Raw genomic sequence first — 144179 nt, 5'->3', positions numbered from 1 at the left:
ACCGCAGCGGGCGCCTGACGCTGGACGAGTCTCTGATCTACGACAACGAGGGCGACCAGGTGAAGAACGGCACCAACATGAAGTCGCTCCGCCTGGAGGCCGGGCCCGCCGGCTCCTTCAACGCCCATGTGGGCGGCTCGGTGGGCGGGGGCGTGGCCGCCGTCACCCTGCTGGTGCTGGTGCTGCTCGCCGCCTGCCTCCTGTTCCGCCGCTGCCGCCGGTCGGCCAAGAAGAAGAGCGCCAAGGCGGCGAAGGCCTACGAGGAGTACCCGCTCAACACCAAGGTGGAGGTGTGCCTGGACAAGTGCGTGGAGAAGAACTTCAGCACCAAACACTGCACCGTGAGGAACGTCAACGTCCTCAACCGCAACCAGGACGCCAACGGCAAGGCCAAGGTCAAACAGGTCAACCTGGAGGTCAAACTCCACAACAACCTCCACGACGGCACGGAGGTCTGACACACTGACCAGGAAATCACAAATCACAAAAAAAAAAGTTATTTTCTAAAAAAGAAAGTTTGTACTTAAGGAACGAGATGTTTTGTTAATGTATTTTTATACCACTTTAAAAAAAGGGAAGAGTTTGACGCAGCGTTTTTTTCGGGCTACCTCAGGAATCCACAACCCACTCAGCTCCATCGGTCATCTCATCGCTGTCCTACTTGACATTTACATCCTTTGATTTTTTATTGTTTTTTTAAGCACCGAGACGGAGACTGGTAGCTCAGACACTGGTGATTGTTTGGTCAACAGAACCAAACACACTTCTCTGCTGTATCGAGTCGTTTCACTGCTACTGAACGTCACTACTGTGGAGCTGTAGACAGTGTGGAGGTCACTCATCACGCACTGTTTCTGCTGATATACTAAGAATGAATGCTTTTAAAAACGGAACAAAGTGGCTTCTGCATCGGCTGCGGCTGCTTCTGACTGCTGTGAGAGTATTATGCACAGACAGAGTGCTGCTGAGAGTGTAAATAATAACAAAAAATGAATGATAACTAAGTGCAATTATGCCATAACTTTTGTTAATCCTTCCGCTCGTGAGCAGGAACTTTGTTTGCATTCAAAAAAAACAAACAAACATGTATTTCAAGCCTTATAGAGACATTTGTACTGTCACGTTGAACCAACAGATTCTTTATTTTTATTTGTTTTGTCCGTACTGTTCTCTGATAGCTGCCAATATTAAGTGCCATGCAGTATTTTTCACTCACAAACGAAACATCCAAAGTGTTTTTATTTTTTTAATTTTCTTCTCCTTTCAAAGAGTGACAAATCTGACATTTCCATGTGATTGTAAAAAAAATCAGACGCCGCCGTTCGGATGACAAAAGGTTTGGATCCCGTCCACATGACTGAATGCTTTAGCCTTACTGCTGTTCTAATGAGAATAATCACTTTTTAAAAATGATGTATTTTATAATGATGTGTGTGTGTCAACCTGCCTTCGTTCCGCCCAAAGACACAAAACCCCCTCCTTATTATTTTAAAATGTTTTTCTCTCATTTATGTATTACTATGTTAGCCTCTTATGTATTACGTTACGCTCAGCTACTGATGTATGACACTGGTTGGAGAGCACTGCAAAAAAAGAACAAAAAAAGGAAACTGTATTCTCATGGGAGATGTTGTCTTTCTCTTCATTTGTTCCGCCTCCTGTTTTTGATTTTTTTCAACTGTGTGCCTATCAAAACAACACGGGAACAGGAAAACAATGGGGGAATAACAATATATTTTTTTGGTGCTATCATTGTGTGGAAAATAACTACGATGCTATCAACATGATGCCTGTATTTGGTGCCTTTTTTAGTAATAAAAAATTAAAAAAATTCAAACCCATGATTTCCTGTATTTAATGTTTATTCAAGATCTTTTTCATTTGGAGAAAAAGGTAAAAATAAAATCTGACAACTGTGAAGAGGAAAATAGACAAATTCAATTATTTTGTCTTACTTACTGCAGTATTTTGTACAAATATTTTTACATTTTGGGTCCTTTATGTTTTGAAAAATCCTAAATGTGAGTATTTGAGGCATTTGCTGAAGCTAGTCATGAACATGTGATCATTATTTTTACCAACAGAGATTTCTTAAAATAGTTTTTACTAAAACTGGCAAAACAAAACAATTTTATTCATGACAAGGTGAAGAATTTGCCTGGAATAATGTGGAAAAAAATGGCAGATATTTATCATAAAGTTTACAAAACACTTCATTAACAGAACAAGGTAAAAGAAAAATATGAAAAAATGAACCATACCTTTAAAAACAATGAATTTAAATAAAACTGACGGTTGATTTAAACATCCAGATCATATTTCATATAGAGACTGTGGTATAAACTCATTAATTTAAACATCAGTCCTTTCTACATGCATCAAGTTTATTTTTCATCTAAAAAAAAATAATAATGAATAATCTCATTATTTTCTGCAGCTAAATGTAGAAGGTCCCTGAAGGCCACGCATGCGTGTTGGCAGTGGGCGTGGCCAGGTGACTCCTCAGGTAGATATTCGGGTTCCACAGACAGCACAGGTGTGGCGGATCTCTTTTCCGGTTCAAACCAAACATCCAGGTGAGTTTCTCTTTGATTCCTTTGACTCTCCTTCATTTATCTTCTTTTTTCTGTGTTTATTTGTGTGTTTGACTGTAAAAAGAGTATTTAAGGTTAATAGCAAAGATTATTTTTCTAATTAACTCAGATTTAGTCACTCAAGTCACAAAAGAAAATGGATTTTTAACACCTGCTTCAAACTCGACAGCAAGTGTGTGAGATGTGTTTTATGTCCTCTTTTATCACTTATCAATAATCTGCAGTGAGTTAAGTGTGTTTTAATCTATGTGATATATATTGTTTTATGTTATTTCCATTGAATATCAACAATTAACATCGATTGAGAAGCAGTTTTTAATTCAAATGTCCTGTGTTACATTTAGTCAGTGATGTTAAACTGTAGCTGGCTTCAATAAATATATTTATAATGAATTTAACATTCATGAGAACAGCTGATCATAAAGATGTTTAATCTTGTGGTACATTTTTTACAGATGCTACACAGACAGTTTAATAGAGATGAATGTTGAAAAGCAATACAGCTACAGGAAGTCAGATATTACATTTCATTTAAAAGACGAGTGCTAAAATGCTTCCTACTAGTGGACAGAAGAGGATTAGAGCCATTTTTAAAAGTTAATTTCATTCATTCATTTATTCGAATAACTTGACTTCATGATTCATACTTAAGTGTTTCATATTATTGTTTATATTTTTGTTTATTTGAGTCAATTTGTTGATCTGGTGTCAATATAACAACATTAAAGTTCTAGCTTTTGGGTTTTTTCTCTTAGATTAATTAGTAGTCAATTAATAAACCATAGTCCATTCAACAGAATTAAATGTATTATTTTAATTTGACACTTATTGAGTTTCACAGGAACCCTAGGAATCCTTCAGAATGTTAAATATACTGTAACACAACAACGAGAACTATAAACTCTCTTACTGACTTAACTAAACATGCTCTGACTCTTTAAATTAGAATCACCTTTATTGATCAACTATGTGAACACGTTCAATTAATTGGACTAATTAGTTTTCTTGCATTGCTCTCATGTACTGAAATAGACAGAACAGTTAGGGACAATGACAACAAAGCTGGACAAATAAAATGAAAGAATAGACTATTATTTACAAAAGTATGTGAACAGAATAGTTGTGTGTGTGTGTATATATATATATCATAAATGAAAAGGCACCAAAGACCAACAATAACATTTAATTAAACATGTACAGAGCAGGTGTTCTGTAGCTTTACACTATACAAACAGTACAAATCTATAAATACTGAATGTATGAACATGGACTGGATGATAATGTGTTGTACTGTAGATATATGTGCATGTATGTATATTTATATTGAAGGAATAAAACATAGTAAACCAGGGAAAGTTACACAATATGCCATAATAAACACAATAAATCATCTTTGAATTTATGCTAGTGAGAGTTTGGTGAGAAAAGAACACAAAGAATATAGTTTACCACCATAAATCACAAATTATAAAACAAATGTGTTGTATTTTCTTGCAGAAGAACTTCCTGTTATCATGGCGTCTTTATGGGTAAGCCCAGTTTTATCTTTTCATATATATTGTTTGTTTTATGATAAGGTTTTGATTGATTGTACTATTTAAACTGTTCTGTGCAGGATGACTTGGACAGTCTTGTGAATACCCCTTCCTCGTTCACAGCAACAGTAGGTCCAGCTTAAACTTTCCACGTTGACATTTTTTATTACACAAATGACAAATGAAGAGAATGAAACAAATACAAAAACCGTCTCTTCTTCAGACTGGGGAGAGAGGAACCATCAAGCCTGCAGCAAACTTCAATGCAGGAGAGGATGCTGAGGCTCTGAAGGATGCCATTGAAGGCCTTGGTACAGAAAACACAACATATATTAAATATTTAAATATATATTCTTTGGATACACAAATGAACATAACTTCAGTACATGACATGTACATATAATTATTCCCAAATCACAGTCAGTTGTGTCTGAATCTTATATTTATGGGGGGAAAAACACAGCTGAACTCCGGCTAAAAGAAATGAGCTTAACATTAGCTTAGCAGTTGGCTAACGCCCGTATTACTTGTTGATTTATGTGGAATTTATGCAATTTGGTGTGCTACCTTTTTATATGACACATTTGAATGTTTATTTAATTTAATTTAAAGGTAAATATTAATAGAGGACAAACTAGTATACACTATTGAAACAGAGCTACACTGAATATCCATGAACTGTAATCAAAATAAAGTCCATTTTCTTGACAGAAAATGTGAAAATGAACACGTTTCTTTTCATATTTTATGTCTAATAGGTTCTATGGCAGCAATGTAGGTTCATAATAAGCCTAAATACACATAAATTAAGCCATTAAACTTTGTTTCTTTTTGCTTTTTCTTAATATTCCTACTTCTTTAATGTCTACATTTTGTTGAACCAAAACAAATTCTCTCCGGTTTCCTAGCGTGGCTTTAAACTTGGATACTTTTCTTTTTATTTACTCCCTTTTTTTCATATTCATTGATCCTCCTAATGTGTTTTATTTCATTGTTTTAGGAACCAAAGAGAAGACTCTGATCGACATTTTGACCCATCGTAGCAGCGCTCAGAGGCAGCTCATCTGTGAAGCCTATCAGGGATCCACCAGCAGAGTGAGAGAACGTCACTACTCTTGATTTATGACCGATGCTGTTGATCAGAGTCAATCACAATCTATATTTAAGAGTTTTTCATCACAGCTAAGGTAGAAAAAGAGTTCATTACTGCTTCGTTAGCACCTCTTTTTTGCGACTAAAAGGCATAATCATAACCAAATCTTCAAACCTAACCCTAACGAGTTTTCCTCTTAATTCAATTTATTTAACCATTTGCTCTAGGCAAGAAATTGTAGCAAATGTTAAAATTAAGAAGTAATATCAATAAGTCTTAGTTTCTTTTTATTTACCTTCACTTGTACTAGTCTAATAGGTAAACAATACGGCTGACTTTATACTCAACAGAACAATAATTCATCATGCCAGCTTCTACATATCACTTTTTTACTTATTATTATTATTATTATTATTAATTCATATGAATATTATCTATTTTATATTGACATAAAAGATACATGTTAACTTCCTGTGTACCTGAGATACATTTCTTTATTGTCACAGAGCTTTTATCTGTTACATTCTTTAACACTTTTTAAAATATCTTCTTGTGAGGCTTCAACATGACTAATAGTTCTCACGTTCTCTTTGTGTGCTCTGGTAGTCGTTCTGTGTCTGGCTGTATTTGCATGGGTGTGCTTGTGGGCATGTTTGTGGGTGTGCCTCTGTTTGAGGAGTGACGGGTGGTGTTTTACGTCACAGGCGTTGGTGGACGACCTGAAAGGAGACACCAGCGGGGACTTTGAGGATCTGCTGGTGGCGCTCGCCACCCCGCCTGCTGCCTACGACTGCCATGAAGTGATGAGGGCCATGCAAGTCAGTTTTACACACTTTAATATGATAAGATCAAAGATTACAACAGAAGAATAAGAAAACAAAAAGGGCAAAAATATAAACTTATACAAACAATAGATTGAAAACATAAAGTTTATAAGAAGTAATACTAACACCAGTGCATTATAGAAACTAAAAATAATATTGTGCATGATATTGAAATTTTCTTTTATTTTGTGACTTTGAAAATTAATTTTGGTTTGAAGGATGAAATATAATTTAATGAACACAATCAGTTTGCAGAGTTGAACTGAAACTAATATTTGTATTTATGTATTTATTTGTTTTGTATTTATTTATTTGTGTTTATTTATTTATCAGCAAATAGGTTTTCACAAACAAGGAATTTGCCTCGGTAATTTGTTTAATAAATATAGTAAGAGAAAAGAAAATTAATTTTAATGAAAAGAGCTGTACAGTGTATCTTACTTTTGTCCTGTTGAGCTCCAACTTGAAATGGAAATTTCTTTACAGTACAACAAAATCAAAACAGTAATTCTAAGACTTAAAAAAAACCTAAACCTAAAAACAAGTGAGATGTTGCTTTTGCTCTTCAATGTGTTCTTGTATTATTATTATTATTATTATTATTATTATTATTATTATTATTATTAACCCTTATTTTAAGTTATTTTTAAGCAACTAAAATGTACTGTGAAGTTGCACAGATCAAGTGATGATTACGTTATTTCCAGTCTGTTTATGAGGGTCGTTTATTCTCTGGTGAAAGTTATTAATAAGAAAGGACAGGTTTTCATTATCATGCGTTAACTTGTGGTTAATTAATCCTCGTTAACGATGTAAATGCCGTTCAGACGTTCAGTTAAAGTGTCTGTGTGACGTTTCCAGGGAGCCGGGACAGCAGACAGCGTCTTGATTGAAATCTTTGCCTCCAGATCCAACCAACAGATCAAAGCTCTCACCGACGTCTATCTGGAGGGTAAATAAAGCAAACGGCACCACAGAGAGCGTTTCTGGAAGTGTTTGAGTTTCTTGTTTTCAGAATCACAGTTTGTCTTTGATGGGTTTTTTATCCACAGAAACCGAGAAGAAGTTGAGCCTTGACATGAGGGATGAAGTTTCCGGAGACTTTTCCACAGCGCTGCTCCTCCTGGCCGAGGTTTGTATCACAATGCACAAGTTAAATCTGTGAACAGTGTGTCCAGATACATAATTAAATCTTCTATAACTTAAATAAGAGCTGTGCAACTAGAAGAATGCATACATGAAGAAATTGTGGTAACATATGATCCCAATCTCTATAAAGCTTTCTAAACGTATGAATATATGTGTTATAATCTGCTTTTAGTGCTGTATCATTATAGTTATAAGCACTCATAAATATCAATACTGTTTTAATAGCAATAATCCTAACACATTATCAAGCATTTTATACTAAATATGAGTATCATAATACTTCATATATGCTGGACACTGGTCGCTGAGGTTTTTCATTTGTTGTAAAACATAATAATCTTAAAGGTAAAATATATTTATAATCTGTTTATAGCACTATATAATTAAAGTTATAAGCACTCATAAGTATTTATGATTTATAATAATCATAACGTATTATAAATAATTTTATTATGTATAATAATACTTAATAACTACTGGTCACTTACTCACCGTTTTTTTATAATCATTGTTTTAATGCATTATAATGTGATTATAAGTTACTTTAAGTGCTCGTTGTTTTACAAAGATTTAATGATTTTTTTTCCCACCTAATTAATAGTCAAACAATGACCACTGGGAATAATTTATAATCACATTATAATGAATAAGTGAATAATAGTAATTATAGTGAATTATGAAAAGTTATATAATCTATTACAACAACAACAAAAAACGTCAGTGAGTGACTCATATTATGATACTTCAGGTCGTTATAAAAAGCTTAATAATGTGTTATGATTATTGTTATAAAACATTATGGATATGTATGAATGGTTATAACTTTGATATTGAAGTGAAAGAAGGTTTTACCAAGTTCTTTATTATATCAAATTTTGGTCACATTTACTGATTACATATCTTATTTTTATCTTCCCTTTTGAATCTTTTTTTAATGAGATAATTATAAAGGTAAAAAAAAAAAAGGCTTAATAATAATCATTAAAGAAAGAAACCAATCTGAAGAACTCTGAACTCTGCTGGTACAAAAGCAAAATTCCTTTTCTCACATCCGTCATCTTAACAGTCGTCATAATTACTGAACTTAAAGGGAGAATAAACGAGTTCTGTTGGTTTGAACAAGGCTTGTCTGCACATCAGGTTTGTTCATGTAGAGTCAACGGTTTGTTCTTAGTTTACACTTAAAGTGTTTAAAGAGGGATGAAAATGAGGAAAACAGACGGCTGATGTTGATTTTTAAAATCATTAAATTAAAGTTGTTGTTTTTGTTTTCAGGGCACAAGGGACGAGAACACCACCGTCGATACGGAGAAAGCAAACGCAGACGCTAAGGTATGATGAGTGTTTTTAGTTATATATATATATGTATAAACTGTCTCTCTTTATGTTGAATACATTTTCATTTTGTTCCACCCAGACCCTCTACGAAGCTGGGGAGGAGAAGTGGGGAACCGATGAATCTAAATTTGTTGACATCCTCTGCCAGAGAAGTATACCTCAACTGAGACAAAGTACGTCACGCTTCATTTATAATCTGTTTAATCTAAACTACAATCAAGTTCTTACAAATTAAGGCCAAATTGGAATAATAGGAAATTGTAAAGGTGAGACTTCTCTTTATTTTTTGTGCAGCTCTGGTTGAATACAAGAACATCAGTGGAAAGACTCTGCAGCAGAGCATCGAGGGAGAGATGTCGGGGGAGCTGGAGGAGCTGCTGGTGGCTATAGGTTTGTGATTGAACTTTTGATTTTGACATATTATTCTACACTGTGATGATGATAATAATACACTTATGGCCATAAGAGCATATCCCCATGTCAAGAGTCAATTTTCTATGTTGGACCATAAACTTCATTTTAGTTTTTTTAGCTGTCACCATCTTTGTTTTTGGCCAGTAGCCATCTTTCAATGCCCTAAAGCATCCCCTGCTTTATGGTCTGTTTGACTCTAAATGGAGCATCATTTACTAAATGAACATCATGCTGTATTGAAGAAGACTTGAAACTAGAGATTGAGACCATAAACTCATGTTTACAATGTTTACTGAGGGAATAAATCAAGAGAGAAGTAGAGTCATTTTCTCATAGACTTCTATACAACCAGAGGAGTCGCCCCCTGATGGACAGGAGAGAGAATGCAGGTTTAAGGCCACTTAACTCCACTTTTCAGAGCAGGATGTTTTAGCCTGTGTTGATTTTGGCTTTTTCAAATCTATTAAATATTAAGCAAAAAAACTGCACATCTTCAATTATCTTTTCTTTCAACTTTATTTTTGTATAAATGTTGTTTCTAACCACATTGTTGTGTTCAACCTTTGTCTCTCCTCCAGTGAAATGTGTGAAGAGCGTCCCGGCCTACTTTGCAGAACGCCTGTATGAGAGCATGAAGGTGAACATGCTGTTGTTATTGCAAACATTTTAGTTGTAGATCATTGGACCGACACAAACACGATCCAGGTCAAAGAAACGTAGTGAAGTTTACTGGAGAAAGTACAGCCCATAATATGAAGCTGTTGAGTAGAGAGGATTCTTAGATAAAATGTCTTTCTTATGTTGTTGAGCAGAATTATAGATGTCCCAAATCCACACTACTTCATTATATTACATCAAAAAAGTATGTACCCAAATCATACTTCATTATATCGTATAGTTTACTTAAAGAAGGAAGAATTAAAGTGTTCTTCAACAAGCATCACAAGGAAAAATAGTCCTGTTCAGTGCTCTGAATGTAGGACAATATCATATCTGGAGACACTTCAGAGATTTGGTCCAAAGTTACTTTAATAAAGTTAACTGTTCTAACATTGACTCAAAATCAAACTGCAATTAAGTTTTTCCAAAGATTTAATGCTTTTGCTTTTGTTTTCCAAGACTTGTACAGGGACTGTAAACGCAATATCTTTTGAACGCTCAGAGCGCATTTCTTCAAATTTGGCACAAACATCCACTTAAACTCAAGGATGAACTGATGAGAATCTGGTATTCAAAGGTCAAAGGTCACTGTGATAACACAACACAATACAGTTTTTGGGCGATGACTTAAGAACACATACACTAATTATGACAATTTCACACAAATGTCTAGTAGGATAAAATGAAAGTGATGACATTTTGGACAGACATGGATGTAACCTGCTATCTGGTTGGTGAAGACAAACAGTGAGGCGGTAATTCTAGTTCTGTACCAATTTTACCACCACCGACAATTTATTTAAATATTATCAGCTTTCCATTCCCTTTGAAAAAACACAAATCACACTTTAAACCTTCCTTGAACCTTGAATACTTAATTATTAATTTGGGAAAAACAAATCACACTTTAAACCTTCCTTGAATCCGTACGTAATTATTGATTTGGGACAAAACTAAATCAGACAATCGGAACATTTTGAAAAAGTGCTTTAAACATAAATAAATACTGAAGTGAACATAACGGTGTCTTCCTTTAGAAGTAACTAAGTCTGAAGAAGAGATTTGTGCCACTTTAGTTTTATGTTCTAGAAAAAAAAGGCAACAGTATTAATGTGAGATAAGTGCAGGATAAATACTCTGCATGAATTAACTTTTACATAAAGTCTAAAAACCTTGTGTGTGTTGTCAGGGTGGTGGAACAGACGAGTCCACTCTGAACCGGATCATGGTGAGCCGGTCTGAGATCGACATGCTGGACATCAGAGCCGAGTTCAAGAAGCTCTACGAGTACTCGCTGCACTCCGCCATCAAGGTGAGCAATTATGAATGTTTATTAAACTCATATATTTAGTGTCTAATACCCAGTTGTTCCAGCTTAATGGATCCTTGCATAGATTTTGTCTTCACACAGTTTTGCTGCAACATAAATCCACTACAGACAGAGACTGATTGGTTCGGTTCTGGCCTCGATGGATTTACTGTCTGAGGTTTCATGAGTCAGCAGAGTTTAAAGAATGATTTTATTTGGCAAGCAACTTTCATATCTTTTGAAGCCAAATATATATTGAAATTTAAATAACTCTTCTGAGACACACAGATTGTTTGAAGACAAAATCACTAACTTTTGCTGCTGAATAACTGGTGCTGTGTGAAATGGAAAGATGCCTGAACATCTCTTCATTTTACACAAAACTAATCTGTTACTAACAGTAAAGCTGAGGCTGGTAATCTTGAGAAATTTGCGTTTGAGTACGTTAGATTTTAAAAGTCATCCAACCCAAAAATCCTAGACCAGTGAAAGCAGCAGCAGTACTTACATCCCCAGGAGAATGTCTTACAGTTACACCGTCACACAACTCTTCTTATTTGTTTGTTTATCATATTTTATTGTATTTTTTCATATATTCTATTTTTAAATGATGTGTTTATTGTTATGCACGAATCAGCTAGCTAAATTCTTTGTGTGTGTAACGTACTTGGCAATAAGACTTTTTTTATGATTCTAAAAGTCGCAAAATCTAGTAAGAAAGTCGCCAAGTCAGCAACAATTATACAGGCCTTCTTGATTCCTCCAAAATGTTAAAAAAATTAAATTTTTTTTTTTTTTTTTAAGAAGATTACCTACTCTGCCTTTTTAAAATAACAGTTGATGGGACTTTATTAACTCTTTATAATACACCCACAAACAAACTATTCATTGATTGATACTCCTTACTGACTAAAGGTTGTCTGGGTGTTTTTCTATCCGCTCTCTTATTTTGCTCCTTGTGGATCTGGTCTCCAGTCCTGAGATTTAAAACAGACACCACACATCTGCTGTGTCACATTGTGTAGTATTAGCATCAAAATATACTTAAAGTAACAGTGCTCATTATGCCATCAGTATCATGTATATTGTATTATCCAATTATAAATATTGATTAATTGGTGTGTTCATAATTTTAATGCTGCAGCTCATTTTACGTAATTTATAATCTTATTCATTAGATTTAATCTATAATAATACATCACTATTTATTAGGTGATTTATATATTGTATTATCTGAAAAGTAACTAAAGCTGTTGGATAAAACAGTACAATATGTCCCTCTGAGATGTAGTAGAGTAGAAGTATTACGTATCATACAATGATAATAGTTAAGTATAAGAACCCGTAGACTGTACTTGGAGCAAAATAAAGAAGATTCCACCGCTGCTGGTCGGTTCGGTGTGAAGACACGTTTTCTCCTGGCCTTGTGTTGATGTGTCCTCCAGTCAGATATGTCGGGCGTCCTCGGGGACTGTGTGGAGGCCATCTGTGGAGGAGACGATAACTAACACCTGAGCTCCACCTGAAGAAGAAATCTGCCTCCTCTATAACTTCTCTCATTCTTAACTTTCATCTTCAAACTACTAACAGATAACTTGACTTATGTAAAAAATATGAAAGGACAGTGAGAGACCATTAAAGGTTGATTCCTGAATATATAAAAACTTCAAACTGGAGTTTTAATTCAAAAATTCTGTTTTGTTTCAGTCTGATTGCGGAGGGGAATATAAAAAGACTCTGAAAAAACTTTGTGGAGGAGACGATGAGTAACGTCGACATGTTGTCTCTATTAGAGGAAACAACTCCCTGAACTCACACATGGACTTTATTTATTGGGGAAAGAACCAAAAAAAAAGAACTATAATGAACATTTATTGCATTCATGCTTTATTGGTGTTACTTTTCTTCTGCCTGATAATCCTCCAAATATAGAAGATGATTAAAAAAACAACAGTACTGGGCGGTAAAAGTAGCTGAAAGTAAAGTTTATTTCTATAATATAAGATACTAATGTCCAACTATTCATGTTTGTTCATTGTGTTTTAAATGATATCAGAAGGCTTAAATTATTATTCAGTATAATTCGCCGATGGATTAAAACGTAATTAATTAAAAAGTTGATACAGTATCATAATTTGAATTATATAATTCCTATTATTTATAAAGTAGTCTGTGCTTATGTTCTTTCCTATGTTTTCTTTCTTATTGCCATCAACCTGCCGGATGACAATCAGCCTGTAAGGACAAATTTACATGATGGATTTAAGTGCTCATGTTTATTAATGTGCATTAACTGTTCTTCAGTAAAATAAACATTAAACCTATAAACATTACACAGCAAATCAGCTGAAATCTTAAGAAACTACTCTACGGGAAATCTTACATTTACACAAAGAAAGATAATTATTGTGGCATTATTAAATGAATAAGTTATTTATATTTAGAAGGATTTAAACTATTTATTTCCCTATAATTAGCTTTAAATAACTTATTTCTTTAAAGGGAAATTACAGAAAAATATGTGTACATTACTGCCCCATAAAATAAAGCTACATATACAACTATAAAAGACTAATTAAAAGTGATTATGACATTAAAAGTCTGTTGAAATAAGGTTTAGGAGGCAGCGTGTAGTGTGTATTTCGAAGAAAAATTAAATATCTTCATATTTCATCTTTATAATCATCTTATTCAGTTCTTCACTCTTCTGTCTTCTTCTTGTATCTTTGTAACTTGCAGAAATAATAAAAAAAACTCATGAAATGTTTGACATCGTATTTTTTTTTTGGGAATCGTCTTCACACACAATACAACATATTAACAGTCTTGTAGTCCATCTTAGTCACCAGCAGGGGGCTCCACTGACTCAGCAGCAGGGTTTTAAAGCTGTTTAAACATCTGCAGGTCTACAGAACCAGGTCTATGGGGGCTTTAAGAGACTTCAGAGGACATGTTCTGAACTGAACTGATTAATGGAAGTGTTTCACTCCACTTGATCATTAAAGATGATGCACAGAAACGTTCTAACATCTTCTGTGACTGTAATCTGCTTCGTATGGAAACTCCTCCTCATTAAATATATTTAGTCTAATTCAGATACGGAAGTCTTTTTAGGAGAAATCTATGTTTAGGTATAAAACATATAAAGTATAAAAGCTAACAATTCAATAACTACTGAATTCATGTAATCTCATATTCATTCCTTGCATCTCTGTATTTTGAAAACAGTAGTAAGAAGAAATACTTTACTGAAAGCTATATAAATTCTTTAAGCTTTTATATACTTCAAAATATATGTAAGTTGATTAAAAAAATATATACTGTACAAATTTTTAATTGTCAAATAAATCCTCACACTTTAATGTTACTTGATTTTTCGCTCAATATTATGTGTTTGGATCTTTTTGTTTTTACAGTTTTTCCACTAAATTCGTGTGTTTTTTTTATCCTAAATTTCACTATTGCATCATCAGAAAACAATATGGTTAAATCCTGTAAACTACTTTAAATGAACAGACCAGTGGCATGTTATTACCTCGGCCAAGGAGGTTCTGTTTTTGGTTCTGTTTGTGTGTTTGTCAGCAGGGAAACAGAAAGTGTTCTGGCCCTATTTCCATGGAACTTGTTTGAAGGCTGAAGCCCGAGCCAACGAAGGACCCATTACATTATGAAGCGGATACACAAATTGTATTTCTCTTACGCTTATGCCTGGCAAAGATAATAATAAAAACAATTAAAGGAAAAGCATCAAATCCTCACTTTTGTGAAGCTTGAAGCATGAAATATTTCTGCAAAATAGTTTTATAAGCACTCATATGGTTAGAAAAAGTCTTTATTTGTAAAGTAACAAAAGCCGTCAAATAAGTTAAAAAAGTGCATTATTATTTGATATTTGAATGTATACAATACACAAAATTAATTACAAACATTAAAGCAAAAACTTGTAAGTAATTCAAATACATCTTTCTCAATTTCAAACATATTGTCCAAAGTTATTTATTGTTTTAAATATTATTTAATTCCTCACAGATCTGATGGTATGTTAGAGACCAATTCTTCCTGAAGATGGAGCCAAAATACAGAAGACTTTTAAATATTTACCTCCACAGTTTTACATATTTTATTACATTAAATATATCTGAGTACATTAATTATAAATACTTTGAATATAGGTCTGATGTCCAAAAACGAATCTAATATTTTGTTGCAAGTACTTCTGTCTTCTACTTAAGTCATATTTTGAAAGCAGGATTTTCACATGTATTTCTACACTGTGGTATTGCTACTAAAAGATTAGAGTAATTCTCCAACCTCTGCCAAACACTGACGTCACAGCTGCACAGGGTGACGTAGAAAAGGTCAGATTGCACCACGACGTCGTCCTCTGCAGCTCCCTTACTCAGTGTAAACAAAACTAAAGTGTCGAGAGACAACAAGGCTGCCGGTTCACCAAAGCTCATTCAAGGTGCTTCACATAATGCATTAAAGAAAAAGAGAAAGAAAGCTGCGTAAAAACTATTTAAAAAAATGCAAAATTAAATGATGTGAACCCTTTTAAATGAAGGAGGAGCTGAGAAAAGAGCATGTCAGTAATCTGGAAATGAAAGCATGCATTTGTTTCTCTACAGACTGGGCATAAAGTCCCTTTAGAGATGGAATATAATGTTTCATAAACCCCTGTATATTTCATTTATGCTGTAAAACACATGAGCTGCAGCCTCTGACCCTCTCCTCCAAAGGAAATCCGTTCATCGTCTCTGCAAGTCTTTCAGTCCTGCAGGGAGCCGACTGTTAAACTCGAGGCCAGACGCACTCACAGACTATTGAGGTGGATGAGAGCCCGAAGGCAAAGACGTTTTCCTCATTAAAGCCGAAATAATTACCCAGAGTCCTTCACTCTGCTCCCCCCACCTCTAACAACCCCCCACCCTTCTCTCTTTATCTGAGCTGAAGAAAAAAACAGGAAGAGAGGCTGCAGGCCTACATTTACACATCTTCATATTCTGACAGCTTCACATCCCCTGTGTGTGTGTGTGTGTGTGTGTGTGTGTGTGTGTGTGTGTGTGTGTGTGTGTGTGTGTGTGTGTGTGTGTGTGTGTGTGTGTGTGTGTTCATCGAGTATGACGGTAAAACAGAAGGTTATCAGCACAAAAGATATTTAAAACACTGTTATTCTAGACATGTTGCGTGACCTATTTAAAGGCACACTGTGAAACTAAAGTTTTGGCGTGAAGTGAAAAAAATATTATTGCCAGTTGCATCGATGAGTAATATTTAACAATTTAAAGCTTCATCCAAACACTCTTGTCACAGTGTAGGCAAGCCCATTGCTATTGTTTTAAGCCCATTAGCCATCTAGCTTGCTAACTAGCAGACAGTCAAATGACCACGGAAAACAGTTCAATGTCTGTTCTATTTATATTCTATACCCAGGGTGTCTCCATTACAATTTCAACTGCTGAAAAATACAACTAAAAAATACCTAAAAGCAGCTATGTGGTGGGATGAAATACCAAAAGGGTAAAAAAAACACCAAAACTAAGTTTTTATAAGCTGCCAAACTGAAAAACTAAGACACTGTGCAGCAAACATTTTGTGCAAATGTCCCTTTCAGGCTCACTATATCTCTGTATATTCTGCAAAAGCATTTTGACAGTATGCTGGTTCCTTAGCTAACTAGAGTAGTTTGCCAAATGCTTGGTAACTTGTCCAAATATAAATTATAATTATATACCCTGGTAGACATAGGGAGCTAAAATGACAGTTGGACATGCTGAAATCTACCATATCAGCTAGCTACAGGTATTTTGTTCGTGTTTCGGCCATTGTTTCCCCCTCTGGTGGGCCTGGTTGGAGCTGTACGACATGTTGCACTCATAGACTGTACATAAGAAGTTGCGCTCTGTTGCTATAGAATGAACAGTGAGGGGTAGATATGAACACGATGACATGTATACAGTATGAAAACGTGCAGCTGTTACAAAAATACAATATGCATGTATAAGCAGCGACAAGTATGGACTACGCCGTGGGAATTGCGTTGTTAGGCAACGGCTTGTTTCCATGTTTACTTCCCATCAACCGCAACAGGAAATAAACTGGGTCATATTTGGGATGTTTACGTTTACAACTGTGAAATGGTCTTTAAACAGTGGTAGAGTATAAATATGACTGAGATATATACCGTATGGACAGTGTGCAAAATATAAAGAATACATAGTTTATTTTTACCCTTTAGAGAGGTAATAGTGTTTTTGAACAGCAGATATATTTTATGTTAATCCTAAACTGAGTTTTTACCCCTGTGCCCTTTTCTCATGCCCTAATCACATTCCCCCCAGACATTCCTGCAAAGACAGATAGCTCTGTTATCATACTGGTAAAATCATGTGTTTTGCATTTCTATGGTTCCTTGTATCCGCCTGCATGAAGCCTTTAATTAGTGACTTGTATCTTCTGTGACAATGTGTGCTCTCACAGCGAAGAAAATGAAACTCTCAGGGAGAAAAATAAAAACGCTGAAATGTAGGCCAAGTTCATCCGTGCTCGCTCCAAAAACTGGTGTGTGATGCCAAGTGTAAAAAGTGTGTAACGGACAGAATTCAAGAGCAGAGCTTTTACTCCTCCTGACACGAGTCCAGGAAATGTAAGCTTGTCTGTGAAATTTACCCGATTATATTCTTCCCAAGTGAAGAGTCTTCATTCATAAACTGGACTGCCATTCAGAAGTACAGTACAGTCCAGCTCTGCAGTCTGCATCTCCAATGATGCCCTGCTTCTCTGTGTGTGAGGATGAGTGGAGACCACGAGCGAGGCTGGTGGTGGGTATATTGAGGACACTGGGATTTCATCAACCCCCTTAAACAGTTATTTTCCGCCTTAAAAAGCTGCAAAATCTCTTGTGTCCACCAAAAAAACCTTAAAATTCTAGCTTTCAATCTAGAAAATGCGTATCCACATTGTGTGATAATGTCTCCTATATAGCTCCAAAAATTCATTTTTTCCTATATTGGCATTTGGATATTTCTGTGGTTTTTTTGGGAGAATTAATGTGGATTCAACCCCTTTTTCACATTCAAAGTTTCTCTCTTTTCCAGCTTTAAGGTTGGAAACATTATGTTAGTCCACTGTCTGTACAGTATAACAAACTGTATATGCAGCTTTATGCATTTCTTGGTTTTATGGCTGCACAATTTAAACAAATGGGCTTCAAATTTTGTGCATTATTTTAACACAGTTCCCCCAAATGAACTCTGACATATATAGGGCCATTGGAAAGTTTGGCGTTTACAGAATTTGTATAAGTTGTGATGAGGGTTTTAATGCTTCTCTGCACAGCAAACGTTTGTAAAGATATAAGAAGACCGTGACCTCTGATCCCTTAAAACAAAGCCTCTTACAGACTTGTGACCCTTTATCATACATAGGTTATGATCTTTGTATGGACATGAGTTGTCAGCAGTTAACAAACGAGTGATTTATCCTCCAACATTGTTTAATTAGAGGAATCTAGAGACCCAAAGATATGAATGAAGAATCCAGAATAATAACAACTGTTTTCATTATCCCTGTAATTATCTTGAGACCCCTCTTGGATATAGAGAACTAAATCTGGTATTATAATAAATAAAGAAAAGAAAATAAAGAAAATAAAGAAAATTAAATTAAATTAAATTAAATTAAATTAAATTAAATTAAATTAAATTAAATTAAATAAATACAATTAAGTCGTAGCAAATTGTCCTTGAGTGGTTTTTGTTATGTTTGCCATGCAGGCATGTCCAAGAAATATTTGCTCTCAAAATCTATAGACTTCAGTCAAATTCTTCTCCTCATCATATTTTATCTGGTGTTTCAGGTCAGTTCACTTCCTCTTATTACTCATAGTGAGAAACCGATTGAGCAAAATATATTTGTGGGGCCTTCGAAATAAAGTAGAGTTTTATATTATTATTATTATTATTATTATTATTCCTGCTTTGAAAGGTTCGTTCTGAACTGTTGTTATAACCTGGGTTGGTATTTTAAACACCCATAAGGAAACTCCCTTGGCTGTGCCCTAAACATCAAAGAGGTCGGAGGTCAGCCTTTAAACTGGTTCCGTTTTCTGGCTCAAAAACACTCCAGCCTAGACGATTACATCCCCAGGACAGTTTAAACCCCTGCACATCCTGACGCTTTAATAATACAATATACCTGCTTTAACATACTCTTATTTGTTTACTTGTTTACTTTTTGTTATTTAATGTAACACACCAATATATCACCTAGCCAAATTCCTTATATGTATAACATACTTGGCAATAAACAGCTTTCGATTCTGATGTTTGTTGATGCGTCTTTTTGGTGAATAATGAGTGATTCTGTGTGCATTTGTGTATTCAAACACCAACAGGTGGCAGCATACACCTCAAACACACACACACACACACACACACACACACACACACACACACACACACACACACACACACACACACACAGCCAAACAACAATAAGTGTGTCAGGGAGAAAAGATACCCCCCCTGCAGAAACAGGATGTGTCCAGACATGGGGGTCTGTACAGTCATGTGATCCCGCTCTGCTCCTCCTCATCTCTTATGTAATCCCCATCTCAGCCATGTGCTTCACTATAACCACTAACCTGAGTGTGGTAATGGTGAACAGCTCCCCACAGAAGCAGACATTCATTCACCTCTAGTAACCGACGTTTAGGCAACAGAGGTAACTTTGGGTGATGTTACACTTGAGATATAAACCACGAAAGGAATGAGAGCGTGCAGCATGATGAGGTGGATTCTCCAGCCGGCTCACATGTCTTTGTTCATAAAGCCTGTAAGTTCACAGAGCCAGCTGTCACACCACTTCCTCATTGGCTGAGTCTGTTGAAATATTACAACGTTTTTTCCACTGCAGATCATCATTAAAATAGAAGGGAGTGTCGTGAGATCAATTTACACCCACTGAGGAAGTGATAGTGTCAACAGAAATTAAAAACCAGCTATGTTTAACAGGCAGAAGAAAGACACAGTTTTGATTAGGATGTTCAATAATGAACTGTGAATGCTTCAGCAAAGCCTGAGGTTTGTTTATTTCTGCATGGACTGCATTCTTTCCAGCCTGATTTTGTGCTCTCCTTCCATAACCAGACTGTACAGTCTGTCTGTCACTCACACCACCCCGTTATAGATGAGCATTGTCTGGAAGTTTTGTATGGAAGCCCATTACTGCCAAGAAAAGAAAAAAATACATCAAAGTTATAGTGTTAGAAATTAATACTCTCTCTCTCTCTCTCTCTCTCTCTCTCTCTCTCTCTCTCTCTATATATATATATATATATATATATATATATATATATATATATATATATATATATCTTCAAAAACAAAAAAGATAATGTGTTGGTTATTAAATAGTTTTGTTCCCTATACATTGCTCATAGTGGGTTACAATTTACATATGTATATGTATGACAAATGTATGATGATTATGGTATAATATAATGTAACAACTTTTTTTATATACATGCGGTATGTGGCTATAACAGTATATATATTAAATACAAATTACTTGGATTTATATTTGACGGTGATGATATGTAATTGTTAAAACAAGTGTGTATTTACACAATAAATAATATGATATATATATTTTTTTGGGTACAGTGGATGTACAACCTAACAATGTTAGTTTAAGATTAGTTCTTTTTTTAGATTCAACTTTATTGTCATTGCACCGAGTACAAGTACTAGGACAACGAAATGCAGTTTTAGCATCTAGCCAGAAGTGCAAAAAGAAGCATTAAAGGTGCAGTGCAATGTGCTAGATAAATAACAGCATAAATAACAGATAAATAAAATAAACAAATAAATGAGTAGTATAACAATATAGACAGTATAAACAGTATGAACAGTGGATATGAAATGCAAGATACAGTACCAGTCAAAAGTTTGGACACACCTTCTCATTCAATGGTTTTTCTTTATTTTTATTTTTATTTTTTTTCTACATTGTAGATTAATATTGAAGACATCCAAACTATGAAGGAACACATATGGAATTATGTGGTAAACAAACAAATGCTCAACAAACCAGAATATGTTTTATATTTTACATTCTTCAAAGTAGTTGAATGAGGTGTGTCTACACCTTTGACTGGTACTGTGTATATATATAATGTATGTCATTTATATATATATACAGTATCAGTCAAAAGTTTGGACACATCTTCTCATTCAACTACTTTGAAGAATGTAAAATATAAAACAGATTCTGCTTTGTTGAGCATTTAGTTTTAGTTTATTTACCACATAATTCCATATATTCCTTCATATTTGAAGACTAATAAAGGATTATCTTATTGTAATCTTATCTTATGTTCCTTCATAGTTTGTATGTCTTCAATATTAATCTACAGAGAGAAATTTTTCTCTCTTTTTTTACTTAAAAATAAAAAATTCATTGAATGAGAAGTGTGTCCAAACTTTTGACTGGTACTGTGTATATATATATAAATGTATGTCTTATTTTATATATATATATAAATGTATGTCTTATTTTATAAAGTACCAGTCAAAAGTTTGGACACATCTTCTCATTCAACTACTTTGAAGAATCTAAAATATAAAACATATTCTGGTTTGTTTACCACATAATTCCATATGTGTTCCTTCATAGTTTGGATGTCTTCAATATTAATCTACAATGTAGAAAAAATAAAAATAAAAAAAAGAAAAACCATTGAATGAGAAGGTGTGTCCAAACTTTTGACTGGTACTGTATATATATTAAATACATACAAAGTATTTTATTTATATCAGTCAAAAGTTTGGATTTGCACAATAAATTCTACATTCAACTACTTTGAAGAATCTAAAATATAAAACATATTCTGGTTTGTTTTGAGCATTTGTTTGTTTACCACATAATTCCATATGTGTTCCTTCAAAGTTTGGATGTCTTGTTTTCATACAATATTAATCTACAATGTAAATCAAATAAAAACTAAAAAAAATAAAGAAAAACCATTGAATGAGAAGGTGTGTCCAAACATTTGACTGGTACTGTATATATATTGAATACATACAAAGTGCTTTTATTTATATCTGAGAGGGATAACAAGTGTGTATTTGCACAATAAATTATACGATTTATAATTTTAACGTGTTATATTTATCACACAAAAGTTCTCCATGTGTTTTGAGCAATAACATTGTTTTGACATATATCGCATTTTTCCATTTCTCAAATGATTTACATGACACATGACAATAAAAACATGACAATAAAAACCTGTGCAATACATTACACTGTGCAATAATAGTTAAAATAGTTTTTTTCTGTCTGTAAATATTATATTTCAGTTATTGTTGTTTTTCTACTGTTTTTATTGCTTGTTTTTTTTTTTTTCATTTTTTATTTTTTTTTTGTCTTCTTTCTTGTCTTTCTTCTACTATGTCTCTTGTGTGCACTTTACTCTACGCTGCTGTAATTGCAAATTTCCCATGTGTTTTGGACTAATAAAGGAATTATCTTATCTTATCTTATCTTATCTTATCTTATCTTGCACAACCAACTGTCTGTATATATAATATTTCAATTATTGTGGATTTTACTGTTTTTTTATTGCTTATTTATAATAGTTGTTTTTATTTTTTATCTAATAAAGGATTATCTTATCTTATCTTATCTTATCTTATCTTATCTTATCTTATCTTAAGTGTGTATTTGCACAATAAATTATACGATTTATAATTTTAACGTGTTATATTTATCACACAAAAGTTCTCCATGTGTTTTGAGCAATAACATTGTTTTGACATATATCGCATTTTTCCATTTCTCAAATGATTTACATGACACATGACAATAAAAACATGACAATAAAAACCTGTGCAATACATTACACTGTGCAATAATAGTTAAAATAGTTTTTTTCTGTCTGTAAATATTATATTTCAGTTATTGTTGTTGTTTTTCTACTGTTTTTTATTGCTTATTTATAATACTTGTTTTTTTTTTTTTTCATTTTTTTTTTATCTTGTCTTCTTTTACTATTATCTTATCTTATCTTATCTTATCTTAAGTGTGTATTTGCACAATAAATTATACGATTCATAATTTTAACGTGTTATATTTATCCCACAAAAGTTCTCCATGTGTTTTGAGCAATAACATTGTTTTGACATATATCGCATTTTTCCCATTTCTCAAACGCTTTATTATCCATAATTTCATTCATTAATTTTGTCCCCTCTTCTTGGCACTCGCGGGCTTCCATACCTCCTCCGCTTCCACCAATCACAGCAGCGTAAGGGGGCGGGGCCTCGTCAGGTTAGGTTGTCCCTCTGATTGGTTAGATAACAAACAAGCCCCGCCCCCTTTTTTTCTTATTCCAGCGCTGCCGCTCCGGGGAGAAGTTTCAGCGGCAGAAGACATGACACATGCGTGAGTGTGGAGGATGAAAACGTCCAAACTGGAAGGTTTCCTGATGAGACACAGACGGCTGCTGTGTTAGCCCGCCTGCACACACTCACACACGGGGAGAGAGAGAGGGAAGAGCTCGTTAGCCGCTAAAAGCTAACCGCAGCTAGCGAGCTAACGCGGCAGCGCGGCGCGGTGGGCGAAGCTAGCGGCGCCGAAAGCGACGTTTGGGAGTTAGCCGCCGCTGCTAACGAGCTAGCACAGTGAGGAGGAACCTGTGAGGCTTTTTATTTGTTTGTTTGTTTGTTTGTTTGTTTGTGCAGGTGGTGGATACACACACACACACACACACACACACATGGAGGGATTATTTACTGCATGGTTGTGTGTGTGTGCATGCTAGCTGTTAGCCACATGAGCTAACATCACATTGTTGTTGTTGTTGTTTTTGTTTTTGCATGTTTTTTTCAACCCATAACGCATGCATATGAACTGTCCCTGCAGGAGAAGCATCTGTGGAGCATGCATGAGGAACAAACACTGCAGATGAGAAGATAAAGAGGACACACAAGTGACATTGAGCTGTGTTTGTGTGTGTGTGTGAAACAACAGGGTGTTGACATTTGAGAGGACCAAAAAAGCTGCAGGATGAAGAAGTTCTCCAGGATGCCGAAGTCTGAGAGTGGAGGGCTCGGAGGAGGGGCGTCCGGGTCCGGGTCTGGAGTCAGCAGCTACTTGGGGAGAGTGTTTGCAATCGGCCGGTATCAAGTCACCGTGGATGAGCTCATTGCAGAGGGTATGTGGCATATGTTACTGTGTGTGTGTGTTGTGTTTTCTCCCATTAAACCACACTGGTATTCACTGGGACACACCCGTCCTCCTCCTCCAGACACAAACCCCTCCACTCCCCTCAAACATCTGCTTATTTCCCCAAGTCACTTACATGCAGGAGTGATTTGAAATAGGTCTCCTCTTCCAGGCTTTTTTGGTGTTTTAAAGTAGGGGCACCAGGGATTTGGACCCACACACAACTTTTTTCCGCCATACAGCTGTGGTTTACATCCTGCTTCAGCTGCTTCACTGCCAGGGGGTGGATTGCCCCAAGGGTAACAAGGGTCCAAGCCTCCTCTTGTGTCAACATACAGTACCAAACTTTTGACTGGTACTGTATATATATTTATACTTTGTACTGTATATATATTTATATATATACAGTACCAGTCAAAAGTTTGGACACACCTTCTCATTCAATGGTTTTTCTTTCTTTTTCATTTTTTTCTTCCAAACTACAACTACATCCAAACTATGAAGGAACACATATGGAATTATGTGGTAAACGAACCAGAATATGTTTTATATTTTAGATTCTTCAAAGTAGTTGAATGAGAAGGTGTGTCCACACTTTTGACTGGTACTGTAGTTCGGTCTCCTCTTCCAGGCTTTTTGGTATTTTAAAGTGGGGCACCAGGGATTTGGACCATAGCTGGAATTTAAACTTGCAACTTTTTTCCGCCATACAGCTGTGGTTTACATCCTGCTTCAGCTGCTCCACTGGTATGGTGGGGGGTGTTTGTAACAAGGGTCCAAGCCTCTTGTGTCAACATACAGTACCGGTCAATTGGTGTGTGTGTGTGTGTGTGTGTAGGCCTATGTTTGGACAAGTTTGGACACACCTTCTCATTCAACTACTTTGAAGAATCTAAAATATAAAACATATTCTGGTTTGTTGAGCATTTGTTTGTTTACCACATAATTCCATATGTGTTCCTTCATAGTTTGGATGTCTTCAATATTAATCTACAATGTAGAAAAAAATAAAAGAGAAAGAAAAACCATTGAATGAGAAGGTGTGTCCAAACGTTTGACTGGTACTGTACACTATGTAAAGATTCAGCCATTAAAAAAAACATGTTCAACATGTTCATTCAAGTTCTTCTGCAGCTTGCTTTTGTTCCATGATGACTTTCTTTGAGGACATACGCAAACACTCGTTGCAGCTGTTAAAATGTACAAACGCTAGTACCTCCATAGGTTGGCTGAGAGACACGGTAGTTTTCTGTTAACACAAACCTAATTGACTTAGATGGCATACCGATTTAAAACAAGTAACAACAAAATAAATACATAATGGATGTCTTATGCAATGGCTGCATCTTCCCCCCAGAGCAGCTCCCGAGGATGTCTACAGGGTTTCTTGGAAATGTAAGACGTTTCCTTCATTGTCTGACCAAACCTTGTGTTCAAATATGTCGAAATGAGATTCCCGTCCATGTTCAGTCACACAGGCACAGAATGAGGAAGTGCTCATGAAAAAAAAACAGGTCTCACAAAACGGCTGGTTCTTTCACAAATGGTGTAATGCTTATCTAAGTGTGTTAATTAGAAACATCCTTTTGATTTAGAGAATAACGCAGCTCAGCCAATTAGACGACTAATTGGTCATGGGGGTCTTCCCCTTAACAGGAAGTGGTTAGTCATATTTTCAGGCTCATTATTACAGAGTACAGGAATGCTTATTAGTCATTACTGGAAAAGGTTAGAGAAATCTCACTCATCAAATATGCTTAAGCCTGTAATGAGCACTAGATCTTAAATGATTCATCTGCAGTACTGGGTTCTTCTGAAGAAGGCTGATAGTACTTTTATTTACATGAATTACCAAACGAGTTACTCAAGTTCTGTCTACTGTTTAAGTATGTATTTAGTCAAGGTCAGACCAAATGGTTTAAACTTGTGGGCAAAAACGTCCAGCACTACTCCTGACTGACTTTAATTGTAAAATCAAATCAAACAAAGTTAATTGGCATCATTAAATGCATTTTTTTGCGTGTGCACTATTATTGTTACTGATGCCATAATCATTCTTTGTAAGACGCTATGAATAAAGAGCACAAACTAAATGTTTCAGACATTTTTTTTGTCGCTGTCTCCTCCAGTAACAGAATGCTGTAAACATGCTGTTGATTCAAACTGTGAACCTGATCTCACTTGCCCCAAAAAACAAAACAAAACACACACACACACACACACACACACTACTCCCTGCAAGCAGTCATGAGTCTTGTGTCATCATATAATCATGTGAAGTGGTTGTGGCTGGTTTTGCTACCAGGAGCACAAGGTCACATTGTGACCTTTGCTCATCATTCTGTTCCAAAGTAAGAGCCGTGTGTCTGTGCCTGTCGGGGCTGCACACTTAATCACAACTGTCTATTTCATTTAATGCTGCATTTAAAAATAGACTGAATGTTAAATCTAAAAGTAGAATATTGTTACCCAGTTATTAAGGTGGAGTAAAAGTGCTAGGTGTCTAGTAAATAGCCATTTGGAGACTTATTCAGAGTGAAACGTAAAGCGAAATCAGGATCAAAACATGTGATGTGATGTGGGTCAGAAATCTTCTTACCCAAAGTCAGTTTTTTACTTGCCCCTATACAGAGTGTTTTGTTTATGAGCGGTTATCAAATAACAACAGTAACCATGCAAGTGAGATGCTGTTGCCTCTTATCGCAACAGCATCTCTGTTTTCCTGGAAATTTGGCGTGACCTTTGAAAAGAAACGCCACCGTTTTATCTGTACCGGCTGTCTTGCGGCAAATTGTGCAATACCTCCGAAAAGATAATTTATATACTTGCAAGTGCCAGATCAGTACTGCACATGTGCGACTCTCGACAGAGATGAGAAGGAAGCAAGACTAGCTACTTTCATCATCAGCTCGGGGGGGAAAAAGTTTAATTCTTTTTTACAACTTGCCATATCAGCTAGATTTACTTGCCCGAGGTGGCATTTGAATTGCCCCAGGCAATCTGGCAATCCTTATTGTTGAGCCCTGTATTTTTCCGAAGTGTAAGAATGGAGAAATTACAAAAAAAAGGTGCATTAAGTTGAATTTAATTAGTATTTTCTTCAGTGATTCAGTACAGAATTCAGTACAAACATTGATTTATTTTACAGGCTGGAGGCATTTGTACTCTAGTCTACTGTATGTGTTGTTTAAAAAAAACAAAAACTTGCTTAAGTAGAAATAAAATGACAAAATACTCCAAAAACTACCAGTAGACAAAAGCTACTCTCTTACAGTAACCATAGCAAATCAATAAATCGCTTCCACAGCTTCACTTGCACTCATGATGTCAATACACACTTAAATGAGCATGCTTGAGGATGCTGTCATAAATGTAGCACTCTATAAGGAGTGGAGTACTTTTCTGTTTCCGTCAGCGTCTGTCCCATGTGCTGCCCATTCAGCAACACAGGACTGCTGCTAACTCTTTTCTGAGGTTTTTGGGGGTTGTGGCTGGAACCACTTGGCAGGTGACCAGCCATCATTTGCAGGGTCCTGTTCTATTTAAAGACCTACTTTGCTGGAAAAGTGGTAAATGTGTCAAGGTTAATATTTGGGATTTACCTGCCATCGTGGCCCAGAGACCACCAGGCATGCTTCAAAACGGCTATATTTAAACTTCTGTGGTGTTTTCTCTTTGTCAAGATGAGAGTGGCGTGTAGTTTCAGATGCACAGTCAGTAACTTCCATTAATAACCCTGCTGATGCACGTTCCAGTTGTTTTGAGCCGTAGTTAGAAGTGACAGCTTAATCTGAATTTACTGCAGAAGTCTGCCATACTGTGAGGGTTTATGTGTAAAGTGAAACCAGGCTGTTCTGATGGCAGCAGTTCCTCCTTGTAAAGAAGCTTTACGTGACAAAACCAGCTGAGGCAAAACCACCGTACTGATGCTCATCTTGATACATTTCTTCCTGTGTTCTTACCCGTATTGGATACCAGATAAAGCAGATTGTGTCATCAAGTTTCCTGTCTATATGTTCATAAAAAGGCTCATCTCCTACACTCTTATTCAACTGTTATCCAGCAGCTTTGCCAGTTTAACGAAAAGCACCAGATTCCCTTAAAGCCAAATGGAAAACTGTAGTTCTCTGGGGAAGAAAAAGCTGCTGTTAACATGTTAGTGTTAATGATTAGGTATCTCCACCAAATGTATTCCAAATGAGACATTTGTCAAGCTCAAAAGTCCTCTTGATGCCGTGTGGTTAGCTATTTCTTTTCTTTTCCGTGACATATCTGCAGAGGTTGACAGTTCCTTCATTGAGGAGGAACATAGTCATTTCCCCCGTTCCCCTTTAGCCTCTGTGGTTTCTCCTGAGCGCTATCTGCTGCTGTCTCCAAGAGGAACACAGAAATGACATGAAGCAACAGGATGCATCTGTGAGCATGTCACCCTTTTTCTCCACTTACCACCTTTTTCGTTTTGGGGTTCTTCCTCAAGGTCTAGAAGTTAAGGAAATTAGTGGAAACGAATGTGATAAATGGTCGGGTTGGAAATTCCTCAAATTTCCCGGCAGTTTGGCGACATCGTAGTAGACACACCCTCACTGTTGTTTTTTTTTATATATAGTGATATTTACAGCATACCAGATACCTATTTATTATTTTCCTCAGTCATAAGTCTGGAAAATAATTCTGTCTTAGAGCCCTGCTCACCAACACACAGTTGCCAGTTTAATAGGTATACCTTTCTAAAACTAATGCAGTCTGATCCAACAGTCCTGCAATAAATCTCCATGAAGGTCTTAATACGTTGTTGTTGTTGTTGTTGTTGAAACTGTTTTGTTGTGATCATTCTGAAGGACGTAGTTTGCAGTGCTGCTCAGATTCTTTGCTTTTAATCAGAGAGGTATTTCTGCAAACCAAAGTTTGGTCAGGGATGGTTCAAACAAACACAGGACTTTCACCCAGGAGACTGATGTTCATGTCCCGTGTAAAATCAAGTCAATGTTGACTTATTTTACCTTTTTTAGTTTTGTTACATAACGTACGTACTTTACTAGCACCAGTTAGGGTTAGCCTGAACAGTTTGTTTTGTCGTGTAAGTAAACATAAAAAAGCAAAGTAAAACTACATGGAAGTTTATTTTAAGAGACTTAATGCATGCAAAGCCTCTTGGTGTGAACAAAAACTGAACAATATAACCATCATAAAGGGAGGATTTATTGCAGGACTGTCATATTAAACTACTTTATTGCATCTGTTAAAAGGCTTCTGTCTCTCAGATGAAACTGATTTATTTTTATTAGTTTTTTAAAAGTGAAAACATTTCTATTTGTTTTATTTAGATCGCTTGAAGCCACTGTTCTAGAAGACAGAAAATCTGTTCCCAAACGGACCGCTCTGCACCTGCAGTCTGAATATTGAATCAATATCTAATTTGCTGAACAGCCGCTAAGCATTAAACCAGATAACTGCCTGTGGAACATGTCTTGTTGTCAGCTTAACTTGCATAATAGCCCTTATGTCACAGTTATTTATTCACCAGACCACGACTTGCATGACTGCTGTGCCTGCACCTCTCTGTAGGTACGAGGCAAACGGCTCATGTTTGCGTGTTGGTTAATTCTTGTTTAAAACGTCCGTGTCTTACAGTCTAATCGACGGGAAGACTTTTGGTCCAGCGCTTTCACTTCCTATGCAGTTTTACACGCATGTTAACAGCAAGGTTATTATTCATCGCTGCCTCGTCTTATTAGGGTCACCTCCGTCTTCTGAGGGTGAGAGATCCGCAGACTCTGTGCTTCATCGTGACTAACTAGTGTCTAGTCATGCATCGCTGTAACCCTCTTCTTATAGATGCTTTAACTCTCAGCTGACCGGTCCTCTTGGGTCACACGCCTGTCACAAAACTGTAAACATGCTGACTTCACATTGCTGTCAGCTGAATTCTGTAGCATTCACACTGTGTTTTTTAAAATAATGGCGTTCTGTAAGTTGCAGGCTGAAGAGATGAGGGCAGTGTGTTGGACCTTCAGCCTTAGTCGCGATGGCTCCCTGACCACGACAAGCCAAAGATCACGTAAACAGTAGAAAAGCAAACACCGTTTCCATGCAAACGGCTGCTGTGTTCACTCTGGACATGTGGACATTTATCACTTTGTCCTTTTCACACTTGTGATCTGTAAAATTCCATATACATTCACCAAACTGTTTCCCCCCCCCCTCTCACTACTAGAAATTCACAGAAGCTATTCATCAATGCAAGTGCAAGTTTACACTTGAAACACGTATGTTTGATAAGCTCTTTGTTGTGAAATTTCTACAGCAGTGTTTGCTTTGTTACAGAGCATAATACATGAAAGCCAAAGCCAAACGTTGAGTAAATACACTGTAGATATCTTCAGCCATTTTTGGTCCGTCACAGTTTTGATAAAAGAAACAGCAGTCGGCTTCGGGCTGAGTGATATAGTATCATAGTATGAATAACAATGTTTTTTCAGATATGGCGCAACATATTTCCTCATTTGGTATTTTTATAATGTCGTCTAAGGTCACTATCTTACTCTCCCCTGGTTCAGACGGAAAACAATATTGTGTTAAAGAAACATAAGAGACAAGATTTTACAACTCTGAAAACGTTCCTCCGTAGCCACGGTTGTGTCTTAACCCTCGGAACCCTTAAACCTTCTGCCGGGATGGAAAATCATCTTTTCTTTATACAATTGCCAAAACCACACCGTTTGTCACAGTTAGAAGCTGTCAAAAACATCAATATAGTCAGATTATCATCTTTCCAGCGGTCCTTGAACACATCATGTGTGTCAGACGCTTCCGTCAGAAAAAAGCAACCAAACTAACCTTAAAATTGTGATATTTCAAGACTTGACAGACTTGATTTTTGATGACACTGCAAAGTAAGTAAATATAACTATGAATAACTATTTGATTATCACCCATCATCATGTTGGGAAGGTCTTTTGCAAACATCAAAATGCTTTTGATTTGACCACATACACCAATAACATTGCAATTTGATTGAAACAAGTGCAGGTGCAATATCTTTCCTAGTCACTGGCCATCAATCATTGCAGTGCAGGTCAGAGCGTTCCTTTTCATAATGTTTATTTTGTTTTGAATGACCTATTTGATCCTCCCTCTCTGCCAGGGGAGGGAGGGAGGGGGAAGGGGGGGGGGGGGTGAGAATGCATCCCATCCCATCTACATTATTAGCATACTGTACTGGTGATGAATAGGCGCATTGTGCCCTTGTGTTGTCTTATTCCAACACCCTAGAAAGAATGCTGGTACGACGCGGCGCTCGTTCCCGTGACGGCCATGGCTCTCTTTGTGCTTGCTCATTGAGGCCTTGTGTTAGTCGGCCTCTCTGCGTTGCTGGCCCCCTCCCCTCTTTTGTAAAAAAAAAAAACTGCAAATGAATTATTTTATCCCGATCCGAGGAGGAGCGTCGAGCCAAACGTGGGAGTGAACTCGGGTCACATAGAGACCGCCAAAACAGAAGGACATTGATGTGGAAGTGACGGCTCGTTGTCTTTGATCAGTGTGTTTTCAAATTGTGGATTCATCAGCACTCCATATTTGACATACATGTATAATCAGGATTCAATATTTAAACAGTGAATGCAGCATGATTCAGATCAAATACAGCAGTGCACAGTGACCGGGATATCGCTTCGTGTTTTCCTTGAAATAAATATTTGGTTGTAGTGACCTTTTGGATGAGGACAACTTTTATGAATGAGCTCGCAGATCTTTTAGTTGTACTTTGTTCAGAGGTTTGTCTGAGAATAATGATTGGTGTACTGCAGATTTGTATGCGTTGTTTCTAAATCCACTCTGGCATTGTGCCTCCCTCACTACGATAAACAGAGGAGTGTCTTCTTCTAACTCATCCTAATGTCCAAAGTTTTTGTTTTCTTTTGGACAGGAAGTTCTTTTCTGTCCTGCCAGTTTCTTCAGCACTTAATTGTCAATCAGTCAGCGGTTTTGATGTCAACGTGGCAATGATTACTCTGATAACCAAAAGATAAATGTCGTCTGAGATAAAGAATGAATTATAAAGCTATAAAGTTTATATATTGTACAGACTAATTATTAATAAGCTGTCATGACTTGTGTATGAAAGTTCCTGGTTTGCCCGTAGTCAAAGCCAGCTCTCTGTAGAGACTAAGTACAGGTTGGAAACTGATCATCAGGCTTATGTGACTCCAGCATGACTACACTTGATTCGACGGCAAGTCAGAGGTGATGAATGATTGCCTCACTTTTAACAACTGTAGTCACCGTAAACAAGTTGTTGCCGACATGTCACTCCAGTCTGCAGGAGAAATATGGAATCTGAAAAACATTTGGGTATGTTATACTTCTGATCTTTTTGTTGTTTTTAATAAAAAAAACAACAGCATCTACCACAATCAAATGAAATAATGTAATGTCTTATTGTTGTCTTGCATTGCGTATTTAGTTTCTCACGAGAACCGATACTTGGGTACCGTCTTGGCTCGAGACTTACTTTGTCCTGTTGTCCGGAGATGGATAATAAATGTCCCTGATAATGCTACGTTGTGAACAACAAATGCGTGTTGAAATCGACAGGAGAGCTGATACAACGGTTGCATTGAGATACAACATGATGCGTCAAACTATATTCAGTAAAAATAAATATTGGGCAAAGGTACATTTCTACATTGTCATCATTTCAAATATAAACTTGTAAAATTTTGTTTTTGGACAGAACCTTTAGGCGGATCATCAGATATTGATAATAAATGACCAAAAAACACCATGCAATCGTTAGTAAAAGACTGCATGCTGAAGTACATTGGATTTGTGGTATGGACTTCTCAATTTCTGGAATGTTTAAATTGCTAGTCTTGAAGCAGATTGTGAGCTTGTTGGATCGTGTACGCACAAATACAAAATCATCAAATGTTATTTACTATTGCAAGATTTATTGTTGCTATGGGATGCAAAAGTTTGTTGAGTTGGTTGTAAAACACATTTCTTTCTCGGTGTATTGTCAAGTCAGAGCAACAAAAAGAGGGAGTTTATGTTACGTTTGCTTCTAGATTTCAGTTTATACATGATACACCGTCATAAAGTATCCTCAGGACATGAACATAGTCATTATCAGGCCTTAATTCGGCTTCATCCTTGTCAGTCAACAATCCACACCTGGTGTGCATCCGACAGAGCAGGTGCGTCAAAGTTTAAATCTACACGTAAAAGACATCAAACTGCTGCAGTGTTACCTGCAGCCTAAAATTATACTTGCTGTTTGAAGTGTGAAGAATTTATAGTGCTTAAAAAAAAAGCTCTACCTGTAGACTTTCCCACCACCACAGCACCATTAGAGAGGCTTTTTTTGTTGAAGGTTTCACATATTGTCATGTTTACTTCAGATACAAAGTGGTAAAGCTGAACAATTTATTGTTTTTATATCGAAATTGTTATTTCAAAAATTGCAGCTTTCAAATTGTAGAACTAATTACACATTCTTTTCCCAGAATCCTAACAAGCTGTAAAAAAAAAAAAAAAAAAAAAAAAAAGGTTAACTCGAACTGCTCTATGTTGACTTTAGAAACTCGGCCAGAGGGCGAACCGCAGACTGGCCCCAGCAGACTGGCCCCAGCAGACTGGCCCCAGCAGACTAATCAGTTTTTTGTTGACGTTTGCGTCGCTTCTTTTGTTTAATTTAGGATTCATGTAAGCTATGGGCCCTCAGCATTCTCCTCTACTTACCTTACGCAGCCACTAAAACCCTGATGTTTAGTCTGACCTGTCAACATCGGGCAAAATTTGAATCATTTTATAGTCTGACCTACACAGACACCAGCACATTAGTGTGATTGCGGTCATTCTATTGACAAACTGTTTTTCATAGCAGTCTGGCAGCATCCTAAATCAAGCCCCGACCTTTCTCAGAGGATTGGTAGATGTTGTTGCTCAAGGTTTGTGTCTTTTCCAGTGTTTTCCCCACTAAAATACCAAAGTTGCACTTGTACCTTGTTCTCATTGACCTTTTTTGACCACTAGACTGTTTAGTTTACCTTGTATCCCGTCTAAAGTAATGCAAATAAACCTTAATACATTAATGAACATTAATGAGCATTCATGTCAGAAAATGCATTGCATCTTGCAAAGAGCCCTCCCTCCTTCTTTCTTGTTTTTGCTTCCATGTCATGATGGTGTTAAACTTGGACACACGACTGACCCCGTTGTCATGTTTTCACCCTCTTGTATCCTTTTCATCCAGCAGCATCTCTGTCTCTCTCCTGATTTCATCCTAAAGCCTCCCAAGCACAGCCACTTGTGTCTGTCAGTTCAGTTGTAAACACTGTTGAGGTAAGATGTGTGAGAGCCGACTGCCAGAACCTTCCAGCTCACTTCAGCTCAGGATGAAAAAAAACAAAACCTGCACACTTAAACGCTGCACCTCCTCGTGTTACCTTTTATGGACTTGCTCTTCAGAAATACTTGTTCATATGTCTGTTGAAGTGCTTTTTGCATCCTTCACCTGAGGTTGAAATTAGATTGATTTCAGCTCAGGCCCTCCGTGCTTAACTCATAGGCCAAAGTGGAAGGATGAAAGCTGAATTAAGAGGGAGCTGGAGTTCAGGTTTACAGTTTTGTGTCTGCAGTGGTGTTTTCAGAATGGAGGTGTGTGTGTGTGTGTGTGTGTTATGGGCCGATGGGAGAGTTGGATTTCTGGTGGTTAAAGCACAGCTGACAGGGCATTCATTACTCAAAGTCCTTCTTTTGGCTTTTCTTTATTTAAAACCCAAAACTGCAAGTGGTGCTTTGATGTTTCATTTTCTTTTGGCTCTTTCCAATGTGTTTCTTCATGAGACAGGATTTGTTTGTTGTCATGAACCCATGTTTCTTTTTTGGGACTCTTGAGATCATTGGTCACCAGTGAGGTTTTGACTGATACGTTGGACTGAGACTGACTTTAAAATGCCTCGACAGCAGTGAGACATAATCTATTCAGTCAGTTTGTCTGTCCAACCTTTTGATCTAGATAGTTTAAACAATTACTAGCAACATTGTGGATGAAGAGAGGATGATTCTGAACGATTGTGGTAACCGACATTCACCATTAACCATTCATTTAGCACCAGAATACTTTATAGAAAATGATATTACCAAAGTAATTAATAGCTGCAGCCCTAATCATCCCCCCGCCCCCAGATGTTTGACCATTTGCCAGATTGCAGTATCCAGCTGTTTTTCCCCTCTGAATGCATCTTTCATTCATTTAGTCCAGTACGCCTGCAGCATCCCACTATCTCCTCTGTGTTTTGGCAGACGGCCACTCTCACCTCTAAAAGTTTAAAAATATCTGACCTACAAGAACCTCGGTTATCTCCTTGCTGGCCATGCATATTCGACAGGAAGGGAACTTAAGAGACAGTGTTTGTAGGTAAATGATGGTAAAAGGATGAGAAACACATTAATTGAGCTGAATGCAATGCTTTCTTTATTTATGTTCAATACCAAAACCTTGACATGTATAGGAATTGACTTGCTATACAGTTTGAATCAGAATTTGTCCATTTTCAAAGATTTCTTCATACATCCTCAAACCAAAGCAGGATTTTGTCTTTGAAAGGTCCAGAGAAGATGACAGGGCGGTGTGCAGCAAGGAAAAAGGCTCACAGAGTGCAGAATCTCTCAACTGCACGCTAAAAGCAAGTGCATGCCTATTTTTAGGGCTGACAACCTGTGCCACTGATGCTTTTGTGAATGCTGCTTCAGTTTGACTTCGGATGACTCGAGAGAAACGGACTAGGCAGTGTTTTTAACGGATAGTTGTTAGCCTAAAGTGGGTTATAAGGGCTTGATGTTTGCAAGCAGTCCAGTCTAGATGGAGACTCACAATTTCCAAAACCCTTTTGAGATGGTTAAGGAATGGAATTGACCTTGAATGGTTGTGTAGGCATTGATCTCAAAAGATTAAGTGTTAGGCACTGACCTCGAATGGTTAAGATCAGACATTGACCTCAAATGCATAAGATTTGGCATTGACCTCCAATAGTTTAGATTTGGCATTGGTCTCAGATGGGGTGATATTTGGCATTGACCCCGAATGGTTGAGTTATTGACCTTGAATGGTTGAGGTAAGGCATTGACCTTAAACGTTGGATGTTAGTGGTTGACCTTGAATGGTCGATGTTTGGATAAGTAGTTGGGCAGCAAGTCTCATGAGAGTCTTTGCAATTGTTCGGTCATATCTAGTTACAATCTTTAGATATGACCTTTGCAAACTGAAAAGTATGTCAGTGCCTGCAGAACGTGTGAAATCACAAGTTGGATGGTCTATGATGGATTTTTAGAATGTAAAATGACATGTTTTCATGCACATTATGAAACGTATGCTGGTGATTGCCTTTGTTTTCACGTCCACCGGCTTGTTGTTGCTCCAATTTCACAGTATGTTTGGTCACAAAATTAACCAGCAAAAGAACAAAATTCCTTCCCACATTAGTGAGTTTAATACCAAATCTCAGAGGATTTGCTGAAGCGCCGGGGATCATGAAGTCATTTTTGGTAATTAGTGAGAGCAGCTGGCACAGCATGGCAAACTGGCCAGACCTTGAAATCCATTTCCTACATTTATTGTGGAAAATTCGCACCTGTTAGTATGAAGAATACTAGTGGAATTTATGATGACTTTAGTATTCTTTAGTTGTAACACTTGTTTTGATGCCAACACTCTTACTGAATGTTGCAAAGGATAAGATAAAAGAAGAAGTGACAGGACATCTAAACTTTTATATTCATCAATTAATGTTGTCTTTTAGCACATGTTAAATATTTGCAATGTTCCTGAATGTTACCCTGCTTTACTGTCACTGAAGCTTCAAAATATCCAGTAACATACTCACTAAGTATTCCACCTTATTCATTTAAGTTTAGTGGACATGTTTTTGGTTTGTTTTTAAGAGAGAACCCAAAAGAGGATCCCTGGCCAAGTAAAGTTTTTATGAAATAACACACATTCAGAGGAAGTTGGGGACATAGTCCAAAGGGAGATTTGTAGGCTAAAGGAGGCTCAAAAAAAACGTGAATTGTTTCGCAAAGTGCAAATCTGACTTTTCACCTGATTTCTTATAATTTCTAGAATAACAATTTCATCATTATTTCATGGGAAAATCCAACACTAGTATTCAGATAACCTGTTTCTTCAGGCAAGCTAAAATGAGATGAAAATGATTTCTATCAAACTTTTTTTTTATTGTCGTGCAACCCAACTTTAAGTTGATTAAAGCTAGTAACATCTTCTCATCAAGCTCTACAACTGTGAGGACTTGTAGAGGAGGTGTTGTGGGTTCATGTTAGGGGATGGGGGCCTCCAGGAGGAAATGCCTAAGCCTGCTCTAAAATAAATGGTATTCTCTGCTCTTAAAAGGCAGCTCTACAGCTGAAGGAGGCACTTTGAATAGAACAACATTCTCAGTTTGTTTCTTTTTAACAAGCTAAGACGTCACGCTAACCTTAAGTACAAAGCTGAAGGGTCTGAAATGAGTGAACCAACAGGCAGAAGGAGAGATGTGAGCAGAAAGTCTGTCGGTCAGAGAGCGGACTGTTATCACAGATGACATCATGCTTCCGAGGAAGAACATCTGTTTCTGGTGCTTAGGCAGAAACTTTAAACCTATATCATCTCTGTTCGCTGCGTGTTACTCAATCCTCTAATCCTCACTTGTTGAGACACTTCTCTGCCACTTTTGAAGTTTTGTTTTTTTCTTTTCTTGTCTATATCACATGCTGAGTATCTGTTTCGCAAAGGGCTGTTCAGATCCTCTTTCAAGCCTCTTCCACAGGCTGTCATGTGGGCCGCCTGTCACTGTCCCAGTTAGTCAGGCTTTTCCAGTGATGTCAGGGTCCCTAGTGCTTGATGCACGGTCGGGGGAAAGTGATCCAGTAATTACAGCCCTGGTTCAGTACCAGGCTGTAGTGTCAGTACCCCCCCATCCTTTCTTCTTGGCCTGATGGATTCTGGGGTTTTCCCTCCCAACTGTCACCAACAACTGACCATGTCCTCACGGTGAAATGCGTCCGTCTCCTCTCCACAGTGCAGCCAGCTAATGGACAAGCAGGAGGGGGGGGTACAATAACGGTGAGATGTGACTAATGGGCCCTGAGAGCCAGAGTTAGACATGCCCATCAGCAATGCTTTAACACTCTGAAAGGATTCAGTTGCACTTCTGAGAACCTCGCTGTGCTGTATTATCAGTCTATGTAACTTAAACTTGGAGCAAATCATCTTCTGATACTTTTCTACCCATGTGTCACTCTTAAAATCTGTGTGTTTAAAGTTTTCTGAAGAGATGTGAGAACATGAGAAAGCGGATGATTCATGAAATATGTAAGAAATATGCAGGTTTGAACTTATTCTTAAATGAGCTTTAGCCTCTTGGCTCTTGGTGTTGAGATTCAATAGTTCTGTAGTAGCATAACCTTATTTGATATTGCTAATAATTCAGGGCTCAAGTTTTAAAAGTGGTTGCTAGGCTGGTAAAAAGGCATCAGTTTTTTGATTGCCAAAACTGACAATATGGTTGCCTATGCTGTCAAACTTTAGCCTAATAACAAAAAAGAGACTTAAAAGAATAAAAGTGCAGCTCAAAGATTCTGGGATACTTTACCTTTTTTTTTTCTGTTCAGGTTCATCTGGTTCTTTTGTCCGTTAAACCCATTTACACATTTGTTTGTGCTGTCGATGGTCGAGTTGAACTTTTCACCCCACAGTATATCAACTTTTTGTATTTGTTTCACCATTGTCTCGGGAACACAAGCCTGTGCGCACACGAGTAAACACGGCAACACATGTGCAGCGACGTGGCGTGCAGCGTTGCCTGGCTCCTGATCTGACAATAACTGTGCAATATTCAAATGAATGGGTTGCCAGTTTCTTACTTTTGAGCCCTTCAACAAAGAGAGATTAATTATTGATCATTATTTGTTGAAACAGTTCACCATCTTGCTGTAAGGAGGTGTCACATCTTTCTGAAAGTTGTCAGACAAACAGGTAGAAACACATGTAGCAAGATTACTGGGTAAATTACCCCAAAGATCAATGAGATTAAATATTTTTATTTTGTAGACTGCGTTTATACATTTTGACAAAATTCATTGATGTAGGGCTTGTTGTTATTTCCGTTTCATTTTAGCAACAGTTTGGTGGTAATAATGAGAATCTTAGTCTTTTTCTATGAGTCTGTTGAAGGTATCCGTGTGACGTAGCATGTTATTCTTTGCATCTGTGTTGTCCCTGTCGGTGAGTCATAGAGAGCTTGGTTTTGTCATTGGTTGAAGCCAGTCTCCTGTACATTGTAGGACCTTTTGTGTTGTTCAAGGATCCCTTGTTTGTCCAGGAAGTTGGTATGCCGGGCACAAAGCCCCTCTAAAGCAAATCATTCCATCCCGAGCCACTCAGGAGAATAATACTCTCAAGAGTGTACCGCTTCCGTGACTGGCATAGTCATCATGGGAGGCAACAAAAGCCCCAGGGTGGTGATATAGTGAGAGTCTGATCCTGGAGCACATGGCCTCAGTTAGTCCCAGAGCAGGCCCTCAGGCACACATGAAGTGTTTGGTAGGATGACCTGGGTTGGAGAAACCACCTCCCCTCCAGAGACACAACGCCGACGGCCATGATCGAAGAAATAGTCTGTTTCTCATGACAGACACCCAGAAGCTGGAGTTAGGGATCCTGGGAAAGATATTTTTTGTAAATTCAGTGCAAAGATGTGTAGATGTATATTCAGTAAAGTCTATTGCACACTACTTGGTCCATCCATCTTACCGCTTATCTGGGTCAGGGTTGCGGGGAGCCAGACCTGAGAGGGGAGCGCACTGGCGAGTATCTTGTGGCGGGACATTGACACATCGCCCAAGATGGGGCCCCATCCTGTTGGCCAACCACTCGCAGAAATAGGCTTTGGGGTTGGGGGCATTGCGAAAGGCAGAGAGAACCTAGGCATTGCAGACTTTTGCAGGGTTCGAAAACAAATCTTGACATTGTATTTCCTAGTGTGTGTGTGTTGGGGCTCCTTGGAGATGGGTTCTAGACAATTTATGTTAAAGTGTAGCTCTTAGTTCTGTTTTTGTGCGACGGTTAGCTCTTTGGTATCTTGTCCACACATGCTTCCACAGCCTGCTCTCTTCAGACTTTTGGCCCTTTGCCTGAACAAATGGATTTTGCCTTGTAAAATCTGTCTTCCGGCCCTTTCAACCCCCACATCTTCTTGCCTTGAGTTTAATCTTTACTACGTCTGGATACTACACCCTTTTTTTATTTTGTCAAAGCAGTACATTAAGCTTTAGATTTTCACAAGATGACTCACGGGTTGCTTTTTTCCCTACACGGCAGGGAAATAAAGCAGACTCTTGCATCTCAAGTGATCGAGATTCAGCTTGAAGAAAGTCTTCATAAATGAGTGCATCCTGCTGTTTTTCTTTTTTTCTTTTTTAAAGGAGCTCTTTCACAAGACTATGTCATATGATTCAGTTTTTCTGGGTTTTGTGCCCTCCCACTCCCCTCAGTCTCTGGATGGCTCTGCACTCAACTGCCTCGTTGCAGGAAATCAATTTAAGACGGACCCAGCAGTTTTGAGCGACCATCAAGCTGACCTTAGCACACAGAGCCGGCCGAAGCAAATCGATTAATTAGATCCAGCAGGCGTTAACGGCTTTGGCTCTTGTACTTTGTCTTGGCCGAATTTCTATTTCAGTTTTATCTTTTTTTTTTTTTTGTAGATGTCAGCAAAATGTGACTACTGGATAGTTCCCTTACATACATGTAATTCAGTGTTTTTTCCCACTGCAAGTTTCAAGTTATTGTATTCAAATCCCAGACAAGTTTCTGTTCTGGTATTTTGTATCCTTTGCAAAGGGTTTTTGATATTATTCCCTGTTTGTTCCCCATTTCAGCGGCATCAGCATAATCTTTTATAAGCTGCTTGTCTCATCAGCAGTTTGTATTTCTTATTTTCTAGTTTTTATCATTTGTCTATATGCACCTAACCCTTCAGAATGTGACTGTCAGCAGTAGAAATGCTACTCTTTGGATCAGTGGCATCGGGATCTAAGATGTTTTCTGAAATGAGGCAAAATAGATGAATCAGAATGGACTAAACCAGAAACAGCCAAAATACATCGTCATGGTCGTTTTTCACTGACTCTATCGAATGCTCCGCTTTGCTTTATTATCAGCTGCAGGTTGTCTTTTGTCCCATTAGCTGCCTGTTTGTCCCTCTGTGCTGCAGAATGGCATCAGTCCCCTCTGCTAATCTGACAGAGGCTTCTACAGTTACTCTCACTGTTGTCAATACATACAAGCAAACACTACTCTTCAGTGTGTTTACATTAGCTTTGCCTGCCTTCTGCTTTGGCCAACTTTCGTGTCCTCCATGTTCTGTTTACTGTCCTCACGGAGACGCACAGGTTTAACCAGCATGAATTATTGCTACTTGTTTTATTTTATTTATATGTCGCGCTGTCCTCGCAACAACACTACCCCTGAGATCGGTTTTAAACGTTACGCTGATGGACTCTTCAATGAGGGCCTTTGTGTATTCACTGGTCACTTCAGCTCCACTTCTGCTCATTCCTGATCACAATCCATGCTGTTTTTTTCAGCTGACCTAAGGTAACTTGTTAGGCAACAAGAGCGCCATTGTGGATCCTTTCCTTTCTCCTATCCAGTCTGGGGAGACTTTGATGCCCACCACTCGGTGACTCAGTGGTCCCCTCCTAATGAGACCGGGGACTGTCCCATCACGGTGTTAAGGGCCCATTCACCCAGAGAGGCACACAGGACAGTGACTACAGCTACTGGCACTCCAGCTAAACATCTCGTCCCTAAAACACCAGAAACCCAACTTCCCACCAAAAACCAGTGCAATTTCAGCTTATCTCATTCTTGGAAAACCTCGCTATATTCTACAAAGCAAAAAAAGCTTAATTTGTTTAAGGATTACTCCAGTTGGAGTTGGGCCACTACAAGCTTAACAAGCTTAGCATCATGAAATGAGTCCAGTTAGCAGCTGTTATAATGTCGGCTCGTGGAGACCTTTTTATAAATCCTGGATTACACATCAGCTACATTGACTTTTAAGAGAAGATATGAGTTTGTTTTGTGTTTTTATTACTACTACTATGTACTTTGTACTTCTGTATGTGCTGCGGTTTGGTAGAGCTATCACAAAACCAGAAATTCAGAAGTCCAGTGATTTTTTTCCATCATTCCAGATCCCCAATTTGAGAGCATGGTAATTAACAAAAACAAACATTTTAGAGCAAGTGTAAGGAAGCTAAACCAGTCATAATTCCCTCTCTAGTATCTATTTCAAATTGCTGTGAAAACATCTATTTCAAACAACTGTAATTGTTAAAACAGAAGTTGTTGCCCACCACACAGCATTATCAGAGAATTCTTATTGTCCTCGGGACGGCTGGACACAATAAGTTTCAAGCCCAGATCCGTGCTGTAGACGAACGAGTATCGTCACGAATAAATTCAGAATTTTGTCCGATTTCCTACCAAAGCGTCAGTTCTCTAGGGTTGGGATCTCTAGGGTTGGGAGTTGTTAAAATCCAATCGCCCTAGTAGCACAACAGAAATTGGAAATCCGTGTGAGAAATGATGATGATTGGGGGAATAACGTTTGTAATGAAATATTCGATAAACCGTGTGTATTTAAACGTGTATTTGTGACATGGTTAACTTTAAAATGTCTTGCAATAGTGTTTAAAATGTCGGAAGTCTATTTTTCATATGTGGAAAATCAAATCTGGAGTGAGCATTGCCTAATTTATCCTTAATGGTCAATGAGAGGTTTTTCCACATAATATCCCTTAAAACCATCACCCCATAAAGTACGTTAAGTATGCTGATGTAATGCTAATGCTTGTCAAATTCTGTTTTTCCAGGAGGCTTCTCGGTGGTGTTTCTGGCTCGTACGCACAGCGGCGTCCGCTGCGCTCTCAAAAGGATGTACGTCAACAACGTCCCGGACCTGAATGTCTACAAGAGGGAGATCACTATCATGGTGAGAGCAGCTTCACAGTGTTAAGTTGTAGCTGTTAGAGATGTTATCTCCTAATCATTTTGTTGATCTCCACATTATTAGATTCTCAAGTTCTGTAACAATGTCAAACTCATTCTTGGTTTTCCTTCCAATTTTTCCCTGGCTCGAAAAATGTATTTTTCTCACTTTCTGTGCTCTTAATGTGCTCATTATCGGAAAGTTTCATGAGGGCATTCACAGTTTTCAGTTATTAAATTTAAAGACATAATTCTTGTTTGAAATGGGACACAAGCCCTCATAAAGACGCCTGCTCTCATAAAGCAAGGTGCATATAAATGGCTTCATTCCACCTTTCTAACCCGTCCTGTTTGCCAGCATTTCCAGTCTGGCAAGAACAGAAGCCGTTTTTTTTGCTGCAGGCTGGGTGATTAATAAGCACCTTTTCCGTGGACTAATACTTATGATTTATCACACCGAGCTGGCACTCGCATGATTTCGGCAAATAATAAGGTGTTTTATGTCAAAGTTAGCTATAATCATTTATTCTGTACGTCTTGGACAACAGCAGATGTCTCTATTTGAACGTTTGACCCCAGTGTGTCAGTGAACAGCTCACTCCAAACTGTTTAGCCAGCTTTGTGTGACTGTTCACTACTCCAACCCACACAGCTGACCTCAAACACTGACACAGTTCTGGCCTGTTGGGACGTGGCCTTAGGTGTGTCGGTCTTTCACAGCATACTTCTCTCTTCTCGTGCTGTCGTTAAAACGTTCGATGTACACTTTGATGCTTTAATCTGGTGAATGAATCAAGTTTGGAGGGATTAGTGGAGTTAAGTGCTCAGCATGAAGTTAGAACATTAAGAAATATAAAAAGCATTCTCACCACAAACAGTAGCTTGACTGTGAAGAGGAGAATGGACTGACAACAGCTGGATGTTTAACTTTTGGGCTGAAGTAATCACCAGCAGTTTGTTTTTTGCAAATATGGATGTGGCTTACATAGATTTAACTGCCCATACATAGCAAAACCAGGAGGTAAACAGAAGTCATAGCTTGTTTATGAGGCAGAATTTAAGTTTGTACTCTTCAAAGTTAGACATTTTGATGGTGTTTTTTTTTCTTCACCTAAACAAATCCGATTCAAATGTCTGCAACTTAAAGCAATGTTTTGGTTAATCTGTAATTTGATCCAATAGGATTGACTTTTCTGGCTGTTTTATTGCCTACTACTATACTATACAAACTATCTTTGATGGGTGGAACTGGGCTCCGTAAGTGTCTGATGGCTTTGCAGCTGCCACCAGTCATGCGGGGACATTCACATAACTGTTTTGCTGAAAATATCCAGTGTGCAGTCTGTGTGTAACTCTGGATAATAATCTAAACAACTGTTAAAGACCCCATGGAATGGCACTTGTACTTAGAGACAGGGAGGGGCGGGAGAAACCAAAGACTGTATATAAGAAGTGGACATAGTCATCATGACATCATCCATTGGTCTGTGGATTGCCGTTAGGAATAAGGCCTTGCAACCGATGAACGGAAGTAGATATATTTGGAATGCTGACTAGTGACTTAAAGACGCTGTATTCGGCTGTGGTAGCTACATTGACCTGTCAATCACCTGCTTTATGGTCTGTTTGACTCTAAATGGAGCATCATTTACTAAATGAACATCATGCTGTATTGAAGAAGACTTGAAACTAGAGATTGAGACCATAAACTCATGTTTACAATGTTTACTGAGGGAATAAATCAAGAGAGAAGTAGAGTCATTTTCTCATAGACTTCTATGCAACCAGAGGAGTCGCCCCCTGCTGGACAGTAGAGAGAATGCAAGTTTTAAGACACTCCTGCATCGGCATTACTTGGCAAAACTGGAGGTTGAAGCCTGGGAGAAACACCGGCACTCATCTCAATCCAAACACTGAAATATCGGTGGTTTTTTTTTTTTCTTGAGATGCACAGTTTCTTCTTCTTCCTTCTTCTTCTTCCTCCTTCTTCTTCCTCCTATGCTGACGAGTTCCATGTTGTCATCCCTTTTGTAGAAGGAGCTGTCGGGTCATAAGAACATCGTCGGCTACCTGGACTCCACCATAAACGCCGTGTCAGACAGCGTCTGGGAGGTCCTGATCCTCATGGAATACTGTAAAGGTACAGCCCCCACACATGTTCTGAAACCTTCACATATGATCGCTTTATACTCATTCAATTCAGCTTCATTGAAGTTTTTTTATTTGGGTTAGTTAGTATTCTTTTGGGGCAATTAAACTTTAAATTAAAGCAAAACATTTATGAATGGCTATAACTCCATGTTGTTCCTTCAAATGTGAGTTTTAGGGGTTTTTGGTCCTTATTGCACACTGTAGCAACGATGGCGGATGATGTGCGGTTCTTCATATCACATCGCCACTTAAAAAATAAAGCCAACTTTACTGCACATTGGTAAATGAATAGATTCTAGCATTCACAACCTATTTACATTTAGTTTATCAGGCTGTGTAGTTAAATAAGAAAAAAATATATATATCTAATAGTTTAATGGGTTGTTGCCGCCTTGTTGTTACCTTGTGTGGCCCCTCTATTGATTGTGGCAGTACGCTGACTCTCGAGCAGTTTTGCCCTCATTGGAAAAGTTTACATGCAAACATCACTCTGATAACTGTATAATCAGATAGGTGCAGCCTTTAAGTGGAGACATATTTAGTTAACATAGGAATGGATTGAAACATTTATTCTAATCATGGCCGTCTGGTGGCAGGTAAAACATATTTTGCTTTAATTTTCTGTTATTGTCTTCAAAACAAGCCCGATTTTCCAATAAAAGCAGAAGGTACTGTCATTTACTCAAATGACACATTGCATTTCCAATGTCTTAGTGTTATGGTGACCTTAGACAATTTAAACTTAAAATGGCAAAAGAAAAATGCCATTTGCCATTTTGTAAATATTGAGTGTGAATCAGGTCGTCTTGTTCTGCTTGGGTTTGTGAAGTTAGAAAAATGTAGTTTTGTGAGACTGAAAACACCAAAACATGCCGGCTGGTTCTTGGTTTTATGAGCCTAAACCAGTGACTCGAGTCCTGAAGCTTGCTTTGTCCGCCTCTCTCCTGCAGCGGGTCAGGTGGTGAAGCAGATGAACCAGCGGTTGAATGTTGGTTTCAGCGAGGCCGAGGTCCTCCACGTCTTCTGTGACTCCTGCGAGGCCGTGGCCCGCCTGCATCAGTGCAAGACGCCCGTCATCCACAGAGACCTCAAGGTGACTTTACCTCCGTCCCTCTTCTCCTCTGAACACCTTTATCTTCTATGGTATCAATACTATATCAATACATCGCCCAGCCCTAGCTCGCATACACAGTATAGTATATTTTATGATTCTTCTCGGATAAACATCAAATTTAATTTCCCATTAAAGAAAACTTTCAAAAATGTTAGTTCTTAGAAAGTTGGAATCGGCAGGTCAGACTTTGAAAAACTCTTCAATCATCCAAGACAATTCAAATCGTTGGATCTCATCTAGCAACTTATCGACTAATTGTTAAGGTCTAACTCTAACCCCAGAAAAAATCCCAAATAATCATGACTTCTTTAAATTCCCTGGAGGAAGACACTAAACCCCGACCTGCTGGCTTCCTCTGAGCTCCTCTGTCCAACCAACAAAACATGTGATACCATTTGTGAAAGGTTGTACTTCTTGATTCTGGTTTGTACTTGTTGAGGTTCCGTAGTTCAAAACTTTATTACTCCTTTCAACCTTGACAAATGCAGCGCATACCAAACCCACTCTTTACATTCTTACCTTTTGCAATAAAAGCCCTCGGCATATAATATTCACATGCCAGTATTTTGCATTTTCGTGTAATTTATTAATCAAACCCTCTGTGTGTAAAGGCCTTAACTCTCAGCTAACTCCTCAGAATAGATTTTTTTCAAATCACGGCTGGCTACGAGCCAGATTTACCCTCATTTCTCTGATGCTCGGAGGCCATCGGTGGCGGGTTCCCACCCTCGTTGAATCCTCCTCAGTGCCCACATCAGTGGGCCGCTGTACTCCGTCCAGTTGGACAAGCCTCTAAACAGTGCGGTCCCTTCAGCTCCACAGGCCCGTCCTCTGTTCGCTGTCTGTGTCTATCTGTTCAGCCTACACAGCTTACATAACATCGCGGGGACACAAAAGACCAAGGAGGCCCAGTCACGCATCGCCGGGGGAAGTGAGAGTGCAGAAAAAGAAAAGCCCCTTAACCCTGAGCTGTCAACAGTGTTGAGACACTGTGGTGCTTTCATTAGCTCAGCGTTTCCTTGAACAGTTTGAAGTCTTTCTTTGGCCTCTTCTGTGTAGAAGCTCCTGCAAATTCAATTCTGTCTTTCTATTTTCAGATTATTATAGATTACATTTTATAATCTTGTAGCACTTTGTTTGCCGTCTGTCGCCTCCTTTTTTGCTACTCGTTTCCCATCTTTTCCTCCAAATACCTTCATTTCTTTCTAGCATATAGTCAGTCATTCCTCATACCTTTCTTTGCTGTTTGTATGTTGTTACTCAGAATTTGAAGTTGAAAAATATCGATGTTGTGATTGACCAGTTTTAACCGTAACCGCGCTTACATAAGTCAACGATTTCATAACTGTAAGAGTCAAAGAAGTTTCGATATCTATGATATCCTGATTCCTGCGTTGATGAACTGTGAACACAAATCTCATACGTCACAGAACTTGTGTGTGCACCGGTTTGTTTAGTGTGTGTGTGAGTCATGCCACTCGCACCTGAAGCGCTGAGAGGAAGAAATGTAAAAATGTCAGAGGGAACAGACATTCAAGCCTTATATCTGGCAAAAAATGTCTTAAATTGGCGATGTTGGAGTATTTTTTTCTCTAAAAAAAAGGCCAGGGACTCAAGTAAACCGTGGATTCATTACACAGTTTAGACATCATGAAAAAAAGTATTACTGCTGTTCATTGGATAGATAAAAAAGAAAGAAAAGCGATCTCGATATTGGCATTAATGCTTTGTAGTTTTTTGTCTTATTCTAGCGTTACAAATTTGTACAACAAATCTTATTTTTAAATAGGCAGGAAGAAAGCTAGTAACGTTGGTAACGTTTGCAGCTAACAGCTGTTGTTAACAAATTGCACTGTGGTGCGTTCAAGCTCCGTTCAGTGAAATAAATTTGGACAAAAGTAAATTATAACGTCATCATGATGTTATCAAATGTTATCTTGTTTAATGTAGTTTTGGTGAATAACTTCAATACATCCAGTTCTTTAAAGAAGATGTTTTCATAGCAACATAATAAATATAAGAGTGGAAATTATGGCCTTTTTAATTTCATCACACTCACTCTGAGCAGATTATAATGCATAATTTAAATTACTAATAACAAGATTTTTATTTCCTAATCATTTGAATTGCATGATTTATGCAAATAACCACTATAGATGACTTAAACAAAGTAAAAGGATATAGTTGAAGATGATAATAAATATTTTAGTTCATTAGCTATACGTCTATTAGAAATATTCTGGTTAATAATAAAATATTGAAATCACATTTTACAGCTCTGGCCTCACACTCCAAAAACAAACACATCTGCTAAAACACAAATGAGATGCACATGTTTTTTCAGACCGACTTGTTCCTTCTCTCTAACTGACCGCCAAAATAAAAGACAAAATGAAGGTTCCTCATAGTAACTTTTACTATTACAACTTTTGCAATACAGAGCAGGTTTACGATGTAAAATATTAACCTCAAACACAGCAATATAAAAGAAAGAATTGCAGTTGTAACACTTTCACAATGGCAGGAGCTTTTACTTTCCTTCCTTACGTCTTACACAAACATGTTTGCGTCTCTTGCTGAGTTATTTTATTTTCGTTTTCTTTGGCTGCTTCATGTTTGACTGCAAATGCAGATCTAAACGTTCTGGGGTTTCAGCTCTGTTATTGGATGATGAAGTGACTTTCCTCATGTTTTTTCTTTCTTCATTAAAAAGTATAAAACTTCTGTCTCTTCCTGTTCCAGGTTGAAAACATCCTGCTGAACGACCAGGGGAATTATGTTCTGTGTGACTTCGGAAGCTCCACTCACAAGATTCTGCTGCCACATAAAGATGGAGTGACCGCCGTGGAGGACGAGATTAAGAAGTAAGTTTTCTTCATCAGTGGAAGACATGTCACTCAATACAGTAGTTCATAAAAACCCTAATATACCTGCCACTTCAATGCTCTGGCTGCTGCAACAATATAAAGTAATGTGAAACTATTGCCTATAAAGACCTGCCTATAATGGGCCTGCTGCACCACAGGAACTTTGGGGGAAAAACCCAAAATTGTTTTTAAAAACTCAGGAAATTAACCTGCATTTCCACCACAGGAACATGTTTTAGTTTCTTTTTTAGTTCATGCCCCCCCAAAAAAAGTCCCTGCTACCCAGAGAGTACTTAATTATGGCCTAAGACATACCAAGGACTTCTGATTATTAATAATAATAATAATAATAAAAAAAAACACTCAAACTAAGGCCTCAAGATTTTACAGCATGGATTTTTGGATGTCATTTTTTTTGCCGTTTTTTTATGGAAAAAATGAAAAAAGGGAACCAACAAGAGAGACTACAGGGATAATACGAGCAACTTCAAGTTGTTGTGAGGAACTTTTATCTGGTTCTGAACCAGTCTCAGTTTAGTCCTGATCCTCTATAGACCTCCATCAGTAAACGAGACCATCAGAGAGAAGATCGTCTGTTTCTATAAAGTTATTCTTAAAGCTCGTCATCGGAGACACCGGGTCGGATTCTGGAGAAACCAGATGAAATCATGAAGGTTCACCAGAAACTCCTTCAGCTCAAAGACCAGCAGAGACCAGTCCACTGTGGACAGACCCAGACCCGACACCACGCTGCTGGAGACCCGGGCCGTATTACTGGACCCGCTGGAGGGAAGGGAGGCAACGGGAGAACCAGAACCAGGACTGAGCGGTGGCAGACTGTCAGAGCCTTATGCAGTAAAATTAGAGTTTTTCTAAAGGGACTCTGGTGCTCAGAAACACTACCACATTGTAATTGACCGCCAAAATCGACACAAAATTAAAGTTCCTTGTAGTTTTTCTAAATTAAATTGAATAATTACACTTTTTTTTGGTAATTGTTTTTAATGCAGTTACATTCAAAAGTGTCTCCTTTACAAAATCAATGCAAAAATCACACGAGGAAATAACAGCATCCTGTTTTGAACGTGGTAGAATAATAATTCTGGAGATCCAAGACCTACAAATCAACCTGCACACTCTACACACACCACTGTTCGTCTGTCAGAAGACTCCAAACTAAACAAAATCTGTAGTTGTTGCTGTCAAATACAGTGTTGCTGCAACTCAACGTCTGTTTATTTCTGTCCACAAATCAACCGGAGTGGATCAGAAGAGCTCCGTTACCCAAACACAGAGCTGCACTAGCGTTCACCCGATGACGGTGTATTGGTGAAGCAGTAAATATGACGAGCCTGTGCGGTGAAGTTGAAGTGTCTGTTCTGTGTTTGTGTTTCAAATCACAGCAGATCTGTCTGTTATCTTTCCCACATTTATAGCTCTGCTGTGTGTGTGTGTGTGTGTGGTGTGTGTTGTGTGGTTATCGGCAGTTTATGACCGTGTGTAAACGCTCCGTCTTCATGACGCCGGTCGTACAGAAACCATCAGTCCTCTGAACTCTGGACAGGCTTTACATGTTCACAACTCAGCTGGGTTTATTCCGAAACCAACCAGCTGCTTTGGTTATTATCAGAATGACTATGAATAGAAAAACAAACAAAATATTGGGCTCTGAAAGAACAAAGCAATCTTTCCATCTAGATTTTTTAAATTTTTTAAATTTTCGTCTTCTTCTTCTTCTTCTTCTTCTTCTTCTTCTTCTTCTTCTTCTTCTTCTTCTTCTTCTTCTTCGCCTTCTTCTTCTTCGCCTACTTCTTCTTCACGTTCTTCTTCTTCTTCGCCTTCTTCTTCTTCTTCTTCTTCTTCTTCACGTTCTTCTTCTTCGCCTTCTTCTTCGCTGCCTTCTTCTTCGCTGCCTTCTTCTTCGCCGCCTTCTTCTTCTTTGCCTTCTTCACCTTCTTCTTCGCCTTCTTCTTCTTCTTCTTTCTTCTTCTTCTTCTTCGCTTTCTTCTTCTTCTTCGCCTACTTCTTCTTCACGTTCTTCTTCTTCTTCGCCTACTTCTTCTTTGCCTTCTTCGCCTTCTTCCTTCTTCTTCTTCTTCTTTGCCTTCTTCTTCTTCTTCTTCACCTTCTTCTTCGCCTTCTTCGCTTTTCTTATTCTTATGAATAATGTAGTGGCCAAAATAAATATCATACTTTGAGTTCATCCCATGTTTTGTGTATAAAATAAAAGACTTACTAAAAGTAACTACAGCTGGCAAAGAAAGCATACAGCAGAGTAAACAATACTAGACTTCTCTTTTTTTTAATGTGGCGGAGTAGAAGTATAAAGCAGCATCAAATGAGGAACGAGAACCTCACTACTCTGGTTAGAGCAGACTGGGGACTGTTGCAACAGAGATACAGATAATTATGACACACAATAAAGTTCACGATATTTATTTGAATGGAAGAAGTCAGATGTTGCAACTGACTCCAACATGTTAAAAAACCCACAATATCTCACTTATTTGTCTTTTAATAAATGTACTAATTCCTTCCTAATGTATGTTGCTTAGTCACTTGAACTTTGACCTGCCTCTGACTACTTCCTGTTTGTGTGTCTCACAGGTACACGACCCTTTCATATCGAGCGCCGGAGATGATTAACTTGTACGCAGGGAAAGCCATCACCACTAAGGCTGATATATGGGTAAGGGACTACTTTGTTTGTGTATGTATGTGTGTGTGTGTGTGTGTGTGTGTACAGTATCTGTGTGTGTGTGTGTGTGTGTGTGTGTGTGTGTGTGTGTGTGTGCAGGGTGTGTTTGTCCTGGTGTGTCCCGTGTGTCATGCCCCTGCAGGGCTGGTTTGTCCTGGCAGTGTCCCGGGTGTCACTCTGCCCCAACAGGTTCCTCCGCCTGCCCTCCCTCTCTCTGTCTCTCTCTGTCTCTCTCTGTCTCTCTCTCTCTCTCTGTCTCTCTCTCTCTCTCTCTCTCTCTGTCTCTCTCTCTGTCTCTCTCTATCTCTGTCTCTCTCTCTCTCTCTCTCTCTCTCTCTCTCTCTGTCTCTCTCCTCTATCTCTCTCTCTCTCTCTCCCTTATCTCTTTCTCTCTCTCCTTCCCTCCCTCTCTCTCTCTCTCTCCCTCTCCCTCCCTGCTCGCCCCGGGCTGTTTGCCTCCACCAGCTCTCCAACAACGTTTTTCCCTCATGAAACATTGAGCAACATAATTCCCAACACTCCGCCTGTCCTCTTCTATTCCCCCCCCCTGTTTGAGATAATTTGGCACAGTTGAGGACCTTGTGTGAAGAAGATATCTGCTGTTATTTTTAAAAGGTAGCGAGGCAGGAACAAGGTCTTGGACAGCAGCCATTTTTGGGAGCGGTGTAAATTGATGCACACTGGGAGATAAATCCAGCCAGCATGTGAAGATGTAGCTGTTAACGGGACGCTCTGTGGGCGTCTGTCGTTTGAATCAAGACCTAAAAAGAGTGCTAAAAAACATTTTTTAGAAACCTCTGCACCCCAAAAACCTGCAGGCGGGATTGAAAAGCATGTTTACTTTAAACAATCACCAGATCTCCACCGTTTATCATAGACAGAAGCTGTAAAAACAAACAACTAAATTTAGTCAGATTTTCATCTTTCTGACGGCCCTTGAGCACATCATGTGAGACAAACTCATGTCTACATATCTCATTTAAAATCTGCCCCCGAAATCAAACCTTTTGCTTTAACATGATCCTGTTAAAAACATGAATTTCTTGCAATAATTTGCAAAAAATGATATGCATTCAGCGAATTAGTCCATGTAAAGGTCTATAACAGGAACAGTTGATGAAGTTTTAAGTCAACTGACAAATAATTACTTTTTAATAAAGTGTCCCGGTGACACTGTGCAGAAGGATGGCTACTTCTTCCTGTCTTACTTTGCCCTTTTCTCAGATTTGCAGGGGTCAAGTCGATTCATTTACACACAATCTGGGTTGATACATTTTAATGCCAGCCACTGAAACCTTTTTATATTCATTCTGATGCATCATTCTGCAGTGATGGTTATAAACAACATGAATAAACAGAAGCTTTAATCCGGCCTCTGTGGGACGTACAAGAAAAACACCAATTTCCTGTGGACTACCCTTTTGCATTCTTACTTCCTGTTCTAAGTTTAGCCATGTGTTTGCAGAAACTCTGCCGTTTTCTACCTCATGTCTGGATTAATCCATGCATTTTTTTGGGGGGGTTCATTGGAGGATACGCTGTCTGACTCAGAGTAGGAGTTTAGTATCAGCCTGGATTAGCTCGTGAACAGTATCCGTCTTCAGATGGAGCGCTTACAGGAAGAAAAAAATAAAACATCCCCTAAACGCTGTGGCTAATTCCAAAGTCTCTTTCATGTCTAAACTGCATCATCAACAAAAAGATGCCAGAGCCAAATATAGCCGACTGAATATATGATTTGGGAGCAGAGCTCTTTAGCATGTGGATTTGTTTGGACAGACGTATTACCAGGGGAGCAATAACAAAGACTCTGGGCCTGTCTTTTTATTTTTTAAAGCAGCTTTTTTAGCCTCTGACATAAGGAACATTAATTATTTTGCGGTCCTGTGTAGCTCAAAGGGTGGAGAGGGACAACAACAGGGTCAGGGCTTCTCTTATCCACACGGATGGACTGCACTGGACATGTTTAAAGGGATAGTTTGGATGTTTAGAAGTGTGTATGAGGTTCTTCTCCATAGTCAGTGTTTTACTGCAGTAGATGGAGTTTAGAGAAACAGACAAAGCAATGTTCTGCTGTGGGTGTATTTTAGACACCTTAAAGAATCAAAATCAGTTTAATTGTACGCTATAAAATAAGAATATTTTGGAGCTTTATCATGCTGTCAGACAGCCCTTTCTGATAGGGAACTGAAGCTGTTGTCTATGCTCTCTTCAAAGACACAAGACTCCATTGACAGTAGTTTCTCTATTTCAGTGTACATTCTCAACTGTTAGATATTTACTCAGGCAGAGTAACTATACCTTGATTTCCAAACAATATGTGTCTGTATTACTGAGCATTAAAAACTGACAAGCTTTGGTCAGATGCGCAGTCTTCTTTTTCTTATTATTTATCAGATATTTCCCCTTTTTTAGTCATAATTGTGCTGATTTTAAGTTGTATTTTTGTTTAAGCAAATTTCCTTTACAAAGCTCTGTTGTGTTAAGACAAAAGTTAGCTGTAGTGCATTTGAGGTAGGGGTGTTAAAAAACAAGATATTTATATTGTGTTGATAATATATGTATAAGTGATAATATTGTGTGCCTCTTATAATATTAGAGTAGGTCTGTGAAGAAAATCTGTAACAATAACTGTGTGTGTGTGTGTGTGTGTGTGTGTGTGTGTGTGTGTGCAAATGAATGATTTGAGTGTAATTCATTTGCCAAAAAAGACAAACAAATTAAAAGTTGAGGTTGACGGATTTATTTATTGTTTTAATTATTATTATTAGTAGTAGTATTATCATTGTTAGGATTATTTATACATACATATTTTTCAAATTTTCTATAGGTATTACAATAATATTGTTTTTGTGAATTCTTTGTAATAATCGTGTAGTGGAAATCTGATATTGTGACAGCCCTATTTGAGGTTTGGCTCTTTTTGTTCATAATAAAAAAAGAAAAATGTAATGCTGAGAGAAATTGTATAATCAAAGAAAGTATAGCTGGAATACAGTACTCTAAGGTATCATGTTGGTTCCGTCATTAAATATTGTCGAGTCACACCTCGATCTGTGAGTGTTCAGGTTTTTCTTAACGCCTCTCTGTTTCCTCCACAGGCTCTTGGATGCTTGTTGTACAAGCTGTGTTTCTTCGCGCTTCCATTTGGGGAGAGTCAAGTTGCCATATGTGACGGAACCTTTATCGTTCCAGATAACTCCAAATTCTCCTACAAGCTGCACTGTTTAATCCGTGAGTTTGAGACTAAACACGGATTCATGATGTCTGAATGTTTATTCTAATGACTTTAGATTTATAAATTTATAACTCATCACCTTGTATCACTATTTAGTGAAACACTTTTATTTCTCCATTTTTAAACAGTATTTTAGAGTTGCATACCCTTCTCTAGTGTGTACAAGTACTTTTTTATGCCATATCTTTAGTTTACTCTGTTACGTAGAACTGTAGAAAAGGTCTAAAAGCTTTCTCCACATGATGGAGTTTGACTGTAGGCTTTACTATGTCAAAAGTATTTTCACGAAAACATTTTAGATTTGGATTTATTTCAAACATGTCAAAAACAATAAGAAAACAAAACAACAATAATAATGAAATGAAAAGTAAACATGTACAGAAAAAAACAACAAATAGATGAATATATTATGTCTAAAAAGGTTCTTATATAGTTCTACCCCTTTCTATAACTTAAATAAATTACCTTAATGTTTATCACTTAAACACATATATAAACACCTTTTATATAAAAATAATACATATAAAATAAGTATACACAGGAGGCAGCAAAGGGAGTTCATGTTTTTGTTTTAAATTTCATATATTTCTGTCATAAATTAGCTTATTTTCTCGCACATCTTGTTCTGTGTTAAGATAAAACTTTATTAATCCAGAAGGAGATTCTTGAAACGACATTGACAGTGTTCCCTTTTCTGCCGCGTTCTCCCGCAGACAAACAAGGATAGTTGTTGTGCATTTACACAACCTCAGCCTGTTTGAACCAGTTATTCACAGCCAGCCTCTTTTCAACTTACTCCACTTCCCTAAATGCATCCTGCAATGCAGCTTCCCTTTTTTAAAATGTAATTATTTGACCAACAGCTCCACCAAGTGGCCAAAGAGAGACGATGCACATCAGCCAGTGAAGTAAAATGAACCCTCTCTTGTCTTTTTTTCCAGGATATATGCTCGAACCAGAGCTGGAGAAGAGACCCGACATTTACCAGGTGTCCTACTTTGCCTTCAAATTAGCTGGAAAAGACTGTCCAGTGCCAAATCTCTTTGTAAGTCACCGCAATGGATCAAACGCCGTGGTTTTAGCATTTGAGGTAATTTGCATATTTATATAATTTTCCTTTTTCCTCCAGAACTCTCCCATCCCTACGTCGCTTCCGGAGCCTCTAACTGCTAGTGAGGTCGCTGCTCGGAAAAGCATGACGAAAGCCAGGTAATGATAGTTTTTTTATGATATATCAGGATGGCACAAACTACAACCCCTGCTGTACAAACACCACATGTGGAGGGACAGGATTTTTTTGTATAACAACAACATCTGACTCCTTCTCTGCAGGATAACAGACGACGTCGGCCCGACAGAAACCTCCATAGCTCCCAGACAGAGACCAAAAGCGGCAAACAGTAACGTCCTGCCGCTCGCCAACACTGTCACCCCCGTCAAGATGACCGCGCCTTCAGCACCCGTCAGCAACGGCCAGAAAGGTTCGTTAAACATGAAAGAGATTGGTATTTTATATATATATATAGATATAGATGTTTCCATTATCTCGAGGGTATGTTCTTATCTTTATATCCCAAAAATTGAGAGGAAAATAGACCATAAAATTGAGAACTTAAACATAAGTTTCCACCAAGAAGTTTAGTAACTAATAAGTAATATGAATCCATCTGTCTGTACCTGTCCTCTCAGCTTCCACCCCCGCCTCTGCGCCGCCATCCATGCAGCCCCAGCCTGGCAGTCAGCAGCACCGAGTCCTGCAGCAGCTGCAGCCCGGTGACCTGCGTCTCCAGCAGCTACAGCAACAACAGCAACACCAACAGCACCAACAGCACCAACAACACCAACAAGCAGTGCAGCAACAACATGCAAACGCGCAGCAACTTCAATACCTCCAGGTACTTTCAGCACACTGACATCTGGAACCGTCACTAAGAGAAAGACCTTATCCTGTACTCAAAGACCCTGAGGCGTGTTCCTGCAGCATTACGACTGTCCCACTGTCAGATTGTCGAGTGTTTGAAGGCTCTCTATCAGACATTTTGAACCCTTTATGAACACTTTTCAGAGTTGCAAAAGAAGCTAATACACCACACCCATCATTCTACTTCAAATACTCATTGCAAAGGATAGTTTGCTGCACCTACTTCTGGTATCAATTGATTTATCCATTTCAATTTGTATATCCCAAAATCACAAATTACAAATTTGCCTCAGAGGGCTTTACAATCTGTGCACATATGACATCCTCTGACCCAGAACCCTCACATCGGCACAGGAAAAACTCCCATAAAAGAACAACAGAGGAGGGATCCTTCTCCCAGGATGGACACAATGCAATAGATGTAACGTGTACAGAATGAACAACATAACAGATTTACAAAACATTCAATGCATGTGACATAAATGATTCATTTAATAAGAGTAGAAAGCAGAATAATTATGAAAAAAACAATATTAATAGTAGCCGTGGATATGGTAGAATAATAATGATAATAATATTAAAAGCAGTAATGGTATCATAATAATAGTGATGTGACTAATAATATATTGCTTTAATAAAGGTAAAATAAATATACGTTTAAATAGTGATTTTTGTCAGTGAACTATCTGTTACAGTCACGTCTAAAAAGCTTTGATTGTGCGTGCAAAACTTACAAAAATTCAGAGGTGCACAAAACGCGCCGTGACCACTTCAAGCACGACTCACGGGCCGTGATTTAGAGAGGACATTGAGATTGGGCATGAATGTATTTAATCCTTTTACTACCTTCCTCAGTACCAACAGGCTGTGCAGCAGTCCCTCCAGCTTCAGCAGCAGCAGCAGCAGCAGGCTCTCCTCCAGCAGCAGCAGCAGCAGCAGCAGCTGATGATGCAGCCGATGTACCAGCAGCAGGTCGCTCAGGCCCAGGCCCAAGCTCACGCTCACGCCCAGGCTCAGTACGCAGCCATGGTGAGTTCTGTCAGACGTCTGAACCAAACGGCTTCAATTTTACTTTTGTTTGTGTTTTTGAAGCACAGTCGAAGGATGCTTTCTAACTCCGAATCACGACGGCATTTCAGAGCAGAAGATTTCAGTCCAAAACTGCAATAAATAGTTTGAGCAAATGACAGCGAAACACATGGAGACACAGCGTGAAGTAACACGGCGCTGAGTATTTCATCTTAATGTCAGAACGACCCCTAAAAATGAGCTCTCTCTCTCTCTCTGTTCCAAACACTGGCAGTGGAGTCGCTTTCCCCGTCCGTGCCAAGCAGCATTGGAAGCAGACGCTCAAATAAAACTTCCTACTGACTCAGTCCAAATATTCAGAAAACTAGTATTTACTCAGATACTGAATCAAACACACAAACACAGGTCCTCCCAAATGCGCTCTGCTAGGGCGGAGCAATTTTTAGCCCGTTTCCCACCGAAACGCGCACCATCTGTTTTTATTTCAGAAGGCAATCTGGTCGGAGCGAAAGCCCACGAGGGGGATCGAACAGAGGGTGAAACCGAGCAGTTTCATCCTGACATATGAAGCGCTTCACATGCAGGGGAAGAGAGCACCTCTTCAAAAACAAAAAAATACTGTTCTTATTCCCAAGGCACCTGCGAAATGTTGAAAAGCAGCGTTTTTCTCCCTGACCTCAGACCTGCTCTTGTTGTGATGAGGGAGCTTTGCTAAGTGGCTGCACATTTGAAACATGGTGTAATGACAACAGATCAACTTTTAATTTGTGCAGTCATTTTAAAAAAGCACAACAGTGCAGAAGTTTTTTACTCATATGTTTTGTTAAGAAAACATGGAAAAGGGAGGTAGAGGATGGAGCAACAATGCAAAATGAAGATTAAAAGTAATAATAGAAACATTCTTTCTTTTTGAGTTTATTGTTTTAAGGAGTTCACGTAAATATCATTCTTCTATTCGAAGATCTGCACTGTGTTGCTCTTTTGTATATCTGAGCTTTAGTCCCTTAACAGTGCTGCTAGATACTTCTCATGTTCCTCAAGTTAAAATGGGTTATTATGGCTTTAGATATCTGAGAATAAGAAAGATTTCTTTAATTCTTCTCTCTGATGGAGAAAAATAAGTTTTTGAAGATGTCTAATCTCTATAAACAGATTCTGCATTCATTCATTTCGATTCTGAAGCCTTCTGGTGATCGTTTTGTAGTCAAAACACAATCTTGGAAAAAAAGCTTTTTATTGGTTAAATTAAAATGAGCTTGTAAACTGGCTACCTGAGAAACAATCTGGTCATAGTCTCGCATTTCAAGTTGCCAATCGGACCGTAAACAATGAGCAGCGAACGGGGAAAAAATGATGCTCCTTGTCCACGACACTTGTATTGATCAGACTGATAGCTGATGGGTTCAGATATTTGAAAGAAGAACAATCCATCAGGAGAAAAAATGTCATTTGGTGAGGAAAATAGTGGAGAAAGGGGAACATTTAGCAGCTTAAAGAGTCCGATCATTTCTAAGGAGCTGGTGGAGACCAAACCAGATTTAAAAGGAGGGTGAATAGGGAGACGATGAATGAATGAAAGTCTTGCTCTGCTGTATACATAGGAAACTAGCTGATAATGTTAATACTTTTTATTAATCAGGTTTTTGTGAAAAGAAAACCTGTCTGAGGCGATCTTTAGTGTTTTGTTCAGTTTGCTGTCCGACTTTCTGTTTGACTCTCATCCCTTCATCCCTCCCCTCCACCGTGTCCCCAGCTTTACCAAAATCCAGAACTGGTTTTCTAACAAAAACATTTCATCATCTCGTTGCCGTCATTGTGCGCCATAAAAATCAAAAAGGTCCGTCCCTCATTCCCTTCCCCCCTCTTCTCCCTCTCTTCCTCCCCTAACAGCTGCACCAGTACCAACAGGCTTTTGTCCAGCAGCAACAACAACAACAGCATCATCAACAACAACAACAACAACAACAACATCATCAGCAGCAGCATCATCACCCTCCCGCTCAGCAGCCTCTCCCCTACATGTCCTCCCCTCTTGAGTTCCAGATCCCACTGGGTTCCTACAACGCCACCACTCCCACTGCCAGAGTCGCAACTGGGCAGCTGGGCGGACCATCGCCTGTGGATCCCTCGTACAATAACCCTGGGTAACGTCCCCTGAACGCATCATACTGTTGGACTTGTATGTCTCACTTTATCCGGAAGAAAATTCTGTTTCTTTCTAGGTATTAAAAAAAGAAATGCAGCATAAATATTTTGAGTTTGCACATTCTCATTGAAAGTTCAGGTATATATTTTAATGATATAGTATATAATTAACTTTAATGCCTACACAGCCTCTATTGCCTTATTCAGTATATAATTAGTTAATTAAAAAACATTCCAAATGTGTATTCTTTACTTTTCTGATCGGTGACCGCTCTCATACTCTAACTTTCTTTTTACTTAAGGAAATGTTCCTTGTTTATAAAGGATGACATAAGCAAGCTTGATTTTAGTTCCCCAACTAATAGAGGCTGTTTTCCACCATTGTAATAGTAATTCAAATATCTTAACACACACTTTTACTCTGAGAGGAACAGAGAGAAACACATTTTCTCTCTTTCTTCATCCTGCAAAAAAAATTATATAAAATGAATACATTAAAAGAGGCAAGTGGGAGCAGAATAAAAGGACATCAATTACTTACATAATGTCACTTCTGCCTGTTGTTTTTACTTTTAAAAAGGTCATATAGTAAAGCCATAAGTCCTAAAAGTTATAAAAAAGTCATAGTATATCTTGTTGAACAAAGTCATACATTTTAGAAAGTCATTAAAAAGTCATGTAAAAATCAGTACAGTATGACAAAAAGTCTCAGTATAGCATGTTGAAAAAAGTTTTTAAAAAGTCATAGTATAGTATGTTGAAAGAAAAGTAATTAAAAATGCATTGTATATTATGCCAGTATGATTTGGCGCAGAAAAAGGACAGCGTTTATTTACATAATGTCAATTCTGCCTGTTGTATTAACTTCTGAAAAAGTCCGACACACATATGTTAACAAGTCTCAAACAAACAGGAGGTAAGAGTTAAAAGTTCCTCCTTGAACTTCTAGATTTATGTTATTTGGGGGGGTATTTTTGCTTTTATTTGAAGGATGTCAGTATAGAAATTGTGGCAGATATGCAACAGTTTAACAGTCTTACTCCTCTGTCATTCCTGTCGCAGTAATATGTTTATCAGAGGTGATTCCTACCATCAACAGGTCGTCTCTGCTCTTCTGTCTCCACAGTAGAAACCCTCTCCTCTCGTCTGACGGCATCACGCCGCCGTCTCAGAGCTGCAACAGCGCCGTCAGTCACCCCCCCGACATGTCGCGCTGGAACCCTTTCGGAGAGGACAACTTCTCCAAGCTGACCGAGGAGGAGCTCATCGACCGCGAGTTTGACCTGCTGAGAGCAAGCAAGTGACCCCGACAGTTATTTATATCTAAAGAAATGTTACGGATTCAGTGTTTTGTATTGTGTGCTATTTTTAACACATTTTCCTAGGAAAATGCAGACATTTTATATCTCATGATTGTCTACTACTGTGTTTATTTTTGCTTTAGCCTTCTGCACTCCAAGCAGTCTCTTAGTGTGTTTTTTCCTGTCACCTCTTATTCTTTCTGGCCTTGTTTTCTTTATTGCAATACATAAGTCCTGCTTCTCTATGGAAACGGAACAATCATGCCTAGAAGTAGAAAAACCCACAATAACTCTTTTTGACCGTATAACACAGTAACTAAGCCTTAAATCATAACAAAAGAGAAAAAAAAACGATTTTTATTTCTTTGATGATTTATTTTACAAAGATTGGAATCCATATTTCCAACATTTTTCCAAGTGTCCACAAGTTTTACCAATGTTAGTAAAAAAGATTTTGGTTCCACATGCTATATATTAAACTATTTACATTTTTACAACCTGTAAAAATGGTTGCTTCTCCTCTCCTCTCTGCTCTGTGCTCAGCAGACTGCAGTTCAGTCGAAGTTTCACTATTTGTTTTTTGTTACATGACTGCCGAATCAATCACGACTTCTTAGTTGCTATGAGCAGCACAGAATTTTATGTTGTTTACAGGATTTGTTTAAAGCAAACGTTTTTCTTTGGGGTCAGGTTTTAAAATAAAACATGTAGAATAAAATGTTTTTGATGAAATAGCACAAGTTTAGGCTTTGATTTAGTTGCTTTTTCTGAGGGAAGCGTTTGTCACACATGATGCATTCAACAACCACCAGAAAGATAAAAATCTTACAATTACGTCGTTGTTTTTTTTTTTTATGACTTCTGGCTGATAAAACAGTGCAGTTTTGGCAATTGTTTTTTAGAAAATATGCTTTTCAATCCCGCTGGCAGGTTTTAGGGTTCAGAGGGTTAAAATAAGGTAACATTTTGATTTGTGCAGTCCTGGACAGAACTTTTCTGTTTCTGAATTCTCTCTAGTTTTGGTATATCTTGTCATAACTATGTGTGTTTGTACAAAAAGTATTTCTGGTTTAATAAAACAGAGGTGTTTTTAAGAAAATTCACCTTTCTGAACCACAACATGGATCACATTTTATTAGCGTTAAAGTAAAATTCTATATTAAATGTGATTTAGCTAGATGCTACAGCTGTATATGATCTAACTATCCCCCCCCCCCCACAGATAAACCAGTGGAGAGAACAGCCAGCGTGGAAACAGACCGACTGCAGCCTGCCGCCCACGCCGCCAAACCCCCACTACCAGAGGACCTGTTCGGCTCGGTCCCGTTCGTGGCCAGCGCAGGCAAGTCTTAGAGGAGTCTCTGCAGAGAGGACCCGACACTGTGGAGCCACCTGCCCCCCACCCCAACCCACCCCCACCCTCTCATGTCCAGCTCTTCTGTTCCCACAGTGGAGCTTTAGAAACCAATGACCAGTTTTTGTTCCCCAATGATAAGTCAGATTCTGTCAGTATCAAACATTAGGAACAGGTGAGTTAGAGGCTCCTCTGTGACTAAATGAGAGGTAAAAGCTCCTTTCTTTATTCCCTACAATCAACTCTTTCCTTTTTAATCCCGGGGTTTGGAGGTGATCATTCCTAACTGCTCTGCTTGGAACAACAAAACCTTTTATGCAAATCAGCTGGAAGAAGTGTTTTCAGTCTCAACAGCTCACTAACTCGGCCAGAGGTTGGGGGTTACATTCCCTGTCTAGATCAAAAATGGCTGGAGCAAGGTACTAACACATAAGATACACATAATACTACCACATTTGCATACGATTACACACATTTTTTATTTTTTTTTCAGTTCATAGAAAACTTCCAACTCTCTGCGTCCAACAAGGAACATGGCTTCGTAAAAATATCTGTAGTTCCATCGGCACTAAAAGCAATATGACTATAAAGACACATGGCTGGTACTAATTAGGGCTGAGTGATGTCATAATTACACAGTTATGTTAATTATAGAATACGATTGTCTCTACTAAAGCCCTGAGAGGCAATGAGAAGAAAACAAGCTGACAATTCACGTTTTAATCAGAATTTTCTCTGCTGTTTACAACTTTCTATGTTTCTCTATTTTTACATCTTTCTCAAGTGTTTGTTGTTGTAATACTAATTCTGACCACAAGAGGCTGAAGTGCACCACTACTCGATATTCAAAATAGGACTAGACAAGTTTCCCAGGGGGCAGATTGGTGCCAAAATGATATAAATTTCTTGCCAAAAGAAAGACAGAAATGTTACATAACTTGCCCAGATTCAACATATATGTATTGTTTGAGATGGAGGAATTACAACTCACCTGGAAGAAAACATAAACTTTTAGTCACTATTTAAAAAATGAATAATGGTGCACTTCAGCCTCTTGTGGCCAAAATGAGTATTACAACAACAAACACAAAAATGATCTTGAAAAAAACTTTTTTCTTCACCATTTCTTATGATCACCAAATATTTTTTACCACAAAAAGAAAATCAATACACAGGCAATCTAATTAACACAGCTTTGAACAAATTGCATGAATCATTAGTAAACTATTGTTGATTTCTCAATGCTAATATTTGACAATAGATCATATAAGAGCACCATAAAGAGGAGATATAGATACAGTCCAGTTCCACTTATTTTAATTAAGTTCCTTATTAGGTGCTTAACACTTTTATTTTGCTCAAAGTTTGTGTCTTAAAGTGTCGAACAGTTTCCTCTTTGGTTACATTTCACTTACATTCCAGAAGACAAAGGGTCAATTAGTGGATGTAGCTTTTTGAAGCTTGTTTTTTGTGCCAACTCTGCACCTTTTTATGTAGACATGACCCACTTTATACTTGTGTTAAACCTTTTGCAGATGATGATGAGTTGTACAAACAAGCCTGTAATCTTTTGGGAAATGACAGTCAGGTGTTACCTCCAAACTGTCAAATACATCCCTCTCTTTTACTGCGTGTTCAGTACATTTTAAGTCCCATCATCATGTTTTTTAAAACAGTTCAACCCAAACATCACTCAGCCCTGGTACTTATAAACTCTAATTGGGGGGTTAAAAAAAGACACTTGAACTCTTCAAAGTTGCGGTTCTTTGCCGTTTGTTTACATCAAAATACCATCGACCCTCTTCGGCCATTAAAACTGCAACGATTCCTCACAAAAATGCTAAATATGTTTTTTGTTTTTTTATTGTATGGATGGAGCCTCAAATGTTCTGGTGCTGCCGATGTTAATTCACCGACTCTTAATACAACCTGATTAATTAGTTCTCATTTGGCAGCAATAAGCTTCTGTGCCTCCGTGCTCTTCCTCTTCCTTTAATGTGAATTGGTTTTAATAGGTGGTTTAGAAAAAATGTGTTTGACACAGAATATATTTAATGATAAACGGTATCAACGCTAAAACACGTAGATATTCTCTAGAGTAGTTTTTTTCTTTTACAGTAAATTCATCTCTTGTGTCGTCGAACACGCTTAATGCAACAGTTTAGAGTAGAATAAGACAAGATAATGATGCAATATAACCCCCTAAGCACTTGAATGTAGGTGTGGAAATATGTTATCGTCTTCACTTGTTACTTATTGAATATAGAATTCTATTTGAGTTCAAATTGGAAAACCAAAAAAAAGAAACCAAACATTTTGAAGGGATTTTTTGTTTTGTTTTTACTGAGTTTTAAAATCCAGAAAGGTCAAATAAACCCACGTCGTTGGGTTTTAGTGTGATTCAAAAAAAAAAAAAGGCTGGAATGAAAAAATTCTTGAACATTTTTGATCAGCCTGTTAGCTTCCTGTGTTTGTGCCGTCAGTGTGTCAGCTGTTGTTTCTTTTTAGGTCGCAGGTGATTCTTTGAATATCTTTGTGCAAACACACCGCTGGCAACGAGCATAAATCAGTCGGGGTTTTATTATCTGCTTTTTTTATCACCAGTGTTTAATCAGCTGTTTTACTTCCATTAATAACTGCGCTTTTGTCTACAAAATACTAACGATTCCTTCACAATGTGAGATTTCGGACTTCTCCAGATGAAAGTTAACAATTACAAGGGAAACGTGGTGAAACCTTTGGACCTAAAATGACGTTTTATGACCATCATACAGCTGATTTAGAGACCTGGTGACCAAAGATGATAATTGTGATAATTGTCTGACGACACAATTCTCCCCCGAAAAAAAAAAAAAAAGACTGCTACCAACCAATCAGAATACAACACGGAATAAACTAGCTGATGTGACATCATAAGATTTGCCATAAATGTTTTCTAAGAACGCTCAAAATAAAACCAGGACTTCGGCCAAACTTTGTTTTGTTTTGCTGCAATTTAAAATGTCAAAGAACGACAACTTTCCTCTCTACGTTTATGCCCGTTCACCAGACGAGTCTAAAAGGTTTTATTTTGTAATGTCAGATTGAGACGGAGATTTAATCAGAACAATCTTATAGTGTGACGAACAATGAACCTACAAGATATCTGTCAACGCTCCTGTCACAGAAGTTCAGTTGCCGGTGGTGTGACTGCACATTTAAATTGTTCCGTGCTTTTTAATTTTTTTTAGTGGAAGTCGTTTGGTTTCCATTTCTAGATACAAAGTGCCTTCGAGAGGCATTTTATTTACCTGACCGACAACGCTGACAGAGCTTTTTCCTTTTTTTATTATCTCGTATCACATTTATCTGAAGAATTAAATGTTTAGTGGAGCAAAGCAGCTGTTCTGCTTTCCTCAGTTACCAAAGTTTGGATTTAAGGAAAGACTTTAAAACCGTCTGGTAGGTAGATGAAGTTATTCTGCCACTATTTTCTCACGTTTTTGTGTCTAAGTGGCTAATGGAGGACGACAATCTTTGATGTTGTGTTGTAGATTCTATAAACCAAGCTGAACAGACTGCAACGTAAATCTCTCGGGGCGACTCTTCTCTGCCAATATACGTCCACTAAAAGTTCTTGTTTTTGTCGCTGACAGGCTCAGATTATTATAAATATCTGACAACATTATAGAAAGAACCCTACAGGGAAATAAAACCTTTTTCTTTATCTTTACGTTATTCCAGTCTGTCTGTTTGCCTCACATCCACTTTGTCGATATCATCTAAATATTCACGACATTGTAAATCTTTTAGAAAACACTAATCTACACTTTCTATCACAACGGACGACAACCTTCACTCACGTTTCCACCGTTTGTCTCCTAGCAACATGTGACATGACTCAATAACAAACAGAAAAGTAAAGAAAAAGGTTTTATTTCTCTGCAGGTTTTCCATAATGTTGTCAGACACTTATAATAACAATCTCAGCACCAGAAAAACCATCACCTGAGCGATAGCATTGCAGCGTTTTCCATCAATACTGGACCAATATAAAAAAACTGTTAAACACCATTAGACACTTAGACACAAAAACATGAAGTTTATCTTTAAATATTCACCAACTGACACATCTTTGCGTTTTCTTTCCTCCGTTATGTTGAACACAACTGTCTGATGGCACATTCAGGAGTGTAAATGTAAGTTGTTGTGCTTGATGAGAGCGTGTTGATGATAGCCGTCAAAATGGTCAACGTTTATTTTCATTTTAATTTGCTTTTGTTTTGTAAATCCATACAATCCTAAAGGGCTGTATGTTTGTGCTGCTGTTATTCCGCTGTTAGAGAGCAGCAAGTGACTCATCTCGGAATCATAACACACATTCTTTTGTACAAATATGTTAAAATATAATTCATGTGTTTAGCTGAAGGTAAGTTCTGGAGAACAGGTCACGCTTCATATCACTGCCTGCTTTCATCTGAGAATTTTATTGGGAGAAAAAAAAACAACTTTGTTTCAGTTCAGTTTTTTTAATTTTATTTGAATTTAGTTTTTTCATTGTTCATTCCGTAAGACAGCCATACTCAGAAACATCTTGTTCATGTGTACTGGTGGATGAATCTATAGTGTGGATAAGGGACGACCAGAGCCATTAACTGCACTTTAATGTTTTTTTTTAATCCCAGTATTTTATGGGATGAACAAGCAGACGTTGAATATGTTGTTTTATATATTGTTTACATCTGCAAGTTTTCTGTGCTTTTATCCTCTCTGTCTTCGGGTTTTCCCCTTTTTCTTAGCTTTCTTTGTCAGCTTTCTATCCTGCTAGAAAAACCCCCACGACAGATCACTATTTTTTTTAATTCATCCTCATTAGAAGCCTTCAGTTATTTAGCTCTCCTGCAACCTATAGATCAATAAGTTGTCTAATACATATCCATGTTTTTGCAACAGACTATGTAAAAAAAAAAAGAAAAGAAAAAGGTCCTGTATCATACTGTGAGTGTGAATGTATTTCTTTATAGAATGTTACTGATAAATAAAAAAAAACATTTAAAATCAATATTCACTTTGGTCCCCTTTTTTTATTTTTTAAAAAGGTCTGGTAAGGTTTAGAGTTTCTCCACCAATACACCATGTGCAAGATGTTCCTGTTGTAAACATGGCTGTCTGTGTTTGAGCGCTCTGTCGTCCAATCAGAACTAAACAAATGTAACGTACGTACGAGCGTCTGATTCGTTTTAAGTGATACCTGTTTTTTTTGTGCTTTAATTTAACTTTTACTTTCTGCAAATACGTTTTAAAAAGGTCCAGTTACAGGTTTCAAGTCCTTATGTGCACGACTTAAATATCTTCAACTGTACACTGTCTGTAGGGTTATTTCAATTTTGCTTGCACATATTTTTATTTTAATAACACATGATCAGTTTAATATGTCTTATTCATAATGGGTTTTTAAGATGAGGTAAAACAAAATCTCACATTTTGACTGCAAAAAAAAGAAGAAAGAATTGGGCCTTCGAATACATTTCCAAAGAGGATTTTACTTCAATAATTTACATTCTCATTTTGAAACTGTATCTTTATTTGCATAATAATATGGTTAAGAAACTGTTATTTGATTTTAATATACAGAAAAGCAAGTTGTGCTTTGAAATAGATCCTCATGTTCTGATCTGCAGAGTTGAGTTGAATAGTAAAAGTATAAATCCTCTACGTTCAGGCCTGAAACACACTGATAATGAATTTAGTTGATATTTTAATCCATCTAATCTTGTTATTCAGGACAAAAGGATTCGGTTTGTAAAAGTCTAGAACAACAAACCTTCTCAACCACTTTACATAAACAGCAACTTTATTAGAATTATTTCACACTGGGGTCATTTATATTACATTTATTCGAGTGTTTGACCTTCCATTAATTCCTCTTACAAACACAAATCCCCCTCTTAAGTGAGGACAAATTAACCTCAATTAAAATAATTACTACGTGATTTTCATCAGTGTGTTGTCAGTTCCAGTAGTAGAAACTGAAGTGGACAAGAGTGTTTATTTAATTTGTTTAATGTAGCTGAATTCAAACCATAATGTCATGTAAATAAGGACACAACTAATGATGATTTTATTTTATGATTAATCAAATCAAATCTATAAAATGCATATCAAAATATGACATATGAAGACCTGAAGGTTCATCTTCAAATATATATATATCTTTTCATCTTCATCTATTTTATTATACAATTTTCATGATGATTTGACACAAAAAATCCAAGAGAAATGTATAATTTGATGAGTTATTAATGACTTAAACAAGTTAATACATTTTCTGCCACACAGTTAACTCATTTCAGCTCATTTTTTTTATTTGAAAGTAAAAAGGTTCTCCTCTCTGCAGCTTCATCAAATCCATCGTGACTCGGCGGAGTTGTTCTCTGAGGGAGGAGACTCCTCTAACAGACTTTATCTCCCATCCGACAAGAGAACAATCACATGCATGTTTCCACCACTTATCTTTATCTTTAATATAATCCTCCAGCTTTTACCCCCAAACATCGACAAAACAAATCTGTGTGTCGTTTCTGCTGCCAGAGGTGACCCTTGTTCTAATCTGGGAGCAGTCGGGATCGGAGCGAACAGATGCAGAGAGTTTTTCCTGCATTAATATGTTTTATCACTACATTCGTTTTTATCTTTTATTGCTGCTTTGTTTCATTTAGAAACACAACAAAGCTTTTTTGGCCAATCTGTCATCACGTGCTGCCAGTTTGGACGCTTGAAGACGAGGAGAGGTTTCCGTTCTCGTGTTCACAGCGGGGGGTCTCCTCTCTGCCGTCTAATATAGAGCTTCCACTAATAGGGAACAATGAGTTGGCTCGTTGTTTACGGCACAATTTATTTTCAATATAATTGGAGACCATCCACTCGCTAATTAGGATAATCTCTAAATTGTCATTATGCAAATCTCTTGGAAATAAATTTACACGAGGCACTCGTTTCTTCCAGGAAAAGCCAGCTATGAATTTAAAGAAATGCAGAAAGATTAGTTCTAGCAGGACAAAGCCTTATTTGTTTTAACTCGTGACTGGCAGCTTGAATCTTTTCACAAAGAGGTTTAAATCTGAAAGCAATTTTGTGAATCTTGAAAAGGCGTCTCATTTCTTCCCCCTCTAAGCCGAAGGGTCGGAGTAGAGAAGTCAGAGCAGCTTTTACACCATATTGAGTTTTTTTCTCCTTCGCTGCTCCTTCTGCTCCAATATTGGACAAACTGTTGGGATTTGTATTTGTGGAATACTTCTAACTGTAAACCAAGTAATCCTGATTCCTGTAATGCAACATTTGACAGATGTCTAAGAGGCCAAGAGGAAATGAAAACTTGTACTATTGGTTTGTGGACTACGGTTATAAAGAGTTCAGCATTTTGGTTGTTGCCATCTTGGCTTTTGCATCCAGTGAACATAAGTTACCATATTTGGACTGAGGAGGAGTGATCACAATGTAGCCCCGCCCTAAAGCATCCCCTGCTTTATGGTCTGTTTGACTCTAAATGGAGCATCATTTACTAAATGAACATCATGCTGTATTGAAGAAGACTTGAAACTAGAGATTGAGACCATAAACTCATGTTTACAATGTTTACTGAGGGAATAAATCAAGAGAGAAGTAGAGTCATTTTCTCATAGACTTCTATACAACCAGAGGAGTCGCCCCCTGATGGACAGGAGAGAGAATGCAGCTTTAAGACACTTTTTAGCCCCTGAGGTTGCCATCTGGTCTTGCATCAGGATTCTTCTTCTATCACAAACTTATAAATATCCATAAGGGTTCAAACTTGAATTGCACATTCAGGAGACTGGTATCATCTTTAACTCTTGCCTTTGCGTCTTGTTTCTGCAGGTACCGATGAGATGAAGACTGAGCCGACCAATGAGGAAGTCGCCGTTCCTGCCCTCGTCTCAACCGCTGCAGAGAGTCTAGAGCCGGTGGTGGCAGCGGCGGCCAAGGAGCACAAACCGGGCAGAAAGAGCAACTGCAGACCCGGCGAAGAGTCCGACAGCGACTTCGAGTCCGACCCTCCGTCGCCCAAAAGCAGCGAGGAAGAAGAGGTGGAGGAGGAAGAAGGGCTGAACAGTGAGCACGGCGAAGACACCGAGCCGGAGATTATCGGACAGAGGCCTCTGCTGATGGACTCTGAGGAAGAGGGAGAGGAAGATGAAGACAAGCACAGCTCGGACTCGGACTACGCCCCCAGCAGGGTCAAGAACCGTTTGAGGAAAGTTCCGGCCGGTAAAGCAGCAGCTCTGGCCGCCGCTAGAAGGAGTCCTGAGGAGGATTCAGCCATGACTCTGATCAGCCCTCCGGAGTCGCCAAGCGGAGCGAGAGCTGCTCCAGCTGGGGATTCGGTGGATGTTTTTGGTGCTATTCCGTTCCTCGGAGGAACCTCGCCCGTCGGGCCTTCAGTAAGCTCGGACATCTTCGCCAAAGCGCCTTTCAGACAAGTCAGCCACGAGGAGCGAACCGCGGACGACTTTGACGTTTTTACCAAAGCGCCATTCAGCCGGAACCTCTCCAGGTCGGGCAGGAGCGGCAGCGACGTTCCCATGGGCCAATCGCCGCCCGTTTCCCCCGATGGCATCGACGTATTCGGCTTCTCCCCCTTCCAGCCGCCTCCCACCACCTCCAGAAGCGCAGAAGACATCTTCCAGCCGTCGTACGAGGAGTCGGCCAGCCCTCAGCAGCAGAGGCTGAAGCAGCGCAGCCTCCAGAAGCTGTCGTCGCGCCAGAGGAAAACCAAGCAGGAGGCGGCGGCCGGCGGAGGCAACGGCAAACGCCACCACAGCACTCCGACCAGCGGGCGCAAGACCGGCAAGCCGACTTACCGCACGCCGGAGCGGGTACGCAGACACAAGAAGGTCGGCCGGAGGGACTCGCAGAGCAGCAACGAGTTCCTCAGCACCTCGGACTCGAAAGAGAACATCAGTGTCGACATAACGATGGCCGAAGGGAAAGACAAAGGAGCTTCTCTGCCGGTGGACGAGAACCTGTTAGACCCGTTCGGAGCCAAACCCTTCCAGCCTCCGGACGGCAGTCGGCACGGCCAGTATCAAGGACTTACCGAAAGCAAAAGCGACTCGGGCACGGCCAATGGGAAGTCCTGGTCGGGCCCCCTTCACGGTGCTCTCGGAGACGACAGCATGGATGATTTCGGCGCGCCGCCCTTCGTAGAAATGGTCGTCCACGACGGACCGCAGCAGCAGGCGCCGCCCTCACAACCGCTGGACCTCGACCCGTTCGGAGCTGCACCTTTTCCCACCAAGCAGTGACTTCTTCCTTGCGGTCTTCCCTCTCTCTGCCAGTTGCGATTGAATAACCTCTCATCTTTTTTGTTTTCGGGGCTTGGGAACACCTTCAACCAATCGACAAGCTAACCCCAACGCTTCTTTTTTTAAATACATCTCTCCGTTTGAATAACAAAAAACCCTAAATCCTGTGGAGTGTGAGAGATGTTTCCACATATCTTTCAGCTGTACCTTTGTGCTGAGAAAGCCTTTTTATGCTGCATCTTAACGCTTCTAAAGACGTTTGAACCCGATCGGAAAAACGCTGCAAAAAAGCTCTTTATGGCTTGCCTTCTGATCTACAAATATGTTTTTTTATTTTTAGCACCACGAAGCCTTACCTGAGCTGGGCTCCGCCTTGCTGCACAGTACCTCGGAAACCACGACACGGTCGGCGACACGTTGGCCTTTTTGTGTCCGTGGAATCATCCGGGAGTTGACCTTAACCACTTTTTTTATCCTTACTAGATCTTTCTCTATGCATAATTTCACCGTAGTCTTTTACGCAGCCAGTCGTGGCTTTGATTTGTTTTGCTTTACACTTTGAATACTAGAAGGGAACACATTTTTTGTTGTACTTCCTTTAAAAACTTGTCAATTGGGTTCAAGTTTAAATTTAGGCTCTTAACAGTTTATTTTATTTCCTAGCAGTAAACCTCTAGGTAAGTATAGTTAATTCTTTATTTTATTAAGTTATAAACTCAACACATTCTGTTAGAAATAAGAAATTAAAACGCAAAGCCGTGTTAGATCACTGGTCTTTGACCCCTTCGAAAACTCACAAGCTCAGCAATGTTAGTGATAAATATAACATTTTTGGTCTTTTTCGGGTTATTTGTGAACAAAACAGAATATCACAAGTTATTTTTATGTCAATTGACATATTCATAAAGGAATATAAAATCCAAGGCCGGCTGAGTAACTTGAAGAGTAATCAGGTAATTTGTATTCATGAACGCACTTTTTTCGGGCGCTGAATTCTTTCATGAACGAGTTGTGTTCTCTACATCGACGGCCTTAAGCACAGATTTCACCTTCACAACAAATAGTTTGAATTAAAACCTGCAGGTTGCCGTGTTTTCACCAGTGGAACCATTTGATACCAATACTTTCCCTCTTTTATTTTTATTTTTTTTTCACAAGGGTAAATCTGATATTGTATTTATCATGCTATACTGCTGTTTGATGCAATAAAAAAATAAATAAAAAAAGAGTCATCTCAGTACATGGTTAAATTTTATTTAGAGTCGAGTTCACCGGTTGCTCAGGTATGAAAAGTCAAGATACAAAAGTCCGGCTGCTACAAAACATCTTTAGACACACAGCCGATGAGATCAGAGCAGGTTCATAGTGAATAATTTAAATACAGAACAACAAAAACAAATCTGGAACAGTAACACCAGAAAACATTTGTCTCGGTCTAAAACTTTAAATACGACAAACCAAACAAAACAAATTACTTTCATTCCAAAATGAGACATAACTCAACATTTACTGTTATTAAATGATGACAAAGAGAAACGCAGTAAGACCTTTTTTTGTGTACAAAGACTAACATTTGAGAGAATTTAACATTTCAGTAATATGACTTCTATCCAACGTGAATGAAGAAAAAAAAAGCAGTTGACTTGAACATTGCACATCACCCTAAATAAGCCGGGAAAAAATATATAGAGAATATTGTGTCTGATGATCAAAGAAACAGATTCAAAATAAATAAGTGAAATCAGTGCTTGAATCTTTTAAAAACAAAACTGTGTCCCAATTTAAAAGTGTAAAAATGTAAATGACTTTTCAATACAGATAAAATAAGGCAGCTGAAATGTATGATGTTGTTTTCTCTATGTTCCAGTAGCTTATAGGTGTCTTTTAGTGTACAGCATTTAAATGATGGACTTTTAACATAATTAAAGGTGTAGAAATCAATATAAATTTGAAGTTGAGACGCAGATTAAATGTCTAAAAGTTTCACCAGCCTCAACTTCCACTTGTTAGGGCAGGAAAATAATATAAGATAGACATTTAAATAAAACAAATCTGCACAGTTTTTTTTAATAAACTGGACTTTAAACACTTTAAACTTTCTAGTAGTGAACACTGAGGCTTTTGCAGCTCGTAATATAAATGTCAGTTTGAAAAGCATAACACATAACATTCTGGAGGAACTAATACTTCTGCAGCTCATTATACTTTGTAGTACTTGTGTTTAGAGTATCTGTTGATTGTCTCTCAGCGGTGAGAAACTGATGAAGAAAACATTTAATTGCTCCACAGCAGTCTTTGGTTTTTCCATCTTAACAATAATTAATTACTTTTTAGTTTGTTCTCGTTAGTTAATACCTCACAGTTTCAACACTAACAAATTGTAATAGTTTGAAAATAGAATACATTTATTAAGTGCTCATCACTGTAAAAAACAGATTTGTTTACTCGCATAGTTAAAACATTTAATTTCCCCTTTTTAGGTCATTTTACTTGATTACTTAAAAACAAGAGGATTATTTTAAATATCGGGCATTCTTGGAGCAAAACACAACATGAGTTAACAAGCGCTACATGATGTTTTAATTAATAGGCACTTAGAGAACATGATCTTTCATTAAAAGAATAGAAAAGAAATGCTACTTGTCTGAACTAAACTTGCGTGTTGTTTATTTGTGACGAAAGCTGCTTTTAAAGTTTTGTTAATTTGAACGCAGTGCAACATTTTGGAGATTTTAGTAGTTCAACTGCAGAGATTCAGTTGTTTGTTGTTGATCAGCTGGTTGAGAAAAAGATTCAGCCACTGTGGCTGTTAAAATAACTCAGGTCCTGTCTTATCTTTAAAAAAACAAAAAAAGAGAAACATACTCTCTGAACGTGTCGCAGGTCTGATTCCCGGTTGCAGCCCCTCTGTTGGGTTTCCTCCACAGGTGAGGTGGACTTGCAGGTAAGAACGTGTCCATGAGTGGGGGGACATGGAGATGGACTGACAGCCTGTCCATCATGTCTCCATCATTCACCAACCTGAAGGCAGAAAGAAAATGGTTGAAACAATGAAAGAATTAAATGATTCCAATTAAAAAAAACAGCCAACAGCTCCTTCAATGTGTTTGTAACAGCGGAGAATTTAATCTGTCAAATAGGATCTGAAGGCTGGCGTCAGATCTGTGGTCGGATTAGATGATTGTTTGATCAGATGGTTCCTGATTTATAAGACATTTTATTGATTAAATTATAAAAAATAAAAATAGCCTATCACCTTAATGTTAGTTGTGACAGTTCTCAGTCTTACTTGCACCAATTCAAATCTGCAGAGCAAAGGAAATACATTTTTCTACATTCTATACTATGACTTTTTCAACATACTATGACTTTTTTTGTCATATTTTTCGACATACTATACCATAACTTTTTTTCCGACATACTATACCATGACTTTTCTCGACATACTATTTTTTTCTTCCGCTTATCCGGGGCCGGGACTTTTTCCGACATACTATACTATGACTTTTTTGTCATATTTTTCGACATACTATACTATGATTTTTTTATGACAGTCTGCCACTGAACATACTCCTGTGTCTGGTGATTGTGCACCATGCTAAAAAGCCTGAATCCTATCTCATCAAAGATCTTCACATTTTGACTCCTTCCTCTTACAGCACAATCCTCTTCCTACACTACGGACTTTACAGATTCATTGCATCTATTGGTTTGTCTTTTTTTTGATTATTTTGTAGTGTATGAATCACTTTATTCATAAAACAACCCTGTGTCTCCTGTTTTTGTCCAGTCTGTCATTACTTATATAATGGTATGGTATAGTATGTCTAAAGAAGTCATGGAATAATGTGTCAAAAAACTGCTTAGAAAGTCATAGTATAGTATGAGGTCAAATGTAATGAAAAGTCATAGTAGAGTATGTCGAAATAAATTCATGAAAAAAAAAAAATCACAGTATAGAATGTCGGAAAATGTCATGAAAAAAATCTGAATAGTATGTCGTTAAAAATACATAAAAAGTCATGGTTTAGTTTGTAAAAAAAAAAAAGACGTATTGCAGTTCCCCAAAAAATTATTAAAAAGTCATAGTATAGTATGTTGAAGAAATACATCAATAACTCATAGTATAGTACGTCTAAAAAAGCATTAAAAAGTCATAGTACACTATGTCGAACAAAATTAGTAAAAAAGTCATGTAATAAAAACTAACATAGTATAGTATGTGTGTGTGTCCAGCTCCACACTGAAAACAGAACCAGACGTACATGTGTCTTCACAAATCTGACTTAAAGACAGATTTTTTTGTCATAAATCTACACAGAGCGTTGTGCATTTAGTGCTGCTTACAATTGAACAGGGGTCCCGGCCTGCAGAGCGGCGTCCTAGGCGTGGTGGGGGGCGTCGGGGCAGGGCTGGCTGTGTCTGTACGCCATGATGAAGCACGACGACTGGTGCCACCAGTAGAACATCAGCACCAGCAGCAGGTGCCACACCTGGTGACTGGAGCCCAGGTAGTTCAGCTGGCCTGCAGCAACATCACAGAGGAAAGGAAATAAAACGTTGATTCTTTTGGCTACAGATTACTGAGACACAGTACTGCCTAAAAAAGGTTATGTAACATTTGTCTATTACATTTTTTTTTACTTTAATAGACTTAAATCTAATAACATGTGCTTAAGTATGATGTATTTCAGGTGTTTTATGCAACATAATCCTTTTACAAGACCTGAAAACACCAGATTAGTCTCACACACACTGAAATGTTACTCTGAGGAACAGAAGAAATAAAAAAAAACACCTGGGAAGTAGCGTTCAGGAACTTTAGAAACGTAGAAAATAAGAGCTAATATAGCGATGAAGTACATCCCCAGAATCCGAGGAACAAAAGCCTGAAGGGAGTAAAAACATATATATGTATTTAAGCAATTTGTGGACAAAACTCAACAGCAGCTACATAAAAAAAACTAATTAATCCTGCTGAATTTAATTGTTAGCATAAATAACATTCTTAGATATTATTAAAGCAATAAAATAAATAAAAAATAAATAAACTAATAAAATGTAAATATATATAAATAAATATGTAAATATAAAAAAATAAATAAATAAATAATATATAAATGTAAATAAATAAGTACATTTATAAATATGTAAATAAATAAGTAATATATATATTGTTGTGGACAAAACTCAACAGCAGCTACATAAAAAAACACAAATTAATCCTGCTTAATTTAATTGTTAGTATAAATAACATTCTTAGATAATATTAGAGCAATAAAATAAATTAATAAATGGATAAAAAATAAATATGTAAATATAAATAAATAAATAAATAAATAAATAAATGAATATAAAAATAATATAAATAAATAAATGTAAATAAATTAATAAATAATATTGGCAAGAGTTGCTTTTCTTATAGAGACCAAAAAAAACTTGGGGAAAATAAAATTTACAAAAGTGCATTAATATTGTAGCTTTAACTCAGTCAATATAACATTTTGAATATCCACAACAAAACTAACCTTCCATATTTTTCCTCTAAAACAAACAAATTGACATCCAATTCAACCTCTTTAAAAAAGAGAATTGTACGGTTATTGAGAAGTCTCTGAGCGTGCTCACCTGGACGAGCTCCGAGGAGAAGCCTCCGGTGATGCAGATCCAGTGGAAGGTGGGGATGAGGCCGTATCCGGTCACCAGGCAGAAGATGAGCGAGCGCAGCTGCTTCCACTGCTTGCTGAGGTAATGAGGGTGGATCTGAGCGAAGAAGACGGCCAGGATCATGGCCAGGACCGTCACCAGGTACACCTGCCGCCAGTACTGCAGGGACAGGAAGCGTCACATCACAACGTACGCGGCTACAACATAAAGCGAGTAGGTTTCATTTACAGGGTCAGAAATCTGCAGGTTTAAAAGAGTTTTAAAAGCCACCTGAAGTCGTCCCATGATGAGAAAGGATGTGATGATATACACAAATGAACATAAGACACACACATTCACAAAGTGTCAAACTAAAACCAAGAAAATGATTTCAAAAACTCAAAACATGTTTTTGTTCACATCCATGTCTGTCCAAAATAACAGACATGCTATCAGACATTTCACATCTCATATATTTGGGTTTTTGACCGTTGGCCAGACAAAACACATAAATGAATAAATAAAACAATGTGAAGACTTAACCTTGGGCTCTTGAAACCTCCAAGTTCTACTATTTTCTAGGGATGGGCATCGTTAGGATTTTATTGATACTAGTACTCTCATCAATACTGCTTATCAGTTCGGTTCCTTATTGATACTTTTACCAGTTCTTTTTGATTATATTGTAAGAAAATAAAGAAAATGAATTAAGATAATTAATTGTCTTTATTGCATTTGAGACAACGAGAGTTCTCAGAGTCCACTGGAGGAAAATGTAGCCTCACTTCGGATCTTTGTGTTCTCTCTGCCATGATGTGTGTGTGTGTGTGTGTGTGTGTGTGTGTGTGTGTGTGTGTGTGTGTGTGTGTGTGTGTGTCAGAGTTGAAATCTGTTCCCGTTTAGAACCGAGTTTCGGAGGCCATCCCTACATTTTTCTTATCTGTAACTGACTGAAATTAAGACAGATTAATTAAAAACAAACACAAAAGCCATTAATTGCTTTCTGTTATCCAAGTCACTTCTATGGGTTAATATAAACTCTATTTATGTAAAAGGTGAAGTGAATATTAATGTACGTATGTGCTAAAAAAAAAAGCGTTTCTTTAATAATACTTATGATGACGGTCCTCGCTGCTACTTAAACTTCTAGAAGAGAACTGTTCAGTCTGGGCGGCCTCGTCTCCGTCCCTTCTGTCCGTTTGTGTGGATGTAGGCCTCCGTCCAGTCACACGTCCTCATGTGACGAGTCCTGCTGAATTTCACAGTGAATAAATTTGCACCAGGAACAAGGCCCTGCTCGGCTCCAGCCAAAAAAAAAAAAAAAAAAAAAAAAAAAAAAAAAAAAAAAATTCTTCTTAAGCACTTCTCCCTAACAGACACCGTGTTCTCTTCTCCAAATCTGCATTTCTCAAAAACACTCAAGAGTTTGAGACTGGCTAAATATATGAAGAAAAAATAAATGTTGTGGGTTTTTTTTTCTGTAGGGACTTGGCTTGCCGCAGGAGTGGAGCCACCCAGAAGCGGAGCCCGAGTCTTGGCGAGGACGAGGGGGGGGGGGGCCTTCGCTGAGACAGCTCCCAGACTTGCGAACGTCATATGGTGGGGAACAGGAGTGACGGACCGCTCCGTGAACGCAGCCATCTGGTTTGGGCTGGAGCAGATTTCAGCTGCGTTCTGGGGGCAAAATAACCCGGCGCTTCCAATATGCGTGGGGGAAAGAGAACAGTAAGGAGCACAGCCAAATACTAAAAAAAAAAAAAAATGAAAAGAAGAAGCAACCAGGAGAGGAAATAAGATAACATGGTGGTGGGCGGCTGTCATCAGAGGCTGTTTATTTTTTCAGAACGGCGAGCGCAGCAAAAGGTGTCGTGTTGCTTATTCACCAGGAACAATGAGTCAATCAGCAGAGCCAGACTGTGAGCTTCACTTCGGCTTGATTCAATTACGGCTTCTGGTGGCGAGCTACATCATACGAGAGTCTCCGGGGAGGACGGTGGTTAGACGTTTAACGGATGATACGAGCAGTGGAGCGCCACACATCAACATATTTACATTATCTACTATGTGCATGAAGCTGCAGGGACTGTTGTAGGAAAATAAATCTCACGGATTCTCAAATATGGATGAGAATCAAATCACATTACAAAATAAAAATGTGTCTCTGCTGCAGCATTAAGTATCACACAGCGTTCTTTTAATTCCAATGTTTCCCCTTTAAGCAAGCAGTAGGTTTTTTTCCATCCACAGAGGAAGACCACAAAATGTGTCTAAAAGAGTATTCAACTAAATAAGTGAGAGTGTGGTTTCAGACCTCTGAACCTTAATATCATCTCTCTGCATAGCTTGCAAGCTACTCAGAGCTAGGTTTGGCAATCTTTTTCCATTTCCAGCCAGAGAATGGCAGAATTTAAATCATCCAACCTAAAAAACCCAGCCTAGTGTTGCAAACTCTTTTCCATTGAAAGAAGCTAGCAGTTGTTAAATCTGGAGAGAAGGTCATCAACACTGACAAAAAATATTTTTTTTCCTATTTGCGGCACAAATTGTTAAGCAAATACTGATTCAATTTTGGAAGAAAAGAAATGAATGTAAAATGTAAAAATCTAAATCAGCTATCTGATTAGATTCAAGTGCAGTTTTTACTGAAATTCATTTCAATTATTTACCATGTTTTCTCATATTAATACACTTTGTAATGACTATTTAAGATAAGATAAGATAAGATTTATTAATAATCCTTTATTAGTCCCGCAGCGGGGATATTTGCAGGCTTACAGCAGCATAGAGTAAAGTGCACACAAGAGACATAGTAGAAGAAGACAAGATAAAAATAAGTATTATAAATAAGCAATAAAAAAACAGTAGAAAATCAACAATAACTGAAATATTATATTTACAGACAGATTTTATATTTTGGCAGATATTATGGCTATAATTGCACAGTGTATTGTATTTCACGTGTCATGTGGTCTGCTGTCAGGAGAATAAAGATTGTAGGTCATTTTATTATTATTTTAGTAATATTGTAAGTTAGTAATCAATACTATGACTCTATTATTGTAGTTCTGCTGCTGTAACAACTTAATATCCACATCTATCGTTTCTTATCTGCTCTAATGCTGATGAGGGACTAAAGAGCAGATTCATTTTCTGATACGCTATCAAATTTTTCTTTTTAAATTTTTCAGAGACAGATCAGAGGTAACAAATCAAGATAAATCAATAGAAGTGATCTGCGGGCTGAAGGTGAACTCACATTATTACAGTAGAAGGTGTAGAAGACTCCGGGGACGTAGCAGCCCAGGATGCCGATGGAAACCCCGGCGTAGTCCAGCGCCATCCAGCGGCGGCTGGTCTTCTCCGAGCGGTGGCAGCAGAACAGGTGATAACCCACCGAACACAGCATACACAGCTGGAGATGGGAAGGCAACGAGGAGAGGAGAGTCGGCAAAGGATGTGAGATGCAACACGAGATAACAAGAAGGAAAATATTATGATTTAAATGTTTTCATCTCAAATTCTGCCTTTTTCTTTCTTTTTAAATTAACTCATTTTCTATTGGACTTGAAGACTCTGGTTTTCATTCCTCCTCCAGCCAACTGCTGGACTGATTATTTTTTTCATTTGTTGAGAAGAACAGCCAATATTTTGGATGAGGTCTGACGTCCTTCTGTAACCACTCAGATTAAGGTAACACCGTGAAATCGTCACATAATCAGTTTCCAGGATATTTGGCTAATTTGGAATCGCCACATAACTCAACATGATGAGAAAACCTTGTTTTAACGTAACATTAAAACAAGCCCTGCCTATGTTAACTTGGCTAATGAGATCTGAAGTATATTTTGGATTTAATCTTCATTTATTTCTATTAATTGAGCGAAAAAATGCATAAATTTGGTCAAAATTTTAAGACTTTAACCTGAAATCTGTAATTAAAAAAATCTGTAAATTGAAAGGAATATAATCTGTTGTTTTAATAAATCAAAGATTACATTTAACTTAATTATTAAATAATTAAATTTATATTTCATTCTTCAGTGCACAGATCTGACCCGACCAGAAGACCAACATTTGAGAGAGGCATGATTATGATTTTATTTTGCTTTTTATAAGAGTCCACCATAAAGACGGAACACTATATGAACTAAAAAAACACAATTGATGCCAGATTTAATTTCTAAATATAATGTGACATCCTAATCAGACATTTCTTCCGACTGTCATGGCTGAAGTAAACTAGAGAAACCTGGTCCTGTACCTGGAAGCAGAAGAGTCCGATGGAGTAGATGACGTAGTCCTCTTTGGAGGCGCCGATGGCCGGCAGCACTGAGGCCATGTTGTACACGCCGATGAAGAAGAAGAGCAGGAAGCCAAACAGGTGGCTCCAGATGTTCACCGTCTCATTGGACAGAATGAAGATGCTGCACAGATCAACATAGTAAAACAAAAGAAAGTTAAATAAATGTCATTCTCCTCCCAAAAATCATCTTTAATACAGACTGAGATCAGTGATCTCAACCTCACAGCTCATAATATTTTAATTTGAAACATCTTCATGCTCCATGATGATGCAGAAAGTCCAGAAAAGGAAGTTCAGAGGGGTTGGCTACATCCTCACTTTGCACCTTCATCCCAGCTGCAAGAGCTGCCTCGGCGCTGTCCACGCTGGCATTCCATTCTAATGGAAAATCGTATCTGTAAGGTATTGTAGGGATCAACCTATTTTTAGGAAGAATTTCCACCAACCTCCCCATTGTCCCAAGTTTGAAGGTTTTTTTACACACAGTGCACCGAGCTTCATAGGCGCTACCAGGCACCGACCTTAACCAGTCATACTCGTCCTTCTCGAGCCATTCAGGGGGCGACTCCTCTGGTTGTATAGAAGTCTATGAGAAAATGACTCTACTTCTCTCTTGATTTATTCCCTCAGTAAACATTGTAAACATGAGTTTATGGTCTCAATCTCTAGTTTCAAGTCTTCTTCAATACAGCATGATGTTCATTTAGTAAATGATGCTCCATTTAGAGTCAAACAGACCATAAAGCAGGGGATGCTTTAAGACAACTTTAATAGGGCGGATGGCTTACTGTGATTGACAGGTCGACACCAGAGACGTATACAGTGTCTCTACGTCACTCCTCCGCATTCCAAATATGGTAACTTCTGGTCACCGGTTACCAAAATGGCAACGGCTAAATCGCCAAAACCTGAGGCTTCATAACGCCAATCCACAACCAAATTGGTGACATCAGGATGAATATGTCCACTTCTTATATACTTCATATAAAAGGCATAGAAACAGTAGATGTACCTACCAGCCACTGTGGCCATGAAGACAGAGAAAACGCTGTTTTGTCTACATTTAAATAAAGAAATCATCCACTTGTTGAAATGTAAGATTGCAAAAAAAGAACAAGAACCTCCTGACATTCGGAGTTAGCCCAACTCTGCACAACCTTTAGGATTTATAAAGTATCATTACATTACATTACAGTCATTTAGCAGACGCTTTTCTCCAAAGCGACTTACAGTCAGTAGTATGTTACATATCATTCACCCATTCACACACTGATGACAGGCTACCATCAAGGTGCCACCATCAGACTCTAACTAACATTCATCATCCAGTCCACACCGATGGCAAGCCTTCAGGAGCAACTTGGGGTTAAGTGTCTTGCCCAAGGACACATCGACTGGCGAAGCCGGGTATCGAACCACCAACCCTCTGATTGGAGAACTACCTTGCTCTCCACTACGCCTCACCTTTTGATGCAGAGTCTGGAGGGCAGGTAGGCTCTGTATCCATCCGTGATGTAGGGGTTCTCCCTCAGAAACACTGGGATCTGCTCGTAGGTGTACAGCCTGATGCCGCGCGGCACCAGCACGGGCCAGTACTGGTAACCTCCCAGTTCAATGTAGTGGGCCGTCTGGGCGCTCTTCTGGGGCTTCTGAGGCATGGCTGGACCCGGGGAGTCTGCTTTAGTCTGACCTGAAACTGAGAAACAAAAAAAAAAGACAAATTAGATCCAATTAAGGAATACATCTTACACAATACGTGACGTCAGGACAGCAGAGTCGCTGCCCATCTTTCGGCGCAGGCTGAAAACTCACCTCTTCAAGAAGTACTACCCTGAGTCTTCCTCGTAGCACTTATTGTATTCGTATTAGTCTGTTGCAATTATAGTTTTCGTAGTAATTTGTTTCTGCACTATACTTTTGCTCTGGCTTATGCTTTAAGATGCTTGTTTAAGAAAGGAGATGCACTTATGACTTCTGGTGACTAGTAGTTCTCTTGAATACCTATGTTGAATACACTTCCTGTAAGTCGCTTTGGATAAAAGCGTCTGCTAAATGACTGTAATGGAATGGAATGTGTGTGGGCGGCTGTGGCGTAGTGGAGAGCAAGGTAGTTCTCCAATCAGAGGGTCGGTGGTTCGATACCCGGCTTCGACAGTCGATGTGTCCTTGGGCAAGACACTTAACCCCAGGTTGCGCCCAAAGGCTTGCCATCGGTGTGGACTGGATAATGAATGTTAGTTAGAGTCTGATGGTGGCACCTTGATGGTAGCCTGTCATCAGTGCGTGAATGGGTGAATGATATGTAATATACTACTGACTGTAAGTCGCTTTGGATAAAAGCGTCTGCTAAATGACTGTAATGTAATGTAATGTAATGATACTTTATAAATCCTAAAGGTTGTGCAGAGTTGGACTAACTCAAGAGGTTTAGAGGTTTGTCACATATACAGTACCAGTCAAAAGTTTGGACACACCTTCTCATTCAATGGTTTTTCTTTATTTTCATTTTTTATTATATTCTACATTGTAGATTAATATTAAAGACATCCAAACTATGAAGGAACACATATGGAATTATGTGGTAAACAAACAAATGCTCAACAAACCAGAATATGTTTTATATTTTACATTCTTCTTGTAATGTAATGTATTGAACAAGTGACACACTTATTAAAAGTGCATATTTAGTAATATAAACACTGGTTTCTCTGCATATTATCTGTTATAATCTTAATATTAACAATCTGACACTCATCTGCTGCTTCTAAAGGGTGAAGACAGCCACCTGGCAGTCATGTGATCCCAGGTTAATGATCCTCATAACACCAGACTCCCTTCAGAAACATGCCACTTCTGGGCCTCACCTGCAGGCAACACTGTACAGGACATGCTGCACCACCTGCCACACCAGCTGTGATTTAACTAACAAAACATGATTTTTTTGTAAATTACTAAAAGCCGATTTTTCCATGAGAAGCCAATTCAACTAGAAACCCAAAAAAAATCAGCATATTTTGGTGAAAAATAAAAAAATTTGCAGGATCAATCTTAAAATAGAGGTTTTTTTCTCCATGCTGTCTGGATGCTAGGTGGCTAACTAGGAGCTAACAAAACAAGGCTACTGGAGCTAAGCTAACGGCGCTAAGCTAACTTATATTAACACACTCACCTTTCAGTTTGGTGTAGGTGCAGCTGGTGCCATTCTGGGGTTTGTAGTACGGCCCACGCATGAGTATAAACGTGTTATAACACCGGTTTAAAACGCGGCGCAGCGTGTTTCTACTTCCGGGTGCAGCATCTTCCAAATCACCAGTGACGTCATCGAGAAAGGACCCCTCGTCCCACTTTGCTCCTCCACGGTGCCCGAAGACTGCCTGAACAAAAACATAAACAACAATATTATTTAATATTTTAAAAGATATATATATAAATATATTTATTTTTCTGTTATTTATTATTTAATATTTGAGCTACAAAAAATATAGAAATAAGCAAAAGGCTGAATCAAAAATACAAATAAAACAAATTTTGGGTATTAATGATGAATTGACTGCCTGAACAAAAATAAACAACAATATTATTTAATATTTGAGCTACAAAAAAAAATACAGAAATAAGCAAAAGGCTATAATAAACTATATTTTGGGTATTAATGATGAATTGACTGCCTGAACAAAAATAAACAACAGTTTATTTTTCTGTTATTTATTATTTAATATTTGAGCTACAAAAAAAAATACAGAAATAAGCAGGCTATAATAAACTATATTTTGGGTATTAATGATGAATTGCCAAGTTACCACACACTTTTATATTTTGTTTGTTGATTTATCATTAATACCCAAAATATAGTTTATTAGTATTTTTGATTCAGCCTTTTGCTTATTGTGTATTTTTTGTAGCTCAAATATGTTTATATGATAATCTAATTTTTTTTCATGCTAAACATGTCATTTGTTATTTTTATTTAACATGTGTGATGATATTAAAATGTTTGGCTATTTAAGACAGAAATAAAAGACAACTTCAAACTCATTTGAGAATGAATTGTGAGAGAATATTGTATTTTTGCACAAACAAAATACAGTACCAGTCAAAAGTTTGGACACACAATGGTTTTTCTTTATTTTTATTTTTATTTTTTTCTACATTGTAAATTAATATTGAAGACATCCAAACTATGAAGGAACACATATGGAATTATGTGGTAAACAAACAAATGCTCAACAAACCAGAATATGTTTTATATTTTAGATATTCAAAGATAGTTGAATGAGAAGGTGTGTCCAAACTTTTGACTGGTACTGTATTTATTATTTAATATATATAATAAATACACAAATAAGCAAAAGGCTATAATAACTATATTTTGGGTATTAATGATGAATTGCAATGCAACCATACACTTTTATATTTTGTTTGGTTGTGCAAAAAAAATACAATATTCTCTCACAATTCATTCTCAAATGAGTTTGAAGTTTTATTTTATTTTGTTTAAATAGCTACATATTTTAATATCATTTAAGACAGAAATAAAAATAACAAATTAAATGTTTAGAATGAAAAAATATTGTATATTATCATATAAAATACAGTACCAGTCAAAAGTTTGGAAACACACAATGTTTTTCTTTATTTTTATTTTTATTTTTTCTACATTGTAGATTAATATTGAAGACATCCAAACTATGAAGGAACACATATGGAATTATGTGGTAAACAAACAAATGCTCAACAAACCAGAATATGTTTTATATTTTACATTCTTCAAAGTAGTTGAATGAGAAGGTGTGTCCAAACTTTTGACTGGTACTGTATATTTATATATATATAATATATATACACAATAATTAAGGCTATAATAACTATATTTTATATTAATGATGAATTGAATGCATACACATACAAAAGGCTTTTATATTTTGTTTAATGATGTTGCAAAAATACAATATTCTCTCACAATTCATTCTCAAATGAGTTTGAAGTTTTATTTTATTTCTGTCTTAAATAGCTACATATTTTAATATCATCACACATGTTAAATAAAAATAACAAATTACATGTTTAGCATGAAAAAAACTTATATTATCATATAAACATACAGTACCAGTCAAAAGTTTGGAAACACCTTCTCATTCAATGTTTTTTCTTTATTTTTATTTTTATTTTTTCTACATTGTAGATTAATATTGAAGACATCCAAACTATGAAGGAACACATATGGAATTATGTGGTAAACAAACAAATGCTCAACAAACCAGAATATGTTTTATATTTTACATTCTTCAAAGTAGTTGAATGAGAAGGTGTGTCCAAACTTTTGACTGGCACTGTACTAAAAACAACAATGTAAACTTTATGGATTAAAAACATTTTCTATTTATGTCCCCTACTTCAGGTAGTCTCCTCTATAAATTAGCCAGTTAATAATAATTTAATATTATTTAGCTGTACAAGATTTGCCTGCATCCACTTGTCAGACAAGCAGCCGTGGCACTGTGCATGATAATAATGATAATAATCCTCCTTCCCTTGAAATTATAATATCTCACAACTATTTTTGTCCGTAGTTTGAATAAATTTGACTGGCTGAAGAAAGGCGTAAGAAGCCCCCCTTATTAGTGGAGTTGAAATAACACTATAAGTATCATTTCAACTCGCTTTTTTTCTCCTTCATTGTGTTTTACCATGTTCCTTTAACGAGTTGTTTTTAAATCTTTAATAATGAAATAGTAGCATTATTACTATTTGTGACCTGTGACTTTTTTTCCAGATTACGTCTTTTAATAACAGTTAGAGTAGGATCGTATTGTATAATTACCCTGGTTTATAATCTAATGTAATTTAACACATCCCTCTCATTTACTAAATGAACATCATGCTATATTGAAGAAGACTTGAAACTATAGATTGAGACCATAAACTCATGTTTACAATGTTTACTGAGGGAATAAATCAAGAGAGAAGTAGAGTCATTTTCTCATAGACTTCTATACAACCAGAGGAGTCGCCCCCTGATGGACAGGAGAGAGAATGCAGCTTTAACACATGAAGCATCGGCTTCAAAAATACATTGATGTGCAAATTAATCGCACACAAAAAAACACTCTTGGTGTCTAAAAAGTCCAATCCATCAAAGTCAATAGACAGAAAAGAAATCCCAGTTAATCACATGACTTCAAAATGGTTTTGCTCCTGCTCGAAACAGCTGTTTTCTACTCCGAATTTTTGACCTTATATTTTGTAAATCACAGAATCCTGCTTTAACTTCTCATATGGTGATTTTCAAGAAAAGCCTAAGTATAAATTTAGTGAAAGATTCAACCTTCAAGTCGCTCTTTAAATGTAGGCGTCTGAGTTCAGCTCGGTCTCCTGGCTGTCATCCCGCTGCACCGAGAGACTGTGTTACATCCTCCTGTCGCTAACTGTCATCCAGAATCCTCATCAGCTCTCTCTCTCTCTCTCTCTCCCTCCCTCCCTCTCTCTCTCTCTCTGTGCAGACCTCTCAGGTGTGAGAGACGCTGGAGGATTCCCTCAGGAGGGAAGTCACACTCAGTCCTCCCTCTGCTGTTTACACCCGGCTTTAATTGCCTCATTCTCAACTGGAAGTGTGTTCTTCATTATCACTTCTAATACACCTCTCAGCACATCCTCGACTGGCAAAGTGTCAGCTGCCAAGTTAAGATAGTAACTCGTGCATGGAAGGGCAAACAACGAGAATCTCCTGCTGCTGCAGTCGCTGCTCAGTATTAATTGATTTTGTAGGCCAACAGTTGGATACAAATGAGGCAACACATAGAGAGAAATGTACAGTATGTCCTTTTCTTCTACTTTCTTTTCCCCTAAATTTGAATCACTTATAAAACATCCGTTTTTCAACTTGGTACACATTGACTTCAGTTGTTTTTGCCCCTGGAAATACAGAAGCTAAAGTTAAAATAGTTTCTAAATAGATGTTTTAAAGCTGGGGTGGTCAAATTAGTTTGTTTGTGTTGTTCCATATACAGAAAAAGTCACAGGCCAAAAAATTGTAAATGTGTAGTTTTCAACCAGGTAGATTCCCAGTTTCTAGATAAAAAAAAAACATGTGCAAAATAAAATGTATTTTCTATCAAAATAACTACGCAACACTACAAAAAAACTATTTCTGTATCGCCATCTTGGATTTTTGCCACCCGTAAAATGGACCATAATTGACTAAATGAACATCATGCTGTATTGAAGGAGACTTGAAACTAGAGATTGAGACCATAAACTCATGTTTACAATGTTTACTGAGGGAATAAATCAAGTGAGAAGTAGAGTCATTTTCTCATAGACTTCTATACAACCAGAGGAGTCGCCCCCTGCTGGACAGGAGAGAGAATGCAGGTTTGAAGAAACTTCATCATTGGCTTCATTTCTCAGAACCGGACTTTGCCGCCTGTCGTGGACATTGAAAGTGTAATTAAAGGTTCTCTTGAATGCAGCATCTAGTGGCCATCAGAGGAAGTGCAGCTTACAGCGCTTTCACATTGGCTTCAACAATTTAATGCTTGAGATACATTTTTGTTTTCAGTGCAGCTTTGTCTCTCCTCTTGCTTATTAGATTTCAAAAAGGTCAGAAAGGGTTGATACGAGTTTCTTTCAGGACATCACAGCCAATCAAACGAGATCCACGATAGAGGACACACCTCTCATAAGGACGACTCCCCCGTCTCCCAGCCCACCACCTTCTTCATGACTTCACTTAAATCACTGTGACAATCTGTCGCCGGCTCCTTAACCCCCCCCTCCCTCAATCTCTGTCTTTGATTTCCGTCCTCCATTTTCCTGTCAGACTTAACGCAGAGAAATGTGCCTCGGCGTAATTGTGCGCTTAGACGGCGTCTAATGGAACATGAAATGAAAGCGCTCCTACTTAAACTCTGAGTGGTTTTCAACACTTGCTGCAGATTGGCTGCAAGTGTTGCGTGTTACGGCCGATATTTCCGGTATTAAGGGTGAAATGTGCAGTAAAAACAGCACTGCTTTATGTCTTAATTGAGTCGCCTTCGCTGTCTTGGCAAGTGAGATTCACTCCTTTCCAAACAAGGCGTTGTTAGAGTGGTTCTAAATAGAGGCAGACAGGCCCTCGGGCTGCCAGTGTCCTTTGGGATTGTCAGGGTCATCAATGAAACGGGTGCGCTCCTTTTGTGACCGCATTTAATGGCACATTTAATGCTAAATGCATTGGATGTTGATGCTAAAAGCTTGCTAAATTGTGTCTATGCTACTGCACAAAGGAGGGATTTCCACTTCCATTTTCTCTCCCACCTGCATCCACGTTGAAAAACCTCAAATCCAGGGCGGCTCACATCTTTATTTTTCCCTCTCAAACCCCAAACACAAAGCTCACAGGCATCACTGGCTTTCGACGGCGGCCCCAGCCAAATGTTAGCCCGCCCGCCGTGCCAAGACTAGACAGGCCCTTTGCAAAGCTAACACGGCCTCGCGGCGGCTTGTGCTCGTCAGCGGCCGGCTGGTCTCATTGGCTTTATTTATAGTCGGCGCCACAAGACATCTGCTGGAGACGAGACTCTGTCCTCTGTGTCCGCACAGCACCGCACAGAGGGAGCTTGTCAACGTTGTTTTTTCGGAAGGGCAAAGTGTTTGCGAGGACCCCGGTCAGAGGATGGGGGGGGAGTCGGGGGTGGGGAGACGGCTGCAGCCTCCTCTAATAGGACGGGTGTCCCCTCCGATTGCTTTCTCCTCGACTCTGATTAACGCGACCGGAAGACAGAGGGAGGCTTCACAGTTTGTCGCGTCTCGTGTGTTCGCCGATGTTTACTTGATCTGAGAGCTGTTGTTTGTTTGGTGTCTTCAGTCTGGTCGTCGGCTCGCCACTATTTCGGGGACCCTGACACTTGGATGCAGCTCGGCAGCCGTCTGATGCGGCCTCGCCTTTTTCTTCCTCCCCTCCTCCCCCTCCTCCTCCCTCCCTCCTCTCTTTTGTGTCACACAGAGTTTCTCGTCCTCTCCCGTCCTCGTTCTCCTCACATCGAGGACGTCTGGATGTCGCTGGCTGAGCGTGCTCCGGGCCTTGACACAAAGTGTCGGGGACAGCTCTTTGCTCTTCCCACAGAGCGATTGGGGGAGTGGGAGGTTGGGAGGGTGGGGGGGGGAGTCAGACTGCCACAGAGGGAGAGAGTGTGAAAATACTTTGTTCACATGTTCCTGAAAAGAACCAACCTGAGGAAGCCGCCATTACAAAAACAGAGGCTCTTCATGACGAAAACAAAACCAGAAATCTCTGCTTCAGATCGTGAACACTAAATATGATATTTGAAAGATTTAACCATTGAACTATATTTGCTTGAAAAAAAAACGTGTTTATTTATTTGCATGTTTTAAATTGAAATATAGTGAATATATGCTGTTTAAATAACTTGTTTATTCCGGAAGACGGTGCCTGGCGATGCCACGGTTTGCAATCAAGCTATCGTAACGAGCCAGGTGTCTTAAAGCTGCATTCTCTCTGCTGTCCAGCAGGGGGCGACTCCTCTGGTTGTATAGAAGTCTATGAGAAAATGACTCTACTTCTCTCTTGATTTATTCCCTCAGTAAACATTGTAAACATGAGTTTATGGTCTCAATCTCTAGTTTCAAGTCTTCTTCAATACAGCATGATGTTCATTTAGTAAATGATGCTCCATTTAGAGTCAAACAGACCATAAAGCAGGGGATGCTTTAGGGCGGGGCTTACTGTGATTGACAGGTCGCTGCTGCTACCAGAGCCCTACACGGCATCACTACGTCACTTTGAAAACAAAACAAACCTTAGTTTCAGGTTAGTATACACTATTGAAAAACGAATATTACATTTTGTTTCTGCCAATAAATGCTTCAAAATTCTACAAACTGGCCCTTTAAGTTATGACGGCTCGCAGGTGAAACACAGATGTAAAGAGATATTTTTGTTTCGATTAATTCTTAAAGTGGTCTCGATCCATCAGAAAAATTTGCAGATTTGTGACAGATTAAATATAATAATATGTACAGAACAACCGTTTTAAAACAGGTGACACTGACTTAGAAGTAGTCACGATTTTGCAGCTGCATGTTTCTCCTGTAGCTTCAGACTCATTTCGGTGGATGCATTGGATGATAATGTGACTCATCGCCTCGCTAAACTTCTAACTGTGAGGCCAGAAGCAACATTTTCGTGGACAGTTTGGGAGAAATTACAATTTACGTGTTTGTCCGCTCAGCTAGTCGTGTGATTGTCAATCTTTTTGATGTCCGAGTGACGCATATTTTTAGGCTTGTCAAAAAAACTTAAATGCATTTATAAAGACATACATAATATATGTAACTTAGATTTTAAACTTCTGTTTACATCGGAACGTTGAATAAAAATGACTCGTATTAAGGATTCTGCTTTGTTTAAAATAGTATTTGATAGAAAAACCTATTCCTATTGTTTTCTGAATATCTTTATTTTTTTAGTTGTTTGAATGGGTATAAATTAGCCTCTGAGCTAAAATGTCCACTTTGATTAATATTAATTGTCCACATAAATAATAAAAAATAATAAAATAGCTTCTATGAGGCAAGAGCTATCATACAAAACAAACTATTTGTTCTGCTAGGAGGCCATATGTGGAGCTGTAAATCAAGCAAAAGTGAAATGTTGCATCAACAAATGTTCCAGCACTAATGTCTGAATCCATCCTCGTAGCATCTGGAACACTGAGCTCTTTCTGGGAATGAAATGTTGCTTAGTCTTTTTATTTTTTTTGGGGGGGGAGTTTCATCTGTATAACAATATTGAAAGGCATTAGTCTTAATCTCTGGGCTTCCTTTTACTTTTTTTTTAAAGTCTTTTGAAGATACATCTGGTTTCCTATCTTGTAATTCCTGCCGGGATTCCAAAGAAAAGCGAAAACAATTTTTTTTACAACAGTGTAGGGCTTAAAGAGGAGGGCGTGGTGGTTGTTTTAGGACATTTAGCTGCTGATGAGATTAATGCCTCCAAACAGCAACAACTGCTGCAACGTGTTGCACTTTTCTTTTTTTACAGCTGGACGAAACTTTCTTGTAATCCTTAATGGATCAGAAATTATAAGCCCATCCTCATCACACAGACAAAAGCTTTTTGACACAAAGAGTATGCATGTAGGGTACTTTATATTTTCAGAACAATACAGAAAAATAAACCCTTTAATATACAACTGACTGTAGATTAGACCTGCATATGCGCTGATGCAGTTATCCTCTTTCTGCAGTTACATGGGACAAAGATTGGTTTTCTTCAGTTTTACAAAGAAGATTTAGATTTAGATTTTTTTATGTGATTGTTATTTGTACTTATCAACCTCTTAAACCTTTTATGAAAACGCACCTAAAACAACTTGTTTCAGGTTTCAGGGTCACGTGATCTTGCAGCTCAAAAACATGTGACATTTAGTGGGCAGGTTTCTCACACGATGCAGAATTTCTTTTGTGTTTTTGTTAAAATTTTTGCAAGACATTTCAGTTAGATCACAAAACGCATATTTGCCGTCTTTCCCAACTGATCAGATAGTTTACATAAATGTAAACTCTAAATGTCTCTGTTTTAAGCTCTTTTCAGCCCTTTTTAGACTTGTTTTCTTAACTTGTATATAGTTTTGTCTGATTTTGTTTTGTTTTGTCTCTGACCTCACTGCAACATTAATTTACAGGGAAACTGTATTATGCTTAAAATGTATATTGCTGTGAAAGCAATGCATTCTGGGAGTAGCTCCCATAATCCCATCAGTCAAGTGTTCCTTTTCACAGCAATTTACTGTTTGTATTGCAGTTACTGTATTTCTACTATACAGGACAGATACCTATTTGATGAAACTGCTGCCAATTGCAATTTTTTTTTATTACAGCAAATAACTGTATGCTTTAAATACAGTAAGTTGGTGTATTGTTTTTGATACAGTAGAGATACTGCAGATTTGTCCCGCGCGTAATGAGGAAATTTCTGCCATTATTTTACTGTAATTTGACAGTAAAAAATGTTCAGTGTGTGCAAAATAAAAACAAATTTGATATTATTACACATTAAATTAACTGCAGTGATTTTTGAGGATGGGATGAAAAAGTGATTGTATTTTTTTTTTATTTTTTTTTATAAATAACTAGATGAGGCATTCACATTCTGATACACTTGTTTAGATGTTTACAGGTAACAAATTTAGCAAAGTTCTTGCACACCTTTAAGTCACACTGACAGGACTGTAGGATTAATAGAGACTTTGGTTCTTTCAAAGACAATCATAACTGAGCAGCAAATTAATGAATGAAATGTGAAAAAAGAATTTACTTTAGAAAATTACAAATGTTTTTGTTGTCAAGACAATTTAAATGGCGGATTTGTGTTGGAAGAATTTGGACTCATGGCTTCCATATTTCCAGAATCATGACTACGATATGGAGAGTAGGTTATTTTTTTAGATCCTTGTACAAATGTTTGCACAAACATAGGAGATTAGCTGCATATAAATCTATATTCATACCAGTTTTAAAGCCGAAAAGATGTTACATTTAATGTCATTAATTTGAGAGACAGAGCGTTTGCTTAGTCTGTTAGAATGCAGAAATGTATCATTTTCTGTGTCACCACTTCACTTCTGTGCTGCACTGTAAAAAAGAAAAAGTCATTCTGTAGCTATTTAGTCAAACGATTCTAGAAGATTCATTAAAACTACTGCAGTCATTTGTCTTTTATTCATCACTAGTCTGCCGCAGACAAAATTAATTTGGATATCACTTATGAGAATGGAACTTTCTGAGCGAGCAGCCTCTTCCCTGAAATGCATCAAACTGGTGGACGTTAATTGGTCTGTAAATCTAACTGGGAATTAAAATGAAACTGATGGATCTCTTCAGAGTAAAGAGAGAGTCTCTGAATATTAACTCTGTGATTTTGTTGCTGCAATAACAAAAAAAAAGTCTTTAGAATAAACGAATTTGAGCTGCTGCTGGAAATCATCAATGATCATCTGGGTGGTTTTGTTTCAGATGTGGCTGCAGTTCAGTTTGTGTCCTGTGGAGGTCACTCTGTACCTGCAGCAGAGCAGCAAACAGCTTCACATAAAACAACGACACACTGATGAATCTAATCTGTCTGTCAGTGAGGAGGAGACTCAGACTGTACAGTATGTGAGCACATAGGATAAAACTATTAATATTAGAATTCATATTTAGATGCAATTCTGCACATTTGATTCAGTTCTTCACCTCATTGGATGCACAATATATTAAAATAAGACATATTTCAAATTTTAAAGAAAAACATGTCACAAGGAAAGATTTATAATTTTGCATATATTATTTAAAAATAGATTTTATTTTAAACATATATATTTTATTTTGTTTGTACTTTTTCAGTTATATTGTGGAGGGATTTATAAAAATGATTATTGTATTTTACAACATGAATATTTGCATTTCTTTTTCTCAAAATGTTTATAATTTTATATGCTATTTTGTGCATACTTTTTGCCTTTATCTAACAGTAAAGAGAATAAATTATAAATAACAAAGGTGGCCAGAGTCAAACAAGAGATTTTGCAATTATTACATTATTATTACATGGTCAGCATCTTAAACCACATGTCTCTATTTTGCGTTACCCAATTAAAAAGCAAATAAATAAAAAACACAGTGAATGTGTGAATGGGCAGCCAGGTGACTTACAGTACGGACAGTAAATCACACACACAGTTGTTGTTACTCGCGGTTTTCACTGTGTGGCTGCAACAAAAGACTCACAGCTGCAGAGCAATGAATCAGAGGCGAGACTGAGAGGGAAAAAATTAAAGCATCTAGTTCCTTCTGCAGTCAGCAGGTGGCGCTATGGTATCTCTGTCTGGGTCCGTGCATGGAGACATCACCTCCCCTGCAGGAACCTCAGCGTCTACGAGACCCCCAGTAGAGGCTCCTGCATCAGGCCAATAATAAATAACACACCAATTGGGGGCTGTTTCAACCGGTATGATTTATTAAAAGTTAGTGCATTTAGATCGGGGCAATAATTGAAGTTATGATTGAGGAAACGACAGGATCGGGAGCCGTGGACGATGAAAAATGGATGCTGGGATGGACAGACTATAGCAGACTGATCTCATTTGATAAATAATTCACAGTTGGATTAAACCAGATTGAGATACAAGCCGAGTCCTTTTTTTGCTAAGTGGCGTTTTTAGAAAAAAGAAAAGATTTTCTCTCGTGGGATTCGCTCCAAACTTGCCTGCCAGGAAGCTCTCTAGCTGGTGGCACGTTGCTCAGAGGATCATCATTGTCATCATATGCAATCCAGTATTAAGATGGATGCTGCCTGATCCCATCAAGATAATGGGTTTCATGTCTCCTGGCGTTGGATGGAGGGTGGAGGGTGGAGGTGGGGGGGTGGGGGGATGATGGTGGTTGGTGGGACAGGAGAAGATCTCTGCAGATGATTTTTCTTTTGTTTCCTCTCTCATCTCCGCAGGCATGTCGACCCTGTGAGTCCACAACACCCGCTGAAAGAAATGACAGTTTAATTCAACATGAATACCTTTAGAAGTTTAAAGGTGGGACATCAGGTTGGAGGCGGAGAGATTTGGGGTTGTTTCCAGCCAGTCGAGGACAAAATAGAGACACTTTGTTCTTCAGCAGAAGGGTTGTTCTGTCTCTGTAATGGAGAGAGAGAAAGGGAGGAGAGAGAGGGAGAGAGAGAGAGAAAGGGGGAGGTCAGCCCTCAACCTGTCACCGCAGGAGAGGTCACGTCGGATGTGTTTCAGGCTCTCACATCCACGATCAGTTACAAATCCAAAGTCCGATTTTGATTTTGTTATTTCGTTCCAGGATGTAAATTATCACTAAACAATATAAACTTCTTTCATTTGTTTCCATCTCAAACTAAATACGTAAAATTTTACAAAAAATGGCAAAAGTGAACCCTGAAGTAACAAAGTACTCCTCCTGCAGATTGACCCTTTTCTTACTGTTATAGAGCATTGATGCATTAAACATGTAAGCAGCATTTCAATGTTGCAGCTAGACAACAGAAGGTGGTGCACAAAGTACTATACAGTATACTAGTACTACTATTTATTAAAGGTGGTGAGATATCGGGTAATGCATCATGCATTCATTTACTGCTGCTTACAGTAGCATGTGAAAAAACTCATGACTACGAATACGTTTGTAACATTTCTTTGTATGAGTAAAGTGCAAAGTTGCACAAAGTAAAAGCACTCAAGTGAAATAATCTATAAATTGCATACATAAGTACAGTATCTGTGTAAATACTTAAAGGAATACTTCACCAACAACATGACCAATTGAATCTTAATTACTTGTCCTGTTTTACCATGAATTCTTGAAGAAAATGGTTAGTCTTATGCCTCCACGGGGAACAGAGAATCAAAAGAATGGGGAAAAGTCTTCATTAAATGAAGCAAATGGGGGCCGCATTTAAAAAAAAAAAATCAAAACATCAATTTACAAAACTCTCACACAACTCAAACACTAAGGAAAGAGAATGAACAAGTAGTGCGTCTGCTCAAATGGGAGAATGTTTATGTAGAAGTTTTTTAAATAGTAAAGTTTTAGCGAAGAGGCATGTGTTTGGGAAGAAGTGAGCATGCGACTGGATAAATGAGACTTAGATTATTCTGCATAAATTGTGTGAGTTTGTAAACAGATGTTTTGATATTGTTTTGCTGTTTATAAATGCGGCCCCTGTTTACTTCAATTCATCAGTTTTAAAGACGTGATTAACTTTGTAAACTGAAACAAAACAACAATCTCCACTGTAATAAGAGACATATTTTCGATATGTCCAAAACAAAATATGTGAAAGCTGACTTTTGGTTTCACACGGGACATGAACAGCAGCTTCCTGGGTGAAAGTTCTGTGTTTGTTTGACCCAAACACATCTCAAAAAGGACCTAGATATTGATTAGAAACATATTTGTGATACGTCCAAAACTAATATATGTGAAAGTGGACTTTTAGTTTCGACACGTGACATTAACAGCAGCTTCCTGGGTGAAAGTCCTGTGTTTGTTTGACTTAAACACATCCCAACAAGGCCCTGCATATTGATTAGAAACATATTTGCTATACGTCCAAAACAAAATATGTTTCCTTGTCGTATGGGATCGTAATTTTAGGAGTCAAGGCTGTAAAAGGAAGACAGTCGTTTCTAAAAAATTCTTGAAACAGTCCTGTGTTTGTTTGACTTGAACGTATCCCAGCAAGGACCTACATATTGATTAGAAACATATTTGTGATACGTCAAAAACTAAATATGTTTCCTTGTCGTATGGGATCGTAATTGTAGGAGTCGAGGCTGTAGGAGGAAGACAGTCTTTTCTAGAAAATGTCTTGAAACCAGTTGATTTTTGTGTTTGCTTCGAGGAGGAAGCCTCTGACTCCCTGCCAATCCAATGCCTGCAGTCCGATTCACCTAAAACCAGAGAGACGGGTGGGGGGCGGATGCGAGGGGGTGAGTGGGCAGGGCATGGAGGGGGAGTGGATGTCTCAAGGTCAAATGCAGAGCGGCGAATTGGGGTTGGAAGCAAACTAATGAGTTTTTCCCGGTTCTCTCTCTGCCCCGGACCGCTGGCATCACCTCGCTGTCCTGTCAATCCACCTCACCCCCTCCTCAACCCAACCCACCCACCCTTCTTCTTCTCCCTACCCTCCCACCTTCACCGCAGAGAGAGAGAGGGGGTGAAAAAAACAGGAAAAAACTGTTTATTTCTGAACAGGCCTCTTAATCTATTTGGACTGGGCGTAATAGGACATTTGCATGGCGAGCACAGCGAGGTGTCAGCGATAACCACGGGGTTGTGACATCCCCTCCGAAATATGCTGAGCTTTCGCTAACCTCTCATCAAACACGCTGATCTTTATGGACTGTATCATATTGTGCCGTAATGTGCTTTATTGTCCACAGAATAAGCTTTTCTTTAAGGTAATTGGAAAGCGGGAAATGGCCGCTATCGGCGGACTTTTTAAATACATTATTCCTGAAATGTGGCTTGTGTAATGACCCTGTCGGTGTAAAACGTGAGATTTATCTTGGCAGAAGAAATTGATCCATTTCACCTTTGTCTAATGGAAATTTTTATCAAGGATTATCTGTTTATGTAAATGAGCGTGGGCCCTGGAACGGAGGGGATAAAAAAGTCTGGAGTGTGTGTGTGTGTGTGTGTGTGTGGGGGTGTGGGGGGGGGGGGGGGTGTGGTTAATCTAGGGCCTCTTTACGTGTCAGTCTGGACATAATGCATACAGGATTCATCTCTGTGGGGGTGTAGTGTGTGTGTGTGTGTGTGTAGCTCTATCCCTGTGAGAACCAGGTTGACTTGAAGACCTTCACAGTGAAGATATTTTTTGCATAAAAAGGATGTTTTTGATCGTCCTCAGATCTTTACAGCTGCTGTTTTTTGGGGTCAGGGCTTTGGTTTTATTTATTAGCAAACATAGTGCTGATATGCGTCAACATCGTGGAACATTTTCGTAATAATTTATTAATTTAAAACTTGTTTATTTTCCGTATAGTGGTCTCGTACGCGTCAGATTCAGTTGACACTCCTGATTTCAGATAAACGATCGACATGATGAATGTGAGTAAATGAGAAATTGGAAATGAGCTTAATTGACGCCCCTTATAATAAACACAGACTGCTGCTTCACATGTCCTATACTGAGGTCCTGCTTTCAGAAATTCATTGAGGAAAGAATATCATTTTTTAATGGCGTCAGCAGCAGAATAAAGGGACCTGTTAGAGTTGAGGATAAGGATGTGTTATTAATGCGGAATCACCTGAAATGAAGAAGAAACGCTTCAACATGAAAAAACATCTCGCCACAGAAATCCATCAAAAGACTGCAAGAAAAGAGAGGGTTAAATCAATTAAGATGTTCATGTTGATATTGTAGTGTTATACAATAGCATCAGTACCCAATTCAAATCAATGGTTATATTGTTAGCTTGAATTAATACATTAAGAATAATTTTATAAATCAAACTGCACAGTCAAACAGGATAATGTCAACATATAATTATGACGTGCAAGCTGTTTTCAAACTCCACTGAAATATACAGTCCATTAGTAAAAAACTATTTTACATGACTGCTATGACACAACTGGACCACTCCAAAACTATGCTCGTACCTTCAGAGAACATTTTTAATACGAGAAAAAAGTTAAAGGCCATTAATGCAACAGAAAATTCTTCTTTCTCCTGCGAAGAGCATCAAGTCCACCTCGGTATCTCGATCCGAAAACAACGAGAATGTGACATACTTACAAAAGACGGATCCTTTCTAGCAAAAAAAACTTATTTCCACTGATCAAAAGTTAGGCGTTAAAATGCCAAGAAACATAGCAATGTTCTAGCAAAGAGAAGGAAGAAGAAGTCTGCTAGCTGGTGCACATAAACAAAGATAAAGAAAGATGACAAAAACACTTTTAAGAGTTTTCTTTGTGTGTGGTTTATGAGGAAGGGAGGGCGAATTTTGAGCAATAAATGTGAAGTTTAAAATAATGTTTTATTAACAAGAAAACTCCACATGGTGCATTTAAATACAAGCTGTGACTGCACATTGTGTCACTGTTACTGGTGGAACGTAACCTAGTACATTTACTCCAGTACTATAATTACCATTTTACCTTTACCTCAGTATTTCTATTTTGTGCTACTTCATACTTATTCCACTACATCTCAGAGGTAAATCTTGTACTTTTTACTTCACTACTTACTTTGCAGATTTAGATTGATAAAACAAAATATAATTTATGATATAACTACTATATTATGATGCGCTATTATAGATTAAACTACCAAACAGTATATAAAGTAATAAAATGCAACATTAAAGTGATGAACAAATAAATGCATCAATACAATTATAACTCAATAACATAATAAATATCATATTTTGACAGTGTCCATTGTGCCAAATGAGAATTTTTTACTTTTTAAGCATACTTTGATGCTTTCGTGTTTTTACTTTAGTAAAGTTTTGAATGCCGGACTTTTACTTGCATCAGAGTATTTCTACACTGTATTATTAGGCTTTTAATTAATAACATGAATCTGCCTCTTCCATCTATGTTCAGTTTAAATGTGGACTCAAAATCTGCTTTTAGGGTGAACTGTTATGAACCCACGCTGAACTATTTGTTCACTCCTATGCATTTTATTTAATTATTATTTTTAATTTCTCAATAACCTTTTTTAACCACTATATCGATTTATTGTTGTACACTTTGGAATGTTAGCTAAGTAGCTAAGTCTTGCTACAAACATGAACTTTCAATATTAAGTTATGCACAGATATTAAAGATGTATTTCATGTATAACTTTATGAGAGCATGTCACTCAAATATTAGGCTGCTTTCAACGTCCACAACAAAGCCATGAACTCAGCTTGTGTTATCGTTATTTCTGCCCCCCCTCCATAACGTCCATTCATCACGGAGGCTCTCAGCATATTTCCATATCCATAAAACTTTTTTTTTTCTGCAGACAGCTCCGTTATGTGCAGCACTAATACGGTAACTCAGACGTTTGGGTGTCAGCTGCAGAATGGATGGCACATTTTGGAATCGCCACAGTCACTTAGAAGTGGAGCTGTAAAGATTGACAGCCCCCCCCCCTTGTGTTTTCATTGCAGCGGACGCTTTTGATGTTTTTATGGGAGAGTCCTCTCCTTGTTGAGGGACTCTTTTGGCGTGACAGCAGTGTGACGGTCTTGAAATACAACTGGTGGTGGCGTGAAGGGGGGTTTCTCCATGGAGGGGAAGCAAATGGTGCTTCATCTGACAGGCAGACATGTAGGGAAGAATCAGTCGGGCTAAGTGACAGACACGCCAACGTGACCCAATCCACCAGAGGGAAGAGCTTCATCACTGTCTTTAAACTGTCCTGATGTTCTCTCAGAGGCCAGAGACGGGAAGAAGACCGGGTCTGAGCTCGGTCTAACCTCGGCCGTGATGCATCGCAGGAGCCAGAGTTCAGCTCCAGCAGGCTGAGGGGTTCGGGAGGGAGCAGACAAACAGAGAGACGACTGTGATAGAGAGGATGATGTATGGCATCTCAACGGTCCACTGGCTGCAGCAAAACATTTACTATCACACACACTGACTTTAATCTGGCCGTTTGACAACCAAGTTTTGCCCATTAAGCATTTAAATGTATGTTATTTGAAAGGAAAACCAAAGGGGAAAACTGCTGAAATGTCTGAGCAGTTGTTGGATGCAATTTAAAACTCCATGTGCATGCAGCCACAGTAGGTTTGTAGAGGTAAAAAACAGGAAGAAGCTCTGCAAAATCTTATATATGTTCAATGAAAACCTTTCAACTATTTTGATAGCATGTTTTTTTCCCTGTGATGTTGTTTGTGTTGCTCCATCTCTGCTATGCTATAATAAGAAAATTGAACAGCACCATAAACCATTAGCAAGCGTACAGCTCGTGGTTAGTGTTGATGTAATGTTAGCTACATTTTAACGTTTTTTAGCGGCTAAATGAGACGACTTAACGTCATCACCCGCCAAGTCTTCCTACACAACCACGTTTAATGTGACCGTGGTTTAGTTTGTTTTAAAGACTCTTTTTACTTCTGGCGATTGCGTTTACACTTCAAAGAGGGGTGTTCATTGTGAAGATTATCTTGTTGAATAAAATGTTTAAGTATAATAAACAAGATTATTATCTGCAATAATCCAATTGGCTTTTTGTCGAGGGAACCAGAGTGATGCTAACTTTCTCTGGTTGGAATACAACAACGAGAGTCATCTCTGCACTGCTCCATTAGGGTTTTATTAGTTTTGACTGCATTGTGGGAAGTGTAGTATCCAGTGGTTTTGGTGCTTGATATAACAATCTCTACTGCTTCAATATGTCCCCAACTTTACGGATGTCTAAAACTAAACCACTGGATTTGTTGTGATGTTGTGTATGCTGAGTACAATCCACAACACTGGTTGATCAAATCCACCTTCTGTCTGCATCATACAGGGCTGAAATATAGTCTTTGCCCAACAGAAACTGAAGATAAACTGGCAATATACTCTCAACTAAAAAAATAATATTCCAAATTACACACCATGGATGCATCATAATCCATTCCTTCCAATAAGTTACTCAACAGCACATATGCACGGAGGAAAGAGTGTTTCTCTTCTTTAGAAAGCTGGTTTTATTACTTTTAAATCATCATAGCTTCCATTTCTAACACAATGACTTGTTTGTTTGAAACCTCAGCATGTGCATCCACTTCACCCTGATGCCTCCAGGTAAAAAACTCCACTAGTGTCAGTGTCTCTTAACGTCCACAGCTCTGACCCAACACGTTGATCCTCCGGTGGGAACGTATGTGAGATGTTCTGCCTCTGCAATTCCATGAAAAGTGCTTTTTTCCCCGTTCAGTGTCATCCGTCCCACAGAGACACAAGTGGAGACCATTTCATCCTCCCTCCTGGTACTTCTGGGACTTTTTCAACTTCTTAAAGAACTCACAGTGTCGAGGTCAGCCGTCAGCTCCAGCATCTCACCGAGGTCCCCAGACCAGAACCGGATTGAGACCATAAACACTTCCCATCCTCTCCATCCATGACTCATGGTACACTGGGACCGATATGTAATTAAAAAGGGGGCTTTCAAATTGCCCCCGAGCATTAAAAATGGATCCTGTTGGCAGCAAATGGAGCATCTCGCTGCTCATCTGTTGACATCTTGTCCAGGGTCCTTGAGGGTTGGAGGCCCAGACAGATGCTCCTCCAGGATGAGAGGGAGGTTTGTTTGTGCCTCAGGAGGAAGAGGAGGATGTCTGTGACCGGCTGGAGCCTTTTTTTTTTTTTTTTGAGGATCCATGAAGGCATTAAGTCAGAATATTGTTGATGGAAGATGAAAGAGCGGTCCAAGAATGACAGGTTGTTTGGTCACTTCAACAATGTTTAAAAAATACATTAATGATAGTCTTTATTTATGGCTTCGAACCAATCAGATTGCTAGGTTTGACGAACAACTCATAAAAAAAGAAACCCAATGTTTTACCCCAAATATTCATCCCTTGTCAATCAGATATAACTAAAAGCAGTATTTGGGGATTTTTTCTGCTGGTTTGCACACCAATCTACTTATGTAAGAACCCTAGTGGTGAACCTTCACTTTCTACAGTGTGTCTTAATGGATCAACCATAGACTGTATATAGGAAGTGGACCTAGTCATGGTGACGTCACCCATTGGTGGCAGACCGACGTTATGAAGCCTTGAGTTTGTCGATTTCACCATCGCCATCTTGGATTACGGTCGATGCCATGTTGTTTTTTTTGCAACCAATGAACAAAAGTTACCATATTTGTAATGTGGACGAGTGACGTAGAGACACCGTAAACATCTCTGGTGTCGACCTGTCAATCAGTGTGTAGCCCCGCCCTGTTTGACTCTAAATGGAGCATCATTTACTAAATGAACATCATGCTGTATTGAAGAAGACTTGAAACTAGAGATTGAGACCATAAACTCATGTTTACAATGTTTACTGAGGGAATAAATCAAGAGAGAAGTAGAGTCATTTTCTCATAGACTTCTATACAACCAGAGGAGTCGCCCCCTGATGGACAGGAGAGAGAATTCAAGTTTTAAGACGCACAGAAATCCCTAGAAAAACGAGTGCTCCTTCTCCACCAATCAGGAGCTTGTGTGCTCGTTGCAGAAGAAGACTAACCATTCGAGCCCTGGTGTTTTTTCTTTCCTCTACACTTATTACATTAGCATGAGCTCAGTGGCGAGGGCACCGCTGCATCGTAGACACGGCTATTACTTTGAGTGCATGCAGTGGTGTCTGATTCTGTGTGTGAGGAAGAAGAGGAGGAGGAGGAGGAGGAGGAGGAGGAGGAGGAGGAGGAGGAGCTCCTGGCTCCTTGGCAACCCCCCTCCCCTCCACCTCTTTCACACACACACTCTCTCCAACCCTCAGAGTCAGAGCCTTCTCCTGTCAGTAATTTGTTGCTAATCAGCTGTCAGCTCGGAAGCGATGATGAGGTGATCATCGTGGGCGGTGGAAGGTAATGGCCTTAAAAGTCACAGAGTCAATGTCAATGGGATCACTCGGATTCAATCAGGGGCGGCCCGATGAAGGATGGCGCCCGCTGACATTACCACTCATTTTGAGCCCAAGCATCTGGGCCCTAGTAAATAACCATCAGTGGGTGGGTCCGGGGGACAGGTCATTAGCCCTGAGAAAAATAAATATCTCCTCTCTCGCGAAGGCTGCAAGTCATTTAGCACAGACTAGGAAATTTCACCCTAGATTAAGTATGATGAGCCAATATCAGTCAGAGGAGAGGCCATACTGAGCGGCGGGGGGGCGGAGGGTGGGGGTTGGGGGGTTGGGATCTCCTGATGAGACGCAGGGAAAATTTATACTCAGGCTTCGGCAAATGTAATATGATTTTTAAAAGGCGAGGAAGTGTTGGCACAGGGCTGCAGAGGAGCGACAGCACCACTTGAGACTATGTGTTTGATGGTTTGACGGATGGGGGAGAGTTTTTTAAGGGCTCATGTCTTTTGGATTGAAGCTGCTGATTGCTGCTAATCTCTGCTGATATTCTTACATTTTCAAATTTGCCCAATTTAGAGGCAGATATTGAAGAAGAGTGATAGTTTCTGGTAGATTTATATTCCTGTCAGGCTGGGAAAATCATCCCAAACACAAACACAAAGTTGTTTAGAAATTAATAAAAAAAATACTATTTCATCAATAAAAAGACTGAAACTGAAAATGTAAATGTAAAGGTTTCTACATAGCTGTAGGCTTTTAGAGGAAGAAAGTAATAGATAGCCAATATCAAGTGCATTATTTTAGCAAACTAATATAGCCATCTGACCATATTTAAATTAACTTTTTATTTTATTGTTATTGCAAGATCACAAGAAAACTGAGTTCGAAACAACAAAAGAGTTGAAATAATATTAAAAAAAGTAGTTTATATATTAGATTTTGTAAATATTAAATGTATGAAGCGTAAAAAATCAGTGTAGGGCAAAAATGTTTTAAGTAAAATATCCAAAATAAATAAGAAAACATATTTGCTTGCCTTTAAGCGGTGCGTCACCCTATCATTCTGCCTAACAGCCCTGAGAGGTCAAAGGTCAAACACCAGTGACCTTGACAGGAGGAGAGAGAACAGATATGGGACATATTTTGTTGCTGCGCAGTTGAAGGAGTTGTCTAATTGGCTAATTAATGTTGTGGCTGTTACTGTGTTTCCCCCTCTGACCCGGCAGGTCAGGAGCTCACAGCATGAAACAGCTTGAAGGATGTTGCTAAGTTCTTGCATCACACAAGCAGAAACCCTCCCACCTGATGTCACTACTATTTTAAACATTTCTTTCTTTTTGGAGGTTATCTTTAAGACTCAAACTGGGATGTTGTGTTCACATGTTCAGACGCCTCCGCCATCGTCCCAGCCTTACTTATACTATTTTCATAACAGTTAGAATTACAATGTTTTAGCTGTTTATTTTGTGGTTGAATGAGGCTTTAATGTGTCTCACCTGCAACATTATTTCTATGTAAAAGTAAAGCCTGTATTGCTATTTTACACTTATTTTTAATAAATAAAGTAGCCTACCAGGTGTATATTTAATACAATATATCATGTCCGTAGAGCACGACTTCCACCAATAACACCAATGTAAACATTACATCAATATAGCTGTAATTTATAAAGTTAGGTAACGTAGCGTTAAGCATGAAATAACTTGTACTTTACTTTATCTACAAGTACAAGTTATTTGCTTATTAACATTCACATAACCCTATAAGTTATTTAAGATAACAGTAGCTAGTTATGCTAAGGTCATTAGCAACAATTTAAGTGAGCAAAACAACACAGAATAAAAAATGCAAAAACCTAATTGTAATGATTTCAATTTACATTAATTAGTTTGCCAATGACATTAGCATAACTAGCTAATGTTAGCAAACTCGTAAGGACAGTACAAGTTATTTTTCTCTTAACGTTAGCCTAACTTTAGACGTTACAGTTATTAAAATATCAAGGTTGTATTGTTGACCTTGGTGTTATTGGTGGACCTCATGTGGCTTATTCAAACTAGTGAACCACATGCTATCTTATGCTGATGATGTTACACATACAGGCCCAGGATAACACACACATGAAGGACCTTATTTTGTTCAGAATATTTTGTTACAGAAGTCACTATTCATGTCGTCTTACTGCAGTGGTTGTTCATCTTTATGGAGCCAGAACCAACAAGAATCTGTCAAAGTTCACTTATATTTGGTTACATACTTAACTTTTTGACACTTTTGTTGGTTTTAGGTCTCCGTACATCTTTACTGCCATTAAAATCTAATTATACAGCTTCTCTGAGATACATTAAAGTAAAAAAAAAACTAAATTGGTTTTACTGTGTAATAAAACAATGGTATTAACCTAATCTATGGCATTAACAAAGGACAAATGAAGGATAACTTGCACCATGCCCGACACTGTATGCTTTTGACTCTCTATTATGCGTCATCCTTTTGTTCACAGTGTCAAGTTTTGGACGACAGTAGAAGGATCTCCTCTTCTAAAAGTCGTGCACACACTTCATCCGGCTTGACTAATGTAAAGCCATGATGATGCGGAAATGACCCCGGCGGCTTTGAACTGTCATCAATCCAATTAATAGGAGATGGCTTTGAATCCATTACAGCAAATATAATACAAACATTATTATATTAACCTCCAAATCTAGTCTAATTCTATCAACATAATTAATGTAATCCATTTGCAAAGTGCCGGTTTGATGAATAATTAATATTAACACTTAAATATTAAATATTCATATTTGTTCATGTATCTCAATTGTGTTGGAGCGCTGCTGAGGTGCTCTCAGTCAGCTGTATGTGTGTGTGTGTTTGTATAAGACTGACCTCCGTAAAAAACTGACAGCATCAATCAATTCCAGCAAATGCCTAAAAACATAATAAGTTTAAGTAGGGGTCACAAAGTGTTCTAGAGGATTAACAGAATTATGTCATTCTGGAGCAAAGGGGGAATGAGTGCGACATTGTTATAGAGCCGAAATTCTAACTTTGACCCAGCAGCTACGACCTGTTCACTTCCTGTTTCCTACCGATAGTCAACGTTGGTTTCTTTGAACCATGAACCAAGTTGTTTTGTGGCTAAACCAACCAAACTGTAACGCTCGCTGTGTCAGATTTATAGACTGTTTATAAGAAGTGAATGTAGTCAGCGTGACATCACCCATTGGTTTGTGGACTGTGGTTTTGAAGCCTGAAGTTTGGCATTATGGCTGTCGCCATCTTGGTTTAATGGAACCAGAAGAGGGCGGAGCTAAGTAGAACCCAACGCTGAATATGACATTTTTAGGCCATCAAATGTTACTTTCATAAACTGAAAACACACAGTGAAAGGGTTAAAGTTGTTAGAGGAAAACATGGGTACCTCCCAGACCGGACAACGTTAATGACTCTAAATGGAGCATCATTTACTAAATGAACATCATGCTGTATTGAAGAAGACTTGAAACTAGAGATTGAGACCATAAACTCATGTTTACAATGTTTACTGAGGGAATAAATCAAGAGAGAAGTAGTCTTTTTTTTTTGTTACTCAAAAGAAAGAAAAGCACATAATCTGATTTAAAACACCTGTTAAATGCTATTTTAGAAAATTAAAATCAGTTACATGAATTATTAACAACATGGATATACATTCATTGACATTGAAAAAAAAGACCCATTTTTCAGGGATGTAAAAATCTGTAAATTGCGAATGTGGTGCTTAAAACAGAGAAATATGTGTATTTTCAAATGCTCCAACATAAGCGTCTGAATCTAAACCAGTGACATGTTTTCTGACCCGACATGAGAGAAAATCTGAGAATATTTTCCCCTCAAATATTGGCAGCGACTTTGATGCAAAAACATTCATACAGAAAAAAAGCCATTTCCAGTCAGACGCTGGCGTGTTGCAGTCAGAGCTGACTTTCATGGACTCACACTCGGGTTCACCAACTCTCTCTCTCTCTCTCTCTCTCTCTCTCTCCCTCACCTCCCGGGTCCTGGCCATATATCTCCCCTGTCTCTCGCCCGTTGCCCAACACTCAGCAACTCTTGGCGAGGCATCATTAGGTATAATGTACCTCCCCCTCTCTCTCTCTCTCTCTCTCTTTTTCTCCCAGGGATATTTTGGAGTGGGGCGAGCGAGCTGACCTTACTGAAGGGCTCAGACAGCGCTGCCAACTCTCTCTCTCACTCTCTCTCCCCCCTTTACTCCCCTCATCTCCACCAGTGTTTGGTGGGCACACATGGCAACATGGTGATTTACTATTGAAAGCAATGTTACAGCTACCATCAGTGTTATAACTCTCGTTATTGCCTTCATTAAGAACCAGATTGAATTTGAAATACACAAAGACTTTGCTGTGATCAGGTGCTTAATTTGTTTTTTATATACAGTAGTTTTCTGTTGACACACTAAAGCCATTTTTCCCATTGGACCAAAATACCCACTAACAGACACCAACATCTGGCTTTTAACTTTATTGCCAAAGGTTTCAATCGACATTCATTCCCAGGCCATATTACTCTGCAGTAGTCAGAGGATTTTCTATCAGCTCTAGCTCCGATTGGTTGATGGAAACATGACGTTGGGTGAAACACTAATTATTGTCCCTTATCTGGTGCTTTCTTTGTCATCTCAGCCACGAATTCCAGTCTGTTTACATCTAAACAGCGCTCAAACATGGTTCCAAATGAGTCTGCACCGAGTTTGAAGACAAACTGAATAAGTAAAAGATATTAAAAAAAAAAAGTTGCAAAAAGGCGAATCAGGTGTGTTTTTTAAGTGACGTTAGTGACGTGTTTTCATGTTACATTGTTTACGTACATATTGTACTTAGTTTACTGGCATATTTTTAAGCCAAACCATAATGATTTTCTTACCCCAAACAAACCTCACTGCGACTGCAAGCAAAATGTGTTGCCTAAACAAAACCAGGATATAATAATGACATGCTGAAATCTCAAAAATGTCATAAATGTCAATTATATGCCTTCCCATGGGGTAATATAGAACATGTGTAGTGGTTTGAGATGTTTAAAATGTTTAGAGTTGTTGGAGACTAAAACATAGTCCATAAATGAGTGAATATTAGACTTAAATTGGTCAAGTGGACTTCATGTGAATGCTTATGTTGTTTCATGTCTGCTGGACGTTTAAATGGGCAACTTTCAATCAATTGTAAGAGGTGATAATATGTCAGTTTGTTCTGCTGCTCCCCAGAGGCTAAAACAATCAATCAAAATCTATTAATGCTGTTTAGGACGGCTTTGTGAAGCAACTAGTTTGCCAAGTAGCCAACCTCTACCAATGAATGAGAGGGTACTAAAAAAATGGAAGAAAAGTGCATTTTAAGTTTCCATTTGTTCAGTTTGGTTATTTGTCTCCACACATTTAAGTTAAAAACAAAACAATGATATTATTTTAGTCTCCCCTGCAGCTCTACCTCTTAAAAAAAACAAAAGTTCGACCCACTAAAAGTTTTTAGGTATTGCTTGAAAAGACGGTTTTATTCGTCCCCGTGCAGCCTGAGATGATTTATTCCTAAAGGCACTTTGTGAATAAACAAATGCCCTCGTCTCCAACACTCATCACCCTGCCATGTCCAGTGACAGAAACAGGTGCTGGGTCCAGGTGGGCCTGCCAACACAGGAGGGCAGGCATGGAGTCCAGGAGTCCAGAACCAGGACCGATCTCATACCTCCAACACCGCAGAAACCTGTTGCCAAACTCCCTCCACGAAAAGACAAATATACTGACTGAGTGCTTTAAAAGGCAAACTGGGAGGGAGTGTATTTGTTTGTTATGGTGAAATAATAAACTAGAGGGGGCGAATTATCCCCAAGTTTGAATCTGTGTGTGTGTGTGTGTGTGTGTGTGTGTGTGTGTGTGTGTGTGTGTGTGTGTGTGTGTGTGTGTGTGTGTGTGTGTGTGTGTGTCAGCGTAGAGGCTGATGAACCCTGCCTGGAAGACGATCATTAGTGAGTCAAATACCAGCACAAATGGCCGCCCGCGATAATGGCTGACATTCATCTATGTCTGAGTCTCGTCCAACTCGCCGCTTAACGCTCACACAAAGAGGGAGCTGACGAGCGGGAAAAAATAAATAAATAAACAAAAACAAACTTTGTGGAGGAAAGAGTCCAAACTCATCTCCAAGTACGAACCTTTGTCAATTCACACACGTTAATATTAACTTTTTAAACCGCAGTTAAAGTGAGTGGACTTCAGATTAACCCTACATGACTTGGAGGCAGAAAAGTGTTAACATCTAAAATAGATCCAACAAAATATTCCTCTGAGCGGAGAAGAATCCTGTTTGGTGAAGTGGTGCAAAAGGAAGGAAATTAAAAAAAGGCCTGTTGCGTAACATTTTAACACTCACCCACTTTGGTGTGATCAATCGGGAGCCCGTGATCGGTCCGTCCCTCTGCCCCCCCATCTGTTATTGCAAGTGCTGTCCATATAACAGGCGCCTGTCAATTTCGCCTGCTTTTTTATTGACTCATCCCTCTGAGCCACTAAGGGGGAGGGGGTGAGGGGGGGTTCGATCACAATTATCATTTTTTATGAATACATTTTCATGAATATATTAGCGTTCTCCCCAAACCGCCGCCGCCGCCCACCACACACGTACACATACACATTTGGTGGAGTGTTGTTTTTCTCACAGTTAATCAGTGGCCAGATAAATCAGAGGCCATATTTGCGGTCCATCTGCTGGGAAGGTGCAGCGGGGCTCCAGACGCCATTCAAACATGCTGGACAATAACAGGAAGTGGAGAAGGCGGCACACAGGCGTTGCAGCCATCACACTTCTCTGTTCACTATGTTCTGTCCATACAGATGTCAGAAGTTTTTTTTCTGGAACAGAACACAAATAACTTTTTTTGGGTTTAGAGCTATTGATTATTTCACCAGTTAATACTTTGAAGAGTAACTTAAACCCCCAAAACCACTTTTTTGAAGCCAAAAACTAATGTAAATGTGCATTTAGTAGTGTTGTTGATGAAGTCAGGTCATAATCTTGGCATTTAAATGCAAAGTTTTTTAATTCTACATGTTGTGTTCATAGACTTTATATGAAAAGTGGACGTAGTTTTGTGGACTGTTGGTTGAAGCCTCTAGTTGGTGATTTTACGTCGCCTTCTTGGATTACGGCAGTTGCCATGTTGTTTTTTGCGCAGCCAATATGGAGGACTCTGATAGCTGCAGCAACCTGTCAATCACAGTAAGCCCCGCCCTAAAGCATCCCCTGCTTTATGGTCTGTTTGACTCTAAATGGAGCATCATTTACTAAATGAACATCATGCTGTATTGAAGAAGACTTGAAACTAGAGATTGAGACCATAAACTCATGTTTACAATGTTTACTGAGGGAATAAATCAAGAGAGAAGTAGAGTCATTTTCTCATAGACTTCTATACAAAAAAGTAGCCTTTACACTTTCAATTTGTCGCAAATGCTTATTGCTAGCTTCACATTGCTAGCACTGATGCTAATTGCTCGCATACACATCGCCCTATTTTGCATTTATTCTTTGATTCACAAATATTGAAAAGAGTTTATACTAATATTCTGTAAATGTAGGATGAAAGCATGGTGGAATAAGCAAGCAAGCTAGCTAACAAGCCCGTCCCTAAATGAATGGAATTAAACAATTAAATGCTTCATTCACACACAATTCCCGTCACAATACAATGTGTAGGTCCCAGACTTTCCCAGACAGATGGAAACCAGAGTTAGATGTTAATGGTCAAAAATAGAAAAAGCATTTAGTAGCAGAAATCCCAAAGTTTGCCACCAAATTCAAGCTTTTCAATTACAGACATTTACTGTATTTCTATATATTTTGCTAACAAATAGAAGTAAAATCATAACTTCTTTCTATCCTTAATCATACATATGAATAGATGACTTGGAAGAAACAGTGGAAATAGAAGAAAAATCAAACAACCAGGGATCAGGTACAGGATATTGTTGCTAAAAATAAAAAAGAGCACCTCCACCGGTGAGTCTCTGAAACTCTGGATAAAGACCCAAACGGTAGTCGGGTGCTTTGTTATTCCAGATGGCTTTATGGGTCATGAAAGACTGATTCAGGCGTCACTTTAAAAAGTGCTCGTCGACCGGCCTGCCTGCCGTCGGACCGCTCCTCTCCCTTAAAAAACTCGGGGAAGCACCCCATCAATTATTTGCTAAGCAGCCATACTGAAGATCTCACTCTGAACAGTGTGTGGGGACGGCAGCCCTGTCAGCGCGGTGATGGATGCACTGGAGGCTCACGCTGCCACAGCACGCCTCTCTGAGGGTCGGCAGCTGCACCGAGCCTCAGCCGTCTGTGTGTGTGTGTGTGTGTGTAGAAAAGCAACACAGAAACACACACACACACACACACACACACACACAGGGATGCATGCACAAACACACCTGCACATATGCAAACCCACATTTGCATAAACACCTTCTCTTATACACACATAGTGACACAAACATAATACAAATGTAGAGAAACTATAAACAAGTAAGGCAACGTAACTAAGTACTTTTACCCAAGTACTTTTTTTTACTTTATACTCCTAATCCACTACATTTCGCATGTACATCAAATAAAGCAGTTTTTAATTTGTATCAATAAAAACATATTAAATAATAAAATATGATAAATTACAAAATAAATAAATTGTTAAAATTAGTTCCTCTTCAACCAGCTACAATATTTTAATACTGCCTATATGTTAACGCATACAATAATGTAATGACACTGATACTTTTAAGTACATTTTGTTGCTAATATGCATGCACTTTTACTGAAGTAAACATTTGAGTACTTACATAGTTATACAACAATGTTATTTTACTTAAGTAAATCATTTGGATACTTCTACGACTGCTAAAAAAAGTAGTGACACACACATAAAAAGACTCAAAAAGATACATAAAAGCATGCAGAAAAAGTTTACAAAGTACAAAAAGTTCATTAAACAAACAGCAAACAACAGATAAATACAAAAATATAAAAACAAAATTGCACATATGCAAACCAAAAAAACGTCTCGTCTTATACACACATAGCGAAACACTAAAAACAAGCAGAGGAAGGTTATTTAAGAACATTTACCCAAGTAAAGTACTCTTTTTTGAGATATTTGTATTTTATTTGAGGATTTCAATTATATCTTACTTTATACTCCTACTCCCCTTAATTTAAAATGTACTGTTAATACTTCAGTTTTAATGTATTTTTTTGTATGTTTTAAAGAGTTTACATGTTCACACAGAGAGAATAATGATTCAAAAGTAAACTAATGTACATAATGAGTTTTGACACTTTTAAATATGTGTTGTTGCTAATACTCATGTACTTTTACTGAAGTAAACATTTGAGTATTTGGATAGTGTGGTAATGTTATTGTTAATAAACTAAATGATTTGTATACTTCTACTACTGCTAGAAAAGATATGAAAAACAAAAAAGACCCAAAAATGACACATGAAAGCATGCAGACAAAGTTTACAAAGTACAAGAAGTTCATGAAACAGAAAAGTACAACCATAAAAAAACATCACAATATAAAGGTTTGATTTGTAAAATCATCTTAACTCCGCACAGCTGCAGACCCAGCGGAGCCTGAGCGACTAATTACACCGTTTGCCACTTTAATGTCCAACGTAGCCATTGAGGTTTCAATCGGGCCCGTGGAGAATTAATAGAGCATTAATTAACATGCGCTAATTAGCTAATAACGTGTTAATTAAATCAGGTATTTAAAGTTCTGAGACGTGTAAAGCTTATTCTACCATGAACGTGTAAAGAGAGAGAGAGTGTTAATGCACATGCATGATGCAGCAGAGGACGTCAGCAGAGTCAATACAAATGTCACGGTGTCCGTTATAATCCGACCCGCATCGCTCCATTGGGGTTTCCCTTTTTGCGCCATTGTTATCCCCTTAATAATAATAATAATAATAATAATAATAATAATAATAATAGCTTTATTTATACAGCAACTTTAAAAAACAGAGTTTACAAAGTGCTTTGACGGACAAAGCAGGAAAAGCAAGGCAACAAAACAACAGAAAGCTCCACAAAACTATAATATTTATCACGGTAAAACCAATAGATACGATAGAAATAAACTATCAAATAAAATAAATAAATGTAAAATAATATAGTAAAATAATTTAGTAAAACCAATAGCAAAATAAAGCATTAAAGCGACGACATCACATAAAATAAATGTAAAAATGGGTTTTTAGAAGTCATTTAAAAGAGATTACTGGTTCTGCGAGCCTCATCTCCACCTCAAACCCTTAACAAGTCTCATTTCTTCTCCCGTACGATCAGCTGTGACAAATTAACAAACGCTTTCGGATCAATGTTCGCCGTGTGGTTGCTTAAACTCATAGATTCTACTGAGCCGGATGGAGAATGGCAGAAAGCCAATAGCTGAGCTCGTCTTTAAGGTCCAGATCAGTGAATTACTTTGATAGTTCTCCTAATGTGAAATCAATACACCTTCCTCCACTTACCAGTGTAAAACGCTTGACCTGAGGATTGACTCTTTTTTGATTCCCCCCGACTCTCTTTGTCTTCTAAGGAATGGCTCCGTAAGTTTGAAGACAGCTTTTATTTTTGTGGTGATACACAAGGTTATATCAGGAGATGTAGGGCCTTGAGTCTGGATAGTCTGGGCTCAACCTCAGTACCAACAGCACAAACCAGAGAGCCTTAAAAGACCATTTGTAGAGTCTAGATACATTTATTGGTGGGCATCTCATGATGTGCCGCTATATCTCCTGTGGTTTCTGTGTTTTTGACCCTATTTTATAACCTGGCTGCAGATATTTGATCCCATTGAGCATTAAGCTTTGGTGTACAAACAAAATGTACCACGAAGAACGCAAGAAGACAAGTGTAACCGGCAAAACGGCAAAATGAAAATCCTCAATGCCGAGCAGGGATTGTAATGAACTTAACTTTCATTTTCATGGACTACTTTATTCCCTTTATACAAGCCCTGTTAAGAAAGAAGTCAAGTATGTAATGCATTATAAAGAAACGCAGGTTGAATGTCCTGCAAACAATTTGATTTGGCTGCAAAATGTTTACTCAAATGTAGATTTTTAACTGATACCATTCGAGTTCTTCCACACCAAACTGGGACACCTTTTTCTTTGTGCACACATACATTTCCATCTTTAGAGGGACAAAGACAAACCATTTCCATAAAATTGGAAGCCAACAATTGTCTAAAATATTATCTTATAATGCAGCATTAAGATTTCCCTTCATCTTAAGGTCCCAAACCATAAACAGTACACCAACCTTGGGATGCACAAACTTCAACCTTATACAAAGCAGCTAAATAAATAAACTAAAGGCCTCTATATGAGACGCTTCTGCATGATGCACAATGTGAACAAACTAGGGATATACTTTATGCTAATGAAAGTCCAGTTCGGTCACTTCACTTCCTGTTCACTGGTTACAAAAAAAGCCAAAATGGCGACGCCAAACTCCAGGTCACAAACCGCAGCCTACAAACCAATGAGTGACTTCACTATGACTACGTCCACTTCTTATATACAATCTATTTATTCTCAAGGTGTCAAAGTTGGCAAGAAAAACCCCACTGTATATATATATATATATATATATATATATATATATATAGTACCAGTCAAAAGTTTGGACACACCTTCTCATTCAACTACTTTGAAGAATCTAAAATATAAAACATATTCTGGTTTGTTGAGCATTTGTTTGTTTACCACATAATTCCATATGTGTTCCTTCATAGTTTGGATGTCTTCAATATTAATCTACAATGTAGAAAAAAATAAATAATTGAATAAGAAAGTGTGTCCAAACTTTTGACTGGTACTGTATATATATATATATATATATATATATATATATGAATGAATACAAAATCAGGAGTTCATTTAGGAGAAATCATCGTTTTGTTGGAGGTCACATCTTCTACAAGGTGAACTGAGAAGTTCCCCAGAGATCAGAGACATCACAACATCATGTGATATGAAAAATCTGCTTAAAATCAATTCTAGTTTTTTTCCTCCCCTGATAGATCCCTTTTTAATAAACCCTCCTCACATCCCCTTGACCCCGACGTGTCACCAGTCTCCTCCTCCCTGTCCGTCCCTCCCTCCCCCCTTCACTCCCACATCACCTCACCCTTTAAAAAAAGGAAGGAAGGCCACAGATCAATACGTTTGATGGGGGGAGGCAATAAGCAGCCCCTATTAAGTGACAAAGGTTTACTCTGTAACAGCTGGGCTGGCGCGGGAGCCGAGCTTGTCTGACTAATGAATCGTGAAACAATCAGGCAGTAGCCATTTGTGTTTAGATCTGTAAATATGGCGCGGTACAAGTGCCAGACCATCGCTGGCACTCCAGCTGGGGCCACAGATGGTCTGGATTGGAGGCGAGGCGGTGGGCAAACCGTTAGCTCCTCCGGCTCCACACCACGCCGCCGCACCTCCTCTGTCTCTGAGTGACAACTTCACTTTCGCGCTAACTTAGCCCGCCTGCCCCACATTGGGAGCCAAAATTTAGGTTTTGATAAAAAAAAAAAAAAAAAAATTGACAGCTCCTGAATGGGAGCCCAGCCGATGAGCAGTCTTGCTGCAAATCCAGCAGAGGGAACCGAAGAAGGGAGGGGGGGTCTAGAGAGAGCCCCGGTGAAAAAAAAAAAGAAAAGAAGAGCAATGATGATCCTGCTATTTAAAGACATGATCAACCTAATTAACCTTGGGATGCCAATGACTAATTCTGAGGTGGCTGGTCCACCACGAGAGGTGGAGGCCTCATAAATCTCACTAATAAGAAGCGCTTATTATCAAATAGGATGGAGCACAGGACATTATTTGGCGGAAGATTTAGGATACTGTATGTGATGGTTCTTATTGTTTTAAACATGGGAGTTTCTTTTTACTTATTTAATATTCTTTACTGTTTTTACTGCTTATTTGCTTATTTATAATACTTGTTTTTTACCATGTCTCTTGTTTGCACTATACTCTCTGCTGCTGTAAATCCTGTAAATTTCCCCACTGCGGGACTAATAAAGGATTATCTTATCTTATCTTATTTCAACCCAAACAGCTGAATAAATACAGAAATGTCAAATAGACAAATAAGAATAATTCAAAGACCCTTTTGTCATGTAGCCACAGCGCTACGTAAAATGATCTTCCAGGCACATTCTAGTGAGGTAAATGTAAAAAAAAAAGAAAAAAGCTTATTGGTACAAAGCCATTACAATGCCCACCAAGTCTATTAAACCGAATGGCAGACGTTGTTTACAACCCCGACCGCTTCTGCAAACCGCCACCATTATCGCTGCATACTGATGTGAGCGTCAGCAGCAGGACTGGCTGTGTTAGAGCTAAACGTTTATCAGCGTCTCTAAAGGGTCGGTGACCTGCTGAATCACCAGAAAGGCAGGTTGTCTTCATTACTTCCTCCACCGGGATATTGGTTCCATGAACGCTGCACATTCAGACACGGTGAACGTTTGTTTTAACAAAATACTGGCTGATTAAAAGTCAAACTTGTCATGATAAAAGACTTAAAAGTGGTTAAATCACATTGCAAACTTTGCTAGAGTGTTGGGACAGTATTTATGATTGTTTGAATAGTTAAAGGAAAATAAAAATACATTTTCTGGTTTTCGTCCTGTGCCTCCATTAATTGACGAGATATGTCTTGGAATATGACAAATATATATATATATATATATATATATATATATATATATATATATATATATATATATATATATATATCTCATGAGACTAGTTTATGTGTTGCATTAGCAGCAGAGCAATTCTGTTTTCTGTTCTGTTTGGATGTTAGTTGATAAGCTTGATATCTTTAACCTTAGGAGATATTTACACATATGCATGCATATATATATATATATATATATATACATGCATTTACAGGTACAGATAGAGATTCATTCTTAAATTTGAAAAGCAAGAAGGATAATAATAATAATGCAATAATGCAATAAAAAATATTTTTTAATAATAATAATAATAATAATAATAATCCTAATAATCATGATACAAAAATATTGATAACGAGCAAATTAAGAAAATTAAAAAAAATAAAAAATAAAGATGTAAATGGAGGGGGGGGGGATTTTAGACTATGAGGTTAAAGTGAATAATAACAATCTCAAAAGCTACTGTTCTAACCATACTAAAATAAAAATCATCCGGCACATGTTTCCCATAATTGTCTATTACTTTGGCTATTTTTGATTGAAATCCAAGTGCAGCTAAAACATTTCTAAATGTTTTCTATTCATTAGAAAAAGTATTAAATTCAACAGTTTTTAGTTCATTCTGCATTAAAGCTCTGTTTTTTTGTTTCATATTGCTTTAAGACTCACATATAAAAAGTAGTGACTGCTAGACCTATAGCGGTCAATCGCAGTTCAACGAATATTGAGTGTTTTAAAACTGCATCTACCTTAAATTACTTTTACGGTCCATTGTTTACATCATTTTGTCAAACCACATATATAAGAGCAGCTTTTACAATAATAATAATAATAATAATACTAATGGCACCCAGTTGACATTCAGATGTTCTCCTGGGCTCTGGTGTCTGGACGTTCTGCTCTGTGCTGCAGGGATATTTATGGTCATCTAAATGTGCATGAGCAGGTCTGCAGAGCCTTTAGTTCCACAGTGGTAATAATGCCAGAAACCAGACCTGCTGTCCTTGGCCCCCCCTTTAACTCCCGTGAATGCAAACCTAGGCAATGGAACTTTTTTTGTGCAACGTTAACTGTCACGACCTGCGGCGGCGGCGGGCGGCGGCTGGAAATGGCTTAACTAAACTGTCAGATCTAATAAAGCCAATAAAGGGATCAGATAAATGTTTATTACATAGTGGGAAAAGATCATTTCTGGACAGAAATTGAGGATGACCTTTCTGGATAATTCCTCGCCGCCTTCACCCCCCGTCCTTTGTCCCCCCCCTTCTGCTGGATAAATCACTGGGTCCCTTTGGTTTCACGGCTGATGGAGCCCTGCTGACGTGGGATTGTTAAAACCATCGCTAGCTCTTCTTTCTTTGTCTCCCCAATTACAGGAGCCCTCTGAGTCTGAATGCCACCTTAACGTACAGACATAGCTGCTGCTACAGTCAATACACATGTAATACTAAAGTCTAAATTCCATTTTAAATCAATCTCTGCTGCATTTGTGCAACATCAGTGTTCAGAAATTTGAACTTAGAGGCTGTTTCATGTAGTCTTGTTTGCAGAGGAACTAGTTTTCCACTTCTTTTTTGTTAAAATAAGCCTAAACCCATAAATTGTGGTCGTACTGCAGGATGTACGCAATATAAATGCATGAAAAACAACTTATACAAAGGATACAACTACACATTTTGATACAGGAGTTATATAGAAGAGTCATAAGAAGATAACTGTTGTTGTTTATGTAAATACAGCAAAATCAGGTGGAAATGGACGTATATTGGTGTATCTATAGAGATTAAAGGGTTGCTAAGAGATTCAAATTTGTTATACCGAACTAAATGTATTTATTATAGTTAGGTGGCACATATGCTATTAAGACACTCTGTAAAGAAGCATTGATTGATTGTTTTTGTTCACTTGGGGGCGGAAGAACAAGCTGAAAACACAACATTGACGAAGACGTATCTATGGATACTTTCTTTAGTTTAACATGTTAGCAAATAATTGTCTATTGGAATTAGCTCAAGTTTCTGAATTCCTGTAAAGGTAAGTCCAATATTCATGGTTGAGAAGGGACCTGCTACACCTACTGTAGGTTAAAGTTAATCTATTTGCATGTTTTATTACAGATGTGAATACAAGAAGTCGACGCTGACCTCTAGTGGCCGAAGTGATAATGATGCGAGAAAAGGAAGAAGTCAGGTGACGCAGTTTAAAGAGTGACAAAGTCCATGTAGGGAGGAGGTCGGGGTGGATGGTTGGGTCAAACAAACACAGACCTTTGTTCATGCTCTGTGTGAAAAAGTCATGACTCATTTATTCAATCGTACTTTTGTAACGTTACTTAATAAGGCTACGTAACAAGTATCTTTTCCTAAACCTAACCAAGTAGTTTTGTTGCCTAAACCTAAAGTTATTTCACTCATGTGAGGTGCAGTTTGGCCTGTCTGAAGCATTAGCAGGGATAACTCCTGACCATCGTCCATTTATATAGCTGACAACATTGAAAAAATTGTGTTTTTGCTCTGGTTTGGTCTCCACCAACCCAAATATCTAGCTCCTTAGCCGCTAGATGTTCTACTTTCTGATGTATCAAGCCGCAATCCCAGATGCATCACCCACGTGCTTGTACTCATACATGTTACCATGATAACCAAATGGTCTTGGCTAATTCTATCAAATACATCTGGGACAGTTTTCTCAATTTAATATTAGTTTAGCTTTTGAATTAATTAAAAATCACATTTCTGCTTTAGAAGTTGATCTGCTAGCTTTCACACAAGACAATTTCTGGATTTCAGGCTTTTCTCTTCGGATTATTCACTAAAATACTTTTTGTTTATGTCAAAGAAGCTTTAGCTTTAGGTTTTTGTGCGATGCAACTTGTGGGACATGAAGACACATTATTACTGGACTATTGTAAAGTTTTAACAGATCTGCCAAGTTAAGTCCAAGTGAACAAAGTCAAAAAGCACAAGCTCAGTGTTATGACATTATTAATGTAGGAGGAGGGTGGAGGGGGGAGGTTGGGGGAGTGTTATAGTTCAAACCGATGTAAAATTAAAGCCGTACACAGAAAACCTGTAACACTCATCAAATATGGATGACGACACCTTCCCCGCCTCGTGGGTTCACATCAACAGATGTGGCGTGATGAGATCAGGTTGGGGGGGGGGTTTGAAGATGCTTCCCCCTGTCCTCCCCCTCCCTCCCCCCGCCCCTCCTTGGCCTGTCCTCTGAGCTACATGTGGCATGGCGGCCCGTCGCTTCCTGTGACAAGCCAAGCTGTCCGCTGACCACTTCATTTTTGATGTTGGCAGGCGAGACCCGAGCAGCGGCGGCCAACGTGTGTGTGCGCGCTTGCACGACAAACACACACACACACACACACACACACACACACACACACACACACACACACACACACACACACACACACACACACACACACACACACACACACACACACACACAGTGGGTTCAATGCAACATCATCCAAGAAGAAGAAGAGTTTCCAAATGACCAAACACAGGCTGTTTGATGAGTGTTTGCTTCGCCTCGTCTTTGTTTTCTCTCCGTCTCCGTCTCAGAAGTCCATCATTGTTTCTCTGTTTATCTTTTCCTCGCCTTTTCTTTCTCCTCCTTTTTGATATTTATATTTCCTGTCTGCCTTGGCCGTTGTTGTTTTTTCTCTCTTTGTTTAGGAAGCATTTTCTATGTATTTTTTCCTCTTGATATTGTCTGTCTTGTTTTACTTTCTTTAAGACTTTACTTTTTCTTTGCGTTGTCTTTCTGTCCGTCGTGTTTTTCTTTCTCTTTCTTTAAACTCTGAGTAAATTTCTGAGTAAAGTATTTTAATAATGGCCATTCATACACAAAGTGAGTATAATAATTTAGTTTTTGGTGTTTCCTCTCCATCTTTATAGTGAATTTCATTTTATTTTCTTACTTTATATTGTCAGTCTATAAAGGGTTTGTCTTCTTTTGATATTGCTATACTGTCTTTTTAAATTATTTTTCTATATTGACTTTGTTATTGTCTGTTGGTCTTATTAGTTCGATGATTTTTCTACTTTTGTTTCTTTCTACGTCTATCTTTTTTCGGGGAGTCTTACTTTAGTCTGACGCCCTTTCCATTTTTTGTCCAATGAGTATTTTTCCGTATTTTCTGGCTGTGCAAATACAAATTGAGCAAAATAATACCGCATCCACTTTTGTTGTATAAAAGCCTCTTACTATTTAATTTTAACTTCATTTGAAAGGTGACATGCTCCTCTAAGGGTATGATGAAATGAAAAACAAAATAATGAAACTTAAATTACAATCACAGTTAATTTAGCAACATCTTTTTTTGCAGTTTTACCATATACTTTTTCCTGCTTTCTCTTCTGGAATCTAAATGATCAGCTACTTCTTCAGCTTTATAAACTATTTAAAAACTCTTGAACTACCTGAAAATGTTTAGTTTTTCATTGGCTCCGGAAAACAATTCAGAGATATGTGATTTTATACGTTTAAACATTTGTACGTCTAGCAGTTGAACTTGCTCTTCTTCTTCTATGTTATTACTCTTCTGTCTCACACAGAAGACACAGTGTCCCATTCAGATCCACTGGACATCTACACGCTTTTCCTCTGCATCAGTGTAATAGACTGATGTGAGCTTAAAGACATGACAAGGCCCCTGTATAAGGTCAGACACACATTACATGCCGGGTCAGGTCGGTGCTACCAAGCTGGGTTCATGATCTGTGTGTGTGTGTGTGTGTGTGTGTGTGTGTGTGTGTGTGTGTGTGTGTGGCCGTATAGAGATGGAGCCCATTAGATGTGATCACTGGCCTGTGAGATGTTGTATCACTTTAATTAGCGGGGGGCTGAGGGCCACGGCGGCGTGAGGAGATGGGGAGAAGGTTGATTGTGTTTTAGTCATTGCCTAAAGCCACGGACAACCCCTCCCCCCTCCCCCTCCTCCCCCCTCCCCCTCCTCACCCCTTGCTCTCCTCCCCTACCGGATGTAAAAAGTTTTGCTTTACTCTGAAGGCCTTTTGTGAAAGTGGCTGATGACAAGAAGTTCTATTTTGATGTCGACACGTTTGTTTTAGTCTTTTGGGAGGGAAATATATATTTTTTTTATTCCAATATTTTAATTCACACAGACATTTAAATATCCCCTTTTTCCTTTTTAAACTCACAACATCTTCTTTAATTGCTGCCACAGATCTGTCAGAGGAATCATCCTCCTCTTCATTTTGAAAAAAAACCGGGCAAAACTTTAAACGCCGTCACGGCATCTTGAATAAATTGGGAAATAAAGGAAGTCTGTAGATAACCGCGGTGAATCAGAGCACGCTGAATGCACCATGGCGATGAGCAGAGACGGAGCAGTAGAGAGCAGGGATGGGGATTCTGGGTAATTGGACACATTGTTCCCGTTGTGGAAGCTAATGAAGTGATGCAACTGAAAGGATGATTCTTCGGGATTGGTCTTAAAAGTAATTTCAGCAGCTTGTAGTTCATATCAATAACAATAATCAAGTGACATCATAAGATTTGTTGCAAAATAACACAATGTACCAGTTAAATACATTTAATCAAGCATAAAATGAAAACAAATTCACATAATATTGATGGATAATGCTGAAAGTACTCATGCACCAATTTCTTTTTATGTTGCAGAAATAACCACAAATTAATGTAAGGATTTCCCCCCACGTTGAGTTGTTTTTCTAAATTGCATTCCTACATTCCAGAAGTGTTAAAAAGTCAAAAAAACACGTAGCTTCACATGAAAAATATGATAGATGTTAAAGGGATAGTATTGCATGTATTGTTTCTTGTGGAAATAACCAATAATACCATGTAATAAAAGGAATTCGTATCATTTATTTGGTCAACAGCTTCCTCCAAATACAAAAAGCAGCTTTCATAATAGAGCGACCGAGTCCTCACCATGAGCAGTAACACGCTGTAATACATGTTGCAATGATTTCCTGTCAGAGGTCACGTTCAAAGAAACACGCGTACACACCAGGAGAAGTAGTGGAGATTGATGTCAGAGGTGAAAATCACTGGACTGTAGTCCCCTAATGGGCGGTGTCACATCCCATGTTTCTCCCTCCGTTAAGGGTGCAGGGATGTGGGATTGGATGGGAACACATTTGATGGTGGGCGTTTCCGCGGCTCTTTATTACCCTCATAAAAGTTTACACCACCGCCATCTCTTACCATCCATATTGACAGGAGTTTTCACAGAAAAGCGCACCAAAAAAAAAAGGAAAGGAGATCATCTTCCAGCCTTAGGTGCAACATACCCTTGTAATAGGCCAAGGAAAATATAGACTTATGGAGAATGAAATGGGGCATGAATGACCATAAGCGTGAAGACAATTACACCCTTCGGAAATCGTATATTTGTGAAGATAATTTCTGGAGGAGGCGGCGCGGTCGGAACCTGGCGGGGTTACAGTATCTCCTCTCTCTCTCGCTCGCTCTCTCTCTACGCTTGAACTCTCCTTGAACTTGACGGGATCGCCGTCGCTGGAGTGCGACGCGGCTATCTGCCCCCCTGCATCTGGTTATTTTAGCTCCAATTTGCTGCCTAATGCCACGATTACCCTGATCTATGGCTCGAGTCACCCCTTTAATGGCTCCGTGTCAAAATCAGCACATTTTGCAGAACCGCGGAAAAAGGGCCCGAGAGGAAGTCCTGACTTTGCTCCATTGACGGCCTGATTGACTTGTGGAACTACTTTTTCTGTTACGTGACCGGCCAGATGAACCAGAAGTTAAGGGCAGACAGAATCACTGGACGGATAAAAAGGAAATAAAACGTCTACAGTCTCCTTTACAAACGTCATAATGTTTGTAATAATGGCCCAATGTACGAGACTGATTATGGTTAATAAAACTATAAAAATGGAGAATGAGATAAAATAAAACTAAATCACTTCTTCACTTTCTCCCCCTCTGATATTAAACAGATTATTTTATTATTTCTATATAGAGCTGTATCATTGATTGTAATTTTAACGCCACATAGATGCCGGTCTACACCTGCTTTCAGGGGATGTAGATATTTAGCCAGCAGCACTGTTAGCTGTGAGTGCAGACTCGCCTTCGACATGTTGAGAGCCGTTAAAAGGCAATCGAATGGCTCCCAATTTTATATTTTGCAACTTTAAAAAAGATGTTAAAACAATGAGTACATGCATATCAAAACAAACAAACTTGCACCTTCCTAGTGGATGTAGTTTTTCAGCCAGATGCATGGATGTGTTTACTCCTGCAGCATCGCTAGCTATTAGCGCCGACTCGCCTTGTCATGTTGAGAGCCGCTAAAAGGCAATCGAAATGCTATAAATTTTGTATCTTGCAACTTTTAAAAAGATATTAAACAATGGGTGAATGCATATTAAAACAAACAAAGTTGCACCTTTCTAGTGGATGTGGATATTAAGCAGTTGCATGGATGTGTTAACTCCTGCAGCATCGTTAGATATGAACGCCGGCTAGCCTTTGACATTTTGAGAGCTGTTGAAGGGCAGTCGAAATGCTCCCGATTTTGTATTTTGCTACTTTAAAAAAGATCTTATAACAATGGGTACATGCATATCAAAACAAAAAAACTTGCACCTTCCTAGTGGATGTAGATATTGAGCCAGATGCACGGATGTGTTTGCTCCTCACAGCTCATAAAGCTTGATGGATTCTCTGCATGATTATGATCCGAGTATGGTCCCTTTGGATAAGAGCCTAAAATGTAACATTCTAATGCGAGATATTATGCATCCGTACCAACATGCTGCAGCGTGGAGAGAGAGAGAGAGAGAGAGTGAACTCCACTTTGGCTGCAGCAGAATCCCCCCCCCTGAAGTCCACTCCATCACGGCGTGGCTCTCTGCCCTCGCTGTGCCGTGACTGGGACAAGGATGAGTGGCGGTAAAGGACAAACTCATGGACACCAGTTGGGCTCCCAGAAACCAGGCACACATTATTACCCAAACGACGGAGATGCAAAAAAAAAAAAAAAAAAAACAGATGGCCGCTCCCCAGCAAGACATTAGCGGCGGAGATTTGAAAAACATCTTGAAGCCCCCTGTCGCCACTCGGAGGCTGCGGTCAGGAGGCTAATGTGCAGAATAGTAAAACATGGGAGTAAATGGTACAATGAGCTGCGATAAGAACAGCAGCTGTCCGAAATTACAATGAACTGCATGCTGCAAAGTATTTATTTGGGTCCAAGATGTGTCATTGAAAAGGCCAATTGTCTGCCGGTGCACGAGGAAACTGCTGAGGCTTTGAGTAGAGCAAAGATGACGTTACTGAGATGGAACAACAAGCAAAACCTACGAATATATATGGAGATAAGTCATTAAGGTCAAACCTGAGATGTACTAAAACTGAACTAATTATCTACAGATGTAGGGTACTTTTATCCCAGCTATTATGGTATTTATTCCTCAAATTTTGGTGCAGAAAGGCAGATAACTTTTTACCAGTTTATTTCAGCAAAATGACTTATATGTGCCTAAAATGTCAAAATACAATAATTTCTCCAGCGTTTTCAGCTGTTTTTTTTTTTACCATTCTTCTAAATGTTTATTGAGAGTATGACAAAAGAACTCAAGGTTCACTAACTAGCTTTTTTCCAGAGCTTTCATGTTTCATCAGGATGTGGTTGAAAACTCCAGGGAAAAGCCAATAAATGGACCTTGAGTTGAGTTTATTTTGTCAAACTACTGTTATCACCACGGCCTCCTAAAAGGCTGCATTGTCAAATACGTTTCGAGGTAAACATATATTCTCACGAAACATATTTCTCTAGAATAACGTTTGTTAAATGGTATCACAAATTGTGTTTCTAATCACAGTCCACAGAAGTTCATCGGTCAAACAAACACAGGACTCTCATCCAGCAGACCTGTGTTTGTGTTATGTGTAAAATCAAAAGTTGGAGTTTACTTATCTTAACGTTATATTAAAAGTTTTACGTTGCATACGTACTTGGGCAACAAGCAGATTTATTTTAAGCTAAAAAACAAGTTTTTTACCAACATAATCAGGTAGTTTTGTGGCGTTTTTGTTTTGCATTGTTTAAATTCTTTAAATTTTTAAAACTGCGACCATAATTCATAGGAAAATACATTTCCCACGAAATGCAGTCTGGTTGTATGGGACGTCATTTTTAAGCGACATAGCTGCTGTTTCAAATTCCAATTTCTTTCAAAATCTGCTGCTAATCTTTAAAGAGAGTTCATGTCAATTTTATGATGTAAAACAAATGTGTTTCTAGTAATATCCCGCTGAAGTTTGGGAGTCCGCTGTTGGTGTCCAAAGTGAAACCAAAAGTCGGCATTGACTTATTCACACTTCACAAGTTAAACGTAACATTAATAACAGAGATAAGATAACAAACATTCTTATTTTAAGCCAAACCATGTAGATTTTTCTAAACCTAACATTTTCGTTTTGTTTCTATTGACATCTTTTATAACGTTTTTGCGAACGTAATCTGGAAGAAAATACGTCATTTTTATGGGACATGGATGCCTTTTCCAGTGTAAAATATGAATTTACAAGTCTATTTCAAACTCTGCTGCTACATTTCCTATCAATCTAACCACCAGTTTAAAGAGGTCTACAGTATTTCAGTCTGTCTACATATTCAGACTATTAACCTAAGTATTCTGTTCCTTTTCTTTAAGTGAATACTTGGATTTATACTTTTATAACTACAATACAAGCACCAACATGCCTTTGTCCTTTTCTTAGATTCTTTTACTTATAAAAATGAATAATAATCACTGCTGGCCTGATGTAAACATCCAAACAGCAGGAAGCACACACACACACACACACACACACAAATAAGAAAAAAGACAGAACCCAAGGTGACACGTGTGGTTGTCTCCGGTCCGGCGGTGGTGCAGCGGGGGTGATATTTGTGGCGTCGGTGTCAGGAGACCTGTGAACAGAGGGTTTGGCTATTCCTGGACATATTCTCTCCACCTGCGCCTGGAGAGCACTGGGTTGGCATTTCAAACTTTATCACCTGTCACACGAGAGACACCGGCTGCTCTGGAGAACACTGCTCCTCGCTCTCCCCCCCTCCACCTCCCTCCACCCCTCCACCCGCGAGACATCACACCCGTCCTTGGAAGTCGTGCTTGGAAAGAAAAGACAGAGATTTCCCAGCCGACGTCCATATTGTCTTCGGGCTCTTTTAATTGATTTGAGGGCTGTGGATTTGTCTTAATCGTGTGAAGCTAGAAGCTGCCTCTTCATGTATCCACCTATCTGTGATAAACCGCTGGACGCAATGTACAGGAAGTGACATATACAGTCAGACCGATATTTCTCACAACACACAACTTGTTGAGCTGTTTTTGCGTTACATATGTTTTTGTTTTTATTGTATTTTTTTGCTTTTCCTTCAGAATCTTGTTTTATTCTCAAGGGTTATTATCTAATCTGAGTCAATATTAACACTGTAATCATCTTGGCCAAAATAATAATGCGGTCTTATCTTAATTATTACTGAATTAAGATGGAAATCTGCAAATATTACTATTATTTTTATATTTTAAAGACTAGAAACTGATTATTTTCTTTGCTTAACAATTGATAAATATAGATTTTTTTAACAATACGGTGCTTTCTTAACCTTCCGCCAAAACAAAATTAGTGTAATGTTAAACTTTTAAATTGACCCTCTGTTTATCGTCAGTTATTATGTTAATAAAAACTAAAGCTAAAATAAAAAGCATAAAAAAATGATGTAGTTATATTCATTATATCTCATAGAATGATCTACAAACATGATGAAGGTGTCGTTAAAAGGATATAAAGGTGAGGAAACTCTTTAGGGTTTAAAGCATTATTATTATTGATATTATTTTATTAGTACTATTATTTATTTTATTAGTACTATTATTTTTTTTATTATTACTATCATTTTTTTTCTAATAATAATCCTGCTTTGTATTTTGTATTTCAATTTCATTAATATCAATAATTTAAATATTATAATTAACATTATTATTCAAGGTTAACATCAAGATGGGGGATGAATGTAGTTTGTGGAAGTCCTCACAACCACAGTCATTTAAATTTAAGTGTGTGTGTGTGTGTGTGTGTGTGTGTGTGTGTGTGTGTGTGTGTGTGTGTGTGTGTCTCCTGGGGACACAGTGATCAAGGTGACACGTCTCTCTGGTCTCCACAGGGGGTGTCTGGGCCCCAGAAGGCCATGGGTGTCACGGCCACAAAGCTCCACACTGGATGATATCATACACCACACACACACACACACACACACACACACACACACACACACACACACACACACACACACACACACACACACACACACACACACACACACACACACACACACACCACCACAGCTGGAGATTGTAAAAGGTTGACTCTACAGTTGAGTTCTGTATTGTTATTCAAAAGTTATTGTTTATATTTGATTCAAACATGATGTGCAGGTGTTCATGATAATGTGTGTGTGTCTTACACTTCGTATTTTTATACTTTCCACACTTTAAAGATCGTCTTGGTGCGTTAGGAGCCTCAAATAAACGTTTGGGAAATCCTCTCACACTAGGACTCCACGGCGCCCTCTCTGTGTCTGTGTCTGCGCTGTACGATCATCAAAAGTGCACGCCGGGGAGGGGGGGGTTAGGGAATGAAACATAATGTCAGCGATAACACAAAGGACCTTGGTTTAACATTTCAGCCCTGCACCGCGTCCCCACGACGGCCCGGAGCAGAGCCAACGCTGTTCTGCTGCTACGCTCAGAAAAATGTGAATGCACGGAAAAAAACACATCACGAGCTACATATGTTTCACCGTCCGAAAGATAATACTTCTTTATGTGTTTGGAGATGGATTTGGATTTAAATTAATGGACAAAAGATGGAGATATATGAACTGGATTACGTTCATTTTATGTAATTTATATTTAGTTTTTAATTTTCTAATATGGGGCACAAAAAGAGAGCATTTAGTTTTGTTTGGATGCTTCATCTTGGATTACCGCCGCCGCCATGTTGGTTTTGAAATCAACAGAAGTGACCATATTTGGAATGTAGAGGAGTGACGTAGAGACGCTGTATTGGTTTACGTATCACAGTAGCCCCGCCCTAAAGCATCCCCTGCTTTATGGTCTGTTTGACTCTAAATGGAGCATCATTTACTAAATGAACATCATGCTGTATTGAAGAAGACTTGAAACTAGAGATTGAGACCATAAACTCATGTTTACAATGTTTACTGAGGGAATAAATCAAGAGAGAAGTAGAGTCATTTTCTCATAGACTTCTATACAACCAGAGGAGTCGCCCCCTGATGGACACTAGAGAGAATGCAGGTTCAAGACATGAAGCATCGGCAGAACTGGAGGTTGCCACCTGCCCGAGATGTATGTTTATGCCGGGTATGAAAGGGGCCAAAGATCCGTTAATAAATGTGTTTCCCAGTTTGGTGTGGAAGAACTTGACTGGTCTGGTTTGAGTCCTTACCTTAAACCCATCAAACACCTATAGGGGTCCAAAACTGATCACCCAACAACATAGTTAGGCTTGTGTGGGGGAATGGAAGCAAACTGACCATATTAAGTAAGTAAGTAACCAAGAAAATGATGGACTTAATAACTTAAGTGTTGCATGATAACCCTAAAAACAGGACAAGAGTAACTACCTCTACTACATTATTCAGATGATACATTTTTATCAGTTTTATGATAATGAAGGATGGAAAATTTTGATTATTTAACTTTATCACTTTCCAAAATCATAACGAATCAACGAGAATTAAGTTTCTCCAATTTAATCACACACACACACACACACACACACACACACACACACACACACACACACACACACACACACACACACACACACACACACACACACACACACACACACACACACACAGTGTAGAGTTCGAGAGAGTGTATTTCTTGCATGTGAAGTCTGCAGGTGTCATTTTACAGAGCTGTGTGTAAAGTGCTGCCTTTACCGTTTTATGTGTTCCTCTCTAGGAGGAAGTAAATCTAAATAAATCAACTTTAAACAGACAAACGTTAACGCAGTAGCTCTGCATTGTATTTGGAAAAAAATGCTTTTTAATCTTTAATTTTTACAGTATTACAAAACCTCCTTTAAAAGTGTCCTCCAGTGTTCGTTGTCGCTTCTGTGCAGACTTTGCTTGATTTACCTGAACGAACTGTTTTCTGTTTATTTCTGTCGTCTGTACATCTTTTACACTGATCAGTTGGGGGTGAGTTCGGTTGTCGTCGTCTTTCCGCAGCTGTCTGACTCACATGCATTAGGGAATTAACTAATGTTGTCTCATACTGCGTTTTTACTGTTGTTAATGGTGTGTGATGTTTCTCTGTGGCTCACATACATCACAGAGCTCAGCAGAATGGAGGAGAGACGGACATATTTGCTCTGCACGAAAGCTGAAGTAATGAGGAGGATCAGATTGGTATCAATAGCTCAATATAGCAGATACCAATCAATTGAAAAATGCCTCGATCTGCCTTGAATACGATCTTTGAAGTGGGATTGGGACATCCCTAAACTTTAGATTGTACTTCTAAGTCATGTCTGTTTCTATTTATTTATACACAAACTAGAAATCAATGAATGAATCTCCATCACAATGTGAAAAAAGTAGAAAAGCTTTGAACTATATGTTTGCTATTTTTCTTCCTTCTGCACATGCGCACAAAAACACACATATATATGCAGTCAAACACACATATGCTGCAATGCATACACACATATATACACACACACACACACACACACACACACACACACACACACACACACACACACACACACACACACACACACACACACACACACACACAGAGTGAAAAGCCATCCCTTCCTCATCTTGACAGTTCACAGTCATAAAACCCTCCTCTACCAACACCCCGACACCCACACATTTTCACCCTCTGCTTTTCCAAGTTCTTACCCCCACACACACACCCCACACACACACACACACACACACACACACACACACACACACACACACACACACACCTCCTCGACCAAACTGCTTGAGCCACTTGCCTGCCAGGGAGGCAAGATGGCCCTCCAGCCCTCCAGCCAATCAGACAGCTTGGCTCGCACAGGAGATCACAGGCCAGCTGATCCAGCCTCCCCACTTCTTTTCTTCGTCTGCTCTTCTGGAAACTTTTGGGCGCGAGATCACAACATCGCCGGCCGAGCTCCACGGGTCTGCTGGGGGGGGAGAGAGAGAGAGAGAGAGAGAGAGAGAGAGAGAGAGAGAGAGAGAGAGAGAGAGAGAGAGAGAGATATGGATGGATGGATGATTGGTGGGATTATGTTGGAATAATACTGAGTTACGGCCAAAACTCACATTGACCTTTAGCCTTTGGACAACAAAATCGTATCAGTTCATCCTCAAGTTTAGGTGAATGTTTGGGCCAGATTTGAAGAAATTCCCTCCAGGTGTTCCTGAGATATCGCATTCACTAGAAAGTAGTAAGTGAAAGCGACTCAAAATAATAAATAATTTGTTTCTCACTATGTTATCATGAAATATACAGAGAATTTGCTTTTTTAAATGCATGTTTCTGAGCAAAAAATACACCAAGAAAAGAACATGGTAAAACACTTTGTTTCTTCCTTATATATATATATAGCAAAATATTCAAGGAAAAGATGGAATAAATGGCGTGTTTCTTACTGAAATATAATCAAATATACCAAGAAAGAAACAGTAAAATACATGTCTCTTACTGAGCTATAACAGGCAGAATGAACAGGAAAATCTGAAATGTTTATCCTGCCGCTAATAGGATCTTGCTCTGTCTCTCCAGGTTGAATAAAAAATGAACAATTCTTTGAGAAAATATCTGTTTCTTTGTTTAAAAAGTAAGATTAACAAGCCTGTGGGAATAGAAAAGCGAGTAACAGGGCAAACTACAACTCCCAAGGTGCAGCTGAAGCTTAATTTAACACTGTTGAAACATTGACAGTTCAAGATGAATTCAGCAGCTATGCAACAATATTTAATTCTATATGACAACACAAAGCTGAATGTGTTTTTATTCATCCCTCTAAGTGGCTTCTTTGTCATAGCAACTGCAGCTGAGGCTCATGGGTATCGTAGTTTCTTAAGTCATTTGTCATACCAAAATAACTTTCTCAGAAACAAAGCTGGACAAACTAAAAAACTGAATGCCATAACAGAAACCTTTAGTTTTATAAAACAATTAAAGTGTAACTTTGGTATTTTTCAACCTGGACCTTATTTTCAAATGTTCCCATAATAATAATAATAATAATAAAAAAAAATACAATTAAATTCAATTAATAAACAAATTAAAGTTAGAATTTAAAAAAGGTCACTTTTTGAATATGGACCTTATTTTTCCATGTTCCCATAATAATAGTAATAATAAATGAAATACAATATAATATAGTTTATTAATAATAATAATAAATACTTTTTTTTTTTTAAAATAAACTGAAGTCCCTTTTTCAACCTGGACCTTATTTTCCAATTTCACATATTAATAATAATAAATAAAATACAATAAAATAAATTTCATTAAAAATCAAAAATATTATATTAAATAAAGTGAAACTTTTTCAACCTGGACCTTAATTTTCCATGTTCCCATAATAACAATCATAATAAATAAAAAATTAAAATAAAATATAAAATAAAAAAAAAATTATAAAATAAACTGAACTCTCTTTTTTAATAAACTCTGCTATTTGTGGAACCTCATGATGGATGTAAAAATGTTTTCCTGAGTCATACATATGAATTACATTGAATACTGTGTGTTAGCCTGTAAAACACAAGCACACATCAGTACATCTGAAAAACAGCCATCTGTACACACAAAAACACACAATCCGAAGTCAAACCCCCCCGCTCTACCAGGAGAGGGAGGGGGAGGGGGAGGGAGAGAGGACTGTTGTGTGATTATGATGAACTGGTTAAACTGCAATTACGCCGGCGAGCGATGGGAGAGGAGACGACAGCAGTTTAGACGACAATTTGGGAGGCGGCTGCCGTGGCTGCTGCAGCTGGGGCCGCTTTTAATGCAGTAATTGATAGACTCTGCCAGTCACTAGTGGGTTCAGAATTAAAACTCAAATTATCATCATTAGGGACCCCCACTCCCCCATCCCCTCCCCTCCTCTAATTGCTGCATCAAATGCACATCGGCGTTTTTGTTTTTCATTACATTATTACACTTGTGTTGTCTAATTCCATCAGCTGCACGTTCGACGGCGTCCACTGAGGTCTCGTGGGTGATTTCCTCGTCGACCTCCTCACACACGCCCCTCAGGTCGTCGTTCAGTCGGTTAATGAACATGTGATGGATGTCTGTCTGTCTGATGGGGGTGGACCCTAAAAAAAAAATGACGTTCTGGTGGTGATACACACCATAAACACAGAACACACAAGCTGAGATTGTTCTTGTTCGGATGACTTATGAATCACTGGGTGGCTGTGCCCATTTAATGACGTAATACAGTCCACTCAGTGGAGACGTCTGCACTCATTGAGTTGATGCAACCTTTCAGATCTCAATGTAAAATGAAAAAACTTCACATGCAGGCGACGGTGAGGATGTTTAATGATCTCGAAATTTGAAAAAGAAACTTAATTTATTTTATGAGAAAATGACTCTACTTCTCTCTTGATTTATTCCCTCAGTATGATTTAGTGCGGGGCTTACTGTGATTGACAGGTCTCTACCAGAGAAGTATATGCCGTCTCTACGTCACTCCTCCTCAGTCCAATTATAATAACTTCCGTTCATTTGTTGTGAAAAAACAACATGGCGATGGTTGTATTCCAAGACAGTGACAGCAACATAGCCAAACTCAAGGCTTCAAAACACAAAACAATGGGTGACGTCACGATGATTACGTCCATATCGTATATATACAGTCTCTGATTTCAGCGCATTTTTTTATGTTTTAATGACAATATCACGACAACTCATCACCACCATTGTAACATGGACTTTTATTATCTATTATTTTTCATCCAGAGCAACAACCAGGGGATGCTCGTCCTCATATTTTGTATAGATGATGCAGCAAAAGCATTTATTTAAGCACAAATTGGCTCTTTTCAAAATTGTGTCATGATGGTTTGTCATTTGAAAAAGTAGTCCCCCAGAAAAAAAGATTGTTTCGATACCCATCATTTAATAATTGTAAAGACTCTAAATCTAAGAAAATGAAAGCAAAATTCACGAAAAAAATAAATGGTTCAAACCAAAAGAAACCGGGACAAAAACCTAAAATCATAAAAGACAAATTGATTTGACTTCAAATGAATGAAACCAGACAACATGTAGTGAAAGTGAGACCGAGTGACACCGACCAAAACAACCTTTAAACGCTCTGCTGTCCTTTGGGAACAAGGTTACACGTCACTGTGACGACACAAAAGCTAAACGGTTGTGAAACCTACTTCATCCAACAATCGGCAGAGTCTCCTTGCCCCCAGCGTATTCTACGTCTCTGTCTCTGTGAGAGAACATACATACTGTACGTTTACGCTGAGCAAGCTGATCTTCCCACAAACCGACATCTACTGGGTGCATGTGTGTGTTTTTTTTGTGTGTGTGTGTGTGTGTCCTTGACAGCAGTCCTGACCTGCTGTTATCCAGCTGTAACGCAGTCAAACACTGAACAATCAGCCTTTGCAGCGCTGCCAAGCAGTTAGCAAGATGTAAATTAGCATATAGTCTGTCACACAGTGGAGCTAAATTGGTGAAATGTAACACAAAAACCCACCACTGGTGTCTCCCTGCAACCTACAATACAAGAACAGATGTTTTGCACCAATAAAACTCGATTTCATATATGTTTCTTCTCAAACCAAATCATCTTAGAGAGAAAAGCGTGGGATGTTTATAAAGTGTGACCTTGACAGAAGCATAAAAACACAGGTAACAAAGACAAAGTGCCATATTTTTGGGGGGAGCAGGTGACCGAGGAAAACGTTGTTTTATCGTCTATAACATAAATCAGAATTTCCACAGTTCCACAGATTGACAGCAGCATCTTTCAACAGCTTACTGTAAAGCGGTGGGGCGTTCAGGGACCCGCAGTTCGACACCCGTAACATCGAACTATGTAACGATCAGAGTTTCTTCTTCAAGAGTATTTTCCTCGCTAAAATCTGCCCCAATTAGAGAATATTAATGATTGTTAAATGTGCATATGCTGGAGCTGGAAAATGGGAAGGTTAATAGACAGGCGGCGTCACACGATCGCATTTATCAGTTTCTATTTATCTCTCCTTGGGAGGTGGCAGGTTTACAGTAAATACCTTCTGTCCCCCTAATTTCCTAATGATGGTGATAATGATGGAGAATGGCGCAGTCATTAGCGGGGACAGGCTCTGTGCATCACTCTGTCAGCGGCGTCTCTCCAAGGCCCGCAATGAGAAGTGATGGGGCCCAGCTGTTCCCCAAACTGAACCTCTCTGAGAGACTGGGAGAGAGGGGGAGAGAGAGAGAGAGAAGGTAAGAAAAAGGACAGGGAGACAAAGAAGAGAAAGGAGACCTGAATACCTGCCAACCAATAGAGGACACAAAATGTCACAGGACTGTTATAAAGAAATGATCCCATTTGCCAACGCAGCTCTGAGAACATAGACAACAAAGTCATCAATGTGTCCCGACTAAACTGTTCACACAGGTGTCCCAAACATAGATGGATGACTGAAAGGGCCAACTGGAACCAGGGGCCCAAGAGTGCCCCGCTGGCCTTTGACCTACAAAATGTCACTCAATGAGACACCGAAAAAAATGACAGTGAAAGAAACATAAATCAACTTCAAAGAGACACAAAAAAAGACAGCAAAAAGACCAAACAACTATAAAGAGATGCATAACATATAACACAACTATGACTAGGGGTAAAACAACCACAAAGAGACTCAAAATGACTGCAAAGAAACAAAAGTAATACAAACGGACACAAAATAACTACAAAGAGACTTTAAATATCAAAAAAATGACTACAAAGATACAAAAAATTACTCCAAAGAGAGACAAAAATTTACAAAGAGACAAGTAACCACAAGGAGACAAATAATACTACAAAGAGACACAAAACAACCACACAAAGACTCAAAATGACTACAAAGACTTGCAAAATGACCAGAGAGACAACACATACTGCAAAAAGACACAAACCAACCACAAAGAGACCAAACAACTATAAAGAAACGCAAAACAACAACTATGAAAAAGAGCAAAAAAAACAAAAACAGACACAAAATGATAACGAAGAGACACAAAACATCAGATGGATGTATTGCAACTTTGTAAAGACATAAAACAATAAGAAAAGAGGCGAAAACAACAATAAAGTCTGTGTTTCTCAAAGTAAACATTTTTTTGTTCAAAATATTTTTTCTGGTTAGATGTCTGAAATATGATCTGAGGTTAACAATGATTTTAACATTTTGTTATCGGACATAAAATAAGGCTCTCAATTTTGAAGCTAAGTGTCTCTGTTGCTACCAATAGGATAATGAGACTACACTAGAAAACTAGTCACCTTTAGCTGAGTGGAAGTCATGCGACCGTGGTGTAGTTTGTTTGTAGACTAACGTTAGCTTTTAGCTTCCTGGCTATTGCATTCAGTCTTCAAAAATTCAAAAAACTAAGTGGTATTTGCTTGTGAAGATTATCTTGCCGAACAAAACGTGTATGTATCATAAACGTTAGTTTTTCCAAATAACTAATTTTCTGCAATAATTAAAACGAAAGAAATCCCATTCACTTTTTTTTGTGGAGCGAACCAGTGTGACTTCCTGGTTGGCCGACAATAAGACGTTATTCCTGTAGCATTGTTGAACGTGTCCACATGGCGCCCTATTCTGGCAGAAAAGTGTCCACAGTGTGCTAGGAAACCAGAGTTTCATTAAATCTTTATGTTTCTATGACAACAATATCTCGACAACATGTCACCAACGTTGTATGATAGACTAGCATCACTACTGAGCGTTTTGGAATCTATTTGGGCTACTATATATTTGTTTTACATAGTTTTGTCACCATTAGCATCAAACAGAGGATGTCCAATGTCCGTCTGGACGAACTGCTCCTAAATGGGGCTTTTCGGTCAGTTTTTTGTCATGATAGTGTTTTTTGTCATGATAGAGCTCAGGATAGCCAGACACAGCTGAAACAAGCTGCTCCTACATTAACTACACCGACGTCCCCAGCGTTTTTCAGAGATTTTCAGCTTGAAGCGCTCGGAGCAGATGCACAAAACTCCTGAGCGCACAGAAAAAAAGACGCTGGTGTAAGCACCTTTTCTTAAGGCGGACGCATACGGACCCATGCGATATCTCCTCAGCGGAAAGAATTGGAAAAATAGACGCTGGCGCTGAGAAAAAGGCGCTAGGTGGAAACAGGCCCTTACAGTAGTGTGAAATATTCTGAGTGACAGCAGCCTCTTTGATAGAACTTGTTGGTTGTAGTAGTAGTAGACTTTGTGCTAGCACATTAGCACATTTTTAACATCTCTCTTCTCACCCATTGCACTTCCTTTTTTTACTGTGCCTTTGTCTCCACCGTCTCAATTAGTAGTCCTCACCACATGCACTGCTATCAGCCTTGCGGAACGTGTTACAATTAGAGCCAAATATTCCTCTTTTCCAATAGATTAATTTGAGAGGACAGGCTTATCCGGAAAAGGCCTTTGCCTGGAATTTGGAAGTTAAACACTTGGGATCTGCTCTATAAATTCAGAGGAGACTAAGAATGAACATTTTCATTTGTCTTTCTGTTATGAACCATCATGTTTCTTTTGTTAATCATTGAGTGCAAAGTATTGAATCAGAGGTTCAATTTGACGACTGGACGCTGATAATGCACTGTGTTAACCTAAAGTTGAATAAATTATGCCCTGCTCCCCAAAAAAAAAAATACAGTCTGGCTGTTTTTTTAAAACCGGCGACGTTTAAAACATTTCAAAGTCACCTCTGATGAATAGCGGCAGGGTGATTAATTCATGATGGGATACGCCACCTTGTCAGGCCGAAGCTCTTCACCGGCTGATGGCAACACATGCATAATAGAACAGTGGTTCCTCTGCCTCCCCTTCAACGTCTGAGCCACTAGAAAGGAATTAAAAAGATGGAGCCGTCAAATGACATGTGTGGCGTCACTGTGCTCGAACGGGGATCACATCGCTTGGATTGTCTCTCTAACGTAACGAAACGCTGAAATGAGTTTGTGAAAAAGGCCGTAAAAGCTGATTTGGTTTTCGGTGATTTTGAACATCTTTCCTGCGTAAGAAAATGCCCTTGTTTATATTTAATATTGTATTTTTTTGCATCTTATATTACTACTTAATGATATTTAAGGGCTGCACATTAACTTCAGTCATGACCGGTCTCCTCTGTGCGTCTCTCCTTCACTAACAGCCTGAACAGTCAGATCAGCACTGGAGTGACCTTTTCTCTAAACCCCTCCAATAACTCTCTCTCCGCTGACAGGCCGAATGAGCACATGATCCTGGACTCCTTCATGGTGTGTTGCGACTGCACTCGTTGCGAAATGACAAGTGAATCAAGCTTCTATCTTCTATTTTTTTTATAACCTCCGGGGGGATGGATGAGAGAGAGAGGAGGAGGAGGGAGGAGGGGGGGGAGACTTGTGTCACTCTCGAGCGGCGCACCCAAGAAAATCAGCCGTGAAGTTTTTTGGTTTCTGGGCAATCTGACCGCTGACACCGCGGAGCTGTCACTTACGATGCCCTTCCCCTCCATCACCCGATCCCCCACCTCCACCTCCACCCTTGTTCCTCGCACCTGACTGGCACCAGGGGTTAGCGTGCCGTGGTCCAAGAACAAAAAAAAAAAAAAAGCGTGATTGACACCTCGCCCGATCTTCTGTAAACACCTTGAGATCTCGGCGCCCCCTCCGGCTGGTTGGGTGGGGGTGGGGAAGATCGGTGACTTGTGTGAAGGAGGCCTCCTCCCTTTCTTCCTGGCCTCGGCTCAAGTCTGCTGGCGCTCGCTGTGACGCCGGCCTCCCCTGACTTGTCAGAGGGAGTAACGAGATGCTGAGTGACTTAGCACCTCTGGAAATGTCAGCCCCCGAGCCGGCGGACGCCAGGCCGAGTGGAGTGGAGTGGAGCGGGGAGTGCGCGGACCCCACTGCGACTGGCTCAGCTGCTGCCTGTAGGAAGCAGGGAGCGCACATACGCTCGACGAGACACGACAAGCAGCGGAGGATGAACCCTGACGCCGCGTTCTTCGTCCCCACGATATTTCCGCCACACGTCTCACGCTTGCTTCTCTTTTTTTTTCATAGAACTACATCTGCTAGCGGTCCAGCTGCTGCGACGGCGGCTGAAACGGGACCTCTGCACCCGATGTGCAAGGCGGCACAGCAACAAAACAAGAGTCCACGCTTGACGATGATGATGTGGGCAACGGCGGCACGCCTAAGTGACCCATTATTGCTCTGGTGAATCACGCTAAAAAGGAGACGAGGCGCCGAAGAGACACCCAACACATAGGGGGAAGTCAGTCACGGCGCGGTTATTTACCGGAGCCGACAAAACACATTCTTCCTCTCCCCCCCGAGGAAACTCCATGGGTGTTATAACGCGACATATTTAATGCTACATATTTATAGAAGTCGAGCAGAAAGTCGGTCGGGTGAAGCGTTAAGGAATCCGGAGGCAACAAAAAAAGAAATAGAGAGAGAAGAGAAGCGTGATGGCGCTCGGTAAAATCTAATGGGCTGTTTACTCGCCGCCTGCCGAGCTCCACGCCGCTACATTGACTCCTGATTTATATTTTCTGATTCATAGAGGCGCATGCATCTTACTTTAATCAAGGTTCTCCCTATCATCCCCCCCACTCGTCTCCTCCATCTCACTGCCTGACATTTTTTTATTTTTTTCCACAGTGTGCACATTAACAGGCAAAAAAAATAATACATAATCAGTTTTATGACAGACTAGGTTTTTTTTTTAGCACATGATGGGTGAATATAGCATTTTGAAAATGGGCATCCTCAATCTCCAAAACAGATCCGCTGGGATGGGGAGGCAATATCAGCTGAGAGGACACAGTCTCAAGGTGTGTGTGTGTGTGTGTGTGTGTGTGTGTGTGTGTGTGTGTGTGTGTGTGTGTGTGAACGGCTGCAATCTGACGCCTGCTATTTCTCATGTTTGTTAACAAAATACAATTTGCGGGAAGGAACGGAGAGTGCGGATAAGGACATAAGCACATCATTTGGCTGAGCTGACGAATAAAGTTATGAAGTGTGTCTGGGATCAACGGGAGGACGCGTCTCACGCTGTCAAGTCTGCTTTTTTTAAATTTCCGTAATTGTGTTGACGCATCGACGCTGGAAAAGTGTACAACACACTTGATTAGATTGTAATAAAGCACAGACTTCCCACACATTACTGCTCATCTTTGAAATAAATCACAGTGCGTTTGTCAGGAGGACAAACAGTAGCTTCTACCTTTTTCCTAAACAAAGCAAACGCTCCGAGCAAAGTTTAGCATCGGGGGTTAAGTTTCAGTTTCATTTCTTGCTGGCTGCTAATAGCCAATATCCGCGAGGGGCTACGGGGCCACAGGTTCGGCAGATTAAGGCCGGGGGATTTCTCTTGACCTTTCAGCCAAATGCCATGCTGTTTGAGGTGTACAAGCATAATTAGATCCGATCGTCCCGTTGCTTTCTAATCTTTGCCCGGCGAAATGTTTTTTTGTTCTTTTTTTTGCACCGCAAAAATCGCTGTCGTTCATTAGCAGCGTTTAAGATGTGGAGGGCACAGGCTAATGACTAGAGCTAGTGAGGTTGCAGTAATCCCGTTGTTTCCTGATGATTCCACATGATGCACACAACTGTTGCGTACGGCTCGCTTTCAAGGGAAGCCTCCCCGTTAATGAGGAGGATGGCCTTCCGACGGGCTCTGTTTTTAGGGATGTACGCACATCGTCTGGGAGAAAGAAAAAAAAAAAAAGGCGGTCGCCCGGCTAATGCGGCCGCCAATACACAGTGACATTTGCCATTAGCTCCGTGCTGAATTCGACCCGGCGACAAAAGCAGAAGAAAAAAAAAAGCTCAAATCACTCCCAATTAACGGAGGCATCAAACGGTGAAAAACCCTAGCAGGAGATTTTTACGGGCGATGCGCGGAGAAAAGGTCAGGCTCCAGTGGAACAAGGCAAAGTCACGGCGTTTATTAGAACTAATGAGCGCTTTCGTTAGACCGAATTAACGCCGGTACACAAGCGGAAAAATAAATAAATAAAGTGAGTCTGAGCGTAGCATTTGTTTTCTGACACACACATGAACGCACACACTTGACTGACCCAGACACAGACTTTAAATTAATAATGCCCCCTTAAATATGTTGTTAAATGGAATAGTGATACCTGTTTGTTAAACACGCTATTGTGTAGCCCTACAGTAGCACATTTGGAAAATGCTAAATACTAAAGCAAGAATCTCAAAATATACAGGTTTATAATCTTTGCTTTTGAGACATTTTAGATTTAGTTTTATTCTGATTTAATAGCCAGGATTTGTTCTTTGAGCACAATTCATGATCCAAAAGTAAAAATCATGGCAACATTGAGCAACAGCTCTCTTTTCAAAATGAAAATACCAAAATCAATATTTACGGATTAAAGGATAATTTGCTGTCATTACGAAATTCAGTTGTAGCCCATTTTCAACACAACAAACACATGAGTATAAGTACCCATAAGGACATTCCTGTAGTGCAATTTTTCGAATTTGCATCATAAGGAATGTAAACAAAAGCAACATAAACTATTCTCTGGGCAGATAATGACTGACATCTTCATATTAAAAATTCAACATGAGGAAATACATAGTCCATCAACTTTGACTGTGTTTGAGCACCAAGCATCATGATGTAAACACAGAGTCCACCTCCTCCGTCTCATCGGGGTCCTGCACCCTCGGATGCTGTAGATACATGAGTCTAGTCTGCAAACGTTGGTTTTCGTCATA

At 38.6% G+C, this 144179-nt stretch overlaps 4 protein-coding genes across 7 annotated transcripts in view; 3 read left to right on the top strand and 1 right to left on the bottom strand.

Moving 5' to 3' along the window:
* The window catches only part of fras1 (Fraser extracellular matrix complex subunit 1), a 262161-nt gene extending 260333 nt beyond the window's left edge, over positions 1–1828 (top strand). The window contains exon 73 of the mRNA XM_054610644.1: positions 1–1828. This exon is cut by the window's left edge and continues 124 nt beyond it. Coding sequence (XP_054466619.1) covers positions 1–458 — 458 coding nt within the window. The 3' untranslated portion in view covers positions 459–1828.
* Positions 1829–2505: 677 nt separating this feature from the next.
* anxa3a (annexin A3a) lies at positions 2506–13649 on the top strand. 2 transcript variants are annotated; one of them, XM_054611055.1, is made up of 14 exons: positions 2506–2576; positions 4092–4123; positions 4210–4257; positions 4353–4440; positions 5130–5224; positions 5927–6040; positions 6908–6998; positions 7099–7178; positions 8471–8527; positions 8613–8706; positions 8828–8923; positions 9526–9584; positions 10797–10919; positions 12624–13649. In XM_054611055.1, the coding sequence occupies exons 2-14, from the start codon at positions 4109–4111 to the stop codon at positions 12684–12686; spliced, it is 1023 nt and encodes a 340-aa protein (XP_054467030.1). In that variant the 5' UTR covers positions 2506–2576; positions 4092–4108; the 3' UTR covers positions 12687–13649. The 2 variants fall into 2 exon arrangements, with proteins under 2 accessions (XP_054467030.1, XP_054467031.1); XM_054611056.1 differs by having other exon boundaries at positions 12362–12713.
* Positions 13650–23322: 9673 nt separating this feature from the next.
* Positions 23323–73509, top strand: bmp2k (BMP2 inducible kinase). 3 transcript variants are annotated; one of them, XM_054611770.1, is made up of 17 exons: positions 23323–23616; positions 23952–24135; positions 43083–43201; positions 45232–45337; positions 46299–46441; positions 49205–49326; positions 51937–52018; positions 55129–55261; positions 56207–56310; positions 56395–56474; positions 56598–56746; positions 56955–57160; positions 58042–58215; positions 60106–60359; positions 61487–61656; positions 62884–63003; positions 70891–73509. In XM_054611770.1, exons 2-17 carry the CDS (start codon positions 23988–23990, stop codon positions 72315–72317), a joined length of 3537 nt encoding a protein of 1178 aa, XP_054467745.1. In that variant the 5' UTR covers positions 23323–23616; positions 23952–23987; the 3' UTR covers positions 72318–73509. The 3 variants fall into 3 exon arrangements, with proteins under 3 accessions (XP_054467745.1, XP_054467746.1, XP_054467747.1); XM_054611771.1 differs by having other exon boundaries at positions 23343–23363; XM_054611772.1 differs by lacking the exons at positions 23323–23616; positions 23952–24135; positions 43083–43201 and having other exon boundaries at positions 45261–45337; positions 46307–46441; positions 70891–73508.
* Positions 73510–73561: 52 nt separating this feature from the next.
* paqr3a (progestin and adipoQ receptor family member IIIa) lies at positions 73562–85576 on the bottom strand. The gene is made up of 8 exons (XM_054611774.1): positions 85436–85576; positions 83731–83962; positions 82225–82387; positions 81220–81375; positions 77946–78143; positions 77116–77206; positions 76665–76842; positions 73562–75338 (listed from the first exon to the last, which is right to left on the bottom strand). The coding sequence occupies exons 1-7, from the start codon at positions 85494–85496 to the stop codon at positions 76700–76702; spliced, it is 1044 nt and encodes a 347-aa protein (XP_054467749.1). The 5' UTR covers positions 85497–85576; the 3' UTR covers positions 73562–75338; positions 76665–76699.
* Positions 85577–144179: the final 58603 nt, after the last annotated feature.

Source organism: Anoplopoma fimbria, chromosome 13 (assembly GCF_027596085.1).
Source record: "Anoplopoma fimbria isolate UVic2021 breed Golden Eagle Sablefish chromosome 13, Afim_UVic_2022, whole genome shotgun sequence".
Classification (NCBI taxonomy): domain Eukaryota; kingdom Metazoa; phylum Chordata; class Actinopteri; order Perciformes; family Anoplopomatidae; genus Anoplopoma; species Anoplopoma fimbria.
This window is presented reverse-complemented; position numbering and strand designations above follow the sequence as displayed.

Excerpts from the sequence above, each read along its gene's own strand:
- anxa3a (XM_054611055.1), top strand. Across the intron at positions 5,225-5,926 it reads ATCAGGGATCCACCAGCAGA|GCGTTGGTGGACGACCTGAA; the intron begins GTGAGAGAACGT and ends TTTACGTCACAG. Across the intron at positions 8,707-8,827 it reads TATACCTCAACTGAGACAAA|CTCTGGTTGAATACAAGAAC; the intron begins GTACGTCACGCT and ends TTTTTTGTGCAG.
- paqr3a (XM_054611774.1), bottom strand. The coding sequence starts at position 85,496 with ATGCGTGGGCCGTACTACAAACCCCAGAATGGCACCAGCTGCACCTAC. Across the intron at positions 78,144-81,219 it reads ACACCTTCTACTGTAATAAT|TACTGGCGGCAGGTGTACCT; the intron begins GTGAGTTCACCT and ends CTGTCCCTGCAG. Across the intron at positions 76,843-77,115 it reads TCCTGAACGCTACTTCCCAG|GCCAGCTGAACTACCTGGGC; the intron begins GTGTTTTTTTTT and ends ATGTTGCTGCAG.
- bmp2k (XM_054611770.1), top strand. The coding sequence starts at position 23,988 with ATGAAGAAGTTCTCCAGGATGCCGAAGTCTGAGAGTGGAGGGCTCGGA. Across the intron at positions 24,136-43,082 it reads GGATGAGCTCATTGCAGAGG|GAGGCTTCTCGGTGGTGTTT; the intron begins GTATGTGGCATA and ends CTGTTTTTCCAG. Across the intron at positions 45,338-46,298 it reads CCTCATGGAATACTGTAAAG|CGGGTCAGGTGGTGAAGCAG; the intron begins GTACAGCCCCCA and ends TCTCTCCTGCAG.